We start from the raw sequence: 144,179 nt of genomic DNA, 5'->3' as shown, positions 1-144,179 counted from the left end.
TTTACAAGTTCTTCTTTTTAAAAATAAATTAAATAAGACGAAATATCTCAATTTGATTCCAAAGCTTTTGTCTTTCTGAGAGTCACCTGGTATGGTGGTTTCTCACTTACCACTGAAGTGTGTCTGGCTGAGGCTGCTAGGATCTAAGCCTTGTGCCCTCAGAGCCGTGTCTGCCAAAGAAGATGCTTTTTACTAATTCACATGAAGGAATTTATGAGGATTGGCTGGACCCTGGGTCTTCCCACTTCACTAATATTTCCTGGGAATGAAGCTGCTATATCAGGCAGACCACCATTTAAATGACAGCAATGTTCTTTAAACTCAGCTCTGCTGTCCAATAAATACAGGAGCCATTGCTATATTATAGTGGCTATTTAAATATACATTTAAATTTATATTAGTTAAAATTAAATAAAATTTACAATTCAGCTTAGATTACACATTGTACTGGGCAAATTTTGAGTGTTCAATAGTCACGTGTAGCTTACAGTTACCATATAGGACAGTGTACATAGTGTAGAGGTGGGACATGTTCATAATTGCCAAAATTCCTTTCTGGGTACTTTGCATGGGTGTACTGCACATTTCCTGGGTGAGGGGCAAAACTACAATCGAGACTTTAACCTTACAAAATAAAACTAGCCCAAGTACCACTGCATTAACCTGAAGATGGGAAAAAAAAAAAAAAAACTATTGGGCAGGACTGTTTTAAAGTGATAATAGCTGAGGTTTTCAGAGATTTCAGTGTGATATAAGATTTTATTGTCCTCATCAATGGACTGAAAAGGCTTTCTGATTCAGACAAGATCTGTGTCTCATGTATTGCTAAATTGCTAACTATAAATCTTACTGCCTAAATGATAGTGAATGTCCTCCTGGCTATCTTTGCCTTCTGAGCTATTTCTAGAACTCCAGGCCTATGTGTGGTTGAAGCCTGCATAGGCAGGCTGACATTCCCTGAAATAGAATTCCCTTCCCTGTTTTAATGTCAGCAATTAGATACTCTTTATCCTTTTATTTCTTGTCCCAAATCCTCTCCTGGTATTATATTCCTAGGTTCAGGTTCAGCTTGAATTTGTGGCAGGTTGTTATTAACCTTATCTAAGTAAAAAAAATTATATCACTTCCAAGCCTTTTGTTGTTAATGGTGGTGATGCCTTTTATTTATTTATTTTTTTTCAAACATGTGTCCCTGTAGTCACAGAGTGCTCTGGTCCATGCTTTGCAGTCAGCTGAGTGTGACTATAAACTTCCATGAGAGCAGTATGAAGAAGAACAAGAGGTCAAGGCTGAGCCGCCCGGGGCTCTATCCAAAGGCAATGCTGAAATGGTGCAGTGGAGAATGAAGTGTGAAACCATGTCGTCCATAGAACTGAAGACGTGGAGGATGCCAAGGGAGCAGGGCACGGCTGCCCTTAACCTGGAGGTAGTCACCGGGGGAGTGTGAGAATAATGAGTGTGTCTCTAAGGCCTCATGGAATCCACTTAACAAATCCTTGCTGAGTGCATGATCAAGCCCCAAACCAAAGCCAAAACAGTCACTGCTGGCAAGGACTACATAACTTGAGAAGGGCTAAAAAAAAAAAATACTAATACATTTTTTAAAGTCTAATACAAAGTAATAGACACTATAAAGAGGTCCTGGGGAGAGAAAGGAGGCTTTTTCTGGGGTATAAGGGAAGTCTTCATGAAAGCTGTGACTTTGAGCTATGGTTTGAAAATGGGCTACCACTTAAAATCCTGTATTTCATTTGGAACACCGAAATAATTGAGTTCATGTATGTACATGTCTCCATACATAAAAGTCATTGTGTCTCTGGTCTACAACTTGTAGCCTACAAAGTGGTCTGTGAAGGTGGACATGGGTAGGGGGACACATGTTAGGATGAGTCACCAGGTCTTATAGGACAAAGGTCACTTTACAAAGAAGTCGCCCCTTGGCCACCCCTGAGGTTAGAATATCAATTTCACAGTCAATGCCACATAAAGGTTTTAAACATTCTTCTCAGGAACTACAGAAATCTGGGGCCCAACTGAATCTAGACTCACTGCCAAGGCGTAGTACCAAAGCATTTTTGCTGAGAGGTTGAGGAACTATCTGTCTTTGAAGGAAAGTGTCAAACTAATCTCAGCTGATAATCATTAAAGGTTTACTCAGAAGAATGTGTCCCGATCTTGGAAGCTTGGCAAAAATCCAGGGCAGATCAATACATTTCTCTTTAGCTTCAACTAGAAATAATGTTTTTCAGTTCTTTGCCTAAATCTTTGAGAGGCATTGCTGAGCAGTGGCTGAACAGCTGCTGTGTTCTGTCCCAGAAGGGGCACCAAGTGATCCATCTCTGTATCTGCAGTAACTTAAAAGGGCTTTGGAATGACAGATACTAAAAATACCTGCCATAGGTGTTTTTAGCAAAACTCTGGACCACAGAAAATTTTGGCTTTGAACTGAAATACTCCCTTCTATCCAAATATGGCATTTGCTTCTGAAGTAAGATTTTTTTTTTTCCTTATAATGATTGAAGAATTGGGGTTAAAGTGTCTACCTGTCATTCCATTTAATGGTTTAATGGGGGTTTATAAAAGAGGGGAAGATTATAGATTAAATTATGACCACATAGATTTGTTGGAAGTAGGTCTATGACAGCTAAAGAGAAATAATGGGCAAATGTGGGAATATCTGAAGAACCCTGGATGCTTTAAAATTAGTCCGACACCAAATACATAAAGTTTTGCTTTTCTTCTAAATCACTCCGGGGAGATAGATAGCTGCAAAAAATGTAGGGTCCTGTTTGTCTTATTTTATTTTTTAATTGAAGTTGAAGATTTAGCTGCTTTGATTTTCAGGCTGGAGTTCATATGATGAGTTAGTTCAGCAGAATCAAGCTCACCCGAGACCCAATTTACTGCTTCTGAGTTCTAAGTTCCCCAAGGATAAGGATTTAGTTTCTTAATTTCTCCTTACATATTCTAGGCAACTAAGTAGGTGCTATGATTGGCAAATTAAGGAGGAAAATAAGCCCATTGGTATTAAATATGGAATAAAATTACCAGTATAATGAGGGTGACCAATTCAATCAGTTTACCCTGGACTTTTCTTGTTTTGGCATTGAAGCTTTCACGTCCTGGTGAAAACCTCTTATCCCAGGCAGTCCGAGGCAAACCAGGATGACTGGTTACCTATTTACGGCTCTCTAAATCACGCATTCCTAAAGTCGTCAAAATACATGTAATTATTTTACAGGACTCCTATTGTCTCAAGTTGGGTAAAATATCAGAATTTTCTCTTAACAGGAAAACGAAGCAATGACGTGAAGTGACTATTTTTAAACAGCCAGAGAGCAAGGAGTTGTTATAATCCAGATCCTTCCTGGATGCAGAGCACAGACTGGTTTTTGCAGGATTCCACCAAAAGAGGGCTTTATTTCACTGCTCTGTTGAGCTAGTTGTGTGTTCCATGTTAATTCCTGAGGACCTTTTTCTGTTTAATAGCAATAGATCAAAAAAAGCTTTGGTACATACAGTACCTTTTATCTAAGAAGTATAATAAGTGAGTAACAATGGGACTGCCAGCATCCCTGCAGGAGATGTAGGGGAGAAAACACATTTTTCCCATTAAAATTCCTAAGAGCAGTGTACTTGGGGGTGGCAGAGGAAGCATTGTAATAAACCACTCCATCTCAGAGATGCCAGAGGAACAACAGATGGGAGCCAGAGTGCCCAGTAGGAGCAATAGAACCTCTTAAGTGAGCACAATGATGAGGCGGATTTGAGTATATAAGTCTGGGGAGAGGAGCTGAGAAAAAACTCAGAAAGAAAAGACAACTGTGGCATGTTTGGGAGCCACATAGAGGGAGAAAGAAAGAGCAGGAGAGAGCAGGAGAGTATTCTTTAGAAGCAACAGAGCCAAGAAGCTCTTTAGCAACTAATCAGGCTTACAGGTTTTTAAGTTGCTTACTGTTGTTCAGTACAATCTTCTTTTTCCCACTTCTTATGAAATTGTCAGTAAAGTCAGAATTGCTTATTAAAAGTTTAGGATAAGCAAATATGTATAGGAATTCAAAGAGATCTTGAGTTCCAAGTCCAGGCTGACTAAGGGTATACAGAAATTAAAGACCATGTGCACACAGCAGCCCAGAGGATGGTGATCAGCAGACAGCCAGGTTCTTTAGCTGCTGGAAGTTCACTTTTGGACAGGAGCTGCTTTTGCTTCATCCTAGGCTAAGCCCCGAGACCACACTGCTTTATACTAGGTTGGACAATCAAGTTTGCAAGCTCATCCTAGGAAAAGTGCCACACCCCTCCTTGGTGAGTATCACCATGGTGACCTTTGAAGTGCTCCCCTCTGGAAGCTGCGCACCCGTGCCAGTGCCTAGTGCCCCATCAAAGTACTTTTTCTAGGATGAGTTTGCAAACTTAATTGTCTGACCTCATATGATGACAGCTCTGATGGGCATTTCGGGACAAGAGTTTCAAAATTGCTTTTGACAAGTGGGATAGGTGGTGGCATGGATGCACAGCTTCCCCAGGGCATACATTGAAGGTGACCATAGTGTACTCAGCAATGATGTTTGAAGCACTTTCTCTAGGATGAGTTCATGAACTTAATTGTCTGGCCTCAAATCCAAACACTGTGTTTAATTTAGGACAGACTCAATGAATTTCCACACCCTTGTTTCTTCACTCGCCCTTTGGGTATTCCCCTTCTCAGGAAGCAGCTGGCTGTTAAGTTGTAGGAGGCTGCTGGAGACATGGAGCCTGAGCTGCAGGACACCCTATCTGAGCTGGGAAGGCTTGCTGTGCAGCAGCCAAGTTGGAGCAGCTGGTGTTTGACAAGGCTCTTACCACCTGGAGGCAGAAGTTCAAGGAGTCTCAGGTGTTATTGGACTCTTCTGAGAAGGAGGTCCAAGCTCTCCACAGTGAGCTCCTCAGGCTTAAGCATGCACACGAGGAGAGCACCAGAGGCCAGGAGATGCTTGGGAGGGAGAAGACGCAGCTCCAAGGTATGCAGAGCAGGGCTGGGAGATCCCAGGTTACAAGGCGAGCCTGTTTTCTGTGATCACAAAGCCTCCCCATTTTCATGTTCCTGTCATGTTTTCACTTGTCATTTTTCACTACTTCTGTTTGATTATTTTAAACTACAGATGTTACTTGCATTAAATTAATTCTAAAAGGAAGTCTAGTTTCCTACCTTTACCTTCAGTTCTGCTCTGTAAAGGAAACCACTATTAAGAATTTCTTGAAATTGGGCAGCACCTGTGGCTCAAGGAGTAGGGTGCTGGTCCCATATGCCGGAGGTGGCGAGTTCAAACCCAGCCCTGGCAAAAAAAAAAAAAAGAATTTCTTGAAATCCATAGTCTTACTAAGATTTTCCATGTATATCTGTGTGCATATTTTTTATCCAACTTGCACATTGTTCTACACTTTTTATTTTTTCATTAATGAATATTCTAATTTAATAAATATTTTTATAGCCCATATTACAGGTACCATTCTATACATTGTAACTGTTCATTGTTGAATGATTCTCAGTCTTAGTTTCCTTGTCTGTAAAGTGGAGATTATATTGGTCAGAATGTCAAGTAAATTGCCCAAATTCATATTTGATAAGTAGCAGAGCTGGGATGTGAGCCCAGCCAGTGTGGCTTCAACACATATGCATTTACCTACTGAACTTTGCAACCTTCCCATGTACCTGTGGTTCTTTGCATGCCTGTGGATAGAGAACCACTGTGTGATTTTTTAATATCTACATAGAGTTTCATAATAAGGATGACTATCATTTAACTAGACATTATTAATTTTAGATACGATCACTCATTAATATAAATAATCCTATATTGTACAACCCAGTGCATGTATTTGCACACACATTTAAAAATATTTCAGTAGACTAGGTCTCTAGAAATTGCTGGATTAAATTAATGAATTTTTAAGTTTTGATATACTGCCAGACAGCCCCTTCAAAGAGGCTGCCAACTTATACCAGCACCAATAGTGACATGCAGGAAAATCCTAAGAAGCTCTGGAAGCAAGTCTTACACAAATAAAATGGCTTTCTCTGTTGACCTACATAGTCCAAGATCAGGTTACTGGCGGAGCAGGTGAGGGGTGCTAGAAGAGTCGTTAGAAAATTTTAGCTGCATCCAAACCATCTGGAAAGCTGTGGAAGTGCAGATGGCTGGGGACCACCCCAGAGTTTCTGATTCAGTGGGCCTGAGAACTCACATTTACATTCGAATTTCCCGGATGAAGCCAGTGCTGCTGGCCTGGTCCAGGGTGCAGTGTGGAGTTAGGTGATTCTATGGCGCAGAGTTGTGAATCACTTCCCTGAGTTTTCTCCTGGGAATCCCTCTCCTGGATAGCACTTACCAGAAAAAAAAAAATTATTGTTTAATGAGAATTTCCATCTAACCTGTTTCTTTTGGTAACATTTAAAAATTCATGTCATATCACATCATAGCCCAGGATCTTAGAACTGGAAGGGCGGGTAACCTCTTAAGCCTCCTTCTCTGTCTCTCGACTGGGTAATTGCACACCTCTTAGATACTAGAGGCTTCCTTCATGAAGAGACAGAACTGACGATATCAGGTGGCAAAGGTTTTGTGACTTCTGGATGCCTTACTGTTTCTGCTAGCCAACATGCTCAAGAGCTTGGGCCGAAGCCAGTCTTCTCTGCTATCTTTCTGATTCTCTGGTTGATCTGGGGGCAGGCTGGGCTGCTGGCAGACACTGACCCAGATTATGCTTTAAGTTCTTGGCTCAATTGAACAGTGGCTGACACAATGGCAGCCACTGGTGTTGATAGCCAAGCACTCACACTGAAGCATAGGGATTCCAGCTCTGTGTTCCTCCAGGTGGAATCTGCTATGGCTCTGAGAAGTGGGCCTGCTGTGTAAGGTTGTACAGGTTATTCAGTGCACAATCTACTGGAAAACACCATCCTCACCAGTTGTTGCAGAAATTTTCCTGATGGTATTAAGGGATGCCTTTTTCTAATTTTTAGGTCTCATAGGAACTAGTGAGGACCCTGTTATTGAGTTGCCAACAGTGTGTCCCAGTGAAACTTTAGAAACAGTGTGCTGTGCCTGATCTCCAGGGTCTGAGACTGAGCCCATTCACTAACTTTGATTTCCTTCTGTCTCTCTCCAGAAGGGATTTCTAATCCAACAAACCAGGTTAGAGAAGGAGTCAAGAGCTTAACTGAAGTTGAAAAGGTCAAGAAATAGATTAAATGAGAAAAGACTGAAGTCCCGGTGACCCTGGAAGACACAGTGGTCTCACCAGAGAGAAAAGAAAAGTTTCCATCATTATGACACGACAGAAGATCTGCATTCTATTAATAACAGCAACAACATAGTGATGCTTATTTAAGTGTTTACTACATGCTAGGCATTGTGCCAAATGCTTGATATGCATTCTTTATGTAATCACCCTAGCAAACTATTGTCACTATTTTGTAAAAGAGGAAATTGAGCCTTGGAGAGCAGAATAAACAATAGTGAATGCAAATCTCCTGATTATATTAAAACAGGAACCACACCTCTTTTGTTCACCAGTTTATCCCCAGTGCCTAGACCCTCACCGCTCAAAATGTGGCCCATGGAGTGTGGCATGGACATCACTTGGGAGCTTGTTAGAAATTCAGACTCTCAGCTTCTCCCCATCTCCATTGAATCAGGATCTGCATTTTAACAAGATCCCTTGGTGGGTCATATGCACGTTAATATTTGAGATGCGCTGGCCTAGAACATTGCCAGGCATATAGTAGAAGCTCAGTAAATATTGGTAGAATGTTGAATGAATAAATAGCCTCATAGCTGCCCATTCTTTAAACAGTGCGTCAAAATAACCCCCTTTTTTTCTAAAAACTTTAGGACTTTTAGTTTTAAAAATGAGATTCAAAGTGATGTTCTCACACTTTTGTCTCAGAAAGCTCATCTTTGTACAAATTATTTGACAGGACTGTTTTCAGTCTTATGACTAAAAGTTCAGGAAAAGTCTTTGGTTTTATGTCTTGGTGTGCGTTAGCGATTAAAAGGACCACCAAGACCTTTTGCCAAAGACCATAAACTAAAAAGGAAATTATCATGTTGTGGTTGTTAAGTGGTTAACAGGCCCTACAGAACCTCTTTCATCTTTCTGATCTACTTGGGTGTCAGGTGCTCACTAGGCACCAGACACATTAAGATAGCTCCTACTCACCTACCTGGCAGAAGAAAAATGATTTTTGAAAGGCATGGCGGTCAATTTTAGCTAGGGGCCTTTTGGAAGGTATGGTAATGGAAAATCAGACCCCCAAGGGGCTGCTCTGTGCCATGCATTGTCTGTTCAATTTACCTCACCATTTTGATTCTGAAAGCAACCTGTCAGGCAGATGTGCCCGTGTTACCCCATATGGGGAATTGTCAGGTAGGCAGCCTTGACCCAGCTCTTTCCCTTGTCTGTGTGTTTCTCAAGGCCATCTACATTTATGGAGAATCCCTTCCATTGTCAGTGTGGTGTCCCCTACCAAGGCTGGTCCTTGCATAGTTAGTCAACTATGTGTCATTTACTTGTTCCCTTTGGTTTTCTGATCCTCCTGGCTAGGGACTATTTAAAGCCACCATCTTAATCAAAAGAAGTAACTTTTATGATAGAAATTTCAAACATTATGACAGGCAATGAGAGATACAATTGGCAGAGACAATTTTAGTATTGTGTAGCATATAGGCATTTTTGTATAGTATTAAATTGACCAGTAATTGCGTCCAAGGTGAGAATGACATGGAGGCCATAGTGCTCATACCATTTGTTACCACTAGATGGCAATATATTCTGTTTGCATTTTCTAAAATTTCATCTTCAGTCACCTCCATAAATACCTCATCGACTTGGACATGTATTTGTAACAGTGGGTTACTTATTTTCCTGGGTGAGCCTTTATTAGAAACTTTATCACATTTTTTTTAAGCCATAAGACTCAAATTATCCTAGTATACCTTTTCTACAGATTCACTTTCTCAGTACATTTTGGAAGGTTAGAGGTGACAGTTTCTCCCTGAAGGAATTATACTATTCTCTCTGAGGAAATTGCCATCCAAGAATTTGTTTTTGTTTTATTTTCTTTTATATTGAAGGTAGCATCAAGAAAACAGTAAGGGAGGCCTTATTAAAATTCCCAATATCTTATTTTTATTTTAAAATATTCAGTTTTACTTTTTACTTTTGATGGTCACGGAAAGCATCGCTCCTTGTGCTCTTGTATTATCAAAATTCTCCAATTGTTTTTTAGATTTCTTCTTCTTCATTTTATCTTTGGGACAGAGTTAAGGATTTAGTTAAACCTACGCTTTTAAAATTGAATTGCCTTTATAGCACTCCTGGCAATAATTGCCTTGGCTATATTTAAATATTCAGAGAGGCAGATCTTCCTACCTGTCAAATAATCCATTTGTAATAGCACTAATAACAGCAATGATGGCTTACACTGAGGGTTATGTGTCAAGTATATGCTAATTTTTTTTATTCTTCACATGGCAATATTTGGGCACTAGCCTGTTGCTTACTCTCAGAATGCATTCAGCTTTTCCTCCATCCCCCTTCCATGTCTGCACATCAGTAAAAGATTCCAGGCAGGAGTTATTACCTTCCTTGTTCTAGCTTTGATGCTTTTATTGATTCATCCCAAAGAAGGAGTATGTTAGAAAAAGTCAAGAGTAATACATTTAAGAGTTTAAATATAGTCACAGATAGGATTGGAATTTTCTATTTTAAAACTTACTTTAGAATTCTAGCCTCTGAGCTCCTGCTGAAAGACCGGAGAATGTCAAAGCTGTAAGTAAAATGACAAATGAAAACCATTGTCTGTCTCATCCTGTTTCAGTCTCTGGGGACCTGACTTGAACCCAGATCTCTGCCAACCAGTCTAAAGAGAACTGGATTAGTGACATACATTTTTAGGGAAAAAATGAAGAAACAAAACCTTTTATCCAAAAGTGGAGTTCATTTACTGCCTTTTATGTGTATATTTCAGGGAGTCCTGGAATGTAAGGAGAGCAAGCTTCTTCATTTCCAGCATGAACTCTTGGAAACTAATGCAAAACTTGGTAGAAAACTTTCAGAGTAGGGCGGCACCTGTGGCTCAAAGGAGTAGGGCACCAGTGCCATATGCCAGAGGTGGCAGGTTCAAACCCAGCCCCAGCCAAAAAAAAAAAAAGAAAAGAAAACTTTCAGAGAAAGAAGAAGAAATAGAAAATTTCAGGTATAGGTAGATTTTGATGAGCAACAGTTACATATTTGAGAATTCTTGGTCAATCCAAACGTATTGTGTTTGGGCTGCTTTTATGATTTCTGTTGGAACATTACCAAAGAAACTCTGTACTAGATAATTTTTGGTAAACTCACTATCAATGCAAAGGAATATCTATATATCATTCCTGCCAGTTTCTATGATTTTCTTATATTCAAGCAACTTTGATTCTCACATAATACTCAAGATAACACAAAAAAACCCTTATATACATGAGGACTGTGTACCCTGTCTAGGCCTCCCTAGGACAAATCTCTTCCTTGGACATTCAAGAAACTGATTGATAATGCTGAACCACAGAGGAAAAGAAAACCTAAACAATTTGAAGCAGCACATTAAAATTAATGTCAGATCAGAGTGAAGTGTTCACATACCCCCTGCCTGTACCTATAGCCATTTGTTTGAAGAGGGGCAGAAGCCAGGAGCTAAGCTGCTCACAGACTCCCCGTTGAAGCAGCTGAGTCTTAATCAGGAAACTGAATTAGACAAGGCTCACGGGTTGCGGGATTTTTTTTTTTTTTAGTTTTTTCGTAACAAGCTGATGACTTTCGACATTCTACTTCTTAGCTTTCCAGTGAAGCAAAAGGATAAAAGCAGCCCCTACATGTCACGGAAGGTGGTGAGGAAGATCAGTTAGCCGATGTTGGCAAAGCACTTCACACGCTGTAGATCAAAGGCGCGATTATAAACACATGGAATGAACAATAATGATATTAGCTATCGGATCTGTTCCTTTAAGCCAATGTTGTATGTCAGCAAGGAAAATCATTTGTGTCTGAGGTTCAATTGACAACTTATTTTCAATGTATTTCTTGAGCAATTAAACAAACCTGTTAACACGTGCAATTGAACTGACCTCTTTTTCCTAGAGCTGTTTTCAGATAAAACTTGCAAGAGGGTCAATTTTTTAATGAGGATGTCAAGCCAAATTTGGCTCTGTGTGTGCTTTGAGGAATCTCTGCTCTCACCCACTGGCCTTTTCCTCTGTAGGACTGACCGTGGTGAGGAATTCTGCCCTACTTAAGAGGCTCTGAGTCAGTGTCTAAAAGAATTTTTTTGATGAAGGGCAAAAACATCGTGCCTTGATATTTGCCCTACTTCCTTCCACAATGAACAAAATTGAACGTCTCCTTGTGCAGTCAAAAAAAAAAAAACTGATTTCAAGTAATGTCAAATCTGTGTCTATAAATAAACCCAGCTGAGTAAAAAAAAAATGACTCCTCAGAGAGTCTGGGTCTCGTCAGGTACATCTGAATGTTGTAGAGAAGTTCACCAATTATAATAATTTTAGTGCAAAGGAAGTTGGAGATCAGAACAGCCAGGGCTGGGAGAGGAAAGAACTGAAGAGTAGGCAGGAGCTGTGAAGGGGCTGAGAAAAGAAGGGGCGGGCTGGAGGCAGAGGGGGCGAGCCAGGCATAAGTCTTAATGATGCAGAATAACCATAATAGGTACATCCAGGGAGGAAAGATGAGCGTATCCTGCAAAATATCACAAACGCTATCCCAGACCTTTCTGCTCCGAATGCAGATTGTATCAAAGTGCCTAGGTTGAATCTGATGGCTTAATTTGACTTCAGGTCTAATCAAGGAGATCTTAAGGACACGGAATGGAAGGCTAGGGGAAAATACGAGCAGAGAGTAAGAGTCCAGGCAACCAAGCAGAAGCCAGGTAACTTATAGAATGCAAGGAGAATCCTGCCTGAGGGTAAGATCAGGTTTGAGGCCTTGTGCTCACATAAGCCTTACGTGGCTACACAGAAACTGAAGGAACCCAGGATGGCAGGACTCCGCCAGTCAAAGGGATTAGGAAAGCAGAAGAAGAGAGACCCCACCCAGGCAAAATCTTGATAGTGCAGCAAACTTGATAACTCCTTCTCTGTTTTAAGTTCATGCTCCCATCCTGGTGAGGACTAATCCTGAGTGATCCAGCCTGCTGGCCTATTGTTGCTGGAAGTATGAGCAGGTGATATGTGTGTGATATATTTCACTTGTTCAACAAATAGTTGAGTGCTTAATCTTCACCAGACACTGTGCCTCATATTCTAATATTCATTTATGGATGATAAGTTATTTTTGATTTCTATAAATATTGACATAGCTAGAGGTAGGAAGGTGACAGTGCTGTCCCTCATGGAAGGAGAGGCTTTTATCTTCCCATCCTAGACATAGGAAGGGACACCAGCTTGAAGGCCAACTGGTAGGGATAATTGCGGTGTCAAACCCTACTATCAGGACCCCCACTGGGTTGGTCAGGTGCAGTCCAAGGCTTCAGAAACCACCAAGTAGGTTTCTCTCCCAGGTATTGGAGGAAATGCTGAGATGCATGAGAGTCATATCATTGGTCCAGAGCCACAGGTGCCCAGCCAGTATTCTGTTCTCCCTAGATGCATCCGGGCAGGTGCTTATAGGAATGAGGCACTGAAATTCCTTGCTCTCTTGTATTCGTTTTGTTTTGGCTTGACCACGTATAGAAGTGTTAGACACATCTTTTCTGTAAAGGGTCAGAAAGGAAATATTTCTTTTTTTTTTTTTTGTAGAGACAAGAGTCTCACTGTACCGCCCTCGGGTAGAGTGCCGTGGCGTCACACGGCTCATAGCAACCGCTAACTCTTGGGCTTACACGATTCTCTTGCCTCAGCCTCCAGAGCAGCTGGGACTACAGGCGCCCACCACAACGCCCGGCTATTTTTCTGTTGCAGTTTGGCCGGGGCTGGGTCCGAACCCGCCACCCTCGGCATATGGGGCCGGCGCCCTACTCACTGAGCCACAGGCGCCGCCCAAAGGAAATATTTCTTGCTTAGCTCTGCATTTATAGCCTGAAAGCAGCCATAGACAGTAAAGCAAATGGGCATGGTGGGATTTTGCTCACAGCCCACAGTTTGCCTACCTGCCTAGAGCCTCAGTCATCTAGTAACATTTCACTGTCTTTTCCTTCCATGACGTCCACCCCTCTGAACTCAGTCAAGTCAGGCTTTCCCTTGTGGTCTTAATTCACGTGCACTATCTGACTTCCTTTTTATTGTCTAGACAATAAAAGAAAGTGTTCAAATCGTTTCCCATTTCTAAGTAAACTATTTTAGGATGAGTGTCTCAAACTTAGATATGGTAGCAAAATAACTTGTGAGTCATTTTAAAGATGAATCATGTACTTGGATTAAGGAAAATATTAAGGAAAATCTCCTTTTTCTGACATAGATGAGCAATTTTGTAAGAGAAAAAAATAACCTATTGTACTATCAATTTAAAGTCATTAGCTTTTCAAAGTTTTAAGTTTTTATTCTGATTTTTTTTTTTTTGCATTTGGGTTATTTTTTTTAAACTTATATTTCACATTTCAGGAAAAAGAAGGAACATCTTACCATATTGCCTAAGGTCCTGAGTGGTTCATTTTTCTTGAAAAGTGTACTTGAGGGAGTTTTCATTTTAAAGATTTCCTGACTCTGCTTGAAATGTCTTGGTTGTGCAGCAGCCACTCTCCAGGCCCATATTACACCCAGGCCGCTTAAGCCATCACACTTCTTACTTATCTGCAGGCCCTTCTGAAGATTTCATAAGCAACTGTGGGAAAGGTGCAGTTGGGAACATTCGGTTTGTCTGCTTCAGCAGGAAATATTTCTGTACAGAGGATTTTGACACCAGGCTCGGGATGCTTTAGTGTGCCTGTGTAGGAGTCAGCTGTGGGAAAAATGAGAGTTTTCTCAATGCAAGACACGAGTGTCTACAGCTTTTAGTGACGTGGGGTGTGAGCACACCTGTATTAGTTTGCTAGGGCTGTCACAACGAAATACACAGATGGCAGCTGAAACAACAAGAATGTATTTTCTCGCCGTTTTGGAGAGTAGGAGGTCCAAGTAAAGGTGTTGACAGGTCTGGTTCTCCTGAGTCCTCTCTCCTCCCTTTGCAGATGGCCACTGTGTTCTTGTGTGTTCTTTCCTCTGTGCACATGCACCGCTGTACCTCTTCTTCCTCTTTGACAAGGACACTAGTCCTGTAGGATTAGAGCCCCACCCTGGCAGCCTCATTTAATTCTTATTACCTCTTCAAAGGCTTTAAGTCCCAATACAGTCCCATTTTGAAGTCCTGGGGGTGAAAATTTCAACATATGAATTTTGTTTTTGTGGGGGGGAGTGTAATTCAGTCCCTAGAAATCCCTTTTAACTTTACATACTGGCATCTCTATAGGATTCTGATCTAGGAGCAGAACAAAAGCCCAGGGCCTATAGGCATGAGATACCGACCTCAGCTTGTGAGGGCAGGGACATGAGGTTAGCCGAGCACAAACCCTGGGCTCTGGAGCCAGAAAGAGTTATTTCCCATACATTTCAATAACTGCTTCTGAGACCTTCCCCACCAAGGGGGAGAAGGGTGGTCATGAAAAATGGCACCTCTACCTGTCACCTACTTGCAAGCTCTGACCCCACTCCTCCATGTGAGCTGTGGATGTCAGAGCTCAAGATGCAGGCTCTGCAGTTCAAGTTCAGTGTGGAATCTAACTCTGGCCCAAGATGAATGTACTCTTGATGTTTATGCAGAAAGGCTCTATGAGGAAGAATAGAAAGGCTCTTCCCTCTTCTGCTCTCTCATCTACTCGGCACTAGGGCTCTGCTTCATAGAGTGAGCGTGATGGCCGTGTGCGAGTTATGAAGTTAAACTGTCCTAACAATCCCCAAATCTTAGGGGCTTAAAACAGTAAGTTCATTTTTGCCTGTCTCTGAGTCCAATGAGAGGCAGGATAAAGAAAGGTTCATTATTTTATGAAGTCATTGGAAAGCCAGGCCCCTTCCATGTTGAGATTTCATGACCTTCCATTATGTGGCAACCAAGTTTTCTAGAGATGGGGAAGAGAGTGTCAGATCACACAAGTGAAAATTTGTATGTGCCAGGCTTTGAATAGTACACTTCATTGTGGCCCACAGACCATTGACCAGAATTCAGTCACATGATCCCTGACCAACTGCAAAAAGTTGGGAAACAAAAATCGTCTCCCAATTTTTTCATTGCTTTCCTAAATACACAGCTATTGTCCTAGCTCTGGCACTTTGCAAATACCTTTTCAGCTCAGGGGTTTTCTTCTTATGGAGGAGTATTTGAAATAATTCAATATTACACAATTGGTTTTCTCAGCCAATCTTGAGTATACTCTTAAGCTCCTAGAGAAAGACAACCATTCTATTCTTTCTAGTAGAGGTATGTCTCCAGGCCAGTAGTGTTACTGGATCTCAGGAATTGTTCCAACCAGGGTGCCTCTTTCCAACTTTGTTCAGAGAGATTTCACCATTATAAGTAGATTGGCTGTCTGGAAGAGCAGCCTTAGCCGCTAGGAAGCCCAGGGGTTTTCCCTAAACTGTCTTTTATAAGGTTGCAGATAAGACTAAGGTTGCTCCACAGAAACATCAAAAAGATTCTGGGGTTAACCTTCATTCTTTGGGGAACTTGGTCTAGAAAACTTAGTATGTTATGATGGACATATACTTGCTAACTTTTCATGTTTTATGTTTTTAAGATAAAATCCTTTTAGAGTCATTTTGTTAATGATTTAAAAATTTTCCTGGATTTCAATTTTTTCTGTTTTCTAAACTGTTTTGAATATAGCAGGTACATTTTCTTAATTTGGGCATGTAATTTTTTCCCTTTGAATGCTATTCTAAAATTAGGAGACAACACAGTATGCTTACTCCCTGCAGTCTAGTCTGGATTCTGAAACCAGGAGCAGAATTGGGGCTACCCAGCTGCAGAAGAAGATGGAGGGGGACCTCAATGAGATGGAACTCCAAGTCAGCTACACCAACCGGAAGGTGTCAGAGGCAACTAAATCCATGGACCAGCTTCAGATTTAAATCAAGGTATTTTCAAACTGTAATATGGAGTAGGGAAGGGTGAAAATGTTTCTGCTTATGGAAGCAAACTACGCAACAGATGGTGTTGAGCCATAAAGGCAAGGGCAATAAATCTAATCCCATTACGGAGTGGGATCATGCTCACATTCAAATAGGTGGAACTTTGATCAGAGCATATCTTCATGGGTGCACATCTCTTGGATCTGTGCTCCCACCCCACATTTTCTCTTCTAGGACCTTCAAATGCAACTGGATGACAGCACACACCTAAATGGTGATCTGAAAGAGCAAGTAGCCAAAGCCGAGCGGCATAACTCTCTTCTTCAGTCTGTGCTAGAGGATCTGAGGCCCTTGAAAGAGCAGATGGAGTGTGGGTGCAGGCTGGCAGAAGAGGAGCTTCTGGAAGCCACAGAAAGAATCATCTTTTCCATACCCAGGTAGGTCCCATGAACTCTTCCCATTAGCTGGGTTGAAGGCATAGTTCCCGCACTAAGGTGGTCCTAGAACGTGCACAGTTGCCTATGTGAGTCTTGAGTGTGGCCAATGAAGCCTGGGGACAGGCTGTGTGGCAGAATGACAGTCATACTCTTCATTTATTCCCAAGTGTGTCTGTTCCCTCAGGTTGCCATAACAAAGTACCACAGCCTGGGTGGCTTGAACAACAGCTTATTTCCTCACAGTTCTGGAGGCTATAAGCCTGAAACCAAGGTGCCAACATGGCCAAGCTGTGTCCAGAACCTGGAAGGGAAGCCTTCCTTGGCTCTTCATAGGTGGTTTGCTGGCACTCCCTGGCATTTCTCAGCCTGTGGATGTGTCACTCCTATCCTCTGCCTTTACGTGGCATCCTCCCTGTGTGTCCTGTGAGGGTCTGTCTCTGTCCAAATTCCTACTTTTTATAAGGATACCCATCATACTGGATTAGGGCCCACCCTAATGACCTGATTTTAACTTGATATTACCTTTTCTTTTTCTAATGGCTTTTTAAAAATTTTAATTTAATTTTTTATTTCAGGTTAATGTGAAGGTACAAACAACCAAATCACAATATTTGAATTGGTTAGGTGGAGTTCCTCTTGTAGCTATGTCCTGCACCTAAAAGGTGACGTGCCATACACCCTACGTTGTGCCCATTCAGTGGGAGCACCCCAAACCCTCCTGTTCTCTCCCCTTCTTCCATTATCCCTTTCCTCAACTTGAATTGAAATGAGTTTTTCTAGTTGCTTTTTAAACAGAATAAGACTTTATGTCCAAATAAGGTCATATGCTAAGGAATTGGGAGTTAAGACTTCAACATATCTTATTCTGGGAGACAAGTCCTACCCATAAAACTGAGCCTTCTGCCAGAAGAATGTGCTGTCAGGACCCTGACAGCCAGGATGCTGAGCAAGACGGTGAACACTCCCTTGTATTCCAGGACCACTTGTCTGGTTTTCGTGCTCTCACTAAGCCACATGTTCTCTTAGCATCCTGGGATTAAAAAAAAAAACAAATTCCTGCCTTGGAGCTGAGAGATAACTAACAATTCTGAGTGGCTGCTAATGAATGCGACAAGCCGTCAGGACTCTGGTTTCTCATCCAAGGTTACATAAGTGACATGAAGTGAGAATTTTTAGATCCCTCATCATTCTCACAGAATTTAGAGAAGCCATAGTAACTGGGAAAAAATGTCTATAGTAAACGGGGCATGCAATAATCATTTGTAGGGCTTCCCCTGTAAACAGGGCAGGAATGGTATAGGTACAAAATACCTCCATTGTCCTAAACAAGTGAAGACCTAAGTAAACAATTGCAGTGTATTGTAGGAGTGTGGTGACAGAACATGTTCACCCTTGGGGAAAGCCTTCCCCGACCATCCTAGTCTTAGGGGGATCACAATGTACTTCATTTTAGTCATGAAGGACATGTAGGAAGTTGGCCAGGCAGAGAGCAAAATCAAGGGCAGAAGCATGGAGGAAGAGGAAATTTTGGATTTAAGGGAAATTCACATATTGAAGAGTAGGGTGAGTGGGATAGATGAGCAGAAATTATGTTAAGATATGGGTAGGTCCAGGTCACCAGGGATCTTGAGTCTAAGACTGATGGAGTTTGTGCTTCATCTCGTAGCTAATGGAGATCTGCTCAAGAATTTCGAATATCTGAGAGAGAAGTGAACAGATTTATCTTTTAGGAAGTTTATTCTCGTGATTGTTATGAAGGATGAATTAAAGCAACTAGCAGCAGAACTGCCATGCTCTGGGTTATTAGAAACATCTGTGGGGTCATCTTGGTTGCTACGATGACTAAGAAGTGCCACTGGCCTTAGTGGGCAGACCTAGAAGTACCAAAACTCCTTCAAGGTGCAGGGTAATCCAGAAGAATTGCCCTTCTCATAATGTCAGTTGTGTCTCCACTGAAAGATACTGGATAAAAGGAACCATAAACCAGAAATGTACCTGCCAAAATGCATTGCAATGCATTTGTGCTTACAGTTTGACTTTTATATTCAGGTACCATTCGGGTACCATGTGGCATCGAAAAATAACCTGTAGGTTATGCATAATTCCCAGCAGGCTAACTCCCTTCAACATTTTCTTTCCCAAGAAAGCAATGAGTTGAATTCTTATAAAATGGAATATTGAATAATCTGCAGCACTCAATAGCTATTGGTCACAAATCATTTGTCCCACATATTGTTACTGAATGTGTACCAGTTAATCCCAATATGAGGACCACTATCCTAGAGAGAGATAAGGACATCAACCAGAAAAAAAGCAGGCATGGAGAGGAAAGATTTGGGCAATTAAAAAGAAAATTAGGCAGTAGAGACCTGCCCTCCAGGGCAGAGTTTCTGAAACTTTAGGTATAGATGTTACAATCATTAGCATAACATGCAGCTGAATCAGAAGCTCTACAGTGGGAAGTGAACAAGCTCTCAGGCCCTGCTGCTGGCCCAGGACTTCTGTTTGATCAGCACTGGTCTAGGTGGAGTTATGCTGCTCACAGGGACTGCTCTGCAGCCTAAACCATGCAGGAGCACCTTGCAATTACTAAAGCACTAGCACTCAAAACATAATGAGCCTTTTATGGGGCCTTCTTAGCTACCTCCTAGGTGAGGGCAAACTTATCCTTGGTTGATTACATGTGCCCTTTTTCAGACTTGAGCTATGACAATCTAGATTACCCTCCTGCAAAATACCCCCTCTAACCTCCTTACTCCCTAAAATAGAACCAATTTGAGAGTCTTTTACCCTGCAAAAGTTTTAACCATTGTCTCCCTAGCAAATTTTAAATGATTCTATGTACAAACAAATCAGCATTTGTACCTGTACCAATTCTTTACAATGAAGGAGTTTCTATGAAGTTATGTACAGTGAACATCCAAAAGACATTCCAGGAAAACACACTATTTTTACCCCCACCTGCCATGCAACAAAAAGCTGGATGACACAGGGTCTGGTTACCCCCAGGGACAGAGGATGGTGGTCTTGATGAAGATGCTGTGTGCCATGGAAGAATGTGAGGCTGGAATATCTATTTCCAGTGTTTCATCCTGCTACTGGGAGAACCACTAGCTAGAGGAAGTGAATGTGAAAAGGATAAAGTGAAAGAAGAAATGAAAAATAGAAAGCCTGTGCCTTTTATATATGCTCTGTATGCTAAGGTTTCACCCTCTGAGAAGCTGTGCTTCAAACACAGACCAAATAGCAGCAAAAGGAGCTTTGGCTTCTAGTGTCACACTCAGGAAGGAAAGAATTAGGGCAGCCCCAGCCCAGAACACAAAGAACCCTCCATTGTAATAGGGCTCCTGAGGACTGAGGGAAGAGGCTTATTCTGAACTACTTTCCCCACCTCCTCACTGCAGAGAAAGATAGGGAGGGAGGTAGACAAAGAGAATTATTTTTTGTTCTCCCTAGAGCTGTATACTGGAAACTGTGATTTTTAGTTCCTAAGCTCCTGCTCCCTAGTTGTGTGCAGTTGACCCTGACTCACGCTCTGGAATACTTGTTCCTACTACATCAAAGAGCAAAAGGCAGAAACACATCTTCCTCAACAAGTTGAAAACCAAACCCATGTTTGGGACTTGTACGTGAGCTGGGATCCCTTTTCCTTGTTGTTATTCAGGCTGCCATCTCTTTTGTACCGAATGTCTAGTGGGTAAAGTCCCTTCCATTCAAGTATGTTTTTATTGGCAAAAACCTCTTGAGTTTGGAAGTATTTTAAGTGAGTATGGCTAACTATAACTAAATTGGCTTCTGGCCAGAGCTGACTGTGATTGCATGTCCCAAAGAGACCAGCTTGCACTTGCCTTGCCCGTTCTTACTTGCCTAACAGTTGAAAATGGCTTTTCCTCAGACCACAAGTCTTCTCAGCTAGAAGAAGCAGCTGGAGGCTGGTGTTGCCTGGATGCAGAATGCAGATGACGCAGCAGTTTGGGGATGTCACAGTGCAGAAGAGAGGGCCTAGAAGTCAGCCGCTGAGGGAGGTCCCTTGACTGCCTATTCAGTCCTGTCTTCCAGAGTTCACTGGAGCAGTAGCCAAGGGTGGGGGGCAAATCTACAGCCAAAAAGTTTTCCACTGATTGCCCAGCCAGCTAAGAGGAGGTCAGCTGACACCTCTGCCTCCTTGTTCTCATTTTGAAAAATTAGGCCAATTATTTCCTCCCTTCTAACCTACTCTGGCAATGAAAAGGAGCAGTTGCATTGCTTAGAAGCAGAGCCTAATGAAAGCAGGAGTCTTCTTTTGTTTAAGTTAAGCCACTTTCCATTTGGGAATCAATATATCTAGGGTCTAGAAACAATTCTTTCTGTGTTTCTTTACAAATAGCTATTTTCTTAGACTCTGTGATGGTTTTACGGCCATGATCAGGAAAGAAAGCTTAATTCACTTATTTTTACAACCCATACGACTGCTTGAGTAGCAACATAAGACTGGTGAAGAAGGGTTTCAGGGCTGGTTTCGTACCTTCTTATTGGCAAATTTAAAGTTCTTGATGGCGGTGGTTTTCCTTAATGACACTAAGCTCAGTCCTGGCTGTCAGCCTTGATGTGCCTTTGTGGGAACTGGAAAAAAGCCACCCTCTGGGTGTCCCCTGTGAGCAGGTACAATACTTCCCTCAAAGGGCATAGTAAGCAGAAGGTACCACAGAGAAAAAGGTATTAGTGGAGAGGGAGGTTTGTGTGTGGAGGGCCCAGCTTTGCAAGTCCTGGGGCTGGCTGAGCAGAATGTCATCTTGATTCAGTGTCCACTCACCCTTTGCCCATGAAGATCCTTTGCGCAGCCCATCAAATGTACAACCACTGCAGCTGCCCTGACTCTGCTATGTGAAGGGAAGCTGATCACCCTGCTAAAAAGGGTATAGAAACAGGACATTCGATTAGATTTTACATCAGTCATTTTTAATTCAAGAGAGGTGAGAAGCTTGTGTCTGTTTGTTCAAGTGATTTAGCACTTGGGTAACTTAACAATACCTTTGTACCAAATCCCACCCACGCCAGCAGCTCCCTTTAAGAATGGAGAAGTGTGCCCATCACTTGGCCATTTTATATTGAGACAGATGCTTCTGCTGTCTGATGGAAATAAGGTGTATGAAATCTTGAAGATATTTGGCCAAGGTTAAAAACAGTATGTGTAACATTTATGAAAATCCACACAGGAAGAAAGGAATAAAAAGAGCTGCTACTCTTGCTTGGTAGATTTGTGCAGTCAGGCATTATGAAGATGCTGTCTGCTTAATCCTGCCTTGATTAAGATTGTCTTGACAGTGTTGAAAAGTGAGCTCACCACCTCTTCCCTCCACTTTCCAATTCTCTAATAGTTTAGCTGAGATTCTCAATCCCATGTAGAAGAATATAATTCATTCTTTGCCCTCGCCATCTGTATAGAAGTCTCACACTTAAATTCTGCAGATGGCTGGTTACTTGATAGACAAAAAAGCTTTGGAAGCTTTGGCTGGTAAGGCCATGTTCTGACATTAAATGCACCTAGAGATTCACGAAACAGTTCTTAATGACTGCATTGAGAAACCAAGCCCCTGTACACATAGCGAAAGCCAAGAGCAGACTTCACAATTAACCTTCCTTGTGCCAGAGTATTGGCAGTGAGAGCATCTGTTACTGCCAAATTCCTAGAGCCTAAACTTGTTTGCATAGTGAAATTACAGAATTATAGGAGTGAGATGTGAAAATGATTTTCATAGGCACTCCTCCCTACCTTTCCTGGTGTGTTATGTGATACCAGTTACTTTATTCCATAATAAATCATGTCCTGGAGCTTTGTTCAATTAAAAGCCATTGCTTCAATAATTGGTTATATTGTTTTCAGCACAGGTGTTGTGTAATAATAGTCACCTGGTGCTTCACCCTGGGTCTGTCTCCACCACTCCTCACTCTAATCTTTCCCATAGCTGGTACCATCTCTATTGCCTTGTGTCAATAATCTTAAGAATGGTAGAGGCTAGGGAGATAGATTATAGTGCAAAGAAATTTGTACACTATAAATATATAGTCAAGGCTTGGCATCCAGTCAGACCAGGAACTGAAGATTGTGAATATCAATCCCTTTCCTGTTTTTCTAGGTAGCAAACTTGTCGGAAGAACTTAAGATGCAGCAAGACACCAATGCCCACTGGGAGAGGATGAAAAAGAACATGGAGCAGACAATTGAAGACTTTGTAAAAAGGCTGGATGAGGCTGAGCAGACCACCTTGATGAGGAGTAGAAAGCAAACCCGGAATTAGGAACCAGGATAGGAGTTTCCCTGGGTAATCATGAGGGCTCAACAACCTCCCTCTCAATGAGTTCAAGATCTCATTGTCTTGCAATGTCACACCAGATGTCTCCCAACTCCTTCATCATTTTTTAATACTTTGAGATCTTTAAGAGCATCATGTCTCAATATATGCATTCTCTCTTGATTGGCTTTGGATTGCCAAAGGGGTCTTTCTCTGGACTGTGTGAAATCCACCTTCCCTCTTCCTGCTAAGTGGAAATGAATCTCCATCCATTCATGGCACCAGCTCTTGGCTTTCCACACCAGGGTTTACCTGCTGTTTCCAAACATACCCTTGCAGTCTTGCTTCTGTGCCTTTACTCCTGTTATTTCTTCTGAGAGAATGCTCATTTTTTGACAGAGAAAAGAGAGTGAAAACAACTAAATCAATGATCAAGAGGGAATGTGGGAAGATATAGTAAGGACTGACAGACATGATGTAGCACCTGTCTTCAGGGAGCTTAAGAACATGTAGCAACCTATCCTGAAAACAAGGTTTTTTAAATTATTGAATACATTTCAAGACTATGTGCTAGGGCATTTGATGAAATCCACAAGAATGGAGAGAATATTCAACTGAAATTTGATGGTTCAAAGGGTCCCTGAAAAATAAGAGCTCACGTTTGCACGTTTATGGTCCATTCATACAACGGAATACCAATGTACATTTCTGGTACACCCATACAGTTATGCTGATTCAAAAGGAATAAGGAAGAACTTCAGAATATTTCTGGGACGGTGCCTGTGACGCAGTGAGTAGGGCACTGGCCCCATATACCGAGGGTGGCAGGTTCGAACCCAGCCCTGGTTAAACTGCAACCAAAAAAAAAAAGAAAAAAAAAGAGATTATTTCCTGGAGACCACCGCTAGAAGTATATTGACGACAGAAGTGAAGTCAGTGTGGGGAGTCTGTACTCATTTGTCCAAGAAAGAGGGAAATATGAAGATATGTACATATTTGCTTAAATTTTCAAAATGAAATGGTGACAGGATAAATAAAAAACAACAACAAAAACAGCGCTCCAGAGGAGTAGAACACAGATGAGAGTTAGATCTTCTGAATGCGCCTCGCTTAGCTGTTTTGACTGTGAAGTCATATAAATCATTTACATGCTTCATAATTTAGGAGTAAGTCAAAGAAAACTCAGCAGTCTCTAACACTTTAACATCAATGGAAGCAAATGAAGCTAATAATATTTCAAGTTGGGAGCATGAAACATACATGAAGACAAATTATTCTCAGTGGCTTTAAACATAACGTTTTGTCTTTGCAGCCCTCACGGAACGTATCATTAAGACAAAAACAAAACAGCAAAAGAAGCAAACTGCCTTTATAGGTTTAAAATAATATTTCATTGCTGTTAGCAATAAGACTAATAGAATTATTTATCCAACAATATATCTAAGAAACAAGATTTCTAGTATAAGGGGAAAAAACATGTAGACATAAAATCAAAAAACGTGTACATTTTTCCCTGAAAAATCTACATGAATAATACTGCTTTTTCCAACTCAAATATAAGATGACAGGATTTTTTTTTTCCAATTGCTATTTGTCTACAGTTATTCCTAGAACCAGTGGTAACTCACTAGCAATGAGCATCTGAATATCAAATGATACTCAGGAATTACAGTTAATGTCATGATACCATTGTTACCTGTTGGAATTATATGAATACTATTACAGGTAAAATTAGATGATGTCTAGGATTTGCTTTAGTAAAGCAATATTCCCCCCCACCCAAGGTCCTTTAGTTGCTTTTGTTAAAAAAAAAAAAAAAGCCAGAAAACCTTCATGAGTCCTTTAAAAAGTACGGGGTTTGGGGTGGGGGAGCTCTGTTCATTCATGTGAATCCAACAGACAGAATCGGGTGTCAAGTCCCTATGTGATAGGTGTCCAGAGGATTTTGTTTGAATGGGCTTCATCTAAAGGAAATCACACACCTGTGTCCCTCCCTCTCTGTTGTGCCTGAGGAAGAACAGGAGGGGAGAATGGCTGCAGTGGCCGGGGAAGAGAGGGCAGCAGGAGGTGGGTGAAGAAACCTGCCCCTCATGCCTCAGGGCACCAGGCTTTGCAATTGTATTTCTTTTTTTTTTTTTATTAAATCATAACTATGTACATTAATGCATCTATAGGGTACAATCTGCTGATTTTATGTACAATTTGGGGTAAAAATTATATTTGTAAAATTGCAAAATTGTAAAATTTGTATCAAACTGGTGCAATTTTAAAAGGAGGTCAGTGAGCCTCCCAGAGCAGTTGGCACTGAGTCAAGAAGGCAGGGATATCTGGGTGAGAGCCCCCTGGTAGAAGGAATGGCAGGCACTCTCCCCCAGTCACCTGTACCCTCCCCTGCCTTACTTCTCTCCACAGCATTGGCACCATCAAACATACTCTGTAGTTCACTTTGTTTTGTCTGCTTCCCCTGGGACTTGTGCTTACATGGGGAAGAGATTTTTGTCTGTTTTGTTCACCATGGTATCCCTAGCACTGGGCCACAGTGAGTAGCAGGCATCTTTGTTGAAAGAAAGTTACGTCAGCCTTGTTGTGTAACTCTGCAAGGCTGCAGGCAACACATCTGTACCACAGCTTTCCCATAAAGCAGGGCCATAGGGCTGCATGTGACACACGTATGACAGATACAGGATCTGATTCCTTTAGAGAGTTAGATCTGAGCATGAAGAAAGAAGCTTAAGATTTAGGTAGTATTATAGGAGTATATGGGCTGCATTTTCAAAGTGTGCTCTGTATAACTTACTCTCTCTCCTTCCCAGTGCTCATCCATACACACGCATGGGTGTGATTTTGTAATCTAGGAAGAGCAGCTTATCTATCACCTCTGCATGAGTTAGCCTTTCAGGTCTTTCAGAGTCTAAACAGTCTTTTTTATGACCATACATAGTTTAACCAATGTACTTTTAGCTAGGAAGTTTTTCCAAAGAGGTGCCCTGTTTAATCACTACCAAATAGAGAGTGAGCACATCCTCTCTTGGCTATTTCGCTCTATTTCAAATGATCGTGCCAACTGGCAAACATAATGGCAGCCTTCCGACCAGCGTGTGGTCTGAGGTCATGGTTTGGTTGCAGGCTCATGAACTGGAAGGTTGAGCTGGAGGATGAAATTCGTCATAATACAGAGGCATGCAGAGGCCCACGGGGCAGCCCACAGGGCAGCCCACTGGGCAGCCTGCAGACTAGACGGATGTATCAGAGAGCTGACCTACCAGGTAGGGTCATGTGTCTGGCTGGGCTCCCTGCGGCAGAAACCTGCTCCATCAACTCTGAACTGGCCTTCCGGGGCTCCTGCGGTTCCCTCTCCATCCTTGTTCTCCCCAAGCAGTAGACTCTGACTCACCCTCCCAGGGCTCCTGTGCTATTAGTGGTTGGGTCTGTCTTTTTTCAGAGCTCTCAGGAAACAAAATGTGAGTGGCAAGTTGCAATTAGAAGTGAAAAGCTATTTATACCATCTGGATTTTTTCACACATAGTATTTGCGGCACTTTCGTAAAGATGCCTTCCTGTGAGAAGCTGAGCAAGAACAACATGGAGATGCAGTGACGGGCAGAGGCGGGCGTAGTTAGAGTAGACAGGTACTTGGGACACTGACTAAACGTTGCCATCCCTGTTTTCTGGTTACACAAACCCTCAGGGCCACTGAGCATTCTGTTGCTGGTGCCAGGTGTATATACTGGGGGAGTTGGGGGGTGGCGCGGCTCTCTGTGACTTGCTGAATCTAACCTGTTGACTAACATTGGTGTTTCCAACCAGATAATTAAAAAGAGGTGGGTAGACTTCATATAGGTAACTAATGCATTTCTAAAGTAACATCACTTCCTCCTCTTTCTCCCTTTTTCTTTCTAATTCAGTAGACTAGATTCCCTGGGCACAAGGACAAGGGTCTTGTGCTCCCCTCCGGGGAATAGTGTCCCCCCACCACACACAGCACATATTTCAGTTATTGAACACAGGTGCCAAAAGTCCCTCCATGCTGCACACATCGCATATTCCAATGAAAAGGCAAACTCATTGTAGGCACCAGTTTTTACAGCTCCTTTAACAGTACTAATGCAAGATCTGCCAGTCCCAATCCTGGTTCTTGAGGCTGAGTTGTTAGAGATGTCAAATTCTTCCTTGCAGCAGGAAGGAGACTGCTGATAAGAAGCGGAACACTTCAGAAGCATCATCTTGGGCTAATTAAGATGCAATGAGCTAGTTACACAGCTCTGTTATTACTGAGGAAGTGGTTCTTTTCCTAAGATGAGTTAGTCTGACACTTCATGCTAGGTGTATGGAAGCCACCCAGGAGGGACCCCATGGTACATGGGGCTAAGTAAGTAAAAAACCTGGGACATGAAAGAGGGCTCTTCTATTCTTCTGAGAAGGGCGGGGAAGCCACCTGTGTCCAGGGACTGAAATGCTGCTTGCTAAGATGCGTGAGTTTTTCTTATTTTCCATTGATTATTCTTATTGTTTTCTGTGAACAGCTTCACTATGGAATGAAACACCAAAGTTATACTTTTTTGGTTTTCATTGTCCCAAGGAATAGATTCTTTTTCTACTGTGTCTTTGTTACCTTTGTTTCTTCATTGCAATGACCTTCGTGTTTCTCGTGTACTAGTATAGAGGTGCATTGTTTATTTTCTTCCAAGTAGCTGCACAGGGCTGAGAGTAGGCAACAGTAGTGCTGCTCAGTTAGGAAATGATTTTCTGCCATCACATCAGATACTACCTATTGAAGACCTACTTTATACAAAGTATTAGGCCATATCGTGCAACTTAGAGATATTAGAGGCTACCCAACATTTCTTGATATAAATTCTTGGTTTTGAAATGTTCAAGGTTGGTGCTGAGTCAGTTCAGTCACCAAAATAACCATCGGAACTATGAGGCAGGATATTTGGTGTTAGGTGCTAAATGAAAACATCATTTTGAAAAAGACGTAAATATGGTTTGCTTTTCCTAGGAAAAATCCTCTGGGAAAAGAATTAAGTGTGATCTCACCTCATAACAGTTCTATGGCTGGTTCCCACTAAGCGTTGATCCTCTTTATGTTCTTCCAACATTTGGAAACTCACCCTATTTTCTTTCTCCCAGTGCCTAGAACAATGTTCTATAAGGCGAGACTTAAGATTAGGAACTTGTAATTGTTACAGAAGGTCAAGAGAGTTCCTCTGTTCCCTACTTTTCACCTGCCCGCTCCACCGTTTAAAAGAAAAAAATTTAATTATTATGGGTACATAATAGTTGTATATTTGTATAGGGTACATGTGATGTTTTGATATAGGCATACAATGTGAATTAATCAAATCAGGGTAAATGGGGTATCCGTCACCTCAGGCATTTAACATTTCTGTGTGTTAAGAACATTCCAATTCTACTCTTTTAGTAATTTTAAAGTATACCCTAACCTTTTGGTTATAGTCACTTTGTTGGGCTATCAAATATTATTCATTCTATTTAACTATATTTTTGTACTATAACTATATAGTGTAAAATATATATAACTATTTAATTATATTAACCATCTTCACTTTATCCCCCCTCCTAGCTCCCCTTCCTGGCCTCTGATAACAGTTATTCTACTTTGTCTCCATGAGATCAATTGTTTTTAATATTTAGCTCCACACGTGAGTGAGAACATGTGAGGTTTGTCTTTCTGTGTTTGGTTTATTTAACTTCAAATAATGTTCTTGAGGTTCATCCAGGTTGTCGCAAATGGAAGGATTTCATTCTTTTTTGTAGCTACATACTATTCCATCAGATGTGTGTACTACAATTTCTTTATTCATTAATCCATTGACAGACACTGAGGTTGACTCCATGTCTTGGCTGTTGTGAATAGTGCTGCAATAAACATGGGAGTGCAGCTGTCTTTTCAATACAATAAATTCCCATCCTTTGGATGTACGTAGTGTACTCAGCAGCGAGATTGTCAGGTTATACTGTAGTTCTATTTTCAGTTTTTTGAGGAACCTCTATACCGATATCCATAGTGGTGGCACTAATTTACATTCCCACCAACAATACATGAGGGTTTCCCTCTCTCAACATCCTCACCAACATTTGTTATTGTCTGTTTGTTTTTTTTTTATAAAAGCCATTTTAACTGAGGTGAGATGAAGTCTCATTATGATTTTGATTTGCATTTCTCTGACTGAGGGTGAGCAATTTCTCATATATCTATTGGCCATTTGTATGTTTTCTTTGAGAAAATCTGTTGAGATTGAGAAATGTCTGTTCAGATCCTTTGCCCCTTTTTAAATCAGATTATTTCATATTTTCCCATCAAGTTGTTGGAGCTCCTTATATATTCTAGTTATTAATCCCTTCTCAGATAAGTAGTTTGAAAATATTTCCTCTTATTCTGTACACTGTCTCTTCACTTCATTGTTTCCTTTGCCGTGGAGAAGCTTTTTAGCTTGATGCAATACCATTTGTCCAATTTTGCTTTGGTTGCTTGTGCTTTCGGGATGTTAGTCCGTGCCCAGATCAATGTCTTGAAGCATTTCTCCAATGTTGTCTTTTAGTAGTTTCATAGTCTCAGGTATTTAAGTCTTTAATCCATTTTGATTTGACTTTTGTATATGGTGAGAGACGGGGAACTAGTTTGATTTTTCTGCATATGGATATCCAGTTTTACCATTGCCATTTATTGAAGAGACTGTCCTGTCCCTACTGTATGTTCTTGCCAACATTGTCAAAGATAAATCACAACAAATGTGTAGATTTATTTCTGGATTCTCTATTCTGTTGCACTGGGCTATGTGTCTGTCCGTATGCCAGTGCCATGCTGTTTTGGTTACTAAACTGTAGGATAATTTGAAGTCAGGTAATATGATTCCTCTAGTTTTGTTTTTTGTGCTCAGGATGACTTTGGCTATTCTGGGTCTTTTGTAGTCTCATAAAAATGTTAGGAATATTTTTTCTATTTCCGTGAATAATGTCACTGGTATTTTGCTGAGAACGGCATTGAGTCTGTAGATTGCTTCAGGTAGTACGAGCATTTTAACAATATTGATTCTTCCAAATCATGAGCATGAAATATCCCACTTTTTGTGTCTTCTTCAGCTTCTTTTATCCACGTTTCATAACTTTCATTATAAAAATCTTTCACTTCTTTGGTTATTTCTATGCACTTTATTTTATATGTAGGTATTGATGAAATACCTCAGCTTTTGTTTGTCTGGGAAAGTCTTTATTTCTCCTCCAAGTTTGAAGGAGATTTTTGCAGGATATAACATCTAGGGTTAAATTTTGTTCCTTCAGCACTTTGAATGTATCACTCTCTCCTGGCCTGTATGGTTTCCACTCAGAAATCTGCTGCCAGATGTGTCAGAGCTCCTTTATGTGTTTTTTTGTTCTTTTTATTGGTTCCCTTAGGACCTTTTAAAAGAATCTCTTGGGAGCTTGATTATAAAGTGTCTTGGGTAGCTTGTTTGGGAGGGACAATCACTGTGGGTTTCTAGTCTCCCACCTTGTGTTGTCCTATCATCCCACCTGCTGTTTTACCTTCAACTGTCTCCTGTATTTAGGAATATGGGTATAGATATTATTTAGTTCTTTCAAATCTAGTCAAGAATGGAGCATATTTATTTTTAGAAAGAAGGAAACAAAATTTGGTGAAATTTCTGTGTTGAGTGAGTCCTCCAGAAACCAGATGCCAGGGTGGAGTTAGTAGAGGGGATTTCCTGGAGGCAACACCTGTGAACAGTGACGGTGATAGCAGGTAGGATCAGGCAGAGACAGGAAAGGCAAGGTGGAGGGAGCAGGATTAGATGGGAAGAGCCTCAGACTGCAGTGCAGCTCTGAGATTGCCCAGAAAGGAGTCCCGTGTTGGGTAGCCCTGGCCAGACACTAGTAACTCCACACTGTGCCAAGTTATTGCCTGAGGGCTGCCTGGGAAGTATGTAGCCTCACCGCCAATGCTCTAACAGGGGTCCTCAAACTTTTTAAACAGGGGGACAGTTCACTGTCCCTCAGACCGTTGGAGGGCCAGACTATAGTTTAAAAAAAAAAACAAACTATGAACAAATTCCTATGCATACTGCACATATCTTATTTTGAAGTAAAAAAACAAAATGGGAACAAAGACAATCGCACTGCCACATGTGGCTCGCGGGCGGTAGTTTGAGGACCTCTGCATGGATCTGAAAGTCACTATCATTGGAGGTTATCAGGGAACTGCCCTTCTCATAGAGAAATGGCAAGTTCTTTTCTTGAAGGGAAATCGGTGGTCCACAATCATGGCCCCCACAGTTACTTAATGCCTCACAGCTGAGGCAGAGGCCTATCATCAACAGCTGTGCCTCCCCAAGTGGGAGGATCGTCATTAATGTCACCACTCCTCCCAGCTTTGTTCAGTGTTCTTCTGTGTGGCCTTCTTTATTGTGCCAACTTGCCCTTCAAATTGCCTATTAGCAATGAAACCTGTGTTTATTTTATAATTTACTATAAACACATAATGCTGTGTATCTCCAAACGTCATAAACCTGCGAGGTAGAGGAATAGGCAGATGAGAACAGAAAAGGGATTCTACTTAAAACATAGACTTGTATCAGTTTCCTAGCTGGGTGGTGTCCCCATGTATTCATTCTTTTTGTTGTTGTTGTTGTTGGTTTTTTTGCAGTTTTTGGCCGGGGCTGGGCTTGAACCCTCCACCTCTGGCAGCCATAGGAGCCAGCGACCTACTCCTTTGAGCCACAGGCGCCACCCCCCATGTATTAATTCTTTAAACTTAGTAATTATCTACTGTCTGATTGTATTTTATTTTTATTTTATTTTATTTTATTGCAGTTTTTGGCCAGGGCTTGGTTTGAACCCGCCATCTCCGGCATATGGGGCCGGCGCCCTACTCCTTTGAGCCACAGGCACCGCCCTGATTGTATTTTAAAGTGGGGTGGGGACATACCGGGTGATAGCAATAGCTTGTCTAGATCTAAGGAGGATGGAGTACACCAGGAGCTGTGGGCAGACAAGAAGCTGCAAGCCTGGTTGGAGTGGAAGGGTTTGTGAGGGTCAGTGAAGGTAAAGAGGGGGGCCATGGATGCTGCCAAAGAAGGTGATACTTGATGGAATAGGTAAAATGAAGCCAGAAACAAAGTTTAAGCAACAAGGGTAGGATTTTCTTAATTAAATGTGGTCCTCAGGCCTCAGGAGGTGGAGATATATTCTTCCTTTGGGAAGTTCCATAGCTCCAATGTGCACATGCTCCAGTTAAAGCAGTGGTTCTCAGCCTTCCTAACACCGCGGTCCCTTAATACAATTCCTATGGGTTGCGACCTACAGGCTGAGAACCGCTGAGTTAAAGGGATATGGAGAAGGCAGAGCCTCACCTGTCTGCTCACCTCTCCACTCCTTCCTCCTCAGAACGCCAAGGGCTCCACAGAGCACAGCCAGGAACCAATATCTCCCTTAGATTTCACTTCTCCAGCCCAAGTCTGGATTATAATGGAAACTATGAGAACAGGCACACTGAAGTCCCCACAGCCATCTCTGGTGATGCCCACACCAGAATTCCAGAAAACTTGCCTTTCCTATAGTTCCATTATCCAAAACCAAAGGTCAATTAGACAATTCAAGAGAAAAGTTGTTTTGATTAGGATGTGATTGGTTTTCTGTTTTGTATGTGGCCAATAATCTACGTCATCCCTATTGAAAAACCTCGGGGAAGCATAGCTTGATTGGCATGGAGAGGCTGCAGACCAAACTGAACCTGAGGGCTTGACCTTCCATCCAGCAAAGGCCAGTGGAGTGCTGTGGTGGATCAGGAGAAATGATTCTCTTCGCCCTTAGAGTTCTGTTTATTAATTTCTTGGGACAAGTAGACCTAAACATATTTTTCAAATCATAATTCTTGAAATGATGCTTAATAAAGTTTTCTGACCTTCACTTCCTCACATGCAGCTAACCCGCACTGGAGGCTGCTGGATCCTTCTTCATCTTCACAGACATTCCTATGGATTTTGGGCAGAGGAAGACAAGAAGAATCTGAGCAGGATGTAGACTCTGGTGGAAAAGCTTCAGCTGAAAGTGCAAAGCTACAAGCAGCAGATGGAGGTGGCAGTAAGTGCCTGGGGCAGTTGCAGCCTGGTGGATTTCCCAGCATTATTTTTGATTAAGGGAGATATATGGCCCCGAGCAAGGCAAGCAGCTTGTTAGAAAGGAACAGTTTGCTTAATGTCTGCTTATTCTGTGTTTTTCTCTCAACTTAGAATTATCACCCATGGTAAAAATTGTGCTACTTTTCCCTCTAGGAAGCCAGAGCTCTCTCCTTTGACCTTGTGGTTACATCCAAACATGTCCACCATAAGAAACTAGCCAAAAGCAAGGTGTCCTGTAGGGGTGGCAAATTTTAGAAGGGTAGTCACCCCAGGGTCTCCCTCACCGCCAAACCTTAGGTGAACATACATATAGTTTGCAGGACTTTTTCTTGATGATCCTGGCATATAGTGGACAAAACCACTATCTCTTGAAATGTACTTGCCAACCCTGAGTTTATATCCATAGCTACGTGGAATTTAATTAAGTGCCATATATATTGGTTTATACTTGGTAATATCTTTTGAGGGGTTTAAAATTGATCAAGTGATTTTGGCTAAAACACTGCTATGTCTAAATAATTACTTGTTGACCCATATAATTTTAGAAACAAGCCCCCTCTACCAAGAGGTAGAATAGGATGTTAAACAGGCTACAAAGCCAACAGCTGTGGTTATTTTACCATCTACCAAGTCTCTGAATGCAATCCAGCATCCAGCTGATGGGAAGTGCCAACCAGGTTCTGAATTTCCAGAGAACAAAAGTTATAAAAATGGATCTTGCGCCTGCCGGAAAATCTGAATCCTTATATATCATATCAAAATATATTCCATTCAATACATACAAGTTTAGATTCCTTTCACATTTTTCAACTTTCTCATCTCGGAGCGGGAAAAATTGACTACATAGGCACAGAGAACTTTTTTTATTATTTTTATAGGGACCACAAGCCAATCAATATCTTTCCAAGTATAAGCAGCAGCAACATGAGTTGAATGAAACAAAAGGGCAGAGGGGGCAGAATCTGAAGTCAATAAACTCAAGATTAAACCAAAAGTGTTTGGGAGGAGGAGAGCAAGATGGCGGCCGAGTAACAGCTTCCTTGCATCTGGGCACCGTGAGTCCGGGGAAATAGGACTCCAGGCATCTCTGGCTGGTGGGATCTGCCTATCCTCACCCCTGCGAGGATACGGAGAGTCAGCGAGAGACTTCTGGACCCCAAGAGAAGGACTAAAACAGTGGAAAATCGGCAAGTGGTCGCATGTGTTCACTAGGTCTAAACCCGCCCGCAACTTCCACAGGCACGAGAACTTAAAGAGCAAGAGGAAGTGAAAGGAAAATTAGGGCAAGGAAACAGATAAAAGAAATCACTCATGAGGAAGAATCAGCAGAAAACTCCAGGCAACATGAAGAACCAGTCCAGAACAACCCCGCCGAGGGACCATGAGGTAGCTACTGCAGAGGATTCCACCTGTAAAGAAATGTTAGGAATGACATAAAGGGAATTTAGAATACACATGATGAAAACAATGAAAGAAATGATGGAAATAATGAAGGAAACTGCTAATAAAGTGGAAAATAACCAAAAGGAAATCCAAAAACAGAATCAAATAAGAGATGAACGATATGAAGAATATAAAAAGGATATAGCAGAGCTGAAGGAACTGAAACAGTCAATTAGGGAATTTAAAGATGCAATGGAAAGTATCAGCAACAGGTTAGACCATCCAAAAGTGTTTGGGGGAAAGACATGGCATATGTAACTCTGTTCTCTTAAATCACCTGTGTTTAGGAGCATATCATTGCATAGACCAGTATAATAAGAAATTTTTCTCTTTAAAAGCTTTTAAAAAACCAACCGTATTTCTGATAAAATCTTCCTATATTTTCTAAGTTATATTTTCCGAGGTAGAATGAAATGCTCAATGTTTAAGTAGGAGGCACATTGTTTATTTTTCTCAAATGCTTAATTCCATGTTAATTTGTAGGCTCTGGGCTTGAGGGCCTTGACTCATTTGTGTAGAATAGTCAAGAGTTCACAGAGTAAAGGTGATTTTAAAACTCACAGATCTGCTTTTAATTCGAAATGAACTTTTTCCATGGCAGTCATGACTTTGTACTGTATTAGTAAAGGGATCAAAAGGAAAGATGGTTAAAATTGAGGCAGTGAAAAAAACACGGTGATACTGCTTTTTATTTCTGATTTTTCCCTCAAACACAGATAAAAGATCTTTCTACATCTATGGCCCATGAAATGGGTGTTCTAATCCAATGGGAGGGGCCACTGCCCTTCAGTGACAAAGAACACTGAGCTAACTATCTGGAGGAGCAGGGTAGCCTCAGCTTCCTTGTTGAGATTTTCCCAGGAACACAGTTTTTAAAGCAAGTCTGGCTTTAGAGGAAAGGAGATTAGATAATGTGATAGTAGCACTGAGCGTAGTTCCTAGCACAGAAAAGCATCATCATTTCATTTTTAAAAATTTGTCTCATGCCTATCCCGCTTTCTTGTTATAAATTACTAGTAACTCTATAAGTTGATAGAGTTGCCTGTAATACATGTAAATAAGGGAGGTCAAAAGGATCTCTTTTGAAGGACAGATCAACTGTTGGTTGCATTAAATATTTTTAGATCTAAATATGAGAAGCATGAATCATCAGCAGACTCCAGAAGTTCCTTACTGATGCCTTGATAGCTGTCTCAAGGATATGTCCCTGATGAAGAGGTCCAGTTAAATGATTTGACCTCTGGCCTCAATTTGAGCAGTGTGACACCACTGGATTTAGGGTCTTCTGCACAGAGCTGCCTACAGCCCCATCTAATGATTTGTGTAGGGAGGTGCCGCCCATGTGCTGCAGTTGCCCTCAGCTGCAGGAGGTCGAAGGGCCTCCAAAACAGATGCCATGCCTTTGACTTTGTCACAGTTATTTCCAACAAAGAAAATAGCCAGTGGAGCAGAAATTGCTTTTGAGAAACCAGAGAGGAAAAGGAAAACCTTCCTTAGCAGTATGACGACTAATTCTTTCCCATTCACAGAAGAAAAGCTTGAAAATCCTTTGACTGTCATTAACACAAGAAAAAGATTTTCTGAGAGAATTGTGTGTGCAGACTGTGAGCAAACTGGTGATGTGGCTGCAGAATCCTTTCCCTCCTGGGGTCAGCTGAAGAGGGCGCTGCCTTCACTGGCAAGGAAAGGCAGGCAGAAAATTGAGAATGACCAAGCATGCCTTTGGGGTGAATTACTGGTGTCTGCTTTCTGTAATGCAGATAATTGCCTCAATTCCCTGCCTCCCTTTGAAGTTAATGAAGAGTTGGCTAAGGCAGGCTTACCTCTGGAAAGGCCTCAGCTTGGTTCTGGGCATGTGTTCCACTGGTCAAAGTTGCAGGAATTTCAAAGAACAAACTGACGTTTTGTTTTTCTGGTTCAAGAAGAATAAGCAGTCCCTGCTTTTGAAGGACAATAGCTGAAGATTGTGCAAGGAAGATGCCAGTTCACAGCCAAAAACTCAGGTTGCATTTGAAACAACATGTTTATGTGGTGCAAATAGCAATTTAAACAAAGTGCTTACAAAAATGTAAAAATTCAAGGGAGTATTATTGCTTTCAAGGTTAATGGGGATTTTTTGATCCTCAAATGCAAGCAAACTACCTACTAATATTTCACATGAAAGATTAAATAGATGCAAGCCTTTTAAATTCTGATAAGAAATGAATACTTGATTTGTTGTCCATATTGCCTCTTAATGAGTAGGACTCAATGATGTCCTTAGACCAATCATGCTCCGCGGGGACTAGGGCATTTTGCTAAATGGCTATTACTATAGTGAACTTTGAGGCATCCCTGTATCCATGAATCTGTGTCTTTAGCCAGCAATGGTAAAACCTGCTGAAATTTTCTCTTAGCACTTTGAACTTGTAGGTGAAACCTTGCAATAACTTGAAAATTTTACCCAGGACAAAAAGATGAGATCAGTGACAGTTGCATGGACCCATAGTTCTTCCACTTCCTCCTACTCTCCCCTTCCAGATTTGCGGAGTCTGGGCCAGGTGCTCATTTAGCTTCAGGGCAACGGGCACAAGTTCCTCCTGCAGGTCACCTGCAGCATTGCTGCGGAGGCCGGGAGAGACACACATGAGTTCCATTTGTTCTAGTGGACTGCCTTCCTGACCACTGTCAAACCCACCCACAGTGACTTCAGGCTCAGCACCAGATGTAGAGGTAGCAGCCTGGCATAGACTTCTGCACCAGCACTTCTGTAAAGTTGAATCTCCATAATAAATCCTTATTCTCTGTCATTCTTGCTGGTCTACCTCTATGACCCAACCCCAACTCATGGGTTATTAATTCAGAGGCTCAACAGTATCAAAGGACCCAGGTTCTTTCTTGTCTGACATTCTCAGTGGTATTGACCTTAGTCTTTCAATTTGTCCCTCTTAAAGAAAAAAATATCAAGAAATATCTTCCCGGAATCAGCCCTCTGGAATACTTTTATTCCCATTCTACTGATCAAATTTCTTCATAGGCCTGTGCTGAGCCAGTCCAGAGGCAAGAGGGCTACAGGTGCCAGGTTTGGCATAGACAGATTAAGGCTGATCCTGCCCCAAATCAGCCCCATTCTGAGAAAGGTGAGTCAAATTCAAGTTTTGTGATAGGGGGTGGAGTGGGTGTCACAGCCACAGAGCGAACTATCTGGGGTATCTGTTATGCTGTATCTAAGAAGGAGGCTTCTTACCATTTCAAATCAATGAGAAAATACTTAACTGGTATTAAGTTCAAATACTTAACTGGTAATCTAAAATACTTAAGATATTTTTTCTGGACTACCAATTTTAAAAAAGCCTTTATATAAATAAGTTTGAAATTACCCTTTGAAAAGCCAATATTTACATATTGAAAACATATCTATATCCCAAGCCAGTTCTTAGAAATTTGCTGTTGTCACACTGCCAGTCCTGAAATTGGAATGCTATTATTTCTCCATACCCAGCTACATACTCTATCAGCAAATTTCATATTGGGAACACATAATACAATATTTAATAAAATTGGATATCTTACTTATTTCCTTTTATTTAAATTGTGTCCAAGATTATGAGGAAGCAGATCTCAATAGAGTACCTGTCATAATATTGTAGCAAAAATTTAGCACTAACAAATCATGTACAAGGTACGGAATTGTGACTCTGAGGTCACCTGATGGAGAACATTAGACCAGGTGGCACCAACACCCCAATTCAGAGTTTGTTTCCACTAATAAACTATAGGTTCAAAATCTTGATCAACTAAGTCACAAAAAGCCTGGTTATAATGGCAACGTCATAAGCATTAACAATAGATTATTTCTTTTCCATCAGCTGATGATTAAAATTAAGGAGAATGTATCATCCTTGCATAAAAATTTGGAAATCTAAATTTATCCCAAGGCTGATTAACAATATGCCGACTGAACTAGAAGAGTTTATCAAATTATCTTCATGACTAGAATCACTAAACTATGAAAGCCTGGTGTTGGCAGGCATAACCCAACTTGAGAAATGTCATTTCTTGGGTTGATTTTGGCCTCTTTCCCTAAGTGTTCTTGCAAATACTGACATTCTTACTTGTTGGGGTCCCTAAGATTCATCACATTAAATCTAGTTGATTACTCTGATATAACCATTTATATAAAACTAGAGTAAAATATCTTCTTAAATTGTCTTGGTTTCTAGGCCCTGTTTTTTTACCTTTTTTCACTAAGGTGACTTCTACAGGTACCTGTTCTCTAACCCAATATCAGTTGATGACATTTTTTTTTTAAATTAAATTTCAGGTTAATATGAGGGTACATACTACCAGGTCAAATATTTGATTTTGTTAGGTCAGAGTCTCTCTTGTGGTTATGTCCCCCACATAAAATGTGTGCCAAACACCCCCACCCCATACCCCTTCAGTGAGAACACCCCAACCCCTCCCCCATTACCCCTGCCCCCAACTTGAAATGAGTTCTATTTGGGCATGCATTAGATCTTTACTGACTTCATCTTAGTATTGAGTACAGTGAATATTTGCTTTTCCATTCTTGTAATACTTTAATAAGAAGACTGTGCTTCATCTCCACCCAGGATATTACAAAAGATATGAAGTCACCATCTTTTTTTTTGCAGTTTTTGGCCAGGGCTGGGGAACCTGCCACCTCCGGCGTATGGGGCTGGCGCCCTACCCCTTTGAGCCACAGGTGCCGCCCAAGTCACCATCTTTTTTATGTCTGAATAGTATTCCATGGTGTGCATGCGCCACAATTTATTACTCTATTCCTGAGTTGATGAGCATTTAGGTTGTTTTCATGTTTTGGCAATGTAAATTGAGTTGTGACAAACAATCTAGTGCAAATGACCTTATGATAAAATGATTTTTCTTCTGGGTAGATGCCTAGTACTATGATTGCAGGTTCAAATGGGAGGTCTAATTTGAATTCTTTGAGGATTCTCCATACTTCTTTCCAAAGAGGCTATATTAGTTTGCAGTAGTTTGTAGTACCACCAGCAGTGTAAAAGTGTTCCCTTCTTTCCATATCCACTCCAGCATCTGCAGCTCGGGGACTTTGTGATGTGGGCTAATCTTGCTGGGGTTAGGTGATATCTCAGGGTGGTTTTGATTTGCATTTCTCTGATGATTAGGACAATGAGCATTTTTTCATGTTTGTTGGCCATTTGTCTGTCTTCCTTAGAGATGGTTCTATTCATGTCTCTTGCCCAGTGATAGACGGGATTGTTAACTCTATTTCGGTTGATTAATTTGAGCTCTCTGTAGATTCTAGTTATCAAGCCTTTGAGCCTATGCAAATATCTTTGATCCTATGCAAATATCTTTTCCTATTCTGAAGGTTGTCCACAAATCAGTAGCCTTTGTATATGCCAACAGCAGTCAAGTTGAGAAGCTAGTCAAGGACACAATTCCCTTCACAGTAGCTTCCAAAAAAAAAAAAAAAAAGAAATACCTAGGAATATACATAACAAAAGAGGTGAAGAACCTCTACAAAGAAAATTATGAAATGCTAAGAAAAGAAATAGCAGAAGATATTAAATGGAAGAACACCCCATGCTTATGGCTGGGAAGAAGCAACATTGTTAAAATGTCTATACTTCCCAAAGCAATCTATAGATTCAGTGAAAACCCTATTAAAATACCAACACCATACTTTCAAGATTTGGAAAAAATAATTCTTTGTTTTGTATGGAACCAGAAAAAAAAAAAACAAAACATATATCCAAGGCAATTCTTAGTAATGAAAATAAAGCTGGGGCATCACCCTCCCAGACTTTAGGCTATATTACAAGTTCACAGTGATCAGTGATTAAGTCCACAGCATAATATTGGCACAAGACATAGACATTTGGAACTGAATAGAAAACCATGAGATGAAACCAAAATCTTACAACCACCATATCTTTGATAAACTAAACAAGAGCACACACTGGGGAAAAGAATCCCTATTCATTAAATGGTGCTGGGAGAACTAGATAACCACATGTAAAAGACTGAAACTGGACCCGCACCTTCCACCACTTATAAAAATTGATTCAAGATGGATAAAAGATTTAAATCTAAGGCATGAGGCAATAAAAATCCTCGAAGAAAGTGTGGGGAAAACACTTGAAGATATTGGCCTGGGGAAAGACTTTATGAAGACGACGTCCATGGCAATTGCAACAACAAAAGAAAATAAATAAATGGGACTTAATTAAACTGAAAAGCTTCTGTACAGCTAAGGAGACAACAACCAAAGCAAATCGATGACATTTTGAATTGGCTCCTAGTGACAGACCTTTCTTCTGAGTTCTTGATGGAAACTTCAGTGTACCCTCCTGGAATGACTGCAGCAGGAATGTAGACAAATGAGGTAGTACTCTTTTAAGTTAAACTGGAGCCTTAACATCCAGGTGTTTGTACCCTTATCGTAGTTAGGAGAACAGTGAGTGTTGTCTTGAAGAGTAAATGTGATACCATAAAAATATGGTCACAAGTCCTTACAGTAGTAAAATTGCCTGGTGTGACAAATTTTTGCCTGGGATTGCACTGAAGAAAGGGAAGATGAGTCACTGGATATTAAGGATGCTGGTCATGTGTTGTCACAGTGTTCATTTCCTGTAGTAGATGGAGATTTGGAAAGAGCCTAGAACCAAGAAAAATGACCTTTAAATGTCTATTTGATACTAGTGGTCTTTTTCAGGGAGGGGGTGTGGTGGTGAATTGAGTAATTTATAATTAAAGATCCATGAGATAGTGATAAAATAAGTAGCTGAGTCTTATTGGTTAATTTTAATCTCCCTGGAGATGTTAACAGTGGAAAAAAGTTTACCCTACTTCTAGCCCTTATTTATAGGCTTAATGAAATACACAAATAAAAGGAAGGTAGCAAAAAGGAAGTACACAGTCAAACTAATCTGTAAGAGAATTGTCTAAAAGTGGCTGGAAAAGTATGGAAGGTCCACTGTCTGTATGTGTGCAGAAACTACAGCTGGTCCTTCACTACATCTGTATTTGTGTTTCTGTCCACTTCTACACAATCTCATGTTCCATGCTCCTATAAGAATAAGCATGTTGTCACCTTGATTTGCTCAATGTCACTTCAGATCTTTTCTACAAATAGCAACAGGAGATGAGAAGAGCAACCACTTATTTAGGTAAGTAGAGCCTCTTTAATTATAGACATGAGGAAAAATCTAACTGTATTTTTTCTTGCTATGTTATCTAGCAATCCCTCCTGCTGTTTTTTTAATCTATAAAGGTCTTCTGTGATGATATGTGAATAAGTCAGAACATCAATTACCTTTTTATAGTAGTGTCTTTATACTATAAATGGCTTGGTAAAGAAAATTATGTCTTACCATATTTTCTTCCGCATTATCAGCATTGCTAGCTCTCTTATCAGTAGAGACATGGCTCCTTTCTATAAGAAAAAGAAATTTTAAAAATTTCTTTGTAAACACTGAAATTTTCTTATTCTTATCCTCAATATAATGGTATTATAATCACCTTGGTCACTTCTCCTTTCATGTCTTTCATTGAACAAATGGCCATAAATATATATTCAGTATAGAAACACATCATCAGAAAAGCAGTAAGTTTGTACGGATGATACAGTCCCCCAAAAGGAGGAACAAAGGCAGTTTAACCATCCCAGCAAGTCCTGGCTCTTTGGGATTATTGGCCTGGATCCTACCAACTGCTAATAATGGAAAAGTCATGGCCAAAGAGGGGCTGAGAGCAATCGATGATCAGAGAAGAATGGGGTACATGTCATTTCTCAAAGAAGTCCTCCTTCTGGGCTTACCTAAAATCTGGCCCTTTTATACATATCCTAGGCTAAGAACATTTTAAAATAGAATAATAGAAAAGGGAATTTAAAAATAGAACATGAACCACAGTCATATGAAATCACAGCCAGAGAGCTGGAGGTAGGCAAGGTTTGGTGGCTTTTAGTGTAAGAGCTTCAAATATATCTTTAACCCATCTAAATGTAGGACAATAGAATATATATACACACATATTCACACATACACACTCATATATGAAGTGCCCAACACTGTGACAGAGTTTTTGCCCATATCTTCTGACTACTCTCCCAGAACCAGAAGCCATTCTTCTGTTGTGAGAGGCTGACCTGGCTGGACTCCATCGGCAGGGTATCTATGCCTTTTGACTACTCTGATAGGTAGTCTAGAGGTTCCTGAAAATCAGGCATTCATCCTCTGCTCCTTGCCTATAAAATTGCCTTGACCTGGTGGTGTCTTTCAATTGAAGATTATTCTCCTTACAAAGCAACTGGTTTTACTCGATTCTCTCCTTCCAAGTTTTGGGAAGTGCTCCCTTGTCATATCCTTTCAGGTTTAGGGTTGGAGTCAGGTGCTCCTGGCCCTGGGGGACTGCCCTGTGTTCTGAGTTCCCCTTTAGAGAGTCCGGTGTGCCATGCATTTTCTGTTGGAAATTGACTTATGCAGATTTTCAATGCAGAAACTGTCATTCTTGAGCAGCGTATGTGGCACCCTCTCTCCCATAATTTGAACCTAATCTAATCACAAATATCATCATATAGTACCATTGGGGGACAAATTAGTCTGCCTGTGATCTCTTCTGGCCAGCTAGGGGACAGGAACTAGCCTGCCTATTACTACAAATGATGACAGGGTTAGAAGTGGTGAAACTCTTGACGTCACCCTTAAAACTATCTTCAGTAATGGTTTTTGCTATAACCCAAATCCCCTAACTTCAGCATGGTCAATAGGCTAATACCAACCAGAAGTAAATATGAAAGGGACATAGAATCAATCTCAACTTTCCAGAAAAGCCAGAGCTTCTCTGGAGGATGATAAAATAATGGAAAGCTTCTGGGGGCCTAGGCCGGCCTCTGCCCCAAGGTTAGCTAAGCAGTTTCAGGTGGTGCACATAAATCTATCTCACATGCCCACTTAGCACTGGAGCTCACTGCCTGGATTCCTATGAACTCATTTGTAAAACAGAGAGATAAACTAGATCTAATTTTTCCCCAGAGTGTCCCTTCCAACTGAAATTCTGTTAATAAAAGATCTAAAAATGTTTTAAGAAGTTCAATTACGTCTTAAGACATTTTAAATTACTGTAAGTAGTATGGGTTTATTGCATAAAATTTAGTTTGTAAAAATGACCCATAAAAACAATGCAGTTTGATCAGCACCAGCTGTAGACCAAGCTCAGTAAGAGAGAACAGAGCCCAGGGATGGAAATAGTAAGCAAAGAGATAAGTATCTAGGTTTCCTCCGAGGTGTGAGGAAAGGGGAGAATCCATAGCACCATCACACCAAAGGCAACTTTTTAAAAGCCTTAGCTTCTTTTCAATATGTTTTTTTAATTTCCATATATTTAGGGAGCACAATAGAGTTTTGTTATATGAATGAATTGTATAGTGGTGAAATCTGGAAAATTCAGATCCATTTACATGCCCATCACCCAGTACATTGTAACCAATAGGCAATTTTCTATCCCTCATCCCCTTCTGAGTCCTCAAACTCCATTGTCCCACTCTGTATGACCATGTGCAGCCATAGCTTAGCTCCTACATATAAGTAAGAACAGGTGGTATTTGATTTTCTATTCCTGGTTTATGGCACTTAGGATAATGACCTCCAATTCCACCCAAGTTGCTACAAAAGACATTATTTTGTTCTTTTAGCTGTTTTTTTTTTTCTTTTCCTTTGGAGGGTGAATAAATCATGCTTTTTATCATTTTAATGCCAGATTAAAATTTTTTTGTTAAAAAACCCGTATAATTTTGATTTTACTAGTCCTCTTATTAAAAATAGTAGAATAATGGAAATGGCTGTATGCTACAATCAATGTGTGTGTGCGTGAGTGTGTGTGCGCATGTATATATGTATATAGTTTGGTGTGTCTGTTATTTAACTCAAGATCAATTCCTAGAAATGGAATGGTTAGGTTGGTAGAAATAAAGCATTTGATACATTTTCTGAATGACTCCCCAGAAAATTCAGATCCATTTACATGTTCAGTAGCAACATATATTTTCGTGTTATTTATAATATACAAGATATGTAACACCCAGGAGTAGAGCTCACATTATTCTTGAGATATTACCTGTGCTGGAACTGTTACAGACTGGGTAATATCTTACTGCCAAAATCAGAAGAACCACAAAAATTGGAAGAGCCGCCAAAATCCCAAAATGTCTGTTCCGGGAAGCTGTTCCTTGGCTCAGTTCTAAATAAAACAAAGAAACAAAGTCTGTGAACTGGAAGAAAAATTACCAAATAAGAAAAGTGTGGGTGGGTGTGGAGTACGTTTACTATTTTTAAAATCAGTTATTTTTGCATTACAGGTAGGAGGCAAAATTCATATACATGATGAAAAGGTCCCTTAAAGAAAAACCAAGAGCCCATTCTGAATGGGAATGTTGGTCCTGAGCTTAGAAAGCATCTCTCAGGGTCACCATCTCTACTGTGGGAGGCCTGCAGATGCCATAATCCCATCGGAGCTTGGTGCAGGTAGGAGGAGATAAAAGAGTCTGAGAACTGGAGAGGCTGTAAGTCTGATGCATTTTAAGTGTCTGTTGTCTTATATGGTAATAAGAAAGTTGACATATTTCTATAAAGGAATATTTATGACTGTAAAGTAGGCTATGTCCTGTATTCATCTTGAAGGATGAAGTGAGGGTACAGTCCACTTCTGGCTTAGAGAAGACAGTATCTTAAGGAAACAGTAATTAAAATTTCAGAGGTTATAAAAAGTACTGAGTAGTTTGAAACCTGGTCTTGAATTAGAGGTGACAGGTGACCACAGGGATGATAGATACATTAGTCCCCACATATCTATGGGGACACGTTCACTATCTATGGGGACATATACACTCCAGTGGACTATTGACACCTTTGACAATATCTAACCCAGCACCTAACCTAGATGAAGCATGAATTTCTTTTTCCTTAACAATTTTGTGATAGATTTGTTCTTACTGAAGATATTAGCAGCCTCAGCGTATGTTTTTGGTTTGGCATTTTTCCTCCCCTTCAGTTGAAAACTTTCACCTTTTCACTTTAAGGAAGCACTTCATGGCTTCTCTTGATATCTGAATTGCTAACATCACTACTCTCGCACTGTAAGTAAAATAAGGGTTTCCTGAACACAAGCTCTGCAATCCCAAGATGATCAATCTAATAACTTAGATGTCTAGGAAGTGACAAATGTGTGGATAGTGTGGGGACGCTGGACAAAAGGATGATCCACATCCTGCATGGGACACCATGAGATTTCATCACTCAGAACAGCATACGATTTAAAACTTATTATTATGTCTGCAATTTTCCATTTAAAATGTTCAGGCTATGACCATGAGTAAAAAAAACAACCATAGGAAGCAAAAGATAAAGGGGGGTCTACCAACAGCACTTGGAGCTCCTCACAAATAACTGGAAGAACCTAAATTTTCTCCAGCAGCTTGTATAGAATTAGAATCGTTGAAATTGAAATTGATGGAAGTAGGGGCCTCAGAAGGCAGGAATTTGAAAACCCTGAGTTACTAAAGTCAGAACTCTGTTAATCTTGTGATCTACTAAAAAGTAGAGGAGCAAGCATCAGAGCGCAAAGGCCAACTCAGAAGAAAAAATAGTATGTTCTAAGTTTTTTTTTTTTTTTGCAGTTTTTGTCCAGGGCCAGAACCCACCACATCTGGTAATGGGGCCAGCGCCTTACTCCTTGAGCCACGGGTACCACCAAAAATAGTACATTCTAAAACAAATAGCTTTTGATTGGGTTAAAACTTTTGACTTTTTTTTTCAATTCTTATTGCTTATTTAAATATATACGCCCCCAATTTGGTTGAATTCTGAAATAAGATGCGATGGAATCAAACCAAAATTGTGGGCATATTTATTTAAATAAGCAAAAAAAAGAAAAAGAAAAAATGTCAAAAGTTTTGACAAAGATATTCGTACGTTCTTGAGTAAAGCAATGTCCATTAGAAGACTTTGTAACACTTTACAATAGTAATATTTCATTCTGTAAATAAAAGGATGTAAATCTACTAAAAACACATCAAACTTAGCACTTTTGGAAAGTAGGGTTACAGAATGAGGACAATTTTTGTTTTTTATACTTCACTTACTCCTATGGACTTTTAAATTTCATACACAGTGTTTTTTTCTCTCTCTTCTCCTCCCCACCCCAGCCAGTGTTTTTCAACCTTTTTTTTTTTTTTTTTTTTATCTCAGGGCACATTTTAACCTAGAGTTGAACTTACACAGCACTTCCTCATCTGGGTGCTCAGGATTGATAGGGTGATATCACGTGATGAAAATGGTACTTTCCCTCTATGGCCCTCTCTAACACACATATATACCCAATCACGAAAAAATATCAGGCAAGTCCTAATTCAAGGGCATTGTATAAAATATCAGGCCAGTATTCATCAAAATTTCAATGTCCTCAAAAGCAATGCAGAAAAGAGACATTGTCACAGCCAGGGGAAATGTAAGGAGACTTGGCAACTAAATGCAATATGGGTTCCTGGATCAGAAAAGACACACTGGGTATATGCTAAGGACATCTGAATAAAGCATGGGCTGCAATTAAATAGCAAATAGCTCTATTTAAACAAACATCAATTTTATGAACATACTATCAAAGTAAGGGGGTTTTGTGTGGTTTTTTGTTGTTTTGTTTTTGTTTTGAAACAATCTCTCCCTGGGTAGAGTGCAGTGGAGTCCAACTGGTGGCACTGTATTGCACCAGAAAGCAGATGAAGATTTCAGCCAGGGATGAAGTTAGTGACACCAAACCATTCACTGCAAGTGAGAGAGGGTTACACAGATTCGGTAGGAGGCTGGGACTGAAAACAGGAAATTCACAGAGAGGCTGCATCTGCTGACAACAAAGCTGTTGCCGCCTTCCTGACAGAATTGAAGTTAAGAAGAAAGGATGTCATCCAACACCAATCTTCAACAGAGATGAGAGAGTGCTCTCGTGGGAGACAATCCTCAGTGGAACCTACATTCACAGAAGGGCAGAGGCGGCGCTGGGGCATGCAACATGGAAGAACAGATTCTCTCTGGCACTGTCTGTGGTTTCAGGCGGCCTCTGGAATGTGTGTCTGGGAACATGGGCTCTGAGGATAATGGTGGCGCTACTCTACCTATGTGAAGGAGAGATTACATAGAAATGCTAAACTGACTTTCTAAAGTATTTGACAGGCAATTCTTTCCTCCTGAAGAAAATTCTGCCATGTATAGCTGCTTTGCACTTTGTCCATGACCCTAAGATTCCCTCATCTGAGATTTGCCCAAGGTCATGTATTGATTTAGCAACAAAATTTAGCAAGAATGATTTCATTCCATTCAGTTCAATGCAACCTTAACTGAGCAGATCTGCATTCTCAGAATCTGAAATCTCCCCATTTGGGCCTCCTTTTCTAATAGTATCTCCTGGGCAAGGCTACAAATGGAAAATTGTAATTAAGAGTAGAAAACCAAGTTCCCTGAGAGGGTGGTGTTTAGGGTACTGGGACTGTTGGCCTTGTTCTCCATCTTGCTAGGGTGTTTCTTGCTATGGGTTTTTGGCCACCCGGCCTTTTGAGAATGAGATGCTCTTTTTTGTAGAGACAGAGTCTCACTTTATGGCCCTCCGTAGAGTGCCGTGGTATCACACAGCTCACAGCAACCTCCAACTCCTGGGCTTAAGCGATTCTCTTGCCTCAGCCTCCCGAGTAGCTGGGACTACAGGCGCCCGCCACAACGCCCAGCTATTTTTTGATTGCAGTTCAGCTGGCACCGGGTTTGAACCCACCACCCTCAGTATATGGGGCCGGCGCCTTAACGACTGAGCCACAGGCGCCGCCCTGAGATTGAGATGCTCTGATAAGCCTCTTTCCTTTGGCAGAAATGAAATGGTCCTAATGTTTTGCTTTGCATGAACTAAAAATTAGATATCTGGGTAGGAAGATGGGCCATATGTGGTCCTTGGGACATTTCTTCCTGATTATTTTTTTACATTCCAAAATGAATGCAACATGAGGCAACATTTTTAAAAATAGACTGTAGGCTTAACTGTATTTTACATAAAACTGACACTCTTACATTCTGGAGAAAAATAAGAGCTTCAAATGCATCCCAAGTTTTTCATTCTATATTCTCAAAGTGGCAGCTCTACAAAGGGAGCATTACGGCTCAGTGTCTGGAATTTTCTAGCCGATAGAAGACCACATAACCTAAGGATGACTCTGTGCTCTTATCTCCATCTCACTATGAGAATCACCAAAACTTTCAAATTTGTTATAAATAATTTTCACAATTACAATGATAGAAATATTAATTCGGGGGTAGGGGGTGGGGGGCAGTGCCTTTGGCTCAAAGGAGTAGGGTGCTGGCCCCATATGCTGGAGGTGTCAGGTTTAAACCCAGCCCTGGCCAAAAACTGCAAAAAAAAAAAAAAGAAATATTAGTATTTTTAAAACATACATTCCACTGACTTTAATACCTTATAAAATGGTACAAAGAGTTGTCCTGGTGGCCCATGAGGAGATATTGGTAGTTTAAGGGAGCATCCAACTCATGTAGGAAGCCAGTGTACATTTCATGACTATGGTTGGTTAACTAGAAATATTTTAGGTAATGAATTTTGGCTGTTAACTATCAACACAGGTAATAATGGATTAGGCATACACTTGGTGATTCAATTATTGCCTGGTGACTATTTCCCCCAAGTTCATAGACATTACCGTACCTACCTATTATTCAGCAGAGCCCCAATTTTAACTTCCTAATGTGTCTATAGCCTCAACTTTCTAAAACCTAGGCCCTAAGGCACACATTAGGCATAGCAGTGAGCAGAAATCAAAGACACTTACTCTAGGACGTCATCAAAATATATAGGTTTCCTCTTTAATTCTGCAGTTCTGAAATCCTGAAGAGGAAATCTTGGGGACTATTTTTTTCCAATAGAGGACTTTTGTATGGTTGAATGGAGGTTGTCTACATCCTGACTTGAAATATCCCTGTAGATAACATTGAGAAATACTAATGTATTCTTTAAAAGCCAACCTCTCCCTATGTTAGTTACCTACCTCTAATGCTATAGCTAAAGCCCATCACCCCCACTTGCAACTTACCAATGTGCAGTGTGTGGATGGTAAGTAAAGTATATTTGCTTGAAGAAATATTACATAAATATTCTCCACTGTCTGAAAGACTAAGATCGGTCAAATTCACAGAGAAGTCCCTCTGGCTTATCAGCTCTTTGTTCAGTGACAATCGGGGTTCACTGATAATCATTTTTTGTGAGGAGCTCGGATATGAAGCCAGGACAAAGGACGTTCCATGTTGCACTCTGGACCAAGTAACTCTGAAGTCTTGGTTTAGCAGAGAAAAATTGCTCCCAAGTTGACACGAAAGTGAAACACGTTCTCCTTGCTTATTATGAAGGCTGCCTAGTAACAATAGAAAAGCAAACATCACTGAAGATAAAAATTTCAAATGAATTTAAGTTACATTTAGAGGTTAGGGAACAAAGGTGCTAATAATATTGACATCTTTTGGAAGATACCTTTTTGAAAAGCAATTAGATATTGCTCAATTTATGCTGTAGAATTTCTTGAAAGAAAAGTTTTACACTACCATTTTCAAGTCTCCCACTAACATTAGCTCAGGCCTTCAAGGAAGCCAGGACCAGCTAGGGAAGTGATGTCCCTGGGTTTAACTTTACCACTTGACAGTGAGCATTCAGGATCACTGCTACCAGTTATGAGCCTTTTAACTTAATGGTCTTCTTCTGTGTTCAAACACTGGTGCTGCTCAGGACTCCTGTCGTGTTACTCTACCTACTCCTTAGAGATCTGTTAACTTTTTAATGATCTCAACCACTTCTTAGTATCTTTATCTAAACAGTGTCTCTTTTCCAAGAGACACTTGAATTCAAGAGACACTTGAATATTTCCAAGTGCATGCAGGTAATCCCTCCAGACTGAGCTCTTTTAGAAGATGGATTTTCTGCTGGGTATTCTCAGCTTGCCTCTCCACATCCAGCTTTATCTCCTCCTTACCTTTCTGGAGGCTCCATGGACAACCATGGATGGTTCTACCTGGCTTCAGACTCACGTGCCTGTGGGGTGAGTGATGTCAAAGCAATCCTTCTGAAGTGCAAATCCAAGGTCTCTCTGACACTTCGAATCCCTCCTTGGCACCATCCTATCTCCAGGACTGTTCATCTCTTAATCCTCTCGTTTCACCCTGAACCACTTTATGCTTCCACAAATCCAGGCAAATTTATACCTCTCTGTTTTGTGCCTGGAATGCCTCCATTCTCCTGGAATATCCTACTGCTCTTCTAAAATTCTTCCCTTATGCAACTTCCTAAACATATATTTTGTAATAACCCCATTCATACCCAGCTACAGTTGGGAAAAGAATTACTCACTCCCTTTCTATGCTATGTTTCCAATTTTTTATTTCTTTGTGTTTGTGCTAAATGCTGTGAATCCAGAAATGAGTAATAATTCATGTTCTTGAGTTCACAGTCTGAAAGCCATAAAGCTTGGCACATAAAAGATTCCCAAAAAGACAAAACAGTACTGACCCTAAGGAACTGTTGGTGCTTCAGGACACTCAATCCTAAGTAAACATGAGAAATTATTTTCCGAAGAAAATATTTATAATCTAATGTTAACCTTTTCAACCCTTTCCCCATGCTTCTATTGCTGCCTGATGGAAAATGAAACTTGGGTGCTCATATCTTTAACACTGGACTTGTGTAATGGTGATGAATCATTCAGTATTTTAGTTTTTGCTATTTTGAGAATATGAAACCCGGGGGGGAATAAAGGCTAGAAAAAAATTGCCAGTATTTTCGCCCCCATACATGGTAGAGTGAAAGAAAATCTTTGTTTTGTTACTAATATGAAAAAAAAAACCTTTTCCTAGGAGTTGAATAGGGAGGTATCTAATTTTTCTGCCCCCTAATATTTCCTTAAATACTAGTTTATAGATAAAGAAGCTGATCAGAGTTTGAGTTTGTTCAAATAAATAAGAGGAAGTGTTAAAAGCTGATCATGCTGGGACATAGAGATTAGTCAGAAAGAATACTACTAATTAGTTGACTTTTGTGTGTGTAGCTAAAAGATTGGGAAGAATTAGAGATTGTGGCCTGCTGAGAGACAAGTAAGTATTCTTTCTTTCCTTCTCTGATCTTTTAAAGTACAATGCAGATAGAAAATCCTGTTTGGAGAATGAGCCATTGAGAAATACAGTCATAGTCATAGATTTTCTTCTTTCCATTTCACAAATGCTTTCGTTCAACTCAAATACTCAGCAAGGTTAAGAATTATTTCCATTTTATTAATGAAGAACTAATGCTCAGAAGTAAAAAACATTGCATAATATAATACAGCTCGTAAGGATTAACCCTAGGACTTCAGATGGATTTTTTTTTCTTGTCTATCCTTGTCAATCAATCCCCATTATCTCCAACCTGACATAGCACTCGTCCACACAAAGTCCTATGGCACCTACCTTCCCTTGTCCATCGCCCCATCCAGGTTTGCTTCAGCAATGAATTTTCAATAGTACATTCATAAGATGAATTTGATCCTGTAATATTCTGTGTGCTGTTAATATAAAAAGAACCCAAAGGCCCGATTTCTCCCGTGTTCTTTTCAGAGACAGGTGTAGAGCCGTCCACTTTCCATGTGATAACTGGACGAGGATAAACACTGAACACACTGCATATTAAGAAACTGTTTGTTTTCCTCTTTTCATACTTCATCACAGGTGTGAGGAAAGCTATATGGGAGGAAGAAGGGGACATGAAGACCTGTCATCATTAAGCTTCTTTATGGGCTATCTGTGCAGAATACTTTTTAATACCCATGAAATGAAAAGCTAAGTTTTATGAGCAAAACTCAGCAATTACTGAAAGGAAAAAAGAGACCTGTAGAACCTTAAGATGTAGTGTAGTTATCTGGAAGAAATAAAAAAGAGCTTCATGGGAACATGTTGACTAGCTGTCTTAATTCTTGAGAAGCACAGCTGAAAAAAATCTAATGGCCTCATCGAGCAACCACTGAAAAAAATCTAATGGCCTCATCGAGCAACCAAAATGAGAGTGTCACGGTCTATAAGTTCATGCAGCACTCTAAACACCCCAGACACTGACTCAGAGTGCCTATTTGACTTTGTTTACACATAATTCTTAGATTTCTGAAGCGGCTGAATGGGACAGAGGAAAAGGAACAAGTGCTAGAAAAAAAAAAAACATTAGAAAATACTGCCTATATATGCGTAGTATAATTATACATTATTGTACTATGTATACACTATATCAACTTACATGCATATATATACGATCAGCAGCCTGATCATTAATAGACCACAACATCAGGAACCCTTGGTAACCTGATAATTAGAATCCATGAAGGTGTGTTTGAGTTTCTTTGATCTTAATTGAACACCTGTGTGGTTCAATGTAACTGAGAATTAGAAAGTTAATATATTAATATAGCTAATATATTAATATTAACTTTATATGGTAATATATCTGTAGTTATATAGATATGCAATAGAGGGAAATATATAATATAAAAATTATCCTCATTTATAATATAGAAAAAACAGAAAAATAATTAGAAGTACAGAAAATAAAATATCAAATTTTTTAAATTTCAAGTTAATGTGAAGGTACAAACAACTAAGTTATAATATTTGCATTTGTTAGGTAGAGTCCCTCTTATATTTGTGTCCCACACCCAAAAGGTGCACCATATACCCTTACATTGTGTCCATTAAGTGGGAGCACACCGATCCCCTCTCTTCCCCTTTCCCCTTCTCTCTTTCCCCTTACCCCAATTTGAATTGAGTTTTTCTTTTATATGGGCATGTGTTAGATCGTCTACTGGCTTAAAATTAGTGGTGAGTATTTGCTTCTCCATTCTTGTGATGCTTTCAACTCCATCTAGGTTAATACAAAAGACGTAAAGTCTCCATCTTTTTATGGCTGAATACTATTCCATGGTACTCATGTAACACAGCTTGTTAATCAATTCCTGAGTTGGTGGGCATTTAGGTTGTTTATCACCACTCAAGTTACACTTGTCAAAATGTAGAAACAATCTAGTGCAAAATGTCTTTATGATAAAATGATTTTTCTTCTTCTGGGTATATGCCTAATAATGGGATTGTAGGATAAAATGGGAGGCCTAATTTGAGTTCTTTGAGGATTCTCCCATACTTTTTTCCAAAGTGGCTGTATTAGTTTGTAGTCTCAACAGTGCAAAAGTATTTTCCTCTTTCCACATCTGTTCTAGCATTTGCAACTTTGAGACTTTGTGATGTGGGTTATTCTCACTGGGGTTTGGTGATATCTCAGGGTGGTTTTGACTTGCATTTCCCTAATGATTAGGGATGATGAGTATTTTTTCATAGGTTTGTTAGCCATTCATCTGTCTTCTTCAGAGACGGTTCTATTCATGTCTCTTGCCCAGTGATTGATGAAATTGTTTGCTATTGTTTTTGTTAAACTTATGAAGACGACTTCAGTGGCAATCACAACAAGGAAAACAATCAAATAGGACTTAAATTGAAAAGCTTCTGCATAGCTAAGCATATAAAAATTAAAGCAAATAGACAACCTACAGAATGGGAAAAGATATTTGCATGTTACAAATCTGACAAAGGCTTGATAACTAGAATCTACAGATAATTCTAATCAACAAAAAGATAAATATTTAAGTCATGGCAGAAATTTTTTACTTGGTGCAGGTATGACTAAAGAGAAAATGGATACTTTTATACTGATAGTGTCAGTAATACATTAAAATCTTACATTTGGTACTTTCTTTTCAAATCATTTCCCACTATTGAGTGTAACTAACAAGATGTTTACTGTGCATGATGTAAAATGCTGGAGATGCCTGAACGTCCACCAACAGGAGAATGATTATTCAATTACAACATGTCTATGTTAGGAGATCTAAGGCACAAAAGCAATGGAGTAGATTTACATGCACTGACTTTGAAGGAAGCTCATAGTGCAGGAAGTTAGGAAAAAGATATTTGAGGAAAACATGGAATGGTGTCATTGCTGTGCTTTGTGAAGACTCACGCACACACTTACCTCCCACCTTTAGCACCACTTTATTTGTGATACTTCCAATTGCAGTTGATACATAGCAGTTGTAATTTCCTTCATCCAGAAGGCTTAATCTTCTGAGAGATAGGGAGGCATTTCCATTGTGAATCTCACTATGGAAGAGGGATGTCCTGTTTGTGTATTTAGAATCTTGGTTTTCCAAATGGTCACTGCCTCTGTAGTAACTGTGAACATTGATGGTCTTTTGTTTCTGCCAGTGAATTATGACTTTAGACCCACTCTTAAATGAGCAAGGGAGAATTATGTCTTCATCAAGTCTTCCAATGACAACTTGCTCATTTGCACTACTCATATAATCCAAGAAAGCCAGAAAGAATGCATCTACAATGAAGGGCAGAGAAGTTATAAAGAGAACTAGCGCTGGGTGCTCGTTAAGTGTCATATCAACACTACCAAGAGGAACTTTCCTAGGTCAGCAGCCTGACCGTTAATAACCTACATCATCAAGAACTACTGATATTCTGATTATTAGAAACAAGCCATGAAGCTCAGGATTTGCGTTTCTTTAATTTTAATTGAGTGGCTGTTTTATTCGATCTAACTGTGAGAAATGGCAACAGCCCAAAGCAGAGGGCTGGTTTCTTAACTGCTTGATCAATTGTCTGGTCTCTCTTCCTGGCCTGCCACAGTGCTAGAAATTATGTATATAAAAGACTCTCATTAATTTTTCATTCTCAGAACTTTCATTTTTAACGCCTACTATAACAATAATAAATTAGTTTATTTAGCTAACTACAGCCATCAGGCCCCAGAAAATTGAAACATATTTGGTTTGGTAGGATTAGAAAATATTTTGGGTATATAGAAGACCATTCTGAAATAGAATTAGAAAATATTTTGGGTCTGAAGACCATTCAGAAATCTGCTGAAATATTTGGAAATCAAGCAGGGGAGTCAAGGGCAGAAGTTCAAAAGGGGAAACAGTGACTCATTCACTTTAACTTTAGGACAACTCTCTTTAGGATATCCTATGCGCAATTCAAAACATAGTTGAGGAATATTATTCTGGATATAAATGTGGATATCCAATCTTCTTGATTTTTTTTTCTGTCAACTTCAGAAGTTGACTTCAAAAAGCAAATGAATTTAAGTGTTTCTGCAAAGAAAATATATCTAACCACTTCATACTATGTATCATTAAAGGCAGTATTGAGTTTTCTTGACCAATTTACTGAATATTTTACGTAGATCTTGTGCTCTATGGATGCTAAGATATTAGGACTGCAAGGAACCTAATTTATGGACCAAGGAGTAAACTCCTTTAGATTTTGGCCAAGGCTTTCCAAGATGGGAGAACTGAGTGCTCATGTGGCTCTGCCACAGTCTGTTCCCTCTGCCTCCCCCTCTGGGGCTCTTTCCACCTGTCATGTTCCTCCTTCTCTTTCTTATATTTAGTTTTCCTACAGAGAGCTAGCGGGGTGTGGTAGTATGCCAAGAGAAAGACACGGAAGGGCAGGAAAATAAAGAAATGACTGTCAACCTAATTGCTCTACTAAACCTCTCTTATATTTCATTGGATAATTAAGAATGTCACAGTACCTAGCAAAGCTGATAACGCCTTCTGTTAGGTGTTAAAGTGCCAAGCTGACACTTAAAATCAATCAGACTTGCCCATCTAGTGATTTTATTTCTGGTAGTAGATAACAGATTAGAAATAGCTTTAATCAGAACAAACAAGAAAATATGATTTTTAATCTGGTAGACGTCCAGATTGATCCCTGTTTCTCATAACTGATCACTTAGGAAAATTCATGATGCTACGGAGGAAATAGCCACCTTGCGTCATGTACTTGTGTTGCTACTTGATACAAAAAACTAATAGTTATAGAGAAAGTTACCTTGAAATCCACTCAGAGGTGGAATGAGGATGAGGAAGACAGACAGCACGCCCTGTGCCTTCATGTCTTGTGGAGGTCATATTAGTTATGCTATCAAAGAAGCAAAATATACATGTTATGGACTTTAAATGCAAAAGGAAATTAGAAAACAATTCTAGTGTCTGACTCCAGGAAATTAAACCATGCCACATCTACACAGATAATTATTTTGTAGCCATTAAACATGATATTGTAAAAGGTGGTGCAATGGCAAAGAAGGACGTTCTTAAAGGTTACAGGAGGAAAATCAGACTACAATACGACTTCTAAATAGCATGGTCCTTTTTTAAAAAGCAACACACATTTCTGCATATATGCTACTGAGATGACACATGACTAAACATTCACTAGGACTTTAACTCTGAAGAGCTGGTTTCACATGGGAAGTGCACCTGCTACATAATAAGAACTAAAACATGGCTGTTGCATGAATGAAGATTTGGCACACATTCAACAGTCCTCCGGATAATTGCTTACGTTATTTTTAAAGCTTTCTACAATGGACAAGCATTGCTTTTATAGTAAAAAAATTACTAAACCAATTTCAATTCACTATTAAGTGCTAACTGTGGTAACTATGGTATTATTTAAAATCATGCATAAAAAACAAAACCTAAAAATATATTCTTAAATGCCCAATAATACGGCAAGCCCATAAATTCGTGCTTGACAAAGAATGTTTTAAAAACTCAATGAGAAAATACAGATAGCAAAATGTGTACACATGAAATAGTTTCAAGTAAAATATCACTGATTTTCCCTGATGATAGGATTGCAGATAATTTTCACTCTTTAAGAAATAGCTTTCTTAAAGAATAGTAAGTAATTGGTTTTGAAACCTCTAAAAGAAAAATTTAAAGATATCATGTGAGAGCTCTATTACAAAAATGTGTTCTTATTTGTTGTAGGATATGAGCTTTAAGAATGAATAAAACTATTCTAAAAAGTGAAATTAGATTCCTTCACCACATCTTACCAAAATAAAAACTGATAGATTAATAATTGATAGTTTCATTTTTACATTTTAAAGACTGGAAGAAAATAATTGAATATACAACCTTCCTTTTTAGCATGACTATACATTTTCTTTTTTATCTACATAAAAGTTAGGACAGCAACAAAGATGTTAAAATACAATAAATAAAAGATTTAAAACATGACAAAGATATCACTCTGATAGCTTCGATTTTTTTCGGGGCAATGGCTAAATTATTTAGTAAAGTTGAAACTGTTGTAAAATAGTATTACTTACCAAAATTAAAACCTTTATATTTCTTCCTAAATGTAGATGTATTTAGATGTATAACATACGAAGATATATACATATATATACACATACCACAATGATTATCTCTGAATAGTAGGATTAAAAGTAACTATTAAACTTTGTCTACTATGAAAATACATGAACATGGAATGACACTTTTTTCCTTTATGTGCTATTAAAACTTTAAATTTAATCACAGCCTCTTTCCAGGCAAAAATCAACTCAAATCCACCTTGATTATTTTAACTTCAGAATATTCCATGTCCACTATCTACTACATGTTCACCTTCTCACACCCCGTAATGACTCCAATATTTGCCAGTTTCTCTTTGAAACTTCCAACTTTCCCCTTTTTCCCATCTTTTCATCTGATACTCTTACTTCATGAATTCATTGTGATTAATTTTGGATACTCCCTCATCCTCCTATTACCAGTTCAGCCCACTGTTAACAGCTGGGTCCACTTTTTCTACCTGCCCTTATGAAGGCCAACACCTTCACCAAGCCCTGTATTCCACATTTTTGCATTCAAGAAATTTGTCCTTATAATGAACCCCTTTCTACTGCATTATCAAGATCTCTCTGCTAGATCAATTCCATAAGCATAAATGCTTCACTATCAATCTTAAGAACATGAGAAACCCCAATGACTCTTCATTAGCTATCTACCTATTTTTCAGCTCCACTAACTTCTTAAAATAGTTGTTTCAAAAGCTGTCCCCATTTCTCCCTTCCCAATCCCCTCTCAATCCAATCTGGGCTCTTGTCTACATGTCATGTCATAAGGTGCCCTTGTCAGTGTCACAAAGATTATCCATATTGCCAAAAACAGTGATATCATTTGTCCCTATCTTCTTTGCCCTCACAGCAGTATTCAATAAATTGACTTAGTTTCTTCTTGTAGATTCTTTTCATGCGTTCTGGAACACCACATCCTCTGTGTTTTTCCTTCCTTATTGCTGTTCCTTCTTAGTCCTTTACTAGTCTCCTCTGCATGCCCTATTTATGTGAAGTATGGACTGGGTCTTCTACTTTCTCTAGATTCTCTCCCTAGGTGAGTTCCCTTCATGGTTCTCAATGCAATCTGTGTGCAAACTGTTTTCAAACTTCCAGAACCAACCACTCATTTGACCTATTCACTTAGATGCCCAAAATTAACATGAGCCTTTCATTTCATTCCCTGGTTCCCTTTTCCATTGATCCAAACAAAAGTCAAGAAGATTATCCTATTCCTCCTCCAGTATTCATCTCAATAATTCATACCAAATTATTTCGGTTGTTCCGGCCAAAAGCTTAGAGATCAGTCTTTTTTTTTTTTTTTTTTTTTTCCAGTTGTTGGTTGGGGCTGGGTTTGAACCCACCACCTCTGGTATATGGGACTGGCACCCTACTCCTTTGAGTGACAGGTGCTGCCCAGAAATCAGTCTTGATTCTTCCATTCTCTCATGTTCCATATCTAATCCATTAACCAGTCTTCTTGTTGTTAATGAATTAAATGCTATTCTTCCACTTCTAACTATTATCATCCTGCTCCAAAGCCACTATTATCTCTTTCCGGGATAGCTAAAAAGAGACATCTGGCTGATTAGCATTTTTCCACTTTTGTCACCTTACAATCCACTGTCAACACAGCAGTTGAGTCATATTTTTAAGATATGAATTATTCTTTAACATTCCTCTAATTAAATCCCTCCAGTGGCTTCCTATAACAGTCAGTAAAATCCAAATTCTTAGCCCTAGCATCCCAAGCCTTGCATTCTCTGATTCCTGGTCCAACCTCTGCCATGGCAGTCCACCAAAAGCATTTCGAATGACTAGGGAACCTAAGTGCTTCAATTCAAGGGTCAGCATGAGGTGAAAATTGGGTACTTGAGAACTATTTAATTCATGCTTTTTGAATGACAAATTACAGTAACTCATTTATCATCTAAGATAACGTACTATGAATAAAGAAAAAAATCTTCTACACAAAGGCTTGATTTAGCGTGGTTGAAATAATTTCAGTTTTCAGCTAAATGAGGCAGTTAATGAGTATTTAGTCTTATTTTTATGCCTAAGTTTTATTTTTAGACATTTATTTTCTGCCTTAAAAGCAGCAGAAAGCTTCTACCTTGGATTAAACTAAAGTTACCCAATTTGTAATCAGCACTCTTAGAAAAGGTTTTGAGTATTAGAAATTTTGTTCTGGTATATTTGGGTGGATTTCAGATGTAAGGGAAAGTAACAAAGAGAGGCAGCCCCTGTGATGGAAAAAGGCAAAAAGAAATTTAGATGCTAAGACTAATCAAAACAGAAGAGAAAATTGAGGCCATTTCTACAAGTGTAAGAACAGCTACTTCTAAACCCACCTCAATAGCTATAGACCAAATGGACTACAGCCATTAGGACTAATCGTGACAATGGATTAGTCACGATTACATCATTACATGTCATTACATCTGAATGACAAATATTAGTTTGGGTCAGATTCTCTAGCCTGTACATTAGTAACACTCAAGGCAATCCCACAATGTATATGTACTTCAAAACATCATGTTGTAATCAATAAAAACATGATGTTATCTTCCAATTAAAAAAAAAAAAAAGATGAGTCCTGGCCTCAGTTTGCCAATTCTCTTTTTTAAAAGAAATTTAGGATTAATAAGGGGGTACATACAATTAGGTTACATATTTTACATTTGTTACATAAAGTCCAAGTTGTAGTTGAGCCCTTTACCCAAGAGGTGTGCCACATACTCCTACATTGTACCATTAGCTGGGAGCTCACTGAACCCCCTTCCTTTTCCCCTCTTCCCTCTTCTAAATTTAAAAGTGTTTTTCTCTCATGTAGGCCTGTAGTTTTTTATCTACCAGTTTCAAATTAATATTGAGTACATGGAATGTTTGCTTTTCCATTCTTGAGCTACTTTACTGAGGAGAATGTTCTTCAACTCCATTCTGGTAAATACAAGTGATGTAAAGTCTCCATCTTTTTATTATGGCTGAATAGTATCAATTCTCTTTTTTCTTTTTTTTTTTTTTTGAAGTTTTTGGCCAGGGCCAGGTTTGAACCCACCACCACCAGTATATGGGGCCGGCGCCCTACTCCTTTGAGCCACAGGCGCCGCCCGTATCAATTCTCTTTTTTGACAAAGAATGTTTCACGTCACGTACATCATCATGCCAGTTCACAAACACTCTAAATTCCTGGAAAAGAAGCTTCTAGGACTCTCCATTCTCCTTTGCATTGTTTTTTTAATTCAGTGCCTCCCCACAGTGCAACGGCACAGAGACAATTTATAGAAGAAGTCTTAAAAAAAGGACAACTCTTTGTAGCATCCTAGGGATTTCTCCTTAGCATCCACTTACATTTTAATAGGATTGACTTTGTTTACACAGAAAAAGAACAAAAGAACAATTTTAAGATTACCCTCTCTTTATTCAAACTTTCTCCCCTGATGTGTTACAGTGAAATTCTACTATTTGGGGGATTCATATATTGGGTTACAACTTTGAATCTCTTGGATATCTTTGCCTTAGGCTTATTTTTTTTTTCCCAACCAACCTAGAGTATGTACCAGCACATTTTTGGGAAAGGGCAGGGGTACAATTGCAGTAAGAGTGAAGGAAAATGGGGAGTGAAACAAGGAAGAATGGAAATCAGGTACTAGGTGGTGGCTGCCTCGCTGTTCACATCTTCAGAATACAAAATACAGCCACTTACTTAGTCACAAGGGATCATCTCCAAACATGTTATACAGAATTTTAGCCCCTCAAAACAATTCAGAGGAAGAGAGCAACAGGAACTAATCTATCTACTGGTTGAAGACCCTCCCATGGGGAGTTGATTCCCATGTCCTCTTTGGCTGTTCATCTGGCCCCTGGGGATAGCCCCTGCAAAAGCCAGATACCACACCTCACTGTATGACACATCAACCATATGATACCTTGAGCCTGGCAAATACAAGGCAGGAGAAAGCACATTCTCCGTCTCCCTGGCCTGGATATTGCAGCTGCTTCAGTTCTCACTGTACTATCTCACTGCAATAATGTATCTCACTGCAACAGATAAAGTGCTGAAGATATTGGCCTCCCCAGAGGAGATGGGTCAGCTCATGACATTTGGAAATGTGGTGGCAAGGGCACTGAGGCCTGCGCTCTTCTTGTCCAACTAACCGAGGGTCTGGGAGACAAGTAAAGACAAGAAAATAAGAAGGTTCATAAATTTGGTCCAATAAAAGTAGCTGTTTTTTAAAATGCCAGTCTAATATTTTGCTAATTGGAAGACAGTTAATTATCCTCCCATATCCCTCTTTGATCGCTTCTATCCATTTAGTTTCCATGCATGCACTGCTTAGCTGTTGCTACCTGCTCACATAACTGCAACCTTCAACGGAGGGTTGCACTTGGGTGACAGAAGCTGCAGTGCTGGGAGTTACCCTTCTCTGCTCCTTCCTGCCCCGTGGTACCTTCAAGCTAAGAAATGTCCTGCGGCCCAGCACTCCCTCGGGTTCCGGCCCAGCCTCTATCTGAAGCCACATTCTTATTTAGCTTCCTCATCCGCCTCATCCTACTTCCCACCTTCCCTACAGGTTTCTTACAGGCATTGAGAACGCTGCCTTGTTACTTGACCACAGATCCCCAGCTCAGGAGGGGCTGGTCGCCTAGAGACAGAGCCCAGGATGAAGCACTTGTACAGGAAACCACATCACACAGGAGGGTCCCAGGTACTACTCATGCCTCCAAGGACCACTTTCAATCCCAGAACATTTCCTCTTGCCAAAAGGGTAGATAAATATCCTCCGTAGTAGCCCTCTATCACCTGCAAAGAAAACCAAAAAAATAAAAATAAAAAAAACACCACAGTTGGCAGAGTGTTTTTCTTTAAAGCAAGAATGCTGTAAAGCCAAAAGAAAAACAGACAAAAGAAATTGCCAGGATTAACAAGGCAGACAGCAGGTGTTTAGTGAAACACATAAAGGTAGTCATTGAACAAGACTCCATTAAGTGAAGTCATCACGGAACATGTACGCACAAGGCCAAGGACTTCGTGGAAATAGCCACCTCCCCCTCTGTGAAACGTCTTGATAGGTGCCCATGGCACATCGAGTGCCTCTGGGAAGCGGGTTTGCTCTTTCTATATACTTGTACTCCTGCCAGTTCAGTGTGTTATTATCATTAAATACTGTAACAAAATGTTATGTTAATTAAATGGGAGGACAGAAACAAATTTGATGTTTCTTCAATGACTAAGTTGAATAAGATGAATGCTTTAGAAAGGCGAAATAAAAGCAAGCTGCACAAAAAATCTATTGGATTAGGTGTAGGACAGAAAATGGTAAAAGACTGAAAGCAAATGGTACAGGTCTAGAAGGAGTTCAATCCTTTTATAACAACTTGAATGCAGAGTTCTCTGGCCATTTTTAAGAAACAAAAAGTAGAAATACTGAATAGTGCATTATTGATTGATTTTTCTTTATCAGCAGAGCAAGCTCAAACAGTGGCCCCCTATAAGACAAGGCCTTAACTCCCTCCTTCCCCCCAAATTAGAAAATAGATGTTTAAGTTTTAAGTTAAAAAAATTCAAAAAAGTCAGGCCCAGTGGCTCACACCTATAATCCTAGCCTTCTGGGAAGCTGAGGCAGATGGATTGCTTGAGTTTACAAGTTCAAGACCAGCCTGAGCAAGAGCAAGACCCCCATCTCCATTAAAAATTAGAAAAACTGAGGAAAAAGGATTGCTTAAGCCCAAGATTTGGAGGTTGCTGTGAGCTATGATGACATCATAGCACTCTACCGAGGGTACCAACTTGAAACTCTGTCTCAAAAAATAATAATAATATTAAAAATGGGTAATTTGGATACTTTTTTGTTTTTTTTAAAGAGATCAACAACTGCGCCTTGATTGTGTCAGGTGTAAGGACTTTTACTGAAGTAATGAAAGCACTAAAATGCTATAGTGAATTGTCACGCAGATAATGTGAGGCAAAATTTTTATAACACAGAGCAGGATCAGCAGTACCCTGGGGTCAAAGAATCCAGGTGACGCTGAAGTAGGAGGCTTCATGTTGATTTAGCTTTATCATCTAATTCTGATATCAGAATTCCATCCTATACTGGTCACAGTTGCTCTATTTTAAAGACATTTATTGCCTGGCAAACAGTATATTCCATATCCCTCATTCCCCAGTATGACATTAATCATTCTCACTCAATCCCTGTATCATTTTGTGAAATCCAGAAGTAAAAAATTGCATCTACATATGCAGATGTCAGGGTGGGTGACCCTAACTGAACATCAGAATCAAGGCTTTGCTCTGAAGAACAGGCAAAACTTTGTCTTTACAAGATTCCTGGCTGTACAGACCAGTGATTTTCCACTGGTTTGAGAAGATCTTAGGTACACCTGGAAAAAATGTTAAGATTAATTAAATTATTTTCAAAATAAGTTCAAAGCACAGTAAATGCATTTTTTTTTACTCCTTTTTGATCAACATAATTTGTGTGCTGTAGAAGTTTAAATGTAGGCTCAAATGTGCTATGAGCTAAAAAAGGTTTAAAAACACTGGTATAGACCATTTAGAGCTTTTAGTAAGTAGTGCTTTGAAATAGACTGATTTCTGGTAAGAAGTTGTGCCTATGTATATCTGAATTAGTGGCTTCCAGTCCTTAGAAGTTAAAGCTGCTAACCCAACTTGCTGGTACATAAGAGAAGAAAGACTCCCGGCCTAGTTCTGTGTTTACAGCTCAGTGAGTCATTTCCGAAGTACAGTGGTTATCATGTTTGCTTTGTACCAGTGAGTTTTCTGTACAGTTCAGAGTCAATTCTGCCAAATAACTTTTGTTTGTAAAGCTCCACTGCTTCATCCCTGTCTTCCACTCACAGTCCATTCGTAAGTTACAGCCAGAAAACGTTCAAGTTCTGAGAAACAAGAGAAAACAAAATAACTCGAATTTATCCTGACCTCCTAGGAAACAGGACGAGGTATTTCTTTGTGTGACACCTACTGTCAGCTAGGACAGCTTTCCTGTGATTAAAAATACACAATTTGAGTCTGACCTATGGGTCACAAACTGTACAGGGATGAGTCAGAGAGCTCCTAATCTCAGAGAGCTCCATCTGGTACCAAAAGATAGGTGAGTTATATAAACAAATAAATCATAATACAGAGACGCAGACAGCAAGAAGGACTCCCAGCAGGTACAGTGGAAGGACAGAGAAGGAACATTTGAGTCTGGTGGGGGCAGGGTGTTGAAGAAAGCCTCTTTTTTTATTATTATTATTTTTTTTATTGTTGGGGATTCATTGAGGGTACAATAAGCCAGTTTACACTGATTGCATTTGTTAGGTAAAGTCCCTCTTGCAATCATGTCTTGCTGCCAGAAGGTGTGGCACACACCAAGGCCCCACCCCCCTCCCTCCTTATACCATGGAATACTATTCAGCTATTAAAAGAACTGGCTTATTGTACCCTCAATGAATCCCCAACAATAAAAAAAAAAAAAAAAAAGAAATGGAGACTTTACATCCTTCGTATTAACCTGGATGGAAGTGGAAGACATTATTCTTAGTAAAGCATCACAAGAATGGAGAAGCATGAATCCTATGTACTCAATTTTGATATGAGGACAATTAATGACAATTAAGGTCATGGGGGGGGGAGGAAAAGCAGAGAGAGGGAAAGCAAAGAAGAAGAAGAAAGCCTCTTGAAAGGTCAGTTTTGAAGGACAAAGAGAAACTGGCCTGACAAGAAGGGGAGAGAGAAGCAGAGTAAGGTAAGATATTCTGGACAGACAAAAAAAGATGCAGCAGCAAGAACATAAAACCTGTGGAGTGAGAGGGCCAAGCCGGCCGCCTGGAAGAGAAGACGCCGGGGAGGTGCACAGGGATAGAGTGTGACCATTCCCGTAAGTCTCCAGAAAGCTCATGATGAAGTCAGATTTGTGTTTTAGAAGCTTGTGCCAGTGGGATTATAGTTGTTGAATAAAAGGTGCCGGTCTATAGGCATCAACTAGTAAATTTAACAGGAAACACCATTTTAAAGAAAATTTAGTATGAAATAGATTGAGTGGGAACACGCACCATGACAGACAGCCGTACCATCTCCCCAAGTCCTTGCTAATGCGGCTCTCCTCTGCCCAGCCATGTTGCAGGACGTAACCACCTCTACTAAAAAGGGAGAACTAGGTAAGTGTCCAGAAAAGGCACATACAGGACTGTGTCTGGCCCAGGATGGGAATGAGAGCCTCTAACCTGGGGAAGGAGGAGTTGAGGTGGCCGCTGTGAGGCAGGAGTGAGGAGCGGAAGCCAGTTGGAGTTTTCTTAGAAGCAGAAGTTTCACTGACTTGCCAACCATGTCTACTGACTTTCCACTGCTAGATCCCAATCACAATGTCTCTGTGTCCCCCTTCTCCTACCTCAAATGCTAAGTCCAAGGGGAAGAAAAGGTGTGGCGCTGCTTTGTCTCCAAAATGAACTACTGGAACCAAGAATCAAAGTAAAGCACTGACCACCCATTTAGACACTGTCCTGGATGCTGGGGCACAAACAGAAGTCTACTGGAAGGATTCCTGTGAAAACTTGTTTTCTTGTAAGAAGCACAGATAGAATGCAAGAGCAGAACATGATGGCAAATCCCTTCCCTCTAATTTCTGAGCATTAATCTGATGCCTGGAACCACAATACCTATCCTGCAAATGGTGAGGCAGCAAGTATGAGAATTTAAAAAAAAAAAAAAAAATCAAGATGGATGATAGGGCAGAAAGTTGGAAAGAAGTTGGGCTTGTAATGACATTCATGTGTCCCTGCTTCGGCCTGTCCTGGCTCCCCAACCTCTAGACTTGCTGTAATTAATACATTGAAATTACTGTGAGTGAGGTCTCTGGACATTCCCAAGTGACACAACATGAAAATGACTAATATGGAGCTACTGACTCAGGAATCGAGCTCCACATTTGTTTACATAATAAATTAATGAAAAAAAAATCTTTCACCACAATGAAATGTTGAAAAGCCTTGTGTCATATTTTAAAAGAATAAGGTAAAATGTAAGAGACATACATTTGCTTGGTAATGGCAGCGGGAACACTTTTAATCTTGAAGCTAAAACATTAGTTATGAGCCATTGGGAGTTTGTAGGAAGTTTAATGTGCCTATTTTTTTTTAATAGGGGTTTTCTAACAGCAAAACCACATTAGCTTTAAAATTCCTATTTCTTTTTAGTGTCAACAGTAAAAGGAAAACACTCTCAACTAAAACATTGTCTTACAAATATGGAAATTCTTTCATAGAACAAGAAAAGAGTTTGGCTAGCTACTTTATTTTCCAGGACCCCTGTTACCTTATTTCCTTTGAAGAAAAAAATTAAAGAATAAATCCTTGTTTTCAAGGATCCTCTAAGAATAAGGCTATAATGTAGTAAAGTGAGTTCATATTATACAGTTGGGATTTGAAAATTTATAGAAAGAGAAAATTTATAGACATCTCGCGACATACTTCTGTGTACTTCAATGCCATAAATTCAGTGTTAAATTTATGAAGACTAAAGAAAGACAATATAAAAACTTTAATTTGTTGTGTAGACTTTCAAGTGCAGAGACCTTATGCTTAACTCATTTGGACATGTGGGTTTGTTGGTCCATTCATACCTCTCAAGCTGGCCAGATGCACCAGGTAGCTCAATCAACCTTTGCTCTGTTCTGTGTCTATAGTTAGAAATTATCCTATGGAGTTTTCTGCGTTTAGTAAACACACTGGCAAATCTAGTGGAGAGAGAGCTCAACAAACGCTAAGTGATATAGACAGAACAAGAGGACTTCTTTAAGTGAGGTGTCTTTGCCCATGCCCCAATCTGTTTAGGCAGTAAGACCCAGGCCCACTACGATTCTCTGTGGAATGAGTCTCCTTGCATGTTTCCAATTCCTTTCTGTCCAAAGATCAACTACCACCTTCTATGAAAAACATGAATCCTGTCATCTGTTCTCCTATCAAACCCACCTTCTGGCGATTCCTCCCTGTCTCAGGTCTATCCCTTCCTATCTAGACCTCAGCCCTTCTCCCAACACTCCCCTCACTGAGGGGCTGTCCCAGGCCTGCACACACACAGAATGACATTTCTTGACCCTGCTGTTCCCTCTAGTTATAACCCTGGTTCCCAAACACTTCTATCTTCTGAACCTCATCTGGGACTCTCTCTTGCCACTCCTTCTCATGCCATGCTGACTGAAGTCCTTTTCTTCTTACCAATCCTGAAATTATTTTTGGAAGGCCCTAATGATACACCTCACAAAAACAAAGACATTCTTAACTACACAGGAGATAGTCAGCCATTCCTCCCTGGCCAAAAAGATTTTTTTCTTTTTCTTTTCTTTCTTTCTTTTTTTTTTTTTTTTTTTTGCAGTTTTTGGCCAGTGCTGGGCTTGAACCCACCACCTCTGGCATGTGAGGCTGGTACCCTACTCCTTTGAGCCACAGGCACTTCCCTTTTCTTTCTTTTTTTTATGGCAGATCAGAACAAAAGATTATTAAAAAGTTTTGTTTTTGTGGGTTTTTTTGCAGTTTTTGGCCAGGGCCAGGCTTGAACCCACCACCTCCAGTATATGGGGCCAACGCCCTACTCCACAGGCACTGCCCTTAAAAAGATTATTTAAAGATGAATGAAAAGATGCAGAGAGAACAATGTTCACTAAGAGGTTCTTCTTACCTGCTTAAAAAAAAAATCTATAGCTTTTATTTTCTTCTGCTTTATATTACCCCTTTTGGAGTAATAAGTGTAACAAATCTTTTCAGTGCTAATAAGAAAATACTAATATATGTAATTATATGCTGTATCTTAATATAGCAGAGTAATATACCATAATTCCAAATATAATCATATGAAGTATAATTTCCATTTCACAGATGAAGATACTGAGGTTTCAGGGGTTAAGCAACTTGTTCAAGGTTACAACTGACAATGACTTTGAAGCCTTCTATAACATTACACTCATCTGTGAAACCTCACAGGTCAGTGATTTACTACTCCAAGGCTATTTCTCTGAAAACCAATGGTCTTGGAGCAGATGGTTCCTTCCAATAAAAATTGAATCTTTTTGTGAATCTTGAATTTTTATTATCTCAGCTCTGATTATGAGAAGTTATTTTTTCTCAGCAAACGGTTTATAGTGATTGTAAAACTATATATGGTTTTATAGCTATAACTACCATTAGACCTGTATCACACCAGGGAAGAGGCTAGTGCAACAATTCCAAAATGGTCTCACTGCATCCAGCTTTCCTGTGAGTTAGCAAGCATTCCATTAGTTATTACTCTTTCTCTCTCTCTCAAAAGTGCCCTCGTTTGAATGAAAAATTATATGGTCACCCTGCCCATCTACCATTGCCATCTTAGTGTTCTGAAAACATTGATTTCAACATGTAATTCATCTGCTCAAAAATCAAGAGCTCCTACTGGGGGTGCAGGGGACAAACCTGCTTGCCCAGCAACCCTGTCTTCAGGATAACTCTCCTTCCCTGCTTTATTTCACTGTGGGTGAGGGTGGCGTACTGTTAACCACTGTTGATCACCATGTTCTGCCCTACCACTCCAACCAAGAATAGGCTAGTAACTCAGTTGTGTATAATCATGCTGACCTGTCCAAAGAGCGGGTGGGCAAGTGATCCAATAAAGACCAGAGCACTACTGAAAATTAGACAGGCTCTCTTGCTACAGGACTGTGGACTAAGAAGGTATTGGAACAACGAGTAGCAATAATTCTTGCCACATGAAGAGAACCTCAAAGGAAAGAAATCAATGAGGAAGAAGGGACAGGAATGCTGAGGGTATAGTGCTTGATAGTACTTGAGAGTGAACAGGAGTGCCTTCATACAAGAATGTCCCAATGACTTGGTTCTCATACTCAATTCTGTAGATCACTCTAGTATCTTTCCATTTTACATATGCTAACAAAATCCCTTCTACTTAAGCTCACTAGATATTGGTTTCCAAAACTCCCACAGAAAAGTGATTTGATGCCTCATTCCCCAAAAGATCACCTTCAGTAATATTCAAAGACATGAAAAGTATCTTAATAAAGACCCCATTTGCAATCTGGCAGAACAACAAGATATAAATAGACAAGTGTCTATGTACTGTATATGTACGCACACACTTACATTTATATATGTTCCATGTTTACTTCTGGGAAAGATAACTTAGAAGCTGTTGCTTACATCACTAGTGATACCATAAGCTGATATTCAACTTCTGGAAAGCAATTCGGTGATGTTTATCAAGTGCCCTTAAAATTGCAAGACCTTTTATATCATTTAAGGCAAGTTTAGTGATAAGCAGTGAATAGGTTGACACTTGAGTAAGAAGGAAATTAGAAGGACACTGGGAAACTGCAGGATTGAAGATCAACCAGGCATCAAAAAGAGAAGTTGCCCAGATAAGGCCAAGGAAGTCAATAACAGGGACCTGAAGACTCCTGGGTTCTGGCACATAGTGACTCAGTTCCAATCACCAGTTTTCACTTGGTTCCATCTCTGTTCTACTTTCCAAATTTTCTAGAGATAGCAAGCTTTAGTTACATATTTCTACCCTCAGAAAATCCAGGAGTAGCAAGGATATCCTGTGATTGGGGGAAGAAAAGAGGGCAATAAGATAGAAGATACATAGCCAATTCATTGGTATACATAACATACACTTGCCTTTGGCTTCCTCCAACATACACCCTCCTATACAGCCAAAGATGCCTCCACCCACACACGCTAGGAACAATGGCAAGCTGTGATGTTCTCCATCGGTGGGGGAAGTAAGCAGCTGCTGCGTCCAAGAGTAAGAATAGATCTCACAGGCCAATGTCCATCAGGATCAGTGCTTCTCAAACTACTCCACTAAAGGAGTGCAGTAAGCCTTTATTTTTAATATGCCATGGACACATTCATTGGGAAAATACAATAACAATGAATTACTAGAAAAATGAAATTTGGAAGAACATGTAACTCAAGCCTCAATTTTTATTATTACATACAATAGGCATAGAAATTTCAATGCCAAATTGACAGAATAATTCAAACTTAATTCAATCTCTAAACTTTTCCTCAGTATAACCTAATAATAAACAGCTGTTGCACTACTCTGTAGACCCCACTTTGAGTAGTATTTCTCTCAATGATCTCCATTCCCCCTCAAATTCTGCTTCATCCTATGGTCCAAAAGGCATACTTTACCATCAGTAACACACACCCTATATACAACAGGGAAAGGAAGGAAGACATTTTGTTCTATGTAATAACTTAGTGAGGAAATATGTCATCCTTTCTGCCATTTATCCCTAAGTCAGAAGTGGTATTATTAGGTCTTCTCTCTTCTATAATTTGTTCTGTGATCTCTTTACCTTTGTTATCTCCTCAGATATTTCCCCAGTTGGTTCTTGAGCTAATTCTGTTTACCTTCCCTAATGAGCATATAAGAAAAAGGGACCCACTAAGTTCCTATTGCTCTTAGATCCATTGTAACAGCAACAATTTCATTTCCCCTTCCTAGGCATGGTCAGTCCTCCAGCCAACACAGTATTCTGCTTTCTGCCATTTGTGCCCTGGGTATGAAGAACTCAACTAGTTTTATCCTCCAATTCAGGAGAACCACACTATACTCCATAATGAAAGCTTTCCACCCTTGGGTATTAAAAGTGAGTGACGCTAAAATTGCAGGATATTTTTTATCATAAGGCGAGTTTAGTGACAAGCAGCAAACAGGTTTAGGACTTCAATGAGAAAGAAATTAGAAGGACCCCAGGGAAAACCAAAACTGTAGACCAAGCATCAAAAAGAACAGGAGCCCAGACAATTCCAAGAACATCAACGGAGGGAGTGAACACTCTGAGAGTGGATTAGTTATAATTGTTAGTCACATCAGTCCCTCCTGGCTCTGTGGTTCCTAGATCCATATCTTCTAATTATGGGGAAACAGTGCCTCATTTGAAACACTGGCTCAGAGCCTAACCAGTATTCTGCAAAGTAGCTACCTCACCAGGTAGAAGAGAATGCGTTGTGAGATTACAACGCTAAGTCTTTAGAGACTATTCCACCATGTCGCAAGGCTAACTGCTTCATTAATAGGGAACATGAAACAGTGAATTATGTGTGAATTAGTCTATTGCTTTCATTCTTTGTTTCTGGTTAAGAAACTCCCTTCATAGCCACTGCAGGTAGGAGAACAAGATAACATAAAAAGCATTTAAAAAGTTTGCACTTAGCTCTAGCAGAGGCCTGACCAGGAGGAAGTAGGAAAAGGGACTGCTGTTTCTTTCCATAATAAGAGCAATTGTATAAAATTCAACAAGAGCTGCCTCGCATTTGGTAAGTGTGATGCTGTATCAGTTATGCAGCTGATCCCTAAGACTGACAAGTTGAGTTCTCAGCTCTAATGAGGGAAAAGGCTGCATAGTGGGGTCTACACACAGCCTCCATCCCTACTCCCATGGCTGTCTTTTAGCCATTTTCTATGTGAATACTCAACCGAAAGGCCCCTTGGCAGAAAAGGCTTGTAATCACAAGACTAGGTATTAAAGTGGTCAGCTTAGTTCAGCTCCTTTAAACGCTTGCTCAATGGACTCTTGGACTATTTCATGTTCTGCATCTGTTCTGAGTGTTCCATGTTCACATCCTTTTCCTCAGTTCGCTAGCCAGCCCTCCTTTCTGTCCTAGACCAGCGGTTCTCAACCTGTGGGTTGCGACCACTTTGTTCAATTTGTAACAACGCATCGATTAGGAAGGTTGAGAACCACTGGTCCTAGAATGGGTACAGAATCTGACTTTACCTGGATGAAGATGAGGCCTAAAGTTACAATGAGATACACCAGTCAACACCTTACCTAACTGGAAGTTAACCCCTCCCTATTGTTATCCGTGAAAGTCATCCTTTTTATTCAACAGCTTGTTCCAGGGACTCCCCATGAGACCATAAACTCAACTTGAGGGTGGAACGGCAGTGTGGTAGGCTTGTGGGCACGTAAGCGATCTGCTCAGGCCACTTACATGTTCTTTGGGAGCTTAATGGAACCCTGCCAGGCACATCTAACTTTGTTCCTACATTGTTGTGGATCCTGGATCCCTGATCATGGAAGCTAAAACTCAACCATATTCATGTACTGTGTACTATGAGTTACTTAGATACGTTATCTGAAAAGGATAGTCAACTCTTTAAAAGAAACAAAGGCTTTCTCCAAAATCTTGGAGCTTTTTACTTTCAATTCTATTAAGATTTGCGATACAAGTCATTCAGTATTCGGATCTGCCTTAGTCACTGCATTAATTTGCTCCAGTGAGGAGGCACCATATGGAAGAACAGTTGCAGTGAGAACCACCACCTGATAAAGTAATGATATGCTGGGCAGCTTTGCTGGCAGCAGCTTCATCTTTTCCATGACGCGAGTTCCTGATAGAAAGATCTGCTATCCCAGCTTCCAGAAGGTGACCTCTCCCCAAGATCCCATCCTTTCCTTCCAGCATGAAAGTGATTTCCTACTTGTTTCCTGGGCTCATCTTTTATCTTCCCAGCTCCTCTATAATCAGCTTCCCTGCATTAAATTCTCTTGTAAACACAAGTGCATGCCATTTTCCTGGCTAGACTATGGGTCAGCTAAGTTGACTGACCTTAGTCCTTGTGGGATATAATTATTAGAACACATTTTTCTCTGAGTATATAATAAAAATGTCTATCCTTGTCAACTTCAGAACCCTGAAATTAGTTTCCCAACCTCCTTCACAAAGGCTATGACAGTGGGCGAGCCAAGTGGCAGCTATTTGTTTACTGTCAAAATAGTTGATCAAAAGCAATATCATATCCTAGGCTCTTTTCAAAAGACTGAAAGATGTACATATGGATATTCATCTAGTTTCTTGGTTTAGCCATCATACGTCATTGATGGCTCTTGGAGAACAAAATGTTTTGTTTTATAGCAAAAGGTAAAAGTAATGAACACAGAACTCAAAGGCTAGCTCACCAATTTAATTCCCAAACATATCATGTTTAATCTGAACCAGAGATTTCTGCCTATCTGACAAGTTCCTGAGCCCATTGCCTTTGGATCTCTGACCACACCCACTGGGAGTCTGCAGTTACCTGCTTTCAGCGTGACTCCTCCTAACTCTGCTAGTTTAGGGATCCCATTTTCATTGCGCGTGCACACACACACACACCCATCTGTAGTCCTGGCCTATAAAGAATAATGTGCATTTTAAAGGATGCTGCAGCCTCCCTCAGCAATCTATTCTCATGGAGAAAAGATCCTTCTGGGCCTCAAAGCAGAACAGAATGAGAGGTGGGTAGGTCAGACATGCACACCCCCCACTCATACCCCCAAACCAATATTTCTAGTTCTTACAGCATTTGTGAGCCAGAAAATCCCCAGAATAATAAAGGGAAAGGATTTCAATGTCACCTAGCATAGGACAGCATTCAGCAACGGTCTGAACTCACCAGGCCATCAAACTTGGAATTAAAGCTGTCTGCCTAGGCTAGGTCATTGAATACAGACAACCTGGTGAGTACTACTGCAATGACTTTAATAAAATCCAAATTTCTGAAATACCTTCTGAAAATATTTTCCCCCTATACCCTCTGAGGCAATATGTGCTGAATTTAAATTAATTTTTTCTTTTTTCCTTTTTGCTACTATGAGAACAATGAAAGAACAGATACGGGCTTGGGCCATGTAGGGTTGCCAGATAAAATACAGGATGTCTAGCTAAATTTGAATTCAGATAAACTATTCTTATAATTTTTAAGTATAAATATATCCTATGCAATATTTGGGACATAGTTACATTCAAACAAATCATTCATTGTTTGTCTAAAAGAAATTTAACAGGGAATCTTATATTTTTACTTGCCAAATATGGCAATTCCATGGGTAGGACAGTTAACAATAGCTTTTTTGTTTAAAAAAAAAACTTTGTTGTTTTTGGCAACGAAGTAAGAATTAAGGCTCTGGCTTCAGATTGCCTAGATTTGAATCATGTAACCACCACTTAATGACCACATGACTTTGAACCAGAACCAGCTACGTAACTTGTGGGGCCAGGGTGCCTCACCAGCTTCTATTTCAGAAACAGCTATCCAGAAATCCAGAGCTTCACCCCAAAGAGATATCCCCTTGCCTGGGGTAGGAGATTGATTAGCTGTTTGGCTGCCACTTACCAAAAGCTTTTACATTTCTGTACCCACACAGAGAAGGAAGCCTTGCTGCCTTCCACCCCCATAAGGTGTAAGGGCTAATTCCAGGTAACTACCTTTCTCTAGGTATCTAGGATATCTTTTATTTAGGGGTTTCTTTTTTGTGTGCAACAGAAAGAAACTCAGATTAACAAAGAAACCACAGATTTGGAGGGAAGGAGTCTAAAGGTTGCTCACAGAATTTGAAAAAGAGCTGCACAACCCAGCTTCTGGAAAGACAGGCATAGGTACAAACAGTGCAGCATCACACCCCAGCTGTGGAAGCCTGGCACCATTGTACCGCGTTCCTACCTGAGATGGCCCTGTGGTTTCCTGCCACTGCTTGCATGTCAGGCTTCCATTTTTTTAATTTTTATTTATTTACTGCCCAGCTCGAATCCAGATATTTTATTCCTGGATTGGAACAGTCAGGGTGGACAACTGGGCATGACAGTAAGGCTAGAGCCTCCAAGGGAAATGATAGGAGCTGTGCACATCCCAGTTTGAGTCTACTGTAAGCTTCGCCCCAGCAACCCTACAGTTTTATACTATTACATGTATAAGAAAACAGTCAGATGTAATATGTGTATGAACAAGGCTTCTTATTGCTGAGTGCCCAGTGATAGGGGAGAGAAACTCATGGCATATAAAGGTACATTATATATGCGGTCATTATTCATGCTGGATTGACATCTTATGGAAAATTCTCACATGAAATTTATAATGCAAGTCAGAATTTTACACAGATTCCTTTTTATAAAGGGTATACAGAAAACACACTTGAAAAGCTAAAGTTTAGTCCCACCACCAGAGATAATTTTGCCTGTATTTCTGAAGTAGCCTCTATTTTTCTATAAATCAGGAAATTATTTTTTTAATTAAAGTACCTGATTGCTTATGAATGAAACTCCTTGGTTGGCACCAACTGAGCTTTCAGAATGCATGTTCTTTGTTTCCTGAACTAGCTAGTCAAGGAAACTGGCTAACTGGCCTACGATTTCAAGATCCACAGAAATGCCACGTCTTTTTTTTTTTGTATATATTTTTTCTTTCAAATTTTTGTTTGTTTATATTTGGGTATTTGTTTTTTATATTATAAAAATTTAGCATTTTTTAATGTATTATGGTACAAGAAAGAGTTATACTTTTAACACATAAGCATAAGACCTCAATGAACTCAGTGATGTCACCTGCCACAAAATGCCTCTACTTCTTCCTATCACTCATTAAGCCCACACAGAGCTTTCTGTGGTTAATTTCAAAAGCATGGGAGGATTTCTAAATCTCACACTGTTTCTGCCAGGATAGATGGAGGGAAGGATGAAGAGGACAGAGGATGAAAGTAGAAAATAGCATGCTAAAGAGTAAAGAAAACATTGATAACCAAATGGAATGTGATCCTTGATTAGATCTTCCATCAGGCAGTTGCTCCAGGGCCTCTCAAACTGACATGTATGTAATTCACTGAGTTCTCATTAAAATACAGTGCTGCCTATGCTGCTGGTCTAGGAATCATTTGAGAAGCAGTACTCTAAAGGGCATTTTGAGGCCTAACGGAAAAATTTCACTGCATTTTAAATAATACACCAACGTTTCATGTCTACAGTGTGGCAGAGACATGCAATTGTGTGGGGTAATTTCATCTTTAAGAGACATGTACCAGCTACAGTGTTTAGGGCAGTGTCTCATGATTCCTATAACTTACCTTCAATTGGTTCAGCAAAAAAAAAAAAAAAAAAAAATGCATATAAATATCTATAAGAAATAAAGAGAACAGGGCAAAGTAGTAACAATCGATGCAGCCTGGTGAAAGCCAAATCATCACTGTCCTGTTCCCCTTAACTTTTCTGATTTTAGAAATCTTTGAAATAAAAACCTATGAAATTATAAATAGAGGATGCCTATGCTTAAGCTATACCCACAGAGATGGAGTCAGCATGTCCAGAGTGAGCCCTAGGAGCCTGCATCTGAAACACCCCCCAGAGCTCCATACACCTTGTACACAGACCACATCTTGAGAACAGTGTTTCAGTTGTTAGCAGACAGTCTTATCTCCTTGATGACTCAATCTTGAAATGGCCAGCGTTCCCAGGCTTGAAATACTGTAATGAACTGTGGTGGCTATCGTATGGTTTGCCTGGCAGCCTTTGCACCCTTGTTGTCCCTCGAATAGCACTCTTCTTTCCTTAACAATCTTCTCCCCAATTCACAATTTGAGGAGAGATCAACAGAGAAGACACCCACTTTATTCATCCAAGCATGTCCCTGTGTAAGCTTTCTATGTTGAATAGCAATATACCATATATGTAACAGCTTGAAACAGCAATCTCTGTAGGTCAAGAGTCTGAGCACAGCTCAGCGGGGTCTTCTGCTCAGGATTTTAGCAGGTTGAGTCAAGGAGTCAGCCAAGCTTCCAATCTCACCCAAGGCCTGGGGTTCCTTTCCAAGCTCATTAGTTGTTGACAAAGTCCAATTCCTTGCAGCTGTAGCACTGAGGCCCTCAGCCCCTAGAGATGCCCATCATTCTACAACATGGCAGTTTGCTTTCTGAAGGCCATCAGTTGACCACTGCTATCAGTCTCTGACCCTCTGTTAGAGCACTCACCAGATCCAGTCAGGCAGATCAAAAACAATCTTTTTGGTTAATTCAAATAGATATGGGACCTGCAAAATCCCTTCACTGTTGTCATATTCTATAACATCAAGGCAGTGACTATCCAATCATATTCATAGGCCCAGCCCACAGGGGGCTTGGAAGGGGAGGGAATTAGTGTATATATTGAGAGGTGAGAATCTTGGGGTCCATCATAGAGTTCTGCCCCCCATGGTGCCTGTGGTGCCTGCAACGATCACTCCAACTTCCTGGTACACAAAACCTTCTAAAATACTCTTACACCCTGTTTACCAGGTTTGGTCTGAGTGACAGAAATTATGATAGATCACTTCTGAGATTAGGTTGTAAAAGATACTGTACGTAGGGTGCGAGCTGTGAGATGGCAGGGCCCCTGGGGCTTGGGAGAGCATCCAGGCAACAAACTCCCCTCTATTGACCCTCCCTCAACAGATAACATTTTCTCTAAGCTTCCACTTTTAACCCAACAAAAGAAAAACATGTTTTCCTAAATGTCTTAACACAATAACTAAGAAAATGCCATGAAGGCTATGTTAACCACTTTGATAAAAATATTTCAATTTGTATATAAAACCAGCACGTTGTACCCCATGATTGCATTAATGTACACAGCTATGATTTAATAAAAAAATAATAAAAACTTTAGCTTTTAACTTTACAACTGTACTTCAAAGCAGTCATGTACATTTTCCAGCTAATCTTGTAGATAAGTAGTTTGCACATATTTAGAGGTCACACATTTTAGAGGTAATAAATTATGTTTACGTGGGAATTTGTGCCTATTTCTCTTCTCATAATTAAGCTAAAAATGTGTCTCCCTTGCAAAACAACTTTGACTGCTTCCTTAAAAATAAAGCTATTTGGACACTAGGATAGAAAAAAATATCCTAGACCTCCCGATCCCATCTTTGTTTCTCAGTTCTATTTATATCTCTCGTGTCTTTGTCTCTTGTATTTTATTTTGCCATTTCCCACCAAACCCACTCTGGTTCATTTACTTTTGTGCTGGTTTGTGAAAACTGTAGCTTTCATTTTCGTTTCTTTCACTCTCTGATCATCCACGCTTAGAGAAGCCAGCTGCTATGCTATATGAACAGCCCTGTGGGGAGACCCACCTGGCAGGGAACTGAATCCTACCAACAGTTACACTGAGCAGTTTTTCTGCAGTTTCTCCAGCAGTTCTCTCTTCAGAGAACTGTGGCTCTGCCCAGTTCTGTAACTGCAACTCCATAACAGACCCGAGGAGGGTGTCCAAACTATGGCCCACAGGCTCTATGTGGATTTTTTAAAGGCCTGTTTTGCTTATCTGTGATGTCAGACATCACAAAAATTATGCACTTTTGTTTTTTGCTCATCAGCTTTTGTTAGTGTTTGTGTATTTAATGTGTGGTTGAAGATAACTTCTACTGTATGGCAGAAAAAAGTAATGGTTGGACCAATCCTGCCCACCTAAGCCAAAACCATACACAGCTGAGCTGTTCCCAGACTCCTGTCCCTCTGATTCTGAGGTGATAAATGTTTGTGGTTTTATGCCAAGTTTTGTTATACAGAATACTACTAATAAACACTTGACCCAGGCCTCACTAATCTCAGAAGAGTGGAAGATACCTGTGTCCTTCTTCCCTAGCAGCATGGGAGAAGCATATGTACAATAGTGGGTGGTGAGCCTGCCAAGTGTGGGCAGAGACCAGAAGTAGGTGATGGTGCAAGACCAGCAGCACTATTCTTTTAGTTTCTGAATCCAGACAGATGTGAATTAGTACCTTGCCTTTTGTTCCCACTGATCCAATACAATTTTTTTCACCCTTTTAGTTCAGAACTTTCAAAGTGTGTTTTGACCTGCTGAAAACATTTTAGCCCTCTCTCCATCTCCCATAAATGTGAATTTATATAATAGGCAACATAGTAAAAACAAAACTAGTAATTTTTCCACCCCTCCCCTCCACTATGACATCTGTGATTGAGCTGGTTTTCTAATTTCTGTCACTTGCAACCAAGAGCTCTACAACTCAAAAAGCCTTTGTAGGATCAGTTTTGTGACTCACTTTGGTAATTTTTTTTTTTATGGCAACCTTCCATCCAAGGTCATGTTGGTTGATTCTAAATCACATATTATGAGGTCATGCTTTTCAGGTTCCCTGGAAAAGAACTTCTGTTTGCTTGTATTTCTAAGAAAGCTCCCATGGCATTTTCTCTGAGGAAAGTCTTAACATGCTGAGAATATAGCAATTTGACTAAATGATCTACATTTATTTCAGGGTAAATTTCCTCTATAGTGTATGGCTTTTTGCTTCCTAACTTAGCTAATCAAACACTCTCTGGGTACTAAGCCAACTGTTCATGCTGAAGCAGCCTGAGCAATCATTGTAGAGAGAAAACACAATAAACAAATCCCACGCAAAAATCAAGCAAAAATTCTGAGTTCTAAAGATGTAATCTCTCCATACTCACTGCTCTCAGTGCAAAAGTCTTTACAGACCCCATTCTCAACCTACAATTCTCCTCCTAGTTCTGAACTGCAGGATTGAGTTAACACAGATAGATCTTTTTCCATGAGGCCCCTCTTCTACACAACAGTTATTATTGTGATTTTCTAACACAGTAACACATGGATAATGCATTTCTAAATTTATAATCATTAGACAAAGTAAAAAATGCCACTCCCTAACTGCCCTCCTCAATTCCAAGATTTGCCATTTCTCAGAGTAAGCAAAGTTTGAGAATTGACCTCAACAGCATCGTATCTTACCAAATCAATTTCTTTCAATTATCCCGGTGACACAAAAAGAAAAAAACCTCCCAAATTCAAAACATTCAGAGCAGCCAGGAACCAAGTTGAGAGTGCTCAGAGGAATTGGTATAAAAAACTGATCCACATTTTTTCCCCCTAAAGAATGTTCTTGCTCTACAATGTCATTTAAGGTTGGAGACTCCTAGACCAAACTATATGGACTCAAAGCCTAGGTCTTCCATTTAAAGCTCTGTATCACTGGCCAAGTTATATGATACTTCTCTGCTTCAGTTTCACATCTGCAACATAGAGATAATAGTAATATCTACCTCAAAATCTTTATTACAAGAATTTACCTTAATACTTGTAAAACAATTAAAATATCGCCCGGCGTACAATAATTATTAAATTAATAGCTACAGAGATCATATTGAAACTTGATGATGCATCTTTTCACTTACCTAAGAGGTGCTCCTTAAGCTTAGTGTCATTCAAAAGAGACTCACCATCACATCTTGTGCTGTGTGGATGAAATTAAAGTGATCCGAGGGTATTAGTGACTTAGACAACTAGCCAGATAAAACATAGATCTTCTTTGTATTAAGATGTATTGGGCTGAAAATTATTTCTAGAACAGTTTTACAAATAAAATGTCTGACACAGTAAAAAAATAACCAGGCACTCAGTCAAGAAAACCATCAGACAGAAATAACTGAAGCTCACCAAGAGAGAAGGCTGAAGAACGCACATCAACACCGCTGAGGCAAGTTGTGATCACAAGGACGCAAACAAAAGGTACAAAATCCACCACCAAGCAGACAGGAGTCCCCCTCCCCCATGAGACCGGCTCTGTAGCCCCACAATTGAACAAGCGGGCAGAAATTAAAGCCCCTCCCACTACACTCCACGGGAGAGACCTTCTAAAAACTGGACCTACCTCCCCTACTGGGGTGCCGTGGCGTTCTCCTGCCGGACATAGGGCTGAATAAAACTTTGGGAATCCTTTGCCGGCAACCCTGAATCCCCGGCGCTCCCCTCCCGCCCACTGAGGTCTGGAGGCCTGTCCCCCAGGACTTCGGATCCTTGGGTGATTTCTCAAGGGGAGTGGACAGTCCCCGAGTTGCGACTGGTCAGCATTGACTCTGAGGCGCGCCGAGTGAGGAGAGGGCACCAGGCTGAGGGGGAGTCACGCCTCGCGGCACTTCCCTGCGGTGCAGTGCAGCAACCCTCCCCGGGCATACGGGGCCCAAGACTGAATAAGACTCTGGCCTCCCCGCTGAGAGCTGAGAACCCCTACTCTCACTCGGGGTCTGAGGGCCTATCCCCCAGGAGTTCGGCTCCTTGGGTGATTTCTCGAGGGGAGTGCACAGTGCCTGAGCTGCGTCAGGTCAGCGCTGACTCTGGGACACGTGAGCGAGGAGAGGGCACTCCGCTGAGGGGAAATCAAGCCTTGGCGGCACTTCCCTGCAGTGCAGTACAGGAGCCCTCCCCGGGCACAAGACTGAATAAGACTCTGGCCTCCCCCCTGAGAGCTGAGAGCCCCTACTCTCACTCGGGGTCTGAGGGCCTATCCCTCCGGAGTTCAGCTCCTTGGGTGATTTCTCGAGGGGAGTGCACAGTGCCTGAGCTGCGTCAGGTCAGCGCTGACTCTGGGATACTGAGCGAGGAGAGGGCACTCTGCTGAGGGAAAATCAAGCCTTGGCGGCACTTCCCTGCGGTGCAGTGCAGGAGCCCTCCCCGGACCGTAGTATTGCGTGAAACTGAATGAAACTCTAGCTTCCCCCCGCCCCACTCCCAATCCGGGTCTGGGGGCCCATCCCCCAAGAGTTCTGATTCTTGGGGGATCTCTTAAGGGGTGTGGACCCAGCACAAACTGCGGCCGCTCAGTGCTGACTCTGGGGCGCGGGACAGAGGAGAAAAGGGTCGCCTGAGTGCCCACACCAGAGCAGCAGTTCCCTGGAGGTAGATCAACAGCCGTTTTTTCTTTAACGGCAGAACGCTCACTTCTGGATATTCTGAGGCCACACCCCCTGTCTCCCTGGGCAACCAGAGGAGGCTACCGGTGACACGGCTCACAAACCCGGAAGCCTCCAGGGCGGGGCCGACCCAGAGAGGTGTTCAGACGCAATTCTCCAGCAGCAAAGACGTTTAAACTCAAAACAGCCCGTCTCCTGTAGGCGACGACAGGAACAGAGACAGAACCTCACAAAGTTGTCTGTTCTGTTCTGTTCTGTTAGCAGCATCCATCAGGGACGGGGCTAAGCCTGAGTGAACACCTCCTTCCCATCACCTGCATCAAACACTCAAAGATGTCAGGCCCCATCTCCTCCTGCTAGATAGCGGCAGTCTGCGGGGGCCTGGCAGACTTCCTCGCGATTCAGGCAGGTGCAAACCCCTGGAGTGTCTGTTCACTGCAGGCAACTGGGTTAGCCATCTGCAGAGATACCAGTGACTGGGTCCGACGGAGGGGCAAAGTGGGGAAGGAGACGTCAACCTTCCCAGACTGCTCTGTTTGCGGGGTGGCTCCTCCTGACTCCACGCTGCACTGGGGTGAGCTGTCTCAGAGGAGTCACCAGGCCCCTGTGATCCAGTTCCCAGAGACCTCTTGAACCCTTCCACCTGAGACAAGTGCCGATTGAGACAGTTGATACGGACCTTTTGAACTGGGCTAATAGACTGAGGACTTTTCAGGTGGTGCCCTGGGTGTGCGATTGTAGGAAGGTTTGATTCTCCTTTTCCAACTGGGGCCAGAGGTGGGCAGGCGGGGTGACTTAATTGCTGATTTTTCCACACAGCTGAGACTTCAAGCCAGAGTAGAAGTTGCAATAGGATCGAACAGAAACCAGCTGAAAACAAGACAGAACCACTTTGCTCCACCACACCAGACAGGGCCCCAGTTTCTCAGGCCACAGCACTGTACGGGCCCTCGATAAAACCCCAGGGGAAAAACCAAAGGGAGTAAACCATGGGGCGGAATCAGCGGAAAAACTCTGGTAACATGAATAACCAGAATAGATCAACCCCCCCAAGAAAAGATACGGCAGATGTGATTGAAGATCCCATTCATAAACAACTGGCTGAGATGTCAGAAGTCGAATTCAGAATTTGGTTTGCAGACAAGATTAATAAAATGGAATTAGGAATTCGAGGAGAAATTCAAAAACTGTCTCAAGAATTTAACGAATTTAAAGACAAAACCACCAAAGACTTAGACACACTGAAACAAGAACTTACAGCCCTCAAAGATATGAAAAATACAGTAGAATCCCTCAGTAACAGAATGGAGCAAGCAGAAGAAAGGATTTCTGACATTGAAGATAAAGTCTTCGAACGCTCCCAATCTCTCAAAGAGGAAGAGAAATGGAGAGTAAAAACGGATCACTCACTCAGAGAGCTCTCAGATAATTCGAAAAAAAAATAACATAAGGGTTATAGGAATTTCGGAGGCTGATGACGTGGCAGCCAAGCGCACAGAGGCCCTTCTACATGAAATTATGAAAGAAAATTTTCCAGACATGCCTAGAGAATCTGAAATTCAGATAGCAGACAGCTTCAGAACCCCAGCACGATTCAACCCCAAAAAGCCATCTCCCAGACATATCATAATTAGCTTCACTAAAGTTAACATGAAAGAGAAGATTCTCAAAGCAGCCCGGCGAAAGAAAACTATAACGTACAAAGGTAAGAATATTAGAATAACTGCAGATCTCTCTGCTGAAACTTTTCAAGCAAGAAGAGGCTGGTCATCAACTTTTAATCTCCTAAAGCAAAAAAACTTTCAACCCAGGATCTTGTATCCAGCTAAACTGAGTTTCATCTATGATGGAGAAATTAAATACTTCAATGACATTCATATGTTGAAAAAATTTGCCATAAGTAAACCAGCTCTTCAGGATGTTCTCAGACCTATCCTCCACAATGACCAACCCAATCCTATACCACAAAAGTAAACTCACTCAGAAACTTCGGATCAAACTCCAACTTCCACACTGGCGAAAGGATTAAAAATGTCCACTGGACCTTTGAAAAACTCGATACCCAAAATTCCACCAGGCTTATCCTTACTCTCCATCAATGTGAATGGCTTAAACTGTCCTCTAAAGAGGCATAGGTTAGCTGACTGGATACAAAAACTTAAGCCAGATATTTGTTGCATACAAGAGTCACATCTCAACTTAAAAGACAAATACAGACTCAGGGTGAAAGGATGGTCATCCATATTTCAGGCAAATGGTAATCAGAAAAAAGCAGGTGTTGCAATTTTATTTGCAGATACAGTAGGCTTTAAACCATCAAAAGTAAGGAAGGACAAGAATGGTCACTTCATATTTGTTAAGGGTAATACTCAATATGACGAGATCTCAATTATTAATATCTATGCACCCAACCAGAATGCACCTCAATTTATAAGAGAAACTCTAACAGACATGAGTAACTTGATTTCCTCCAGCTCCATAATCGTTGGAGATTTCAACACTCCCTTGGCAGTGTTGGATCGATCCTCCAGAAAGAAGCTGAGCAAAGAAATCTTAGATTTAAACCTAACCATCCAGTATTTAGATTTAGCAGACATCTACAGAACATTTCATCCCAACAAAACTGAATACACATACTTCTCATCAGCCCACGGAACTTACTCCAAAATTGATCACATTTTAGGTCACAAGTCTAACCTCAGTCAATTTAAAGGAATAGAAATTATTCCATGCATCTTCTCGGACCATCATGGAATAAAACTTGAATTGAGTAACAACAGGAATCTGCATACCCATACAAAAACATGGAAGTTAAATAACCTTATGCTGAATGATAGCTGGGTCAGAGATGAGATTAAGAAAGAAATCACCAATTTTTTGGAACAAAATGACAATGAAGACACAAGCTATCAGAACCTCTGGGACACTGCAAAGGCAGTTCTAAGAGGGAAATTTATAGCACTGCAAGCCTTCCTCAAGAGAACGGAAAGAGAGGAAGTTAACAACTTAATGGGACATCTCACGCAACTGGAAAAGGAAGAACATTCCAACCCCAAACCCAGTAGAAGAAAAGAAATAACCAAAATTAGAGCAGAATTAAATGAAATTGAAAACAAAAGAATAATACAACAGATCAATAAATCAAAAAGCTGGTTTTTTGAAAAGGTCAATAAAATAGATAAACCTCTGGCCAACCTAATCAGGAAAAAAAGAGTAAAATCTCTAATATCATCAATCAGAAACAACAAAGACAAAATAACCACAGACTCATCAGAAATCCAAAAAATCCTTAATGAATATTACAAGAAACTTTATTCTCAGAAATATGAAAATCTGAAGGAAATAGACCGATACTTGGAAGCACGCCACCTTCCAAGACTTAACCAGAATCAAGTGGAAATGTTGAACAGACCCATATCAAGTTCAGAAATAGCATCAACTATACAAAACCTCCCTAAAAAGAAAAGCCCGGGACCAGATGGTTTCACGTCAGAATTCTACCAAACCTTTAAAGAGGAATTAGTACCTATATTACTCAACCTGTTCCAAAAGGTAGAAAAAGAAGGAAGACTACCCAACACGTTCTATGAAGCAAATATCACCCTGATCCCCAAACCAGGAAAAGACCCAACAAGAAAAGAGAATTATAGACCAATATCACTAATGAATATAGATGCAAAAATATTCAACAAGATCCTAACAAACAGAATCCAGCAACACATCAAACAAATTATACATCATGACCAAGTTGGTTTTATCCCAGGGTCTCAAGGCTGGTTCAATATACGTAAATCTATAAATGTAATTCAGCACATAAACAAATTAAAAAACAAAGACCATATGATTCTCTCAATTGATGCAGAAAAAGCTTTTGATAATATCCAGCATCCCTTCATGATCAGAACACTCAAGAAAATTGGTCTAGAAGGGACTTTTCTTAAACTGATAGAGGCTATCTACAGCAAACCCACAGCCAATATCATATTGAATGGAGTTAAATTGGAATCATTTCCACTCAGATCAGGAACCAGACAAGGCTGCCCATTGTCTCCATTGCTTTTCAACATTGTAATGGAAGTTTTAGCCACCGCAATTAGGGAAGAAAAGGCGATCAAGGGTATCCATATAGGGTCAGAAGAGATCAAACTCTCGCTCTTCGCAGATGATATGATTGTGTATCTGGAAAACACTAGGGACTCTACTACAAAACTCCTAGAAGTGATCAAGGAATACAGCAGCGTCTCAGGTTACAAAATCAACATTCATAAATCGGTAGCCTTTATATACACCAACAACAGTCAAATTGAAAAAGCAGTTAAGGACTCTATCCCATTCACAGTAGTGCCAAAGAAGATGAAATATTTGGGAATTTACCTAACAAAAGACGTGAAAGATCTCTATAAAGAGAACTATGAAACTCTAAGAAAAGAAATAGCTGAAAATGTTAACAAATGGAAAAACATACCATGCTCATGGCTAGGAAGAATCAACATTATCAAAATGTCCATACTACCCAAAGCAATATATACTTTCAACGCACTCCCTATTAAAGCTCCACTGTCATATTTTAAAGATCTTGAAAAAACATTACTTCGTTTTATATGGAATCAGAAAAAACCTCGAATAGCCAAGACATTACTCAGAAATAAAAACAAAACAGGAGGAATCACACTACCAGACCTCAGTCTTTACTACAAATCGATAGTGATCAAAACAGCATGGTATTGGCACAAAAACAGAGAAGTAGATATCTGGAATAGAATAGAGAACCAAGAGATGAATCCAGCTACTTACCGCTATTTGATTTTTGACAAGCCAATTAAAAACATTCAGTGGGGAAAAGATTCCCTATTTAACAAATGGTGCTGGGTGAACTGGCTGGCAACCTGCAGAAGACTGAAATTGGACCCACACCTTTCACCATTAACTAAGATAGACTCTCATTGGATTAAAGATTTAAACTTAAGACATGAAACTATAAAAATACTAGAGGAGAATGCAGGGAAAACCCTTGAAGAAATTGGGCTGGGTGAGTATTTCATGAGGAGAACCCCCCGGGCAATTGAAGCAGCTTCAAAAATACACTACTGGGACTTGATCAAACTAAAAAGCTTCTGCACAGCTAAGAACACAGTAAGCAGAGCAAGCAGACAGCCTTCAGAATGGGAGAAGATATTTGCAGGGTATAACTCTGACAAAGGTTTAATAACCAGAATCCACAGAGAACTCAAACGCATCAGCAAGAAAAAAACAAGGGATCCCATCGCAGGCTGGGCAAGGGATTTGAAGAGAAACTTCTCTGAAGAAGACAGGCGCACGGCCTTCAGACATATGAAAAAATGCTCATCATCTTTAATCATCAGAGAAATGCAAATCAAAACTACTTTGAGATATCATCTAACTCCAATGAGACTAGCCTATATCACAAAATCTCAAGACCAGAGATGTTGGCGTGGATGCGGAGAAAAGGGAACACTTCTGCACTGCTGGTGGGAATGCAAATTAATACATTCCTTTTGGAGGGATATATGGAGAACACTCAGAGATCTAAAAATAGATCTGCCATTCAATCCTGTAATTCCTCTGCTGGGCATATACCCAGAAGACCAAAAATCACAACATAACAAAGATATTTGTACCAGAATGTTTATTGCAGCCCAATTCATAATTGCTAAGTCATGGAAAAAGCCGAAGTGCCCATCGATCCACGAATGGATTAATAAATTGTGGTATATGTATACCATGGAATACTATGCAGCCTTAAAGAAAGATGGAGACTTTACCTCTTTCATGTTTACATGGATGGAGCTGGAACATATTCTTCTTAGTAAAGTATCCCAAGAATGGAAGAAAAAATACCCAATGTACACAGCCCTACTATGAAACTAATTTGGGACTCTCACATGAAAGCTATAACCCAGCTACAACTTAACAATAGGGGGAAGTGGGAAAGGGGGGGTGGGTAGAGGGAGGGGAATCGGTGGGATCACACCTGTGGTGCATATTACAGGGGTATTTGCGAAACTTGGTAAATGTAGAATATAAATGTTTTGGCACAGTAACTGAGATAACGCCGGAAAGGCTATGTTAACCACTGGGATAAAAATGTGTCAAATGGTTTATGAAGTGAGTGTATGATGCCCCATAATCATATCATTGTATACACTTATGATTTAATAAAAAAATTAAAAAAAAAAAAAAAGAAATAACTGAAAATGAAACTCACAAGCACTTCAGATATTGGAGTTTTTAGATATCAACTTTAAAATATCCATACTTGTTTTGTTCAAAAAGACAAGATAAAGAATTTTAGAAGAAAACTGAAAACCATTATAAATACCATATAGAAACTGTAAGATCTTGATCTTAGAAATAATTGAAATTAGCAATAATTGAACAGATTATTTTGACAGCTGACTAGACAGTTGAAGAGAATTGGTACAAAAGAACTATTCAGAATGAAGCAAAGATAAACAGAAGGATGAAAACATTATAAATAAAGATGATAAATAGGATATAGTGAGAAGGTATAACATAAGTTAAAGTGGAATTCTAGGAAAAGGCAATGACAGGGTATAAGAGATGTTTGAAGAAATAATGGCTGAGAATTTCTCAATCTGAAAAGCAGCATAGATTCAAGAAGGCCCATAAACCTCAAACAGGATAACCAACCAGGTACCTCATAGCAAAATGTTAAAAAACCAAGAGAAAGAAAGTTTTAAAGGAGTCAGAAGGAACAAAAAAGGCAGGCTGTCTTCAAAAGACCAACAATTAGGCAAATAGCTGGCTTTTAAACAGGGGTGGTAGGCACCAAACAATAAGAAAAAATATCTTCAACGTACTAAAAGAAAATAACTTCCAATCAAAAATTATAACTCCCCAAATATAACTTATAACCCCAAATTATAGCAAACATGTATTTCAAGAATAAAATGAAATAATTTTTAGCCACATGAAACAGAATTTATAACCAGCAAATCTGTATTAAAAGAATTACCAAAGGCATATTTCTCAGGCATAAGGAAAATGGTATCAGGTGGAAGTCCAAATTCAGGAAGAGATGAAGAGCATGGGGCAATTTTAAATAAGTAGACTAGCTTTCTGCCCAGGGATGCCACTGAGGGAGCATCATAAAGTCTGTCTTCCCACTGCAGTCATGTCTAAGTCACAATCTCCTAAAGAACCTGAATCCCTGAACCCCTGCTGAAGTTCTCCATCTGATGGTTGAGCTTTGAAACAACTAAGAGTTTGAAGTCACTTTAAGCATGGGGCATGTTCATGGACTATGTGGTAATGACATATCCAAACACCAAGTGGCTCCAGGGGATTAGGGTTTGTCACACGTGCTTCAGTGAAGGAAGTAGATACAGCCATGAATGCTAGGCCACAAAAGTGGGTAGGAGAGCTGTGGAATGACAAGCTTTCTTGAGAGAAGATTCTCAAAGATCAACAGCCCATTGCACTGTGAAAAATACCTTTGTTGGTAACCTAAAAGATACTGAAGAACATAACCCAAGAAATTATTTTGAACTCTATGGAAAAATTAGGTGATTGAAATTATAACTCACTGAGGCAGTGGCAAGAAGAGGGGCTTTGCTTTTGTAACCTTTGAAAACATGGCTCCATGGATAAGACTGTCATTCAGGGATACAATCCTGTGAAAAGTGACAACTACGAAGTCAGGAGAGCCTTGTTGAAGCAAGATATTGCTAGTACTTTATTCAGCCAATGAGATTGAAGTGGTTCTGGAAAATCTGGTGGTAGTTTTGGTGGAAATGACATCTTTGGTCTCAGGAAACTTCACTGCTCATGGTGGTTTTGGTGGTGGTCATGGTGGCATTGGGTTTGGCTATAATGGATTTGGTGATGATGGAAGCAATTTCAAAGGTGGTGGAAACTATGATGATTTTGGCAATTTCATTAATCAATCTTCAACTTTTGGATCCACAAAATGAAGAAACTCCATAGGCACAAGTTCTGTCCCCTACTATGGTAGATGCCAATACTTTTCTAAACCATGAAACCAAGGTAGCTATGGCAGTTCCAACAGTAGCAGTAGCTATGACAGTGGCAGGAGGTTTTAATTCTGTCAGGAAACAAAGCTTAGCAAGAGAGGAGAGCCAGAGGTCTGACAGGGGAGGTACAGGTTATAACAGAGAGGTGAACTCAGCCAAGCACCATGATGATAGGGCCCAGCTGCTGCTAAGACATGTTTTAGACAATACTCACGTATATGTACGTGTAAAAAACTCAAGGACTGTATGTGTGACTAATTGCATAGCAGGTTATTTTAGTTTCTGTTCTCTGGAAAGTGTAAAGCATTCCAACAAAGGATTTTAATGAAGATTATTTTGCAGTCATGTTGATTGCTAAATAGTCTCATCATGATGCTGAGTAACCGTAGACTACTGACAATAAGGTTTGAAATACAGATACTTAAAATATAAACACATTGACATTTTTATTTTAAATATGAATTAAAGACAGAATTAAAGGATACAACAATGACTTAAGAGTTTAGAAGGGGCTAAGAAGAGTTGAGCTGTCTAGAAGGAGCCTAAGGTCCTTTCACTGCTTGTTAAAACCAATTAACATAAGGTTAAAAGAACCAGTGAGGTATATCCTAATTTTTTGGTTCACAGTAAAAGAACTATAGAAGCATGTATAACTTCCAAGGTAGTAGAGGAAAAAAATAGAATTTTAAATTTGGAGAAAGGCCCAGAAAGAAGGAACTTTCTCTCTCTCTCTTTTTTTTTTGAGCAAGTAAGCATTTAATGCAGTACTTTTAAATCAAATCCCACTAAGAAATTTAAGAAAAAAGTAAAAATGTTTCCTAGGATAAAGGCCTCAATGCTGTGACTAATCTGTCTTCACAAAAGAAAATGACTCCTCTTTCAGTCAGACAAAAGGACATCCATTATTTATGGCAATACAGCACTCAATCCCAGTCACTGACCAAATCTTGGCGTTCCTACTCCATGACATCTCTCGTATCTTTCTTTTTGACATTTTCCTAGAAAGGAGGACATGTGTGGATTAGGGGGAGAAACAGAATAGATGAGAGAAGCAGAAAGCACTGAGTCAGACACAAGCCATCCACAAGACCCAAACTGTAGGATTTGACTTACCTGAAACTCCAAAAACAGGCAAAACTAAACTGTAGCATTTAGAAATGCACAGGTAAGTAGTAACACTAAAGAAAAGCCAGGAAAGGATTGCCATAGTACTTAGGAAGTGGTTTCTGTTGAGGAGAGAGAAGGTGATGACTTGGAGGAGACATGTGTGAGTCTTGTAAAAGACTAGGAAAGCTTTATTGTTTGGCTAACCAGGTGGTGACTGCTGGGCTCTTGTGCTGATTCACTTAGCGATATTTTGTGTATTTCTCTGTACTTACTCTATTTCTATAAAAAATAAATAATGTAAGGAGAACTAAATGTGATGGTAAAATATTCATAAATATATAGTTAAATAAAATAAGGTACAAAATGGCAAAAGGGTATGCTCTTATTTAGGCTTAAAAAGCCCAAATCGTCACATACATGTTTGTATTTGCATAAATAATTTTGAAAACAATATATTTAAGTGGGGCCATTGCCTGTAAGAGGGGAGACTAGGACACTGGTATTTATGGGAAGTGGGGTCTAATTTTTATCTATATGCTTTTGCTGTGAAAAAAACTGAACTGTATTTAATATAAAAATGTTTTGCCAACCTGTAAGTTAACTGATTCTATCAAATGGCAACCCTCTTGTTTTCAAACAATCTTAATTAAAAATCTTAATTTAAGTCTGGCATTTTTAACCAAGAATTGTAAATTATTGCTAAACTTATGAAAATTTGATCCATCTTTTGAACAACTAAGGAGGGAAAAGTGGCTTTTATTTTAAATGCATGCTCATGAATTGATTATCTTTCCATTTCTCTTCACATAAATGGAGTAGAGATGGGTATAGATGATTTTCATTTCAACCCCCTTCTAAGACATTGTGATGATGCCATCTGCATTGCAATGCAGTGCTACTTAAAAAGGCCACAAATGTAGGGTAAACCAAATGGCTGAATTTAAGAAAATGCCACAAATTATGAAATTTTACTTTAGGCCTGTAGTTATATGAACAAGTAGATTATACATATCTAATAATATGGATAATCTGGGTTGTCAGGGCAATTATTAATAGGACTAAACACAGTATGCATTTAGTAAGAATTTAGCAATAAATGAAAAGATGGCATCCATTGTTGACAAGAGTGAAGAAATAAGCCTGCTCAGGATTTCTGGATTAAGACAGCAGCTTGAACACATGCCTTTATTTCTTACCCACATAACTCAGTAAAAATGTAAGGAAGAGATTAGAAAAAGATATAAAGCAGAAAAACAGCAGAGGCAAAAAATAAAATAAAAATAAAAAACATGGAAGCTAGAGAAATATGGGCAAGTAGTAACTAAGACACAGGAAAATGAATCTCTAGCTAGTACTGGGAAAACGTTAGTCTGTTATACCAGAGTACTCAAAGGGCATAGGAATGGTCTTTAGGAATTGGTGATGGAAGACTGAGATAAGAAAACCTTGTGGGAGAGCTGTTACCTGTAGCCATTCAATCCAGGTGGGAAGGATGCCCCCCCAGTTAATAGGTGAGAAGTCCTGATTGAACATGCCATGAACGCATCGAGTGAAGGGAACAAATTCTATTACAACATGGAACTTTCTGAGCAGAGCAGGACAATACCTAACCTTGTCTGGAATTGGTTTGAGTGCCTTGAAAGAGAAAGAATGAAGGAAAGTAGCCCTGGTTTTTAATCATAGTTAGGGTTGGCATGAGGGAAGAGTTTGCTCCCCATCTGGTTTGAACCTGCTGCTGTGTCAAGAGAAGGAGTGCACTGGTTTTCTTACCAACTGACCCAAATATGGGGAGAAAGGAGAATTGGAGGAGGAGGAGGTAAGGTGGATGAAGCTCTCAGCAACTTTTAAATTGAGTCAGACTTTAGTATACTAATGAAGAAATTAAACCTCACCATAATGAAGGTCTGATACTTGGGACATCAGGTGGGAAGAGTCTCAGAGCACCGTCAGGTTCTAAGAAAGTTTCAGCCAGATAAGTAGAGGGGTCCTATGCCAAAGGCACCCAACTAAGGAATTGAATCTTACATTAATACCTCCAACTGAATAGCGGGCACTGTCAATTATGCTCCCCATAGCAGAAGGCCTCAGTACTTTCATGGTTGCCATAGTGTGTGTGGCAGAATTAGGAGACAAAACCCATAGTGAAAAGATGATGGTTCCCTCATTGATAAATAATTGGAATAAGACATAACTACAAAAAAGAATCTGACAGTTGTAAAATGGCTAAGCCTAAACCTCAACAACATACAAGCAGTCTCTAAGTTACAAACATCCGACTTTCATACAACTTGCACTTACAAATGGGGGCTATGACAGGTAATAGGCAAATGTACCTGTTCCAACTTAAATACAGATTCAATTTAAGAACAAACCCATAGAACTTATCTTGTCCATAAACCAGGGACTGGCTGTAGTTAAGTAGGTGTGAGGGTTTCAATGTCAACGTAGTATGACTCCATTTTTTTTTTTAAGTCAAATACATGATATGGTTGAAGTTAAAAATACTTGACTGGTTACCACTACAGTTCTTTTTAGGGACTTCATCTCCTTCCCTCCTAGACCCTCAGGTCCTAAACTATATCAGCAAGGCACTTTCCTAAGGCATTGTGAATAAGAAACAAGAATTTGGGATGTGGGAAGGCAAGAAGAAGAAAGAAAGAATAAAGTAGTTAGTGGCCAATGGACTTAAAGCTGTCTTGTGATATTATGTATTTGGGAAGAATAAGGTGAAGGCGCTGTTTGCTGAGTAGAGATAAGAAAATAGTTACAAGATGAATGAAGTGAGATGTGATAACCAGTGTTGACAAGGAGACAAAGACATCTGAGTCACTGAGAAATTCCAGCCATCTTGGGGCGTGCACTAAACTTTCCACATGACTTGGAATGGGAATAAGCTGATCTATGGTAGACTGCAGGAGATGGGGTTAACACAACCTTTATCTTAACATACACAGATGCAAAATATATGTGGGTAGAAAAAATTTAACAGCACAAATAAAATGTTAATATTGTTTCTGTACATGATGGGATTATAGATTTATTTTCTCTGTATTTTCTAAGTTTTCTTCAATGAACAGAAACTGGTATAATATAAAGTAGTAGATATTTGGGTAATTGCATATTTCCAGGAATTACACTGAACATTAGCTAAGTAAAGTCATTGTTTTCAGCACGGTTTCCAACATAATTGGTCAATTATAAAAGAACTCTATAGAACAGATCAATTCCCCTGTAACCAGTGGATGCATTTTGCAGCTAATTCATCTTGGTAGGCATATTTAGAAGACCATGTTTGTCAAAGGAGAACTGTTAGGAATATTTTTCCTCCATGGCCATTGATGACAGCCTTCGTGAAAAGCTTTTTAACCAACACCACTTCTTCTTTGCTTTATAATGAGAACTGAAGAAAAATCTTGCTCCAATAAGAACTGAATTCAAAATCAGGAATAATTAACATTTAAGAATCAATCTCCCTGTATGCTAGCCTAAGTCGTCCTCTTATGGACTTCACTCATCAGGATTCTATTAGTACACTTCTGTACTATTTATGCAAAATAATAATATGTTCAATGACTGGAATATAAAGATATTCCTTTCTTCCCTCACTGCTACTCACTCACCCCTTCACTTGCCTGCTTAATTGTTCAAACCAATAGATCCATCAATCAGCAACAGCTGGCCCTTTAGAAGCCCTGCTCCAGGGGAATGAAGGTCTCTCCTTAATATAAATACCTGGTTAAAAGAATTTCACAGAGATCTTAACTGTATGACACACATCCATTCCTACAGACTTCTTAAGTTCTATCCTTGCGTTAAGCTAGACCACTGGCCACAATGTCCTCCCATAAAAGGGAAAGTGTTCCCCTTCCTTCCAGGAAGGCCCTGCCTTATATCAGGGTTCACAATTTGGTGGTAAGAACTGGGGTTGGATCCCAATTTCTCTAGTCCATGAGCTGGGCACCCTAGTACATTGTCCAATCTGATTCATTGTCCAGGGCAGCATAGTTTATGTGATTAGGAGACATTAACTTAGTCCCATAAGGAAATCCTGCCACAAAATCATGCTTTGATTTTAAACCTTCACTGTCCTTATGTCTCTCCAGCCATATCTGTTAAGGATTTTAGTGGACTAATGTTACCCAGCTTTTTGGATTTCATGGACTAGTTAAAAAAAAAAAAAATTGGCTTTGGGATATTGACACAGGTTGCCAAATTTTACTTAAAAATAGGACTTTAAATATGAAAATTACTAAGCATAGCAATTTCAAAATAAAAGGCCAATATTTTCAAGAAATAAGAAATAAAAGCCATCTACTTAAACCTACATTTATACTTTGATAAAGTAAAGCTAAATCAATGTGTTAGGATACAACTGACCTAACCATCACTGCCTGCCTTCTTAGTGTCCTTGTGCTACTCTCCTTCCTTCATACCAACAGTCTTTAGCTTCTCTAGCCTTTAAATTGCCATCTCCAGGGCTGCAGATCAGTGCTGTTTGGTCAGTGGTCTACTGGGAACTGGGCTGCACACCAGGTGGTGAGTGGTGGGCAAGCAAAGGCTTCATCTGTCACTGACTCTCATCACCCCCAGATGGGGCCATCTAACTGCAGGAAAACAAGCTCAGGGCTCCCGTGATTCTGCAATATAGTGAGTTGCATAATTATTATATATTACAATTTAATCATAATAGAAATAAAGTGCTGTACACAATATATGTAATACACTTGAATCATCTTGAGACCATCCTCCCACACCAATCCATGGAAAAATCATCTCCCATGAAAACTGTCCCTGGTGCCGAAAACGTTGGGGACCCCAGCCCTAACCTACCCCACCACCACTTCTTGTAGTCTCTGCACCTGGTGGATGCCTATTAGTCTTTCAGGATTCAGATTGGGGAATCAGGGAAGGACTCTAAGCCAGAGACATTTAAGCAAATTTAGGAACTGTTAATATTTTCATACATGATACACAAGTATAATTGGTTATACATTTGTATCTATAGATTTAATATTTATCACACCTGCTTGACTGTGACCTTCATGAGAAAAGTTTTTTTGCGTACATAATTTTCCCTGTCACCTGACCCAGAATCGGCTACATAATACTCAAGTAGATTAAACCAACATCCTTTATAGAATGTTCTCTGTGAGAGATCTGAATTTTAAGCCAGAAGAACTTCCTCCCTTCTGAATATTAAAGATTATATGATTTGTTTCCCACCTTGCCCAGTTCCCTAGAATCTCAGACACAAGGTTTACAATACATCATGGCAACTGTGTTGACTTTTCCAGTTGGAGTATTTACTTTGTTTCCCCTTTCATCTGTCTTTTTTTCTTTTTACCCTGTATTATAGACTGTTCTAAGAGGTTTTGAATTTCAGAAAGATGCAGGGTGTAAATAAATAAAAGCTTTTTATAATGCAATAGCTCACCTGTTCCTGAAATAAAATGCTGACATTTCAAATGTTCCTTATTGTAAAGGTTAGATGATTAAATATATTCCTCTTCTGATACCTCAGATTATCCAAATAAACATCAGCCACACATAAACCACACAAATGGATCAGGCTTGTGAACGAAGATAGTTTTAAGAGCTAGGTACGATATTTGAAAACCAAGAGAAAATGAAACGCAAGGCATAGCATTCTAGTTTAAAAAACAAACAACCATAAGAAAACTACCACATATACTTTTTATGCTTATTATATGCCCTTTTAAAATACCAAGAGAAGCCAGCTGCCCCCTGAGGTACTTTCCAAGGACTTTAAAGTAGCATCAAGACGCTATTTCTCCCATAAAGCTTATGTAGGTCTGCTATTAACATTCTAAATGGATTAGAGCAGCTCTCTCTAGTTTAGTAAATAATACTTAAAACTGGGCCAAATATCAATTAAGCTTAAAATTGTGCATTATTTTCTAATAAAGAGGATTAACACAAAATATACAGAGGCTAATAATCACTAATTGGCTTAATTACTCATCTAAGGCATACATCACCTGTAAAGATAGGTCAACGGCTCGTAGAAAGCATACTGACAGAGACCTTGGGCACAAGCTTGGGCTATTGGAGACTGCCAGCCCCATTCTATGTAACAGGGAGCCCTCTCTGTCACATCTGAGGAGTCTCCAACTGGAGACTTGTCAGAATAGAGACTTGTCAGAATATTCTTGTCTCCAAAGCCACAGAGCACAATCAGTATGCAAGGCATCTTCGTGGAACACCCAGGGCTCAGTTCTGAACTCAAGGCTCTTTTAAGGGCAGAGAGGTAAGAGAGCACACCCCCAGCACACATTTGATGAGCCACCTTGAATTTAATCTAATTCCACTGGGCAAGACACTCTGATAAAAGGCTTACCCGAACTACAAAAGCACCATTTTCAACCCATCTGGGAAAATAAGGGTGTTTGTTCTTCTGAAGATCTGAAAAGAAATTTTGACATAGAGCCAGGCATCCTTATTGGGAGGCACAGCAACCTTTGTATTCAGACGAGGAGGGGAGAAAAATCCCAGCACAGAGTGGCAGCCTCCTTTTACAGTGGGAAAACCTGAGCCCTGCTGTCAGTACAAGTACTTTAGTTAGCAGCAGGCAGGTGAGAGCAGAGGCTATGGAGTCAGGTCTGATTTTGATTTCCAGCTCCAAAAATCTATTAGTTATTTCACTGATAATAAGATAGTCTTTAAATTGTTTCCTCGCCTGTGAAATACAGCTTTGGGTTGGTAGAGGACACCAAGGGTCTCTTTAATCCTCACATCATCCCGCTGAAGTGGCTTGCTCTGGAATAGGTACACAAACATCTGTTCACATTCTACCACCCTCTCTTCACCTTCTCCTGTCTTCCTAGCTTTTCTTCTGACAGGGGAAGTTTGCAGAAGAGAGAAGGGAGCCCTGGATGTAACCAGGCCCAGCCCTAAGGCATCTGGGGCTAGTGCAGACCCTCCCCTCCCCTACCAACCTCCCTCGCCCCCAGAAATATTCTTAACCCTATCTGAAAATTGGGAAGCATTGTTTCTGCATCACAGTGGTAATTACATCTGGCAGTATGACCGTTTTCGTGCTAGGATCAAAGGACACATACAAAAGAAAGTAGCACCTGCTCTGTGATCATATTCCCTCAAGGAAACAATTCAATTGTGCCTTGCAAATTAAGGAGGATTTATTGGGGTCGGCAGAGAAAAGGGAGGAGCTTTCATGAAGTCACCATAACCCCCAGAAGAGGTGTGATAAGAGGTCCCTAAAAGCCCTCAACTTCCATTTCCACACTAGTAAGTTAGGACTGACTTGCTGAAGGTCACAGAGGATAATTTCAATGTGGCAAAGAGCCAGACCTGACTCCAAATCAGGTCTTTGTACTATCCGTGTCCATCCCTCACTCTATACATACAGGTAGGATCCTGTCTGGACACCTGTTGTACAGGACTTCAAGCTACTTAGCCCACCTCACACTCTGGCCATGCTGTAGCAATCAGTTCTGCAAAGATTTCAACCAGCTGGTTGCAGAGGCAGCCAGTGGCATCTTGTCTCGAGACCACACCAGCGCCCAGAGAGTTCTGAAGCAGAGACTGAGAAAGCCACAAGAATTCTCTCAGCATCCTCCCCAGTGCATGCATGCACAACCCAGAAATGGAGGAAGCGATGTCCACAGGGGCTGGACACCATGCATAAATGCTGTTCCCTCTCCGCCCCATGAATGATTCTGAAACACATTTCCTAACATTTCTCAGAAAATCCCACAGGATTGAGCACAGTTACCAGCAGCCATGACCTAGTCATCAATGCATCTCTGTTGACCTTTCTTTTCTTCCTGGTTTTACTCCCTTTGAATTGAAATCCTACTCATAGCACCATAGGGCTACCTATACCAGACTTTCCCTCCAAGAAAGAATTATGTATGATTCCAATCTGAGAAAAATGGTTTTATCTTGTAGTTTATATTTCCAGCCTTAGATCAGACTTGCATTTTTAATTACCCTGCAAATATTTGTACTCTTGAAAACTCCTGTGGTTCCACTCTCAATGGTCAAAAATAGTTTCATCTTTTTGCCTTGATATCTATCTTCTCCAGACCTCTTTAATTTTCATTAAGGCTCTATGTTTCCTCTACAGGTTTTAAACTAAGGCCAACTCTCCATTCCTCAAGGAAGTTCAGCTATTGTTGTATCCATTCTAACCATCACTATGCTGTTGAGAACTATAATTGAAGCTCTGTTCACAACCTCAACTTAACCATCTCACCAGACTAACAGACTTTCTTTCCTCTGTGTCTTTAAAGTTACCCTGGAGCAGAGTAAAAGGTGGAGATTAGCACACAGTGGGGTTACTGAGGGTGAGCTTTGCAGAGAAAGTTGTAAGGAAATGAGGAAGAAGGACAGAAGGAAAAGAAGCCAAGCAAAGATGGGTTTGGCCAAAGGCTTGTCCCTAGCTCATATCAGGGAGCACTGGAGCCTGAATGATACCAGACTTGCTCATCCTTACAGTAAAGGGGCTAGCTTCTTGTGTCCTTGAGTCAGTCACCGGCCATAGACCACCCGCCATGGAAAAGCAAGGACAAGGGCAAGGGCACACATCTGGAGAAGAGAACTCCCATGACTCATTAGCAGCCACCATGCACAGCAGATGGGATTTGGGTGCACCTGCCCAGAAAAGGATCTGGCGGGACAGCACCAGGGGCAACTGCTCATGTTGATGCCTGTCTTACAACACAGCTGACAGTCTTCAGGATCCAGCTGCCAAGAAACACCAACACCATAGGTTTTTGATAAAGAAAAAAATCAAGTACAGAACTGTTAGTCACACAGGTGATGGCTGGGAACCATCAGGAGCGAATGGGACAGTCTGGTGATTAGCAGTGACAAGCTGCTATGCCCTAAGCTAGGGCAACAACAAAAGAAGGTGGTGTTAATGGTTGGGGCTGCCTGAGGTGAGTGAGAGCCACTAAGAGGAAGCAGAGAAAAAAGCCTCTCCAGGGCACTCCTGATGTGAGGCTGGAAGGGAAGAACCTCGGTTCCTTCCTTTCTCCCATGCTTTTTCTGCCTGTGCCTTCCCTTCGCCAAACAGAGAAGCCAGAGGGGGAAGGAGCCTGCGGCACGTGGCTCCTTGCAAAGCAGAGTAGTAGGCAGAAGAGAACAAGAGCCCACAGGCAGACACTGGCCACTGCAGCAGGTCTGCATGCTCGGGTGTTCATGCCAAGAGTTGGGCACTTGCCACAACAGTAAGTTTCATCCATTTTCTCTGCCATTATATATAATAAACTAGTTTGGAGACATCTCGTTAGATAAAAATAGAAGTAATTGAGTCTATGCCAGGTCCCAGTTAATGCAATCAAATTTATACATATAGCATGTGTTGTTCAGCTCAGATTCTAGTTCTCAAACTGTGGAAAAGACCAAACTTGAAAGCAACACTTGTCCTCATGCCTGTTTCCAACCCCAAATTAGATCTAGGCAAAAGGGATAAGAGTTGGAGGATTGCAAAGGTAGCATCAAGAACTGAGTTCCATTCTATTTGTTGTTTTGGCACAGGCTGCCTTGCCAAGATGCTCCTTTTGCTGTAATTTCCATTTCCTCCTTTCTATGTCTAGGTAACTAAAACTTACTGTTTGATATTACTTGATAGTTTCAAAACATTAGCCATCTTTTTAAATGTTTCACTATGCACAGTAATAATTAAGCATTAACCATTGGCCCAAATTTAGTTTGCACATTTACATGTGTCTTTAATTATTTGTTGATTTGTGTCAGTACTTGAGACTACCCAAGAGACAGTTTAGACAAAGGCCATCCCAAGGGGCTTAGCAAAGTGATTACAGCCTTATTAAAAAGCACAGAAAGACAAGCCTCCCAGGTGTTGCCTCCCACTTAGAAATTACACAGCTGGGAAAAACCCACAGGTTGGCCATGAGTGGGTGATTTCCCAAGTACATATACTTCCTAAAGACATACTCCTGTTTTCATTTGGTAAAATGATAAAAATGTATTTCCAGAAATTTTCTCACTCCATATTGCTTTAAAACAGCTTGAAAGATCTATAAGTTATAACACTATCAAACCTATAGCATTTTGGTGAATGGCAAAAACTTATGCAAAAAATAGTACTTTTGTAGGCATGATAGCACACATTTGCCAAAACTTTGTGCTAAAGATGACTTAATATGCCCGTTAAATGCTGCATTTAAAAAAAGTTTCTGTGAGAAGGTGGAAGAGCAAGATGGCCAAATATTAAGTGTGAAAGTACAAATTTGACAGTTAGCATATGACATTTTACTTTGACACTTTGTGATGGTACACCTTTATTCTTTCAAATACATGTTTTGGATTGAAAATTAGCTTTCAAATTTTTTTAGAGTAATTTTTATGATATCACAGGTAAGTAAAAAATTTGTTAGTTTTGAATATGAGTTCCATTGTGGAACCACTGCAGTGCAGACAGCTCAAAGTATCAATGAAGTGTTTGGGAAGGAAGTGGCTTATGAATGCATAGTACATTGATGGTTTGAGAAGTTCCATTATGGTGATTTTAATCTTGAAAACGAACCAGCAAGGTGATCTGACACCAAAGTGGATAATAGTGATCTGAAAGCTGTAGTGAAAGTAAATCCAACAATATTGGACCATTTGAAACAGCAGTCCCCAACATTTGTCACCAGGGGTCAGTTTCATGAAAGACAGGTTGGGTGGGGGAGCCAGGGGGCGGAGCTTAGGCAGTAATGCGGTGATGGGAGTGATACAGATGAAGCTGCTTTGCTGAATCTTCTGTTCCCTACGTTTCACGGAAAGCAATTTTTCCATAAGTGGAGATAGGGGGATGGGGGTGGGGGACAGTGGAGCTCTGCAGCCCAATCCTAATAGGCCGCAGAGCCTATACGAGTCCTTGTCCATGCCTCAGGGGTAGGGGACCACGGATTTGAAACAAATTGGCAAAGTAAAGCAGCTGGATAGATGGCTTCCTTATGAGTTAAATGACCACCAGAAAAGAAATGGTCTCAAAGCTTGCCTTTCCTTGCTGTCACAACATAAAGGTGAATCATTTCTACACCATATGTGTGGTGAAAAATGAATTCTTTTTGAAAATTGCAAGCATTCAGCACAATGGTTGGATAAGATGAGTTGATAAAACAGTCCCAAACCCAATATTCATCAAAAACACACATGGTTGTCTGCATGGTGGTCCAGTGCTGGTATCATCCACGATGGCTTCATGAAACCTGGTCAACTGATTACAGAAGATGTCTATTGAAACAATTGCATGATATGAGGAGGATGCTTGTGATTAAGCAGCCAAGACTGGTCAACAAAAACAGGAGAAACCTGGCTTTCAAGACAATACTCAGTCACATGTCACACAAACACTAAACTACCAAAGCTGGCCTTGGAAACTTTCATCCTCTGTATTCAGACCTTCCCCCAACTGACCACCACTTCTTCTAGGCTTTGAACCATAAGAAAAAACAAGCTGTGGAAAAGGCCTTTTGTGATTCCATGGACACTTATGCTTCTTTGCTGGTGACATAGACAAACTACCATTAGATGGCAAAACTGTCAACAGGTTAGGTATATACTTTAATTGTAATGATTGAGATATAAGCTAAATTTTTCATTCAAAATTTGACATTTCATATTTAATGACTTAATAGGAACCTCCAGTGATCATCCTTTCACAAGAACGCCTAATTCAACAACTATCCATGCAAGCAAGCGCCTGCAGAAGAACAAAAAGTCAGGTAAGCAATCATACTATTTTTACCATTATGTCAAGGAAAGCAGCACTAAAGAAGGCAGAAAAGACAGTCTTGCATTGCCTATACCACCCCCAAGCCTGCTGGTAGTGCCATCCCAGCACACTGAGTGGAGAGAGAATCTGTGTTCTTGGAGGAGGGAGACTAAAGTGATTGTGGGGCTTTGTATTGAAACTTAGGGCTGCCTTGCTTAGCACAAGGGCTCACAGCACAGGGCAGGGCAGAATTTTGCCAGTACCCACATGGGGAGCATTTTGACCAACTCAGCCAGAGGGAAATCCTCCAACCCCATCACCAGCAAAAAAAAACCACAAGAACAAAAAAAAAGAAGCCTTGATCCTGAACTAAATTTGTAAGTTGGTAGGGCCAGAAAGACTATAGACATTGGCCAATTGGCTGTGCTGGGTTGGGTAGTGGGCTTGGGGGCCCATGACCCAGTGAAACATCACCTGTGGCCAAGCCAATGCCCATGCTACCACTCCTCCAGCTACAGGCAATGCCAATCAAGGAGCATATTCTTCCACTTGAGGAAAAGGGGAAGAACTCAGATGATTTGTTTTGAAATGTGGGTACAAGCTCAGCCACAGTAAAATGAAGTATCAAGAAGACTCCTGTGGCCTGTGAATCCAGGCCTTAGACCCTAGGCGACATTTCTAGACCCACCCTGAGTCAGACGAAACATCCTGCCTTTGAGAGAAGGACCCAGTCCTGGCGGTATTCACCACCAGGCACCTAAAGAGCCCTTGGGCTTTGAACAGACATCAGAGGTAGCCTGTCAACACTGGCTTTGGGTGAGACTAGGCTGGCTTCACGTATGACCTGACACTGGTGGTGATGAAAAAGTGCCCATGTCACTACTCTCAACTCCAGCATCCTAGCACAGAGGGGAAGAGAGACTTTGCCTGGTAATCTGGGGAATTCTCTTGTATTTTAAGAGGCAGTACCACCAGGAGTCAGTAAAAGTCACAGTATTACTGGGCTTGGGGAACCCCCAGTCCTAACATAGCTGCAGTGATCAGAGACTTAGACCACAACACTCAATTTCATCTGAGTATCTGGAAAACCTTCAAGAAGGATGAGTTCATAGCCCAGATTATGATAATTAAAATACCCAACTCTTCAATGCCCAGACATCAACTAACATCTATAACCATCAACATAAAGGAAGACATGACCTCACCAAACAAACTAAAAAAGGTACCACTAACCAATCCCTGACAATTATATCTCAAAGCTGTCAAGGTCCCAAAAAACAAAGACAGACAGGAAACTTGTAGCTTAGAGGAGACTGCAGCTTAAGAAGACTTAACTACTAAATGCACAGTGGTATTCTGGATTGGATCCTGGAACAGAAAATAGGGATTACTAGGGGGAGAAAAGTGAAATTCAATAAAATCTGTAGTTTAATTAATAGTATTGTACCATTGCTAATTTCTTATGTTTTAACACATAAACCATGTATATAAGATGTTACAACAGGGAATTCTGGGCAAAAGTAAACAGGAGCTCTATAATATTCTTGCAACTTGTCCTTAACTCTTAACATTCTAAAATTTAAAAAGGTTTGTTACTCAGAGCCAAATGTAAAAATACAACATATACTATAAGTGGAATGTAGTAAAAGCTACATAGTAAAAGTCTAAATGTCAGGGACATTTAGGAACCAATATTTATAATGAAAATAAAGGTTGAACATATTAAGTGCAAAACTTAAGAAGTTAGAAATAACAAGGTAGCAGGAAAATATAGTGGAAACAAAATAGAAAATACATAGATACACTAGAAAAGGTTAAAGTCAAAAATTGGCAAGACTGAAAAATTAATACACAAACATCTAGCAAAATTACATGAGTAAAATGAATTATGAAAAAGATGGCATAACTATAGATAGAGCAGAGATTTGAAAAGATTATCAGCAACATTCTGCCAATGGATTTGAAAACAGTTTTCTAGCAATTTTTCCTTAACTGACACACAATATAGAAAGCTTAAAGAGTCTTATAAAACTGGATAATAGTTAAAAAACCTTCACACACACGTGTACACACACAGGGAGAGAACATGCTCAAGCAGGCACAGATGGTTTTTCTAGAAAAGTTCTATCAAATGTAAGCACAGTATTACTTAAACCCAGGAAAAACCAGTATGAAGACAAAAGGTAATCCATAGGTATAAGAATCCAGACAACATGTTGTAAATCAAACCTGACAATGTTAAAACAGATACTGTATCACTGTGCTAATCAGTGTCCTCCAAAAAGCAGATGCCAAGATGGCATAAAATGTGCAAAAGATTTTAGTGAGGGAAATTCCTGTGAAAGGTAAAGGGGATGAAACTAGCTGGTAGGACAACTTTCCAACTGTGATGTTAAAGGAGAATGGAAGGTGGATATAGAATGAAAGGAACATGAGACTGTAGCAGTTCTAGAAGAATGTTGGCAACATCATTGGGGAGCCCACGCACCACAGTCACCCATTAAAGGAATCTCTCCTTAGCATCACCACTGGGCTGATCACAGATGGGCTAAATAACCAGTAACAAGCAGACTCCTGCAACCTGTGAGCATCTGCTAAAACCAGTTGGGGCCATGACAAAAAGTTGGGGATGGACTCGGGGATAACACCATATGCCCTACAGCAGGAGATATAAGGGCATGGCTACTACAGTAACCAACTTGGGGTTTTTTTCCAGGAAACCAAAGGTTTAATATCAGAAAGATTTACAAATGTGATTTTTCACAAGATGGACTCAAATCTTGTGTTCCTCTTGAGGGTCCCCTGGTTCAGATGCGTCCCCAACCTGTCACTGAGGACCTGATGACCCATTTGACCTGACCATGCGTTCCTCAACCACCACTTCAAAGCTGAACCCACCAGCCATGTACCTGGAGTGTCTTGAACCCAGTAAAGAGATGTATTTTAGGGGATGGGACTTGGCATCCTAAGCTGCCATCAAAAGGGACCATGATGGAATTTGGATACATGGAACAGCTTATGTATCCAAATTCCATCATGGAAATTCCCATGGGGCAAATTTTAACCAAAATGTGCCAGTAGATCTGGGCACATGAATCCCTCCCCTCTTCCTATGGATGACTGAGACACAGGTCTTTCTATAGCCCATTCAGAAAATCCCTCATGATGAGTGAATCCAACCACTAAGAGAATTAGTGGGTCTCTTTCAGACTACTCATGAAGCAGCAGCCAGCCTGGTACTCCATCCCTTCACAAAGCTTCCTGTCTTGCCTTGCTTCTCTCCCATTCTCCTTCTCTCTCAAAGCATCCACATTTTAATTTTTGCTTTGGGTTCTGTTTTCTAGAATGTCTAGGCTAAAAATATAATACATATTAGGGCTGTAAACTGATCATCTGAATATATGCAGAAAAAATTGATACTATACAAAATTGTTAAAAACCTTCATTAAGTGAATAAAAGACTTTAATAGAAAATATATTTGAAAACCCTACAACAAAAAGTTTTAATGGAGGGGAACATTAGATATAGTCCCCTTACAATCAATTACATAGCAAGGATGTAGGTTCAGCCAAGAATATCAGCTGGACAGCAAACATGACAACATATTGGAGTAATTAAGAATAGTGTACAAGGCTGTAGACAAGGTTAAGGGAAACTAATGAGGATGATGCTGTACCTTCAAGGCTAGCAACAGGGACAAATACCATATTACCGTGGAATAGAGGAGGAAGTTACAGACCTAGAGAGATTAGGAATCTTAGACAACCCTATAGTGGAGAGGCCAATAGATATATGGTGTGTTAACACGACCTTGAAAGCTATAGTATATTCTTAGTGTGTTGACTGGTTACCCCCCAAAATCACGTCTACCTAGAACCTCAGAATGTGGCCTTATTTGAAAATAGGGTCTAAAGAGGGTCTAAAATCTCTAAAGAGATTATACTAGATTAGGCTGTGCCAAGTCCAGTGAGAGAAAGGAAAGGACACACAGACATATGGAGAAAGTGGAACCAGAGACTGCAGTGATGCTGCCACAAGGTGAAGAACACCAGGAATCACCAGAAGCTGGAAGAGACAGGGAAGGCTTCCCCAGAGGCGCAGAAAGGAGAGGGCCCCTGCTGACACCTTGATTTTGGACTCCTGTCCTTCAGAACTGAGGTAAAAGTTTTCTAATATTTTAAGCCAACATATTTATGGTAATTTCTCTGAGACCCTAGGAGACTTATATAATACATAAATTGGGAGGAAAGAAATTTTCTTTCCTGACACAGGAACAATGGGGAAGAAATGATAACAGTTGACTGCAGTGGGAACAGATAACACAACTGTACCTTGAACTGGGAGAAATCATCCAAAGCCCTAATATCTTCTCCCTTAGAAAATTAGATCCTTCCTGCCCCTGCCCAACTAAGTGGTATAAACACTTGAATGTGGTATTTACTGCATCCAAAACAAGAGTTCAGTCCAGTTATTTAACAAAAGGTGCACATGGCTTAACACCTGGCTAATGACTTAGGCTAAGAAAATAAGGATAGAACACTAAATACCTATTCTTCAGTGATTCCCTTATGTGAGGTAGTGGCCGTGGTGGTTGGGATAATGGGTTATGGGTCTCAGACACAGGGATAGAAAAAAAAAAAAGAAAAGAGCCCCTAACACAGTGGTTCTTAACCTTCCTAATGCAGCAACCCTTTGATACAGTTCCTCATGCTTTACCTCTTTCATGTTTACATGGATGGAGCTGGAACATATTCTTCTTAGTAAAGTATCTCAAGAATGGAAGAAAAAGTATCCAATGTACTCAGCTCTACTATAAAACTAATTTGTGGCTTTCACATGAAAGCTATAACCCAGTTATAACCTAAGAATAGGGGAAGGGGGGCAGGAGGGGAAGAAGGGGGTAGGATGGGCGGAGGGAGGGTGATTGGTGGGATTACACCTGGGGTGCATCTTACAAGGGTACATGTGAAACTTAGTAAATGTAGAATATAAATGTCTTAACATAATAACTAAGAAAATGCCAGGAAGGCTATGTTAACCAGTGTGATGAAAATGTGTCAAACGGTCCATAAAATCAGTGTATAAAATCAGTGTATGGTGCCCCATGATCACATTAATGTACACAGCTATGATTTAATAATAAAAAAATAAAAAAAAATTTCAAAGCTTAAAAAAACAAATACAGTTCCTCATGTTGTGGTGACCCCCACAACATGGCGTTAGGGTTGCAGCATTAGGAAGGTTGAGAACCACTGCTACCATTATGTCATAGAAATTTGACTGAGCAAAATAAATGACAAACTAAATATACAATATATACAATAACACCAAAAGGGTGAGGTGCAAGGATAGCATGCCGAAGACCAAAAAATAAAGCAAAGCCCAGCCTGAAGTAAAACAGTTCAAAGACCAGAAAGAATACCTTCATTTATATTAGGTCTACACCCTCTAGGAAGTAATACTCAGAACACATACACAACAAAACAATGCTCAAACAAGCTAAACAAATTAAGAAAAAAGGAGTGCATATCTAAGGAAACAAAACATGGCCTAACGTTTCTAGACAGAGAGAGCTAATATGGAGCTATACCAACCAAGACACAACTACCATGGCAGAGGAAGATTTGAGGTATCCCAGTGAATTCAGATAAAAGCAGAGGTGAATGCCCTGAGATGTGGCTGAGCGACAGAACACACATGGAATGCAATCATATGAGGTTCAGATATAGAGTATAAATGATGTAATATAAGAATAATTTTGTATTGGGCCCTGAAGTCAAGAACCCATCAAAATTAAGGAGTTGATATATAAATAGAATTTCCCTGAATTAAAGGCAAAATTGCATCTATGAATTAAAAAAATCCACATTTCAGGAAAAGTTGACACAAAATACTCAAGAGCAAGACATCACCTAATTTGGCAACGGAATCTCAAAAGGGGAAGGAAGATATTTTACTTTTTGCCTAAACAAGCAACAGAGAGGTAGTGTTGGAGCAGGGAAGAAAAAGGGCCTTTGCCTTCTCCATCAAAGACATGCTGGTTCTAAGATTTTTAATTTCCAGTAAGTATGTCCTGTTTTCATGAAAAGTGCCAGCCCAGGAGAGCACTAGAGGGAAGTATTAATCTCTCTGTGAAATGCCCTCAAGGAATTCCTGTTCTCATCCCTTCTACCTCCTCTCCCCTCTCCCTAGAACCTCAGAATGTGTCTGTATTTGACATTAAGACTCTGTTGCATAATCTGTTCTCTGAATTAGGCCTCCAAAAACAAACTAGGAAAAGGCATTTCCCTAAAAGAGCATTCATTTTTAGTCTTAGAAAAATCCCTTATGGCAAGGGATACTGAAGAAAGTAGGTGGAACTTGAATTGGGGAGAGTGCTGAAAAGTGAATTCAAAAAAAAGCATTACTTGCCTCAAACAGACCTGAATATCTTGGAATGTCAGGAAAAAAAAAATCAAAAAAACAAGGAATCCTCACTTGTAACCAGAAGAAATTAGAGTACAATTAGGATGTGGAAAAAGCTGAAAGAGATGTTAAATAGTTGATAAAATAGGGCGGCGCCTGTGGCTCAAGGAGTAGGGCGCAGGTCCCATATGCCGGAGGTGGTGGGTTCAAACCCAGCCCCGGCCAAAAACCACAAAATAAATAAATAAATAAATATAAATAGTTGATTAAATAATATCAGTCTTAACACTTTGAGTAGAATAGGAAGTGAGTTGGACTCTGGATGGTAAACTATTAACAGGTTTCTGTTCATCCTGGTATTACTATTTCAGACCAATCATCAATCTTCTGATGGCAAAACAGAAAATGAAACTGTGTAGTCGCTCTTCCAAACCCATTTATACACCAAAGGTCAGACTGTTAAATCTTCATGTTAATGTTCTTTTCAACTAGATAAATCAGATTTATGAAGTGCACATTTTTATATGAATTAGACAGTGAATGTACCAAATCTCAGAGACTTCTTGCCTTATTTTCTAAACCTATACTACATCAAGTTTCTTCTAAAATGAAGATGCTGGGGTGGAGCAAGATGGTGGCCGAGTAACAGCTTCCCTGCAACTGGGCACGGTGAGTCTGGGGAGATAAGACTCCAGGCATCTCTGGCTGGTGGGATCTGCCTATAATCATCCCTTTGAAGATCCAGGGAGTCATCAAGGGAATTCTGGACCCCACGAGGAGGATAAAAAAAGTGGAAAACTGGCAAGTGGTTGCGTGTGTTCAATCCACCTAATCCCGCTGGCAGCCGTAAGTACAAGCAGCAGTGAGACTGCAAACCAGAAAGGCCTTACCTGTGAACTGTTTTGGTGTTTTTGGACTTGGCACTCAGTTGAACTGCCTTGGGGAGAGCTTGAGCAGGAGTGCAGAGAACTTTGGGCACTGTCTAGGGCCTCAGACTGAGCCGCTGAGCCGGACGGAGCTAATAGTGTTCGGCTATGGGCCGCAGGGAGGCATTGTGAGAGAACTGCCCCAGCAAGCTCCGCCCTCAGGGTAGCAGAGCAAGTATTGGGCAGGAGCTAGTAATTTAGTGACTGAGCAGCCTAAAGGTGGGGACTGGGCTGCTTTACAGGATTAACCCTCAGGGGCCGAGTGAGACTGTTCTGGCACACTGGAGCCTCGGGCTGTTGCCCTGGGTAGAGTACTGTGGCGTCACAGCTCATAGTAACCTCAAACTCCTAGGCTTGGTGCCACTCAGACCTCCCTAACAGCTGCACCATGACCCATGACCCGCGACCCGCACCTGCCAGGCCTCAGCATGCCCTGACCAGGAACTGCAGGAGCCACGCAACCCTGTGTCATCCCTCCTGTACTCTCTGTGCCTGCACACAGGCCCACTCATCTGGCTAGGGACTCTGGTAGCCACGTGCCCTCTGAAGCCCTCCCTGCCTCTGAACAAAGCCCTTCTCCTGGCCAGAGACTGCTGAAACCTTGGGCTCTCTGTGCCAAAGTCACTGGGCGCCAGGCACTCCCAGAACTGTGCACACCACCCGCCACCCTGTTGTTGGATTGGGTGTGTCACACTCTGGAGCTGCTTCCACAACCAGAACTCCCTGATTGGGGCAGCCCCAGAGGAACTACACAGGGTCACTCCCTACAAAGATCCAGCAACAATAGAGTGATCCTGCTGGGGTCTAATCTTGGAGAGACACCTCCCCAACTCTGAGAATGGCCAGAGGCAACTATAAAAAACAATCATGAGGTGAAATCAACAGAAAAACTCCGGCAATATGAATAATCAGACTAGATCAACTCCCCCAAAGATCAATGGGGCAGACACAGCATAAGATCCCATGCACAAACAAATAGCTGAGATGTCAGAAATCAAATTCAGAATCTGGATAGCAAATAAGATTGAATTAGAATTCCAAGCAGTAACCCAAAAGATATCTCAAGAATTCAACGAATTCAAAGACCAAATGACCAAAGATTTGGACACATTGAGACAAGAAGTTGCAGCCCTCAGAGATCTGAGAAACACAGTAGAATCCCTCAGTAACAGAATGGAACAAGCAGAAGAAAGGATTTCTGATATTGAAGACAAAGCTTTCAAACCCTCCCAAACTGTCAAAGAGGAAGAGAAATGGAGGGCAAAACCAGATCACTCTCTCACAGAGCTCTGGGATAATTCAAAGAAAACTAATATTCGTCTTCAGGGATCCACGAAAGCGATGGAGTGGCTTCACAAGACACAGAGTCTCTTCTCCATGAGATTATGAAGGAGAACATTCCAGACATGCCAAGAGATTCTGAAATTCAGATAGCAGATAGTTTCAGAACTCCAGCACAACTTAACCCAAATAAGACATCCTCCAGACACATCATAATCAATTTCACTAAAGTTAATATGGAGAAAATTCTGAAAGCAGCCAGACGAAAGAAAACCATCACCTACAAGGGCAAGACTATTAGAATAACTGCAGATATCTCTGCTGAAACCTTTCAAGCTAGAACAGGATGGTCATCGACTTTTAATCTCCTAAAACAAAATAACTTTCAACCCAGGATCCTGTACCCAGCTAAACTGAGTTTCATTTATGATGTAGAAATTTTTGGAACAAAACAACAATCAAGATACGAATTACCAGAACCTCTGGGATACTGCAAAGGCAGTCCTAAGAGGGAAATTTATAGCACTGCAAGCCTTCCTCAAGAAAACGGAAAGAGAGGAAGTTAATAACTTAATGGGACATCTCAAGCAACTGGAGAAGGAAGAACACTCCAACCCCAAACCCAGCCGAAGAAAGAAATAACAAAAATCAGAGCAGAATTATATGAAATTGAAAACAAAAGAATTATACAACAGATCAACAAATCCAAAAGTTGGTTTTTTGAAAAGATCAATAAAATAGACAAACCTTTGGCCAACCTAACCAGGAAAAAAAGAGTGAAATCTCTAATTTCATCAATCCGAAATGGTAATGATTAAATAACAACGGACCCCTCAGAAATTCAAAAAATCCTTAAAAAATACTACAAGAAACTCTACTCTCAGAAATATGAAAATCTGAAAGAAATCGGCCAATACCTGGAAGTACGCCACCTACCAAGACTTCCCAGAATGAAGTGGAAATGTTGAACAGGCCTATATCAAGTTCTGAAATAGCATCAAGTATACAAAATCTCCCTAAAAAGAAAAGCCCAGGACCAGATGGCTTTACGTCAGAATTCTAGCAAACCTTTAAAAAAGAACTAGTACCTATATTACTAAACCTCTTCCAAAATATAGAAAAAGAAGGAATACTACCCAACACATTCTACAAAGCAAACATCACCTTGATCCCCTAACCTGGGAAAGACCCAACAAGAAAAGAAAATTATAGACCAATATTACTAATGAATATTGATGCTAAAATACTCAATAAGATTCTAACAAATAGAATCCAACAACACATCAAAAAAATTATACACCACGACCAAGTGGGATATATCCCAGGGTCTCAAGGCTGGTTCAATATACGCAAATCTATAAATGTAATTCAGCACATAAATAAACTAAAATATAAGAATCAAATGATTCTTTCAATTGATGCAGAAAAAGCTTTTGATAATATCCAGCATCCGTTCATGATCAGAACACTTAAGAAAATTGGTATAGAAGGGACATTTCTTAAACTAATAGAGGCCATCTACAGCAAACTCACAGCCAATATTGTACTGAATGGAGTTAAATTGAAATCATTTCCACTTAGATCAGGAACCAGGCAAGGTTGCCCATTCTCTCCATTGCTCTTTAACATTGTAATGGAAGTTTTAGCCATTGCAATTAGGGAAGAAAAGGCGATCAAGGGTATCCACATAGGGTCAGAAGAGATCAAACTTTCACTCTTCGCAGATGATATGATCATATATCTGGAAAACACTAGAGATTCTACTACAAGACTTTCAGAAGTGATCAAGGAATACAGCAATGTCTCAGGCTACAAAATCAACACCCATAAATCTGTAGCCTTTATTTATACCAACAATAACGAAGCCAAAAAACAGTCAAGGACTCTATTCCTTTCACAGTAGTGCCAAAGAAGATAAAATATTTGGGAGTATACTTAACAAAGGACATGAAAGATCTCTACAGAGAAAACTATGAAACTTTAAGAAAAAGAAATAGCTGAAGATGTTAACAAATGGAAAAACATACCATGCTCATGGCTGGGAAGAATCAACATTGTTAAAATGTCTATAATACCCAAAGCAATATATAATTTTAATGCAATTCCTATTAAACCCCATTGTCATATTTTAAAGATCTTGAAAAAATAATACTTTGTTTTATATGGAATCAGAAAAAAACTCGAATAGCCAAAACATTACTGAGCAATAAAAACAAAGTAGGAGGAATCACATTACCAGACCTGAGACTGTACTGTAAATCAATAGTGATCAAAACAGCATGGTATTGGCACAAAAACAGAGAAGTAGATGTCTGGAACAGAATAGAGGACCAAGAGATGAATCCAGCTACTTACCATTATTTGATCTTTGACAAGCCAATTAAAATCATTCAGTGGGGAAAAGATTCCCTATTTAACAAATGATCCTGGGTAAACTGGCTGGCAAACTGCAGAAGATTGAAACTGGACCCACACCTTTCACCATTAACTAAGATAGACTCTCACTGGATAAAAGATTTAAACTTAAGACATAAAACTATAAAAATACTTGAAGAAAGTGCAGGGAAAACTCTTGAAGGAACCGGCCTGGGTGAATATTTTATGAGGAGGAGTCCCCAGGCAATTGAAGCAGTATCAAAAATACACTATTGGGACCTGATCAAACTAAAAAGCTTCTGCACAGCCAAGAACATAGTAAGTAAAGCAAGCAGATAGCCCTCAGAATGAGAGAAAATATTTCCAGGTTATACCTCCGATAAAGGTCTAATAACCAGAATCCACAGAGAACTCAAATGTACTAGCAAGAAAAGAACATGTGATCCCATCTCAGGGTGGGCAAGGGACTTGAAGAGAAACTTCTCTAAAGAAGACAGACGCACAATCTACAAACACATGAAAAAAGCTCTTCATCCTTACTCAGAGAAATGCAAATCAAAACTACTTTGAGATATCACCTAACCCCATTAAGAGTAACCCACAGAACAAAAATCCCAGAACCAGAGATAATTGGTGTGGATGTGGAGAAAAGGGCACACTTATACACTGCTGGTGTGAATGCACACTAATACGTTCCTTCTTGAAGGATGTTTGGAGAATACTTAGGGACCTAAAAATAAACCTGCCATTCGATCCTATAATTCCTTTACTAGGTTTATACCCAGAAGACCAAAAATCACAATATAACTATGACACCTGTACCAGAATGTTTTTTGCAGCCCAATTCATAATTTCTAAGTTATGGAAGTAACTTAGAAGTATGTAAGAAGTAACTTAGTAAGTATGTAAGAAGCCCAAGTGCCCATCGACCCACGAATGGACTAGAAAATTGTACATGTATACCATGGAATATTATGTAGCCTTAAAGAAAGATGGAGACTTTACTCTTTCATGTTTACATGGATGGAGCTGGAACATATTCTTCTTAGCAAAGTATTTCAGGAATGGAAGAAAAAGCATACAATGTACTCAGCCCTACTATGAAGCTAAATTATAGCTTTCACATGAAGGCTATAACCCAGCCTTAGCACAAGACTATGAGGAAAGGGCCAATGAAAGGGAAGGGAGGGGGTAGGTTAAGGTGGAGGGAGGGTAATGGGTAGGGCCACACCTACGGTGCATCTTAGAATGGGTACAGGCGAAACTTACTAAAGGCAGAATACAAATGTCTACATACAATAACTAAGGAAATGCCATGAAGGCTACGTTGAACAGTTTGATGAGAATATTTCAGATTGTATATGAAACCAGCCCATTGTACCCCTTGATTGCACTAATGTACACAGCTAGGATTTAACAATAAAAAAAAATAAAAATTTAAAGAAATAAAGGCAAGTTAAGATTTTAAAAAGTTAAAAAAATAAATAAAATGAAGATGCTAACACAATAGCTCAGTTTCATGGACTAAATTAGCTTTACCTTTTTATAATATGCAAACACAGGCTACTGAGCTTATAGGAGATTCTCAGTAAGTGAGAACTACTCAGATTAAACCAACTCAGAAGCACGAGGGACAGACAACAGAAGCAACATGGTAGGAAGAAAGGAGAAGTGGGAATTAAAGTGCACTGCTCGCTCCAAAAGAGAGGAGGAGGCAGGATGACCATGAGGCTGCTTGAGTTGAAAGAGACATAGAATCCTTGAGAAAAAATCATACGGATTTGCCAGATGGATAAAGACTACCATGGGCCACCCTCAAAATTTCCAAAAGGAAAGGAAACAAGGCAGTCTCTTGAATTAGCCTAAGGAAGAAAGTAGGGATAGAAGAGACAAGGACACTTGAAATCACTGGGGGTGGGGGAGGAAAATGCAGCATTACTTCAGGTTGTGGTGGGAGAATAATATGGGGAAAGAATTCTGAGCTGAATAGGAGGTACTTTAATAAAAAGACTGCAAGAAGACAACTCCAGAAGCAAGCAAGTGCCTTGAAAACAACAGATGTGTTTGGGATTCTCAGAAAAGAAAATGAATAAAAGTGTGAAAATAGAACCTCAGCATACTTGGTATTCAGTCATCTATTTCTGCAGTCACATCTCAAATTCACAGGCAAGACAAAAGGACAATAAAAAGAGGTAAAAAGCTTTTCAAAGACAGCCTGCCGACTATGTCAGAGCACACAACACTGCAAGCACAAGAATGTGTAAGAATTAGAAATGTAATCTACAGAGCACACTTAGGACATCACATTGTTTTGCATATAGAAAAGGCTAAATTCCATGCGGAAAACTGGTTTGGAGAGTTTAGTTCTTGTCACACACAAATTTTAGAAAAAGACTAACTCTAAGATCAGAAGACATAAATTAAAAGAGATATTTATGGATGTGTAATCCCTTTCTTCGTGTCTGTTGTGAAAGGAAATTCTCTTTCATTTAATTGTAATAGCATGAAACATTTCAGTTGCGTTAGAATATTCGACATCATTAGTCTTCGATTACCCTCCATCCCAAGATTAAAGCACATTTAGATAAACAGGATTATCAAAATAAAATGCCTGAAAATTTGGAATTCTGTTGCAAGAAATAATACCACCAGCACAATCCTGGAACTAGCTGAGACAGCAAAGGATATTTTCTGAGGAGCATAACATACGTGAGCCTAAGGCCAGCTTGTTGCAGGACTCACATCAGGTACCAGGTCTCTGTTGTTTCTCCTGTAGGATTGTTCCAGGTACAGTCTGGCTGCCCTTGTGGTAATAAACTGGCTACAGATGCTTCAGGCCTAACATTCTGCACACCACCAAGCCCATATGAAAAGGACAGAGTTTCACAACACCTGCTGCTAAGAGGAAAAGCTTGTTTCCCAGAAGTCCCAGCAAACAACTTTTCACAGGTCATTGACTCACCTGGGCTACATTCCAGCCCCACCTAACACTTTGGCTGGCTCCACTCCCCAATTGGTTTCTACTGTGAGCACTGTTATAATAGGTCACTTGCACATGAATTTTTTTCCTCATCAGCTGCTTGCAGCGGAATCCTTCCTGTGACACTAAAGCAAGCATGGTAACCTCACGGCAGGTTATCCTGGAAATCCCTGGGCTGCTTCTTCCCACCACCCTGCCTCCTGTGGTGGCTGGTGCCGTGAACCAGTGAAGAGGACGCCTTCTTATCCATCTCCTCACACTCTTTCCCAGGCTCTGTGTTGCTTCTCTCCAACCCATCCAACCCCCCCCCCCCCCCCGCTTCTCTCAAACCTTTTCACTGGGTCCTCTGAAAGCATCACTCCACAATGCTGTCCTTCATCGTAAATGCTGAGAATCCTGCTATATTCTAGCCTCCATTGGAACCTGATTCTTTCCCCAAAGCACTATTTCCCCATCTTTTTCTTTGGGAAGATGGTTGAATTTCCCTTCTCTCCACACTGGAATTTGGAAATAAAGTTAGCAATCTCTACATACAGAAGCAATGGTTTGAAAAGAGCACAGTTGTATCTTTAGGGCTTCTATTTCTGACTATAGGAATCTAACCTCTTCATAGGAGGGTACTAGCAAGTAGCAGTGTAAGTATTCAAGCTGGATGGGGCAGATAAGGATGGTTAGAGTATTCTCTGTACTTTTATAGGTCTGAAGTGTTTTTAAAGAAACATCTGTGGCCTGGGTCATCTGTGTAGGCTTTTCTATGCCCCTTTCTCCTGTTACCTGCTAAATCATAATCAACAAATCTAAAACTCCAAGGGGAAAACAGAAATTAAGAACTCTAAAACTAGTCATTTCTACTCCACTCAGCACTTCTGTGGTGGTTTCTTGCCCTTATCACCCCAAATTTCCGGTTCCACCCCCAACTCTCAAACTCAGAACATCCTCCTACCCACTAGGAAACCTCTTATCCTAATAATTCCTCTCCTTTCACCACACTAACAAGATTTCCCAGCTCTGACTGCATCAATTTCCGTTTTTCCCTTAGGCTATTACATATAATAATCATTTCCTGGGTCTCTTGCAAAAACAGCTTAACTTCTTGAGCTTTTAATTAAAAAGAAAAAGACTAAACAGGTTTATTTTCCTTACTGTCAAGTTGAACTTGAAAAATACAAAGCTGCTAGTTTAGCCTGCATTTAATCCAATTAGTAATATGATTTGTTAATTTGTAAAATCTCTAAGAGGAATGTTTAGCAATTAATGTGATTGGTAGAAGTCATGTTTAGACCGCCTGTCCCAGAGGTAGAAATATTATCAAAGTCAGTACTAGTAAATGTCGATTTTGTATAGTTGCCAGGACACTGTAGTGATTACGGTGAAGGCAGAAGATGAGACAGAAAGGAAGAAATTTTTCTCTTCCCAAAGTGTTCTCTGTGATACCTCTAGTCTAGGCAAAACTAGAAAGGACCTCTTTTTCTTTTGAGACAGAGTCTCAATTTGTCGCCCTCAGTTGAGTATAGTGGCGTCACAGCAACCTCAAACTCTTGGGCTTGAGCAATTCTCTTGCCTCAGCCTCCCAAGTAGCTGGGACTAACAATGCCCGATTTCTTTCTTTTTAAAGAGATGAGGTCTGGTTCTCTGGCTCAGGCTAGTCTCAAACTCCTGAGCTCAGGCAATCCACCTGCGTTGGCCTCCCAGAGGGCTAGGATTACAGGCGTGAGCCACTGGACCTCATTTCTTAAAGATAGTGTCTAGGACTGAATCTGAGTGGTGTTGGAGAAGACATCTCACCTAAGAAGTATTAATGAAAGCTGGGAGTGCCCGTTTGCCTCTTCCAGTTTGTATCTTCCTATCTTAGTCTGAACTCTAATTGTAAACCACTCCTTACTAGCCATTTCGAGACTGTCAGATTCCAAGACCAAGACTGAGAAGAACCACCCCTCCTCACTCATAATTAGAAAGTAAGCCGTTGAAGGGACATTTAATAGTTTTTACAGAGAAAAATTTTGAAATGGAAACTTTTATAAGAAGCTGCACCTGCTAGCCATGTCCTAGTCCCCAGTAGAGAGGGCATCATCACAGAGACCTGCTGGAAACCAACAGCCAGAGAAAAGCAGGCCTCCCAGGCTAAAGTCTGTCCTCAAAAGAGCAAAATGGTGAGGGTTACAGTGGTCCTAAAATATATATCTTAGAAACTTTATGGACTAGAGGGATTTTGAACATATCAACACAGCCAATGAAAGGTATGTACACGTTAGAAAGATAATAATGTATTAGAGACAGGAGAGTTAAAGAAAACCAGAAAAGCAGGATTTTTAGAAAGCCCTATGTTTAAGGCTTGTTACTTGGAATGGACTTGGACCCTTGCTTTCTTTTCTATCAAAGGCAGGTCAGTGCCCTGGAGAATGAAAACCTAACAGCCAATCTCACCTGCAGAGGAGTAAGGAGGATGGGGTTTTCCCCAGGGAGGAAAGTTTGGTCTTCTCAGGACTTTAAGTCAGGAAGTAACTGGGCTCTTTTGATTGTCCCCGGGCTGCTGCCAAGTAGACTCTTAGAGAAGGAATATTCACTCCTACTAGACAAGGAAAAGTTTTACATGTTTGCAGTCGAAAGTCAGATTCATTCAAACCTCAAAGAAGAGGGTGCTATTACATAAAAGTTCTGTTGGGGGCAGGGGCTCCCAGTTCCCCAAACCCAGTTGACCTGGTTCAATTACTGGGCAGAGCTAGAAAGATCAACCCAGGCAGGGCAGTAATTGAAAATAAAAAATGAAAACAGAAAATCAAATTGGAGCAGCATGAATAGAAAAATAAACCTACACAAGTTCAGTGTAACAAAGAGAAAGATTGGCCCACTTCCCAAAGAGAATTGTAAGCGAATCTCTCCCCGGAAGGAGAGAGTGGGAGAAACAGAAGCCTGCAGGGGTATAAATACCCTCTCCCTTTGAAATTGGCTGCAAGTCTTTCATTGGCCTCTCTGCACCTCCAGGTACTATTGCCCTTTTCTACTGGTCATGGACAGTCTCTTTCTATTGATCATTGGTTACCTAGGTTACCTCAGACCCACATTCTTAAGGGCCCCCTGGACTTCATGGTTCAGCAGGGCAGATTTTCCTTTCACTCCCCTTGAAGCTCCTTTCTTAGGGTCCCTTCTCAAATTCACAGTTTCCACTTCCAGGCAAACTTCTGTGAATTTGACAGCCTCAGGGGAGAAAATCACCTTAACTCTTACTATAATATGACATATACCTGGTTACTGGCCAGAACAAGGAGAAGCTGCCCAGGATCCCAAGATAATGATGAAATACTCAGACAGCTGTGATTTCTCCTAATCAGTTGGAGGAAACTAAATCAGGAATTGGTTCTTCTTGAGCTCAGGCCAATTGACAGTGCATGCTGGCGGGCTGGGTGCTGAGTGTGGCCATGACCTTCATTCACAAATTTACTTACTTTTTTTTTTTTTTTTGTAGAGACAGAGTCTCACTGTACCGCCCTCGGTAGAGTGCCATGGCGTCACATGGCTCACAGCAACCTCTAACTCTTGGGCTTACGCAATTCTCTTGCCTCAGCCTCCCGAGCAGATGGGACTACAGGCGCGTGCCACAACACCCGGCTATTTTATTTTTTGTTGTTGCAGTTTGGCGGGGGCTGGGTTTGAACCCACCACCCTCTGCATATGGGGCTGGCACCCTACTCACTGAGCCACAGGCGTCGACCCCACAAATTTACTTACTTTAAGAATCAACTCACATCCTATAATTCCTCTACTAGGCATATACCCAGAAGACCAAAAATCACATCATAACAAAGATATTTGTACCAGAATGTTTATTGCAGCCCAGTTCATAATTGCTAAGTCGTGGAAAAAGCCCAAGTGCCCATCAATCCACGAATGGATTAATAAATCCATTTATGTACACCATGGAATATTATGCAGCCTTAAAGAAAGATGGAGACTTTACCTCTTTCATGTTTACATGGATGGAGCTGGAGCATATTCTTCTTAGTAAAGTAACTCAAGAATGGAAGAAAAAGTATCCAATGTACTCAGCCCTACTATGAAACTAATTTATGGCTCTCACATGAAAGCTATAACCCAGTTATAACCTAAGAATAGGGGGAAGGGGGAAAGGGAGGGGAGGGAGGGGGGAGATGGGCAGAGGGAGGGTGATTGGTGGGATTACACCAGCGGTGCATCTTACAAGGATATATGTGAAACTTAGTAAATGTAGAATGCATATGTCTTCACACAATAACTAAGAAAATGCCAGGAAGGCTATGTTAACCATTGTGATGAAAATGTGTCAAACGGTCTATAAAACCAGTGTCTGGTGCCCCATGATCGCATTAATGTACACAGCTATGATTTAATAAAAAAAAAAAATAAAGTGGAAAAAAATCAACTCACTTTTATGCCACTCATAACAAAATATAGAAAAATATTTGTCTTTTATATATTTTATAATATTTGTTGGACACTTTCTACCAAGCACTTTGCTAAAATCTTTGAGGCATTTCATTTAATCCTCCCAGGAAATCTAGGACACCTGTCTACCCCATTTTACAGATTAGGAAAGTATGGCTAATTAATGGTGGAGCAGGTATGCAAAGGATTATTTGGTTCTGCAGACTATGCTCTTGACCAGGAGCATATCTTCTTAATTAAAATATGTTGATAAATGTGGGATATGGCACCAGTTTACTGTTCTGGACAGAAAGGGTTTCCTACAAGTTTCTAGGAAATGGGGAGACTCAAGTTTTGTTTGTTAGATACCAGTAACGAAAAACCTAAATTACACTTTAACACTTCATTTGTTTCTACTGCCAAAAGTCCCAAACAGTAGTAGCCTAATGAGAATTAAATCTTAACTTTTTATACAATTTTTAGGCACTAAAAATGAGATAAACTTACTTACTCTTCCTTGAGACAGCAGATATTTCTTAGAATTAAAAGATCACTTGATTCTTCTGCTAGAAAACCACTGCTACACTCCTTTTGTGTTCTTTTCTACCACAGAAGGGTGGGGGTGGAGAACAGTGCTTCCTTGGAACCACTAACAAAACTCTGAAGTCTAAGTAGATAAACAATTATAAGAATATATCCTCAGAGATAAAAAGTCCCAGAACACTTCAGAACAAACATTTCTCATCTCTTTTTCACTACCTTATCAGAGTATTAGGACTTTCCCTCTTTTTTTGCTAAGTTCTTTTATTTGAAATATATCAGCCTGATCCTTCAAGACAACCTTTTACTAAGCATTTTCTTTGCACATATGTACTTTACCTATTATATGCACGAAATCAATTTAAAAGACCAGTCCCAATTTACTTTTAACAGAAAAATAAAATGTCAAGTAAAAACGTATTTGATTTATTCATACCCACTTTTAAGTACTAGGTATAAAAAACTTAGAAATCCTTACCTTATTTATAAATCCATCCCTTCTAGTCAAATGCTGAGTAGGCTATTGAATAAACAACGAATTTTCATATGAGAAGGAGGAATGATGAATATGAGTTTCTCTGAGGGTAAAGTTTAAAGTATGTTTGACCATTTATAGCATAGTAAGGAAACCTAGATATCATCTAGGACTTTCTCCTTCAAATTAAGCCCCACCCAGATTTGAGTCAGAGCAGATTTCTAAGGTCAGAAATCAGGAGGTGACAGATAACATAATGGAGCAGCTAACCCCTGACTGACAGGAGTAGTGCACTGTGGTTTGCATGCTAAATGGGTCAACCTTGGCCATCAGTATAACACAGGTAGCTTCCTAGGATGGGGCTATCTGACCTTCATGTCCCTAGCAAACCTGTTTAGTTTCCTGCAGAGTATGCAGCTGGTTGTTGTGAGAGCTGATTGTTTTTCAAGGAAGAACCGTGCCCTACAGAAAGTCGTAGTTCACCCACAACTACAATTCTCATTGCAATTCTCCTGCAAGTTTAACACCAAGTTTAACAAGCCCAGCTTTAGAGAAAAGCCTTCTTTGTAAAGACTTCCCTGAACTCCACAGGAAGAGCTTAGCAGTGCCCCACCTCTATGCTATCACATAGCTTAATCTCTCTCCCCTGCCCACTATATCACATGCTTGCCAGCACACACAGTAGATGCTAGGAGCCAAGCTTTAGTCAGCTTTGTATCCCCGACAATTAGCATTGTGCCTACCATATACTACTATATAGTAGATAGTGAATGTTTGCTTGTGGAATGTATGGGAATGAAAGTTACAAAGGAAGCCAAAAAGTACTGTATTTGGACAATGAACAGGAGTCTTCTGGATTGAAGGATGCCATCCAAGCTTTAGCATAGCACAGAAATCCCTTAAGCGTATGAACAGAGGGCCCTGACTAGTGTTTGAGCCTTTGTACATTACACACCACACGTCCTTTAACCTGCTGCCACACCTGCACACTCAGGGGAAAGGGCAAAGTGCCTCTGGGGATTTCCTCCTCCCTTCTTCCCCATCTCTTCCTTGACCCCCTCCTTCGACTCAGGAGTCCCCTGGAGTGAGCATTCTACTGCCTACTAGAGGCCAAGTCAGAAGCCCCAGTCCCCCTTCCAGAACCTCTAAAGTCACCCATGCCAACATTTATCATTATTTAATAAGATCTACTATGAAAATAAGATCCAACTGGGACTTCATTAAAAGATGCAGGAAATCCCTCTGAATCTTTAGTGCCATATAATCTCTGGTACATCACGGCCACTCTAAGGTTAGTTTTGGGAACTATCTAAGATCCTAAAGCATACACATGGGGCGAACAGACTGTCATGAAATCTCAAAATAGAACTATATATTTGAAGTTTAAAGATGAAATATCATGTACATACAAAGATTTAAGTTATGCAGAGACAGTTGGAGGTAAAAATAGAACTAAGGTTTTTAGAAATCTCAATGGCTGAGACATAAGGGTTGCTGTGAGGTTTACATCACAGCAAACGTTATCATGAAATTTATGCCACCATTGAAGATGAGATCCACAGTTTTGTGTTATGTACCTTTTCCTTGCAATGTACTTGTCACTCCCCGTCCAGGAAGGGGATACCTGAGCTGGAATGGAAGTGGTAGGAACCAGTAGGACTTCATGTTAGGGGAGTCTATAGCAGGCGTCCTCAAACTTTTTAAACAGGGGGCCAATTCACTGTCCCTCAGACCATTGGAGGGCCGGACTATAGTTTAAAAAAAAAAACTATGAACAAATTCCTATGCACACTGCTCATATATTATTTTGAAGTAAAAAACAAAATGGGAACAAATACAATTCACACCACTTCATGTGGCCCGCGGGCCGCAGTTTGAGGACCCCTGGTCTATAGGATCACTGCTTGCAGAGACTTATCTATTACTACTTCAATACTAGGTCGAATTCCTCCTCTGCAAACTTCCTCCATAATGTCTTCAAGAGGAGAATTTAAAGTAATGTTGGCATTTAACACTTAATACATTTGCAAAAGTTCTGATGAAATGAAAGTAGAATTATCATGTAAGTTGGGGATGGGAAAGTAGCTACTAGCTAAATCCTTAGAGATCAAATAGGGCTGACATTATAATAATAATAACCCAACTTGAGTCTCTCCTAAGATCAAAACACTGCAGAAGAAAGTGGGTTTGAATTCTAAAGCTGCGAGGTGGACAGACAGGACTGAAATGGAGAAGACCTTACGTTGGTCTCAGAGGCAAAGGAGGTATAATCATCTACATCAATTAGGCTTTTGCTGAATCACTCCAATCGATATTTGTTTCTAGCAAGAAGCAGTCTCCTAGTACTTTAGCTGGTAGAACACTTGAGGTGTTAAATTCACTTATTTATTTTCCAGGATGCTAAAAGTGGCTATTGTCATCATTTGTACATTTCCTCCTTTCCTGGTCTGTCCTTATTGTGGAAAGAAAATGAAGTAATTAAGGCTAAGGCTTTAAAGTGGAATTAGGAGATTGTGACAGGATTGCACTCACCTTCTAAAGGTCAAGCTGCAGCATGTCCCAATAAACTTGAATAGCAACTGAAGTTAGTACCCCCTGGCCTTCACCATCTCTCACCTGGGAGTACCCTAATTAACAGAGTGGGTTTGCGATTTAGGATTTCTGCCTAGCCAATGAATGCCTCCAAAAACAACTGTTTGTGGCAATACCTTATAAAAAACCCTCTCCTACTTTTGCCCTGCACAACACTATTCTGGGGCCACCCTGACTTGGTATTATTTGAATTGAAATGATTTATTTCCCAAATAAATGCTATTTTCTTTGATGCCTGTGTCAATTTATTTTAATTTTTATTATTTTTAGTTGTCATAGCAACAGCAGTGCTGGGGCTTCCTATGGCCTTCCATGTGCATCCTGTGACCTGCTCTTGGTTCTCTGTTTTCTTGGTTATCTCTGTATGTCTCAGGTCTAAAATAGACTCAATAATTCTAGTTTTGCAGTGAGTTATCCTTTAAATTGCTGCAAAGTGCTTTTACAACTCTCTTAATGATCACTCTGGGAAACAGGGTTTGATCCTCCTGCCTCCATCAGGATGAGAAAACAGATGCTAAAAGTGAACAAATGATGTACCCAGTGAATTAGTGTAAAAGCTGGCATCACAAACATCTACCAGGCCCCTCTCGTACTCCCCCATCACCGTTTTGCCCAGGCCATTGTTAAGTCAACCAGCTCTACACAGGTGCCCTTGACAGCACCTCATCTCAGCCCTACTGTGTCTTATTGTTGTCCTAGGGATTCCCTGCCTCCTAGTGAGACTCTTCAAACATGGAACATTAACACCCTCTGGTATAACTGGTATAAATTTTTGCCTGTGGGGACTGAGCTGCTTCTCTCTTCTGTGTCTCTGTCAACAACCCTGAAGGGTCTTCTACAACATGGGTGTCCAATCTGCAGCCTGTGGGCTGCATGCTGATTTCGTGAGAACTTTGCTTATCTGTGGTGTCAGATATCATGAAAAATCTGCATGGACCACTTTTTTTGCTAATCAGTTGGCATTGGTGTTTGTGTATTTAATGTGTGGCCCAAGACTTATTTTTCCATAGTGTGGCAGAGGAAAGAAAATCTTGGGGCCCCTATAAAGTTTCCTTAAGTGTCTTCTGGAGGACTAAGCACTAATTCCCCATGGGGACAGTCAGCTGAACAACACACCCTAGGACTAGCTCACCCTCTTTTCTGTTTCGCTCGTCTCAGGGCCCCCTCTTCTGTTCCCTGAGTGCGCTTCCCAAAGTAAAATATGTGCACAAAAGAATTATCTGAGGCATGGTTTCTTAGGGGAAACTCAGTTAAAACGGGCTGCAAACATATTCTTTTAATTTTCTGGTTAATTCTTATTATCCCATTAATCATCAGATCTAAAATTCAATACTCATCTTTTCTCGTTTCTAATCATAGATAAACAATGGCTACAAAGGCTATAAATTTTAATATCTGAATACCAAGTATCATCTCTTTATGCTCTGTATGTCTGGCACACAATAGGGGCTTAGTAATAAGACACTGTCGTTACCTTTAAGGTGGTGATTGTTTAAGAAGGATGCATATATATATATATGTAAATATAAAGAGACACGTACAAGTTGTCATTGTACAGATGACTTGAGAGAGCTGGAAATAGCTATCTTTACCTACTTATATTTCTAGGGTCAGTCTGAAAGCTTCCATGTCTGTAAAGCTTCCTAGCTGTTTCCTTTTCCTACTATATTTTCTAATCCCAAGTAAGATTTTTATTCTTCTGGCTTCATATTTTAGATATATTGATGGCTTATTTAAACAGCCTCGCCTAGGGGAGAAAACAAAAGGATGGCTTTATAAGTTCGAGGTTTAAAATAGCAATAATATCAATATTTGCCAGTTGTGATTATATATTAATGAAGGTTTGCCCTCCAAGATTTTTATAAAGATGGAACATGGTCATTCATTTTTGTTTCTGGTACAATAAGGATATGGAGAAAAAAATAAATGCAACCTCTTAGACAAAGTGCCATATTGCCGCTAGCATACCAGCACAAAATCAAGAAAAAACTAACTGCTGAATACCAAACTATTGATTTGGAAAAGGCAAAGCAAAATATAAATAATAGTCCAAAGGGGGAAATCCCATTCAGTTTGTGCAAACTGATTATCAGACTGGTGGTCCACTCTTCTTCTAAAAGCCAACAAGGGTTATTTTATAATAGCTGACAGATCCCCGGAACCAGAAAGCCAGGATATAAACATTTCCATGAGTGCTTGTCATTAAAGATTGAGATGCAGTGTGCTAAGTTATATATATGAAGAAAAGAAACTAAGACACAGCTTCTGGATCTTAGAGATGTTAACTGAAGCATTTAATAGCATAAAGTATTTGATTTAATTTATCTAATGATTTTCATAAAGAACATCCATACATCCAATCTATGTAGACTAGCCAAGGAGTCCATTTCCTTCAAAACACAAATTAAGATACCTATTTAAATTACTATTCTATAAACTGAACACCGTAATTATCCATAATTGATAACTTGATAATTGTAGTTTGTGGAAGCATGTTTCAGTTGAAAAAATTATAAAGTGAAAGATTTTTCCATAATCGCTTTTAATTAGGAAAAATATATGTACACAGTATTTGTAAAAATTCCTTTTGAAGCTCTGGTGCAACTTATCCTTTAATCAGAAAGTGAAATACCTTTGTTTCTGACAGCTCATCCCTTGACTTCATATTTCACTAGGATGTGAGTTCTCACGGGTATATTACCTTGGATTTCCCTCGTCTCTAAAATATTATCAAAATTTGATTGCTATTTACATAGCCATGGTGGTAAAGACAAAATTAGGAAAGTGTTCTAATCAATTCGCTTAGAATTCTATGCGCTGACCAGGTAATGATCACTAGCAGTATATACTCAAAAAAGAGTCAGGAGCACTTAAGAATGACTAAAGAATAGTTGAGATCACAAATGCCCAAAGCTATTGGTCACATTTTTATGGTGCAGATGGCCAACAGGATTCAACGAGATCCAATAGGGTGAAAAGCAGAAAAATCTCTCTTTTAAGCTCAGGATAAGACTAAGGCATCAACCAGTGACAGACAAGGTGGACTTTATTGGATATGCATTATGAAGTCTCCATTTCACAGGAAATTACATACTTGCTCTGGAAACAGGGCAATTATGTGAAATGTTAATGAATACTTTCAGACAAAAGAAATGTCAAAATAGCAAAGTGGGATTGGATTTTATGAGGAGGTTAATTTCCAAAGTCAGCATATAAAGCAAAACATTCACAAAGTCAAAATTACTTCTGAAAATACCTTATGCAAATCCCTTACCACATAAGAAATAGAAGTATCTTGAGTCTAACAGAGGTTTTATTTTGTTTTGCTTTTTAAGCATGGGAAAAACACTATTTCTTTATCAGATTACTACTTTTTCTATTGAAGACACCACAGAGGTGACTTTTGTTTAAGGACTATGTGGTACGAATGATATTTTTGTAAAAGCAGTATGTTTCTAATAAGCACAAAATGGTTGCACTCAACATTAAGTAGTATGACTTTTGGAAAGTCACAGAACACCGTGTGGTATTTATTACCTTTGAGACTGCTAAGGCCTTTTTTTTTTTTTTTTTTTTTTTTTTAGGTTTTAAACATGTTTTCATTTTTATTTTTTTATTCTTTTTATTTTTTATTTTCATTATTTTTTTATTAAATCATAGCTGTGTACATTAGTATGATCATGGGGCACCATACACTTGGTTCATAGACCGTTTGACACATTTTCATCACACTAGTTAACATAGCCTTCCTGGCATTTTCTTAGTTATTTTGCTAAGACCTTTACATTCCACATTTACTAAGATTTACATATACCCTTGTAAGATGCACCACAGGTGTAATCCCATTAATCCCCCTCCCTCCACCTACCTCCCCCCTCCCTCCCCTCCCTTTCCCCCTTCTCCCTATTCTTAGGTTGTAACTGGGTTATAGCTTTCATGTGAAGGTCCTACATTAGTTTCATAATAAGGGTGAGTACATTGGGTACTTTTTCTTCCATTCTTGAGACACTTTACTAAGAAGAATATGTTTCAGCTCCATCCATGTAAACATGAAAGTGGTAAGGTCTCCATCTTTCTTTAAGGCTGCATAATATTCCATGGTGTACATATACCACAATTTATTAATCCATTCGTGGATCGATGGGCATTTGGGCTTATTCCAGGACTTAGCAATTATGAATAGGGCTTCAATAAACATTCTGGTACAAATATCTTTATTACAATTTGACTTTTGGTCTTCGGTTGGCATGGATGTGGAGAAAAGGGAACACTTTTGCACTGCTGGTGGAATTGCAAATTAATACATTCCTTTTGGAAAGATATATGGAGAACACTTAGAGATCTAAAAATAGACCTGCCATTCAATCCTGTAATTCCTTTACTGGGCATATACCCAGAAGACCAAAAATGCTGAGGCCTTTTCACTTAAAAATGAAAGCAATAGTATTTGAGGTCATTCCCTATTGTAAACTCTGGGTCTATGAGACAGGGTCATTTCTGTGCGGAAGAAAGCAGTCAAGAAGCAATGAATGACAATCAAGAAAATCAGAGAATCCTATAGAACACGACATTTTGATCTATCACTAGTAATATTCTCTCTAGTTCAGCACCCACATCAAACTCCTAAGTCTGAATTCATCGCTTGGACTATTGCTTTAGCCTCAGAAGTGAAGGTCCTCTGACACAGGACCAAGTCAACAGTATGGTCAGTCTTGATCATCAGTGTTAGCAACAGACACACCTGTATTTGAACCTCAGAATAACTGAACAAATTTTTTTTAATTTTGAAATCATTGCAGATGTGCATGCATTTGTAAGAAATAATACAAAGCTATCCCATGTACACTCACTTTCCCTGGAAGGTATAGCTTGAAAAACTATAGCACAATATTACAACCAGTATATAAGTGTGCGAGGGCTGCCCCAACAAGTACAATGTGCAGACAACTTAAACAACAGAGATTTATTTCCTCGCTGCTCTGGAGGCTGTATGTGAAAGACTGAGGAGTCAGCAGGGATGGTTTCTCCCGAAGCCTCTCCTTTGGTTCACAGATGGCTGTCTTTTCTGTGTGTCTTCCCAGAGTCTTCCTTTAGTACCCAGCTGCGTCCAGATCACCTCTTCCTATAAGGAAATTAGTCATATTGGATTACAGGTCCCCTCTAACTGACCTTATTTTACCTTCATTACCTCTTTAAAGACCCTATCTCCAAACATGACTACTTTCTGAGTACTGGGAGTTAAGATTGCCACATATAAATGTTGAAGGGACCCAATTTAGCTCGTAACAACTAGGATGTTGATACTGATGCAGTTAAGATACAAAACATTCCCATCACCACAGGGTCCTTCCTATTGACTGCCTTTTCCTCACCCCACTTAAACCCTGGCAATCACTCATCCATCTTCCATGTCTATGATTTTATCATTTTTATGTCTTATAAAATGTATCATAAAGCATATTACCTTTTGGGATTGGCTTTTTTAACTCAACATGATTTTCTGGAGATTTATCTAAGTTGTTGCATGTACAACAGTTCATTCCCTCTTCTTTTTTATTTGTTTTGTTTTGTTTTGTTCAACTATTCACCCATTAAAGGACATCTGGACTGTCTTCAATTTTTGGCTATTATAAATAAAGCTGCCATAAATATCCATATACAGGATTCTGAGTGAGCATAAGTTTTTCTTTCTATGGGAGAAATGCCCAGGAGTATAATTTCTTGGATGTTTAGTTTTTTAAGAAATGGCCAAACTGTTTCTCAGAATGTCTATACTATTTATATTCCCACCAGCAATGCAAGCAATCTATTAGCAATTTGAGTGATCCAAGTTCCTTAAATTCTCACCTGCATCTGGTGTTGTCACTATTCATTTTAGCCATTTTGATAGCTGTGTAGTGATATCTCACTGTGGCTTTAATTCACATTTCCCTGATGTCTAGTAATGTCAAACCTCTTCTCACGTGCTCAGCTGCCATCTACATATCCTGATGGGTGAAATATCTGTCCATGTCTTTTGCCCATTTTCGAATTAGATTCTCTTTTTAATATTGAGTTTTGAGAGCACTTTATATACCAGACACTAGTCCTTTGTCAGATAGATTGTTTGCAAATATCTTTTCTGTAGCTTATCTTTTCATCCTCTTAACAGATACTTTTTGCAGGATGAAAGTTGATAAAACTCTGGATCTTATTATTACGTTGCATTTCAGCCAGCTTTTTTGGTTTTGTTTTTGTTTTTGTTTTTGTTTTTGTTTTTGTTTGGACACAGTTACAGCAGGCAGGTGAAGTGGGGATGCTATTTCCCTACTACAGAGTGGAGGAAGTCCGGATGTTACACATAGCCAGGTTCCCTACTCAGCCTCCTGGAGATGGGAGTCTAAGTTCTCTACTAGTTTTCCTGGGACATTTGGTGGAGTAGAGACATTGTTGTGCAAACGTTTTCTGTCTTGCTAGGTTTCCCGTTTCCTGGTCTTTTTAGTATAGGGAAAACTTCTGTTAGGGTCTTTTTGACTTTCCCACTGGCATTCTGAGGTTGGCAGCCTCTTTAGTTCCAACTCAGTTCCATATTTGAGGCTAAAAGCAAGAGATGTTCCACGCTATCACTCTAGGGTTCTAGGGTCCCTGTCCCTAGCCTACTGGCCTTGTTTCAGAGCCTTATATTTGTTTCATACTTAAGGTCCAGGTACTTTTGTTGTACTAAATGGAAAGAAAAGAGACAGGTACTTGCACTTGATCTTAAAAGTCCTTCATTGTCATTTTGTTGATTTTAGTTAGTTACCTGATCTCCTTATACCACAGTTTCCTTGTCTGTGAGACAAGAACAACATGACCTTCACAAGGTGGTGGTGAAGATTAAACAAGAGTCTATGTAAGGTATTTACATGGGTGATTCATGGTAGACACTGAACTATTAGATTGCTTCTCTTTGAAATGGAACTGAATTACTACCATTTTTCTGATCTTTCAAGTGTGTATTACAAAAGATTTCTGAATCTTCTAGTTCCAGGGATACTCAATGTCTGCCAGATCCTCAGAACATCTCTATACTAAGTGTCCTAGCACAATTCCACTTTCCCTCCTGAATTGCCAATTTTGCTCTGTATAGGCAAATGTGATTTCCTTACCAAAGTAGACATTAAAATACCACTTTCTCCTATACTATTATGGACTTTACAGTGAGTCTTTAGCTCAATTCCTAGCAATAGGGCCATTTCCCTTAGAAACAAAATGGGAATGACACCTGACACCTCTCTCATAGAAATAAAATGGCTGTACATGCAAATGCTCTCTATAATGTAACTGCAATAATATTCTATCGTTATCACAGGTCTTGCTCTTTTTCCTCTGTTCCCCATTGTTCCACAGTAGAGGGGAGAAGCATTATAGTGATGCCAGCAGAGTCAAGGACTATCTTGTGTGGAGGTTACATCCACCATAAGAGGAAGCTCAGAATGTATTCTCACAGTCACAGCCAGGGTTTACCTTACTATTAAAGACAGCAATGTAGGCACACTGCTGGCAGAACATAGACATATAGTGTTTTATTTCTCCTATGCTATTGAATCTTAGCTATGCATAAGCAAATCTAAACTATAATATTTCAAAAGCATGTGATTTATTGGGGAAAGAACACTAATTTCTGCTTAATCTTAGTTCTCTATAACAGTGGAGTTCACAGCGATATGGTCTTTAAGTTATTGAGTAGTTATTAATTATTAAATACTTCAGAGTTTTGGGGTTGGAGACCATTGTAAGGTGTATAGCCATCACCCTGAGGTTTATTGGTTCAGCTTCTGGATTCTATCAAATTGAAATCTTAAGGTGAAGATTCTCTCAAGCATTTTGAGAAACCCCACATATAGGGATCTGATTGCCACAACAGTAGTTTTCCATAAACACAGTAATGATTCTAGTCTGTTGAAACATTTAGTTTTCTATAAATATAGTAAATGGTTCTAATTTTCACATCCCATTTTTCTTCAATTTTCTAAAAGAAAATTTGTCCACATCTCCTTACCTACTTTGGAACGGAGTGGAAAGATAAAATTCCTTAAGACCAGTCTAATTAATTGACTCTCTTCCTCTGTGGGGATATATTTTATTTCTGCATGCTGTAGAAGGAACACTCATGCTCATACAGGCTTGCCATCTCCATGTGAGTCCGAGACACCTTCATATTCTTTTCTCCTACTTATCTGTAGAGGCAAAGTTTGTCTGGACTTCATATTATATTTCTTCAGCTACCAAAGGATGTGAAGAATGTCTCAGGTCACATTCTGGGAACTGTTTACTTTTCTATGTAATATATTTAAAAGGTCTCCTTGAGGACAGGAGTCATATTTATTCACCCTAGCACTTGTCCTAGCTCATTGTCTGGTAACCAAGAAGCATTTACTAAATGACAGCAATTCAAAAGGAATTTTATTTTATTTTATTTTATTTTATTTTTGAGACAGAGCCTCACTTTGTCACCCTTGATACAGTGTCATGGTGTCACAGCTCACAGCAACCTCAAACTCTTAGGCTCAAGTGATTCTCTTCCCTCAGCCTTCTGAGTACCAGTAAATACAGGCATCTACAATGCCCGGTGTTCTTTTTATTATTGTTATTATTATTATTATTATTATTATTGAGACAAGGTCTCTCTCTGGCTCTACTAAGGCTGGTCTCAAACTCATGAGCTCAGGCTGGTCTCGAACTCATGTGCTCAGCCTCCCAGAGGTTACAGGCCTGAGCCACCGCGCTGGTCAGGATTTTTTTTTAAAAAGCACACAATCAGGAGGTGGAGCAAGATGGCAACTGAGTAACAGGTTCCCTGCAACTGGGCACGGTGAGTCTGGGGAGATAAGACTCCAGGCATCTCTGGCTGGTGGGATCTGCCTATAATCATCCCTTTAACGATACAGGGAGTCAGCAAAGAACTTCTGGACCCCAAGAAGAGGACAAAAACAGTAAAAACTGGCAAGTGGTTGTGTGTGTTCAATCGACCTAATCCCACCGGCAGCCGTAAGTACAAGCAGCAGCAAGACTGCAAACCGGAAAGGCCTTACCTGTGAACTGTTTCGGTGTTTTTGGACTTGGCACTCAGTTGAACTGCCTTGGGGAGAGCTTGAGCAGGAGTGCAGAGAACTTTGGGCATTGTCCACTGAGCTGGACGGAGCTAATAGTGTTTGGCTGTGGGCCGAGGGAGCCATTGTGAGAGAACTGCCCCCATTAAGCTCCACCCTCAGGGTCACAGAGCAAGGATAGGGCAGGAGCTAGCAACCTACTGACTGAGCATTCTAAAGGCAGGGACTGGGCAGCCTTACAGCCTTAACCCTCAGGGCCAGAGTGAGACCGGTTTTGGCACACCGGAGCCTGGGGCTGTTGCCCTGGGTAGAGTGCCGTGGCATCACAGCTAATAGCAACATCAAACTCCTGGGCTTGGCGCTGCCCGAACCTCCATAAGAGCTGCGCTGCCACCCCCAACCCACGACCCGTGCCCGCTGGGCCTCCACATGCCCTGACCAGGAACTGCGGGAGCCATGCAACCCTGCATCCTCCCTCCTGTACCCTCTCTGCCTCCACATAGGCCTGCACATTTGGCCAGCTGGTAGCCACATGCCCTCCGAAGCCCTCCCTGCCTCTGCGCAGACCCTTCTCCTGGCCAGAGACTACTGGAACCTTGGGCACACTCTGCCTAAGTCACTGGGCTCCAGGCACTCACAGAACTGTGCGCACCACCCCCCACCCTGTTGCTGGATCCAGGTGTGTCACACTCTGGAGCTGCTCCCACTCCCTGGTTGGGGCAGCCCCAGAGGAAATACACAGGGTCACTCCCTACAAAGATCCAGCAACAATAGAGTGATCCTGCTGGGGTCTAATCTTGAAGAGAAACCTCGCCAACTCTGAGGACAGCTGGAGGCAACAGTGAAAAACAATCATGAGGCGAAATCAACAGAAAAACTCTGGCAATATGAATAATCAGAGTAAATAAACCCCTCCAAGGATCAATGGGGCAGAAGCAGCACACGATCCCATGCACAAACAAATAGCTGAGATGTCAGAAATCGAATTCAGAATCTGGATAGCAAATAAAATCAAATTAGAATTCCAAGCAGTAACCCAAAAGATATCTCAGAATTCAATGATTCAAAGACCAAATGACCAAAGATTTGGACACATTGAGTCAAGAAGTTGCAGCCCTCAAAGATCTGAGAAACACAGGAGAATCCCTCAGTAACAGAATGGAGCAAGCAGAAGAAAGGATTTCTGACATTGAAGACAAAGCTTTTGAACGCTCCCAAACTCTCACAGAGGAAGAGAAATGGAGGGCAAAACCAGATCACTCTCTCACAGAGCTCTGGGATAATTCAAAGAAAATCAATATTCGTCTTATAGGGATCCATGAAAGCGATGAAGTGGCTTCAAAAGGCACAGAGTCTCTTCTCCATGAGATTAGGAAGGAGAACTTTCCAGACATGCCAAGAGATTCTGAAATTCAGATAGCAGACAGATTCACAACTCCAGCACGACTCAACCCAAATAAGACATCCTCCAGACACATCATAATCAATTTCACTAAAGTTAATATGAAGGAGAAAATTCTGAAAGCAGCCAGATGAAAGAAAACCATCACCTACAAGGGCAAGAATATTAGAATAACTGCAGATCTCTCTGCTGAAACCTTTCAAGCTAGAAGAGGATGGTCATCAACTTTTAATCTCCTAAAACAAAATAACTTTCAACCCAGGATCCCGTACCCAACTAAACTGAGTTTCATTTATGACAGAGAAATTAAATACTTCAATGACATTCACATGTTGAAGAAATTTGCCACAACTAAACCAGCTCTCCAGGATATTCTCAGACCTATCCTCCATAAAGACAAGTGTAATCCTCCACCACAGAAGTAAACCCATCCAGAAAATTTTGATCAAATTTCAACTTCCACAGTCGCAAAAGGATTAAAAATGTCCACCAGACTCTCGAAATGCTTATCAATATTCTCAATCAATGTGAATGGTTTAAATTGTCCTCTAAAGAGGCACAGGTTGGCTGACTGGATACAAAAACTCAAGCCAGATATCTACTGCATACAACAATTGCATCTTACATTAAAAGACAAATATAGACTCAAGGTGAAGGGATGGTCATCTATACTCCAGGCAAATGGAAAGCAGAAAAAAGCAGGCATTGCAATCCTATTAGCTGATGCAATAGGCTTTAAAGCAACTGAAATAAGGAAGGATAAGGATGGACACTTCATATTTGTTAAAGGTAATACTCAATATGATGAGATTTCAATTATTAATATTTATGCACCCAACCAGAACACACCTCAATTTATAAGAGAAACTCTAACAGACATAAGCAACTTGATTTCCTCCAGTTCCATAGTAGTTGGAGATTGTAATACCCCTTTAGCAGTGCTGGATAGATCTTCCAAAAAGAAAGTAAGCAAAGAAATTTTAGATTTAAATGTAACCATTCAACATCTGGACTTAACAGACATCTACAGAACATTTCGTCCCAACAAAACTGAATACACATTCTTCTCATCAGCCCATGGAACATACTCCAAAATCAACCACATCCTAGGCCACAAATCTAACCTCAGCAAATTTTAAAAAATAGAAATGATTCCTTGCATCTTCTCAGACCATCATGGAATACAAGTTGAACTCAGTAACAACAAGAACCTCCATACCCATACAAAAACATGGAAGCTAAACAACCTTTTGCTGAAGGATAGATGGGTTATAGATGAGATTCAAAAGGAAATAACCAAATTTTTGGAACAAGACAACAATCAAGACACGAATTACCAGAACCTCTGGGATACTGCAAAGGCAGTCCTAAGAGGGAAATTTATAGCACTGCAAGCATTCCTCAAGAAAACGGAAAGAGAGGAAGTTAATAACTTAATGGGACATCTCAAGCAACTGGAGAAGGAGGAACACTCCAACCCCAAACCCAGCAGAAGAAAAGAAATAAAAAAATCAGAGCAGAATTATATGAAATTGAAAACAAAAGAATTATACAACAGATCAATAAATCCAACAGTTGGTTTTTTGAAAAGATCAGTAAAATAGACAAACCTTTGGCCAACCTAAGCAGGAAAAAAGGAGTAAAATCTCTAATTTCATCAATCAGAAATGGTAATGATGATTTGACAAAAGACCCCTCAGAAATTCAAAAAATCCTTAACGAATACTATAAGAAACTCTACTCTCAGAAATTTGAAAATCTGAAAGAAATCAACCAATACCTGGAAGTACGCCACCTACCAAGACTTCCCAGAATGAAGTGGAAATGTTGAACAGGCCTATATCAAGTTCTGAAATAGCATCAAGTATACAAAATCTCCCTAAAAAGAAAAGCCCAGGACCAGATGGCTTTACGTCAGAATTCTACCAAACCATTAAGGAAGAACTAGTACCTATATTACTAAACCTCTTCCAAAATATAGAAAAAGAAGGAATATTACCCAGCACATTCTACAAAGCAAACATCACCTTGATCACCAAACCAGGGAAAGACCCAACAAGAAAAGAAAATTATAGACCAATATCACTAATGAATACTGATGCAAAAATACTCAATAAAATCCTAACAAACAGAATCCAACAACACATCAAAAAAATTATACACCACAACCAAGTGGGATTTATCCCAGGGTCTCAAGGCTGGTTCAATATACGTAAATCTATAAATGTAATTCAGCACATAAACAAACTAAAATATAAGGACCATATGATTCTTTCAATTGATGCAGAAAAAGCTTTTGATAATATCCAGCATCCGTTCAAGATCAGAACACTTAAGAAAATTGGTATAGAAGGGACATTTCTTAAACTAATAGAGGCCATCTATAGGAAACCCACAGCCAATATCTACTGAATGGAGTTAAATTGAAATCATTTCCACTTAGACCAGGAACCAGGCAAGGTTGCCCATTCTCTCCATTGCTCTTTAACATTGTAATCGAAGTTTTAGCTATTGCGATTAGGGAAGAAAAGGCGATCAAGGGTATCCGCATAGGGTCAGAAGAGATCAAACTTTCACTCTTCACAGATGATATGATTGTATATCTGGGAAACACTAGAAACTCTCCTACAAAACTTTTAGAAGTGATCAAGGAATACAGCAATGTCTCAGGCTACAAAATCAACACCCATAAATCTGTAGCCTTTATATATACCAACAATAACCAAGCCGAAAAAACAGTCAAGGACTCTATTCCTTTCACAGTAGTGCCAAAGAAGATGAAATATTTGGGAGTATACCTAACAAAGGACATGAAAGATCCCTACAGAGAAAACTATGAAACTTTAAGAAAAGAAATAGCCAAAGATGTTAACAAATGGAAAAGCATACCATGCTCATGGCTGGGAAGAATCAACATTGTTAAAATGTCCATACTACCCAAAGCAATTCCTATTAAAGCTCCATTGTCATTTTTTAAAGATCTTGAAAAAATAATACTTCGTTTCATATGGAATCAGAAAAAAACCTCGAATAGCCAAAACATTACTCAGCAATAAAAACACAGCAAGAGGAATCACGCTACCAGACCTGAGACTGTACTATAAATAGATAGTGATCAAAACAGCATGGTATTGGCACAAAAACAGAGAAGTAGATGTCTGGAACAGAATATAGAACCAAGAGATGAATTCAGCTACTTACCATTATTTGATCTTTGACAAGTCAATTAAAAACATTCAATGGGGAAAAGATTCCCTATTTAACAAATGGTGCTGGGTGAACTGGCTGGCAACCTGTAGAACATTGAAACTGGACGCACACCTTTCACCATTAACTAAGATAGACTCTCACTGAATAAAAGATTTAAACTTAAGACATGAAACTATAAAAATATTTGAAGAAAGTGCAGGGAAAACTCTTGAAGGAATCGGCCTGGGTGAATATTTTATGAGGAGGACTTCCCAGGTAATTGAAGCAGCATCAAAAATAGACTACTGGGATCTGATCAAACTAAAAAGCTTCTGCACAGTCAAGAACATAGTAAGTAAAGCAAGTAGACAGCCCTCAGAATGGGAGAAAATATTTGCAGGTTATACCTCCGATAAAGGTCTAATAGCCAGAATCCACAGAGAACTCAAACGTATTAGCAAGCAAAGAACACATGATCCCGTCTCAGGGTGGGCAAGGGACTTGAAGAGAAACTTCTCTAAAGAAGATGACGCATGATCTACAAACAAGAAAAAAAGCTCATCATCCTTACTCATCAGAGAAATGCAAATCAAAACTACTTTGAGATATCACCTGACCCCAGTAAGAGTAGCCCACGTAACAAAATCCCAAAACCAGAGATGTTGGAGTGGATGTGGAGAAAAGGGCACACTTCTACACTGCTGGTGGGAATGCACACTAATATGTTCCTTCTGGAAGGATGTTCGGAGAATACTTAGAGACCTAAAAATAGACCTGCCATTCGATCCTATAATTCCTTTACTAGGTTTATACCCAGAAGACCAAAAATCACAATATAACAAAGACATCTGTACTAGAATGTTTGTTGCAGCCCAATTCATAATTGCTAAGTCATGGAAGAAGCCCAAGTGCCCATCGACCCACGAATGGATTAATAAATTGTGGTACTTGTATACCATGGAATATTATGCAGCCTTAAAGAAAGATTGAGACTTTACCTCTTTCATGTTTACATGGATGGAGCTGGAACATATTCTTCTTAGCAAAGTATCTCAGGAATTTTAGAAAAAATATCCAATGTACTCAGCCCTACTATGAAGCTAAATTATAGCTTTCACATGAAGGCTATAACCCAGCCTTAGCACAAGACTATGAGGAAAGGGCCAATGAAGGGGAAGGGAGGGGGGAGGTTAAGGTGGAGGGAGGGTAAGGGGTGGGGCCACACCTATGGTACATCTTAGAATGGGTATAGGTGAAACTTACTAAATGCAGAATACAAATGTCTACATACAATAACTAAGAAAATGCCATGAAGGCTATGTTGAACAGTTTGATGAAAATATTTCAGATTGTATATGAAACGAGCACATCGTACCCCTTGATTGCACTAATGTACACAGCTATGATTTAACAATAAAAAAAAGAGACATTAAAAGAAAAAAAAACCTCACAATCAAAAGGAGCTTACTCAAACATTCATTTAAAGTTGTTGCAGCTTTTAAATAAGTGTTTAAATGATGAGTGCTCAAGCTGAGTGCTCTGGAGGGACCAAAACACGTAAGATTGGGGCCTCCGTTTAGCAGTCATTGGTGGGGCAACTGTGTTTAGCAAGAGAAGTAGAAAGGATAGTTGGGGCTAAGGTCTTACAAGGGGAAATGGAAATTTTGTAGTCCTTCAACAACTTTTACAGAAAGAACAATGCAAATGGGACCTTAGAAATAAAAGTTTCCACTTTCCCATGATTAGATCGAATGCTGCATTCAAAATGGAGCCTGAAGTTTGACACACAAAGGGATGGGAAAACATAGATGAGGGGTGCATAGAAGGAGACACAGAGGCTCTGGAAATACGACAATGTACGGGGAAACCAGAAGATGATCTATAAATCAAGATATACTAGGGCGGGGCCTGTGGCTCAGTCGGTAGGGCGCCGGCCCCATATGCCGAGGGTGGCGGGTTCAAACCCGGCCCCGGCCAAACTGCAACCAAAAAAATAGCCGGATGTTGTGGCAGGCGCTTGTAGTCCCAGCTACTCGGGAGGCTGAGGCAAGAGAATCTCTTAAGCCCAGGAGTTGGAGGTTGCTGTGAGCTGTGTGAGGCCACGACACTCTACTGAGGGCCATAAAGTGAGACTCTGTCTCTACAAACAAAAAAAAAAAAAAAAAAAAATCAAGATATACTGACAGCAAAGGTAAAGAAAAAAAAAAACACCTTTGGTGACAAACTGATGCTTCTCTCTCGGACTATGTTAACTTTTTTCTTCCTTCTCACAGGAATATTTTCTAGTAAATTAGATTTTTGTTGAAAAGTGGTATTATTTAAAGTTCCTGGTTGACAGAATACATTCTTATTTTCTAGTAAAAAAACATTTGGAAAAAATTGATGAATAAAGGACTTAAATTTAAGCCCTGAAACAACAAAAATTCCTCAAAGAAAGCATAGGAAAAACACTGGAAGATATCAGACTGGGGAAAGACTTTATGAAGAAGACTTCCATGGCAATTGCAGCAACAACAAAAATAAACAAATGGGATTTAATTAAACTGAAAAGCTTCTGTACGGCTAAGGAGACAATAACCAAAGCAAATAGACAACCTACACAATGGGAAATTGCGTATTTTGAATCAGACAAAAGCTTAATAACTAGGATCTATAGAGAACTTAAATTAATCCACATGAAAAAAGCCAACGATCCCATACATAAATGGGGAAGAGAGATGAACAGAAACTTCTGTAAGGAAGACAGATGAATGGCTAACAAATATATGAAAAAATGTTCATCATCCCTAATTATTAGAGAAATGCAATAAGACCACCTGAGATGTCGTTAACCTCAGCAAGAATGGCCCCCATCACAAAATCTCAAAACTGCAGATGCTTGCGTGGATGTGGAGAGAAGGGAACACTTTTACACTGCTGGTGGGACTGCAAACTAATGCAACCTTTTTGGAAGGAAGTATGGAGAAACCTCAAAGAACTCGACCTAGATCTCCCGTTTGATTCTGCAATCCCATTACTGGGCATCTATCCAGAAGGCAAAAAAAACTTTTATTATAAAGATGCTTGTACTAGATGGTTTATCGCAGCTCAATTTACAATCACCAAAATGTAGAAACAGCCTAAATGCCCCTCAACCCAGGAATGGATTGGCAAGTTGTGGTGTATGTATACCATGGAATACTATTCAGCCATTAAAAAAAATGGAGAGTTTGCAGCATTTGTATTAACTTGGATGGAGATGGAATACATTATTCATAGTGAAGCATCACAGGAATAGAGAAGCATGAATCCTATGTATTCAACTTTGATATGAGGACAATTAATTACATGTGGGGGGTGGGGGAAGGGAAGAGCAGACACAGAGAGAAGGAGGGATGGGGTGGGGGAAAGGGAAAAAAAAAGAAAAGAAAATAGTGACTAATTCTCATATAAGTTGGATTTAATTTTTACCAAAGTACATTATTCGAACAATAATTTTTAATTCAACTTAATATGTTGTTTAGGATATTGTTTTCTTGCTAGAATTTTACCTTTTCATAATTTTAAATTCAATTGCATATGGGACTGAGGCAGGACTTTGCTGTAAAGTATAAATTATGTATTGTTCTTTGTGAACATCTGTAGTCGATGCTATAATGTGCTTCCCAGATTCTCACAATCCCCCTAGCCTTTTGAGACTGAAGCACTCCTTCCTTCAGCTACTAGGACTATTGGTAGTTGGCTCCTCTCTACTGAGTTCTTCTCTGGAAATCACCCCTGGCTAAAGAGAGTCGTCTCATTCAAGATTCATGTTTGTGGGGTGGCAGATATTCAAAGACCGGCTATTGCCTCAATTCATACATCTTTCCCAACTTCAGAGGTTCCTCAAGGGATCAACTGAGATATTTCTCGGGACTTCAATAGAGTTCAATTTCTTGCTCTGTCTATCCTGCTTCATTCTTTCACTCTCATTGGTCCTCATCTAGACAGCACTGCCCAATAAATACACTTCCTGCTTGTATATTTCTGTTTCCCAGGAAACCTACACTGCATTGTTACCACTGTATGTTATTTAATGTGTATAATATTTTGCATGGAAAATATACTTCATTATCCTTGTGCTTGGACATAAAATTTAAAAAAAAATTGAGACTCCATGAAAAACATAATGGATGAAGAGTTAAAAGTTATGTTTCCAGGAGTAGAGTAGATTAAAAATCCTTAACAACCCCTCCCAACTGAATCTAAGAGAATGAATAGAAATATTAAAAACATCTTTTAGAAAGTATCAATGTATTGCTACAAAATGGAAAATTCCTCAACTCATTTAAAAGCAGGAATGCTAGGGCATAAGTAGGTACTACCAAATCAGTCTCTTGACCTGTTTCTGCTGAACTTCAAAGATTTTTTATGTTTTTTGGTTTTGTTTTGTTTTTATTTTTATTTTGTTTTAGCTAATATGAAGAAGAACTTCTTTGATGGCCCTAGTTAGAGAACCTAATGGAAGATCATACATACAATTCTGACTCTTTCAAAATATAAGAAAAAAAATTGCCAAAAAAGATGAAATCAGGGAAACATACCTTCACAAACTTTGTAGTAGGTGAAGGAAGAAATATATTTTTTTTTCTGTGAACACATAATCATAACTATTTTTCAGATTTTCTGTCTAAATTTAAGTATCATGTGTGGTCTAAGGATTTCATAAAGTAGTCCTCAGAGTTGCCGTCTAAATTCAGGTAAGCTGTATGATGCAAAGAAATCTCAAGCACAGAATTTAATTTGAGGTTGTCCTAGATTAGTTGTACCCCTCGGCTACTGAGAAAAGAAAATATCAATCCTCTCTGAAGATCATAGCAGGTCCTATGGAATTCTCACAGATAAATCTCTATAAAAATTTGGTGTCTCCACACTCATATCAAAATACAAATCACAAAGTAGTAATGAAAACATACTACAAGAAGGAAGCAGAGAAGCAGACACACACAAAGATTTCAGATATCAGAATTATCAATCAGAACAAAAAGCACATATTTTTAAAGAAATCAGACTATTAAAAACATGCTGGACAACTACGGTGCATCTTACAAGGGTACATGTGAAATTTACTAAATGTAGAATATAAATGTCTTAACACAATAACTAAGAAAATGCCATGAAGGCTATGTTAACCAGTTTGATGAAAATATTTCAAATTGTATATAAAACCAGCACGTTGTACCCCATGACTGCATTAATGTACACAGATATGATTTAATTAAAAAAACAAAAACCTGGGAATAAGGGGTTTAATGAAAAAAACCCCAGAGATTTAAAACACAATCAAATAAAATATATAGAAAAGAACAACACATTACATAAAATGCAAAATTCAGAATATGAGTTAAACTAATTTTATTTCTGTTGTATCTAAAATGAAAATTTAGCTTGAAGAAACTCCCAAAAACACCCAGGAGGATTGATACATAAATATAAAAAAGAAGCAGGAGATATGAGTATAGA

The 144,179-nt window shown here is 40.0% G+C and overlaps 1 protein-coding gene across 10 annotated transcripts; it reads right to left on the bottom strand.

The window, feature by feature from the left end:
- Positions 1-38,885: 38,885 nt before the first annotated feature.
- Positions 38,886-122,565, bottom strand: HHLA2 (HERV-H LTR-associating 2). Of its 10 annotated transcripts, none has more exons than XM_053565229.1 (10): positions 122,448-122,545; positions 80,716-80,774; positions 65,774-65,860; positions 56,407-56,496; positions 54,533-54,889; positions 51,934-52,203; positions 49,539-49,856; positions 44,519-44,641; positions 41,776-41,837; positions 38,886-41,060 (listed from the first exon to the last, which is right to left on the bottom strand). In XM_053565229.1, the coding sequence occupies exons 4-10, from the start codon at positions 56,468-56,470 to the stop codon at positions 41,007-41,009; spliced, it is 1,248 nt and encodes a 415-aa protein (XP_053421204.1). In that variant the 5' UTR covers positions 56,471-56,496; positions 65,774-65,860; positions 80,716-80,774; positions 122,448-122,545; the 3' UTR covers positions 38,886-41,006. The 10 variants fall into 10 exon arrangements, 9 of the variants coding, with proteins under 9 accessions (XP_053421204.1, XP_053421198.1, XP_053421200.1 ...); XM_053565223.1 differs by lacking the exon at positions 65,774-65,860 and adding an exon at positions 111,719-111,813 and having other exon boundaries at positions 122,448-122,534; XM_053565225.1 differs by lacking the exon at positions 65,774-65,860.
- Between the last annotated feature and the right edge of the window lie 21,614 nt (positions 122,566-144,179).

This window comes from Nycticebus coucang, chromosome 16 (genome assembly GCF_027406575.1).
Source record: "Nycticebus coucang isolate mNycCou1 chromosome 16, mNycCou1.pri, whole genome shotgun sequence".
Taxonomy (NCBI): domain Eukaryota; kingdom Metazoa; phylum Chordata; class Mammalia; order Primates; family Lorisidae; genus Nycticebus; species Nycticebus coucang.
The sequence above is the reverse complement of the archived record's forward strand: the minus strand, read 5'-3'. Positions and strand labels throughout refer to the sequence as shown.

Bases quoted from the DNA above. Each gene is read 5' to 3' on its own strand.
- HHLA2 (XM_053565224.1), bottom strand. From the start codon at position 56,470: ATGAAGGCACAGGGCGTGCTGTCTGTCTTCCTCATCCTCATTCCACCT. The intron at 52,204-54,532 runs GTAAGTGTGTGC...CCTCCCATATAG, and splicing joins AGTGGTGCTAAAGGTGGGAG to CTTTCCTCACACCTGTGATG. The intron at 44,642-49,538 runs GTAAGTTGCAAG...TGTTTTATTTAG, and splicing joins CATCCACACACTGCACATTG to AACTGAGCCAAGGAACAGCT.